The 118,210-nt window shown below is 42.5% G+C and overlaps 2 protein-coding genes across 2 annotated transcripts; one reads left to right on the top strand and one right to left on the bottom strand.

Moving 5' to 3' along the window:
- Window positions 1–799: 799 nt before the first annotated feature.
- Window positions 800–5,259, bottom strand: UTP23 (UTP23 small subunit processome component). Its single transcript, XM_063129907.1, has 3 exons — window positions 4,992–5,259; window positions 2,738–2,912; window positions 800–1,304 (listed from the first exon to the last, which is right to left on the bottom strand). The coding sequence occupies exons 1-3, from the start codon at window positions 5,177–5,179 to the stop codon at window positions 912–914; spliced, it is 756 nt and encodes a 251-aa protein (XP_062985977.1). The 5' UTR covers window positions 5,180–5,259; the 3' UTR covers window positions 800–911.
- Window positions 5,260–5,856: 597 nt separating this feature from the next.
- EIF3H (eukaryotic translation initiation factor 3 subunit H) lies at window positions 5,857–84,699 on the top strand. The gene is made up of 8 exons (XM_063131078.1): window positions 5,857–6,009; window positions 23,508–23,664; window positions 66,349–66,516; window positions 70,306–70,405; window positions 74,789–74,938; window positions 79,268–79,388; window positions 81,976–82,108; window positions 84,422–84,699. Exons 1-8 carry the CDS (start codon window positions 5,893–5,895, stop codon window positions 84,517–84,519), a joined length of 1,044 nt encoding a protein of 347 aa, XP_062987148.1. The 5' UTR covers window positions 5,857–5,892; the 3' UTR covers window positions 84,520–84,699.
- The last annotated feature ends 33,511 nt before the right edge of the window (window positions 84,700–118,210 follow it).

The raw sequence follows: 118,210 nt of genomic DNA, 5'->3' as shown, positions 1-118,210 counted from the left end.
TTTGATACGATCATGCTCACACTCAAGAAGCATCTGTCCAAAACTAGCAACCTAATAGTTTTCTCTTAGACCATGTATGAATTCATCAACAAATAACCAAGTCAGCTTCCATGGACCCAGCCTTTCAGGGGGGTGGAGAGAGGAAAGGGCATCCAGAAAGGAACAGCAGGTTTGAACTGTGAAATAACTGTGATTAATTTTCAACACTGTACACCAACTTTTAATCACTTTCAGTGTCATCTGCCTCCCCTGAATACAATTTTCTTAGGCAGCTTAAAACACAACTTTACAGGCCTTAGCTAGACAAGGATTATCCCAGGCAAATGGAGGGGTAGTCCCTGCCTGCTCCCGGGATCCCCTGTGTGTCATTTAGACGCACAGGGATGATCCTGGGATATAGGCCTAGTCTAGCCATGGCCATAATAGCTTCAAAATGAGATATAAAGGTTGTAGGGGAAAATTTATTGTTTTTGACCATAGGAACATAAGTAGTGTCATGCTGGATCAGACCAAGGGTCCATCTAGTCCAGCACTCTGTTCACACAGTGTCCAACCAGCCATTTAGCCAGGGATGGACAAGCAGGACATGGTGCAACAGCACCCTCCCGCCCATGTTCCCCAGCAACTGGTGAACACAGGCTTACAACCATTAGGGCTAGTAGCCATTAATAGCCTTTGCCTCCAGGAATTTATCCAACCCCCTTTTAAAGCCATCCAGATTGGTGGCCATCACTACATCTTGTGGTAGTGAGTTCCATAATTTAACTATGCGCTGTGTGTGTGTATATTAAAACAACTATTTTTTAAAAAAAAGTAACACAAACATTTATTGCCATATTGCATCAGCAGTAGACATTGTCTTCCACCAAAGTTCACAGAATAATTATGCCCACCAAGTTTCTTGGAGGGTTTTATGCTTCTACATTCTGGGGCCCTGACTGCACACCCCCAGCAGTGGCTTCTGATTTCCTTTTGCTGCGCTTCCTATTCCCCCCTTTTTTGGTTGCTGAAGGCTGTGAGGTCTCTTCGCCTTTTTTCTTTTTCTTCAGGCAACTGAGGGGATTCGGGCCAGCAGCTCTTTTACGTTTCCTTTTTTTAGGCTCCGAGGTCTTCGCTAGGCCCTGCTCCTCTTTGAGAAGTGCAATGCTTTGTTTCTGGTGTTCTGGCATAAGCCTGTTTGTCTGCATCGTTTGCACGAAGGCCAAGGATTTAGCAGAAGGCTTATCTAGAACCATAGTGTTCTGTATTATGAACAGAAGAGGAACTCCAGCCCTTTTCTTTATTTTTGTTGCCAGATCTTGATCCTATAAAAGGATTTAAAGAAACAAAAACAGAAAACACAGTTAAGACAATCCAGATTCCATACATATGCTTCACATATGAAGGCACACTTGAGGTATAAATTTAGCAGATAATTTACCCTGGAACACTGTTAATTGATTGGAAATGCTCCAATTCTCTTGCCTCATTTGCTTATTTACTAAAATGTTGTTGAAGCTCAGTAAAGATATAGCAGTAAACTACTTTAATACTCATTTGTAAAAAATTTTACAGATGTGAAGACCTGCTCCGTTCTCAATGGCAAGTGTGAGACAGCGTCCCTTTAAGGGCAAATACCAACTTCAGGGTAGGAAGAGGGACTTTCAGTGGAATTAAACAAGTAATTCATCCCCAGTCCTGATCAGACAACCTGCAACTACTATTAAAAATCACAAATGCATTCAACATAGTTGTAGTTTGGCCCCTAGAAAGGGATGGTAGACACCCCAGCCAGCAGAAATTTATTTGGCTTCTCCAGTTGTCCCTGCAATATACAGGTATTTTCTCTGCTACCTGCTGGCCCTAATGATGGGTATTTTGCTGGAATCCATTATTGATTGTTCCCAAATTTGAGACCTAGTGTAAGGTACTGTCTAGGTGCTTGAGCTGTGACCTATGAAATTTCCTGGTTTGCATCTCACCCATGCTATGACATCTCTATCAACAATATGGGGAGATTATTATTATTATTATTATTTTATTAATGTAAAGTAATTATTAGTGAGATATTGTAAGGGAATTGCACCAGCACTTTTTGCATCACAATTTGTTACCATCACAATGGAGCAAGGCAGGAATGGCAAAACAGCGCATAAGGTTCTATACACGGAGTTGCACATCCTTCCCCATAGACTCTTTCTTGACTTCATGGGGGCCTGCTTTTTTCAGACACGCTGCAACCCTATACACACTTAGAGAAAACCAATTGAACTCAGTCCAGTCTATTTCTGAAAAGACTTGTATAAGATTGCACAGAGATAATGCAGTTGCCTTTGGCTGTATCAACTAAAAGAAAATATATATCATTCAGACATGACCCCCAACTTCTTCATCCCTCTTTGAGAAATAGCATTTATCCATAAATGCCCTCACTGTTGTGATGTTAATCCTACATTGAGATGCTTGCTGCAGGAGGGCTGCAATCCTGAGCATACTTAAGTCCTCTTGAACGCAACATGGTTCCCTTCTGAGTAAGTCTGTTTTGAAAACCTGTTTTGTTAAGCTGAGTATCAAGTACTGTCTTGTATTACTGGAGCTGCATAGTCCCAGTCCCAATTTGCATAAACTAAAGTTTCCTCCAGCAGTGCCAGTAGGAATAGCTGAACCTACATATTCAGAACTCACTACCAAATGGCCAGATTTGAAGCTATTTGGAAATTAGGCGCTTTGTTCATGTAAATGTGTGAAAGACTGTTACCTGTGTAGCAATGAAATAATGGTGTGGATTGCCATCCTCAATCATGGATAAAAGGCAGACTGAGCCGCTCACTGGACTTTTGAAGTGAGAACAATGGCGAACCTGAAATCTCTGTGCAATTAGTTTTGCACCATACAACTCCTTTCCCAAGGATTCTAGTTCTTTTAGGACACATCTAAAGGGAAAATGAGGCAAGTAAGATAATAGCAAAAAATCACATTCAAATATATTTTATATTCTGAACCTGAGGCCTAACTTAAGTCCAAATTAAAAACAGGGTTTGTGAAGTTGGAACAAACAATCTACTTGGAAGTAAGCCTCTCTGAATTCTACTGGACTCTCTCCCAGGTAAGAACTCACATTTACAGTCTAACAAATCTGAGTCTTTCAGGTGCCATAGGACTTCGCATTACAGCTGTGCAAGGATTCGGAAATCCAAATCACTATTTCCTCGCACAGTCCTAGGCCCCCATACAGCCTACAACTCCCAGCATGCAGTGCCAGGGAGGGCTGTACTTACCGGGCCCCAGGAACAGAGGGCATACGTGTACTCACTGCTGCCATCACCTGCTCCTCCTCCATCGTCAAGAATACTCCATGGTCCCCGCATGTTCCGAAAGTGCCCTGCAGCCGCCTGCTTCCCCCAAGAAGTGCCCACTCTGGTAAAGGAAGTGGGTGGCTCTTGGGGAAGCAGGTGACTGCAGGACACCTGCGGAACATGTGGGGGCCCCTCCAGGGTCAATGATGTATTCACGATTGCAGCCGCCGCCAATCGTGCCAAGAAGCCGGCGATCGCCTGGAGGAGCGGGTGATGGCAGCGAGTACACGTATGCCCTCTGTTCCTGGGCCCCATTATTATTATTATTATTATTATTTACATTTTTATACCGCCCAATAGCCGAAGCTCCCTGGGCGGTTCACAAAAACTAAAACAATTCAAAGTGTAAAACAAACAGTATAAAAACATGAGATAAAATACACATTAAAACGAATTAAAACATACCATACATGATTAAAACATCCTGAAAACATTCTAAAATTTCACTGGATAGGCCTGCCGGAATAGATCAGTCTTTATTGCTTTTTTAAATTCTAAAAGACTGTCAAGTTGACAAATCTCCTCCAGCAAGCCATTCCACAGTCTGGGAGCAGCAGAAGAGAAGGTCCTCTGGGTAACAGTTGTTAATCTAGTTTTTGCTAGCTGAAGTGGATTCTTCCCAGAGGACCTGAGTGTGCGGGGCGGATTGTATGGGAGAAGTAAGTACAGTCCTCCCAGGCACTGCATGCTGGGAGTTGTATGGGGGCCTAGGGCTGTGTGAGGAAATGGCAGATCCATCATAACACGGCCTCTGTGATTTGGATTTCCACAGCTTTGTACAGCCTACTCTGCATTGCTTTTTTGTTGCAAGAAGCTAACACAGCTACGGCTTGGAAAGTTAAGTATGAGTGTATGCTGCCACCAGCAACTGGCACGCTGGTATCACATCCACCAGTAGGCAACCTGGTGCCCTCCAAATATTTTGGACTACAAGTACCATAATTCCTGACCATTGGAGGAAGTTGTAGGTCCAAAACATCTGGAGGGAACCAGGTTCCTTGACCCCAAAATATACCAGTGCACATTATGAAGCTGTGAGAAAACCTTACATTTATACCAGATAGGAAACACGTGGCCCTCCAGAGGCTGTTGGATTGCAGCTGCCATCAGGCCTAGCCAGTGGTGAGAGAGGATGAAAGCAGACCTTCTCAGTGGTGTCCCCCATCCCCACCCCCCAATTATGGAATGGCACCAACACCTGCCCTCTACCCCCAAGACCTGCCCTCTACCCCCAGGCATTTAATCACATGTGATGGAGGCATTTAGGTCAGCTGTCTGAACAGGTCTAGTACCTTAATTAAAATGTTTCGAACTGTTTGAATGCTTTTAATTTTTTGTGTCATTAAACGTTTACGCTGTATTTAATATCTTAGGATTTATTTTGAACAGCTTCAGCTATAGGGCGATATAGAAATGGAGCATCATCTGGAAGGCTCCACGCCCCCCCCCCTACCGGGGGTTTATATACCGGGTGGTTCCGTCACTACATTCCCTCACCCCACCAATGGTACGGAGCTCCTCTGTCACCCAATCAAAACCCACCTCCCCTCAGCGGGCGCAGACCCTCGTCACGCGCTGCCAACCGGCCTCTGTGTCACGTGCCACCCGCCTTCTCCTCCTCCTCACTCCATTCCACACTCCCCCCTCCCAACTCACCGCGTCGTGCAGAGCTGCGTGGCCCCGGCCAGGTAACCTGGCAACTGTTCGCGGATCTGGATCTTGTTGCGGAGCGCGGCCTGGCAGAAGGTGCCGTCCAGCAGCACCTGGAAGGGCTCCCGGAAGCCGAAGTTGTACTTGTAGAAGCCCATGTTCTTCTTCGCGTGCTTCTGCCGGGTGATCTTCATAGCGGAGGCGGCAGAATAACCATAGAGATAAAGATGAAACACTCTTTGACCAATACGAGTACCACTTAGGCCACCGGAAGTGTAACTCTTATACCGGAAGTAGTACCCGTTCACGCACGCGCACTGGAACTGCCTGAAAACTGGGAAACCCTCCGCGGAAGGCTTTGCTGATCTCTAAGATAACTTCGCTAGGTTGTCATTATCTTCAAGAAACTGGATTATTTGCCACAAAGATTAATAAAATCAACCTAAAAAATAGAGCAACACGTAATATTACTCCCACATGATTTTACATGCGGATATTCGGCATTCCGCGTCAGCACTCAAGTCGCCTTAAGTGCAGCTTGCCGCTATTGCTTGCTTACTCGGAAGTAAAACCACTACCAATGAACTTGATGGGCTTTAGTCCCTAGTAAGCATCCCTTGTACTGTAGCTATAAAGGCAAAAAAAACCTTCAGGGGAAGGCGCAAGAAACATTGCGCATGCGCCTTAAATGCATGCCCCTCTTGACTGCCCCTAAACGCGCTTCTTTTTGCGCCTGCGCGCTACGTAGCCTCACTTTCGCCCCTCCCGCCAATGCGGAACCCTTTTTTCGGGGACTGCGTTTCTCAACGCACCACCAGGGTTTCAGTTCCTACCCGGAAGTTATTGTAGAAGGACCCCTTCCCGGCCTCTTCCTTTCCCGGTCGGTGTGCGCTCCCTCTTTCTAGACATGGCGTCTCGTAAGGAAGCAGCCAGCAGCGGCAGTTCTTCCGTGGCTACCAGCAAAGCCAAGGCTAAAGCGGCCCCGGGGGACTCCGCGGTGAAGCAAGTGCAGATCGACGGGCTGGTGAGCTCCAGGCTGGGGCGGGTAATCGGGGAGGGATAGGAAAGAAGGGTAGCTGCCACGGGTCCTCCTTTAGTATGTGCGGAGCGAGCGGTGCCGGCTGCAGCCCTTCCCGGGCCAGATCCACACCAAGCAGGAGACAGCGCTATGAAAGCGGTATATAAGAGGCAGGAGCCACACTAAGCAGGATATAACACTGTGAAAGAGGTATGTGTCAGTAGGCCCCAACGGTTGTCAGTGCACTTCAATGGCCCTATAAAGCAATAGTATGGCTCCTGCCTTTTACATACCGCTTTCATACTGCTTCCATAGTGCTATATCCTGCTTGGTGAAGATCTGGCGTCTCTGTGCGTGTGGTTAATTGTGCTAGGATCACATGCTGCTTTGTATACTATGCTCTGAAGAACGTTAAGAAGGGCTGTGCTGGATCTTCACACCAAAGGTCTGTTTACTTCAGGACCCTGGTTCCAATAATGCCTCAGAGAAGCCCACAGACAGACTTAATGGCAGCAGCAACTGGAATTAGGACATAAGAGCTCCTGCTGGATCAGGCCATGGCATGGGTCCATCTAGTCCAGCATTCTGTTCATTCAGTACCCAACCAGCTGCCTGTGGGAAACCCCACAAGCAGAACATGAGTGTAACAACATTCTCCCACCCCTGTTCCCCAGTAACTCATGTATGTTGGCATATTGTCACTGACAAATTGCCATCAGGACTAGTAGCCATTGATAACCTTCTCTTCTAGGATTTTTTCCAGTTCCCTTTTAAAGCCATTCAATAAAAGCTTAACAAGAGTGTTGTTCGATCAGTCTAACATCCTTTGTTTCACAGTGGTCTTTGAGAAGGACTTGAAAGCAGGAGCCCTTCCTTGGTGCTGCTCTCCAGCAGCTGGTATTCAATGGTATGGGACTTCTAGCCTGGAGGTTTCATGTGGACATCATGATGAATAGATATTGATAGCCCAATCCTTTATCATTTTATTTATTCCTTTTTTCAAAAGCCATTGCCATCACTACATCATTGTGGCAATGGATTCTATGTGTTCTGTGAAGAAAGGTAGGTTCTTAATTGGTCCTGAATCAATTGCAACTCTTTTTCTTCTTGTCTCTTCCCACCCCCTTTAATTTCTTTCTTTGTAAATTAGGATTTGGCATCTTTGAAACCTGCTATGTAGTGCACTGCGAGTAGCTGAGTTGCAATAGAAGTAAAGGGGATGATTGGTGAGGAATGTAAGGAATTCATATCTGCCTGGAAAGACCATACTCTTGATCCAAATGTGTGAGAGGGTTGGTTGATCTCTTTCCGTGGTGAGGGACAGGTACTCTTTATTAAGACTGCATGATGCAAAGCTTAGACTTGCATGAAAAATCCTTTAAAGTCTATGTCCTGCTAAGGCACGGCTAAAATTAAGTCCTGCAGTCAAACACTATTGGCTTGTTCATAGGAAGAAGTGTGTTTGTTCCACATGTGGCTACTAATGGCATGGCTTAATCTTAGGGTGGCATGCTGTGTGAAAAAGTAATGGCAGACTTAAAATAAAAGCTGAGAACTACCTGGATTCTTACATGCAGAAAGTAGCACATAAAGAAGTTCCAGTGCCTTTAAACTGAAGTACGGTATTATCTTTAAAAAGGGCACTGGTAATAGTGTTGATCATAGTGCAATTTAAAACATTGTTTCAGATCTAGAAGCAACTCCTCTGTAATCAGATGAATGATGCTGTGACACCTCCTGTTCACACTCCTCTCACACTTTCAAACCTGACTTGAAATCTTAGTGATGTTTCATCTGTTTTTGTTATGTGAGAGATGAAAAATGAAAAGTCAGTTTCTACAGTTGGCGCATTACATTCTGATAGGATAGGGTCATAGGAAGCTGCCTTATACCGAGTCAGGCCATTAGTCTGTGTAACTTAGTATTGTCTGCGCTGACTGGCAGCAGCTCTTCAGAGATTTAGACATGAATATTCCTGCTCTACCTGAAGGGGGCAGGGATTGAACTGGAGACCTTCTGTATAGTTCTTTTGAAGTTACAATGGAAAGGATTGCCAGGAGGATGTTTCCAGTAAAGAGGAATGGCCATAAGTCTTCTACATAAATTAAGGATTAGCTCTTAATATTTTAATACAAAAGGACCTAGTATGATATTCAGTGCTGAACTACTTTTCCTATACTTACTGCAGGTGTCTACTTGCTGGATCTGCCTTTGCTTTATAGACAAATAATTCTCTTGTTTGCACCATAAGCAGTTTTATGCTTATATATACATCAGTCATGTATTTAATAATTCACCTGGTCACTGTAGGTGACAAGGAATTCCATGCAAGTAAGTGGGCTGGCAGTGAACCTACAAATAATTCTGTCTCTCCCTCAGTCTGCTCAGTTTCTGTGCTGGTTGTGGAAGAAGGGCTTCCCCTCCTTCATAGGCAGGAGAAGAGGGACATTCATCTATCCCTTCTCCACCACTCCCCTTGTAGAAGGTGTTTTTTAAATATAACTAGCTTGTTAAAAGGCTAGCGGACTGTGCTTCCATGCTGGCTGCTGAGGAAGGGGCTCCTTCTCCATTGCAGCCAGTATAGAAACACAGACTAGTTTGCCTCTTAGCAGGCTAGTAATTTTTTTTAGCAGGCTAGTCACTTTTGTAGGCTTCTTTAAAAGACTAATAAATACATTAATGAGGAGGTCTCTACTGGCGATTATAATGACTCTGAAAATAAAGAATTTGATTGAAACCATTCACTTACCCAAGCTGTTATGCAGGATTCCTTTTATGACAGGATGGGGAAGCCAGGAGAAGGTGCAAAATATTTTTGTTAATTGCCTTCAGTTAAGTTGTTTCTGTCCACAATGTTTTTTTTCTGTGCAAGTCCCTTAGTGCTGTGATACATAGCTTTATCCATATGACCATCAGTGGGATTGGATGCACTGTTTTAGGTGCTGCAGATGCTGTGAATTGCAGTTTCAGGTGGCCATGCATGTAGTTACCCATATATATGTTAAATGTCCTACTAGATGCTCAAAATGCAGAAAATATGACTCAAACCTTAAAAATATAGAGCAGATGTAAGTCCTATAGTGTTCAACAGGGCTTACTCCTAGGCAAATGGGAATAGGATTGCTTGCAGCCTTTACTGATTTCAGGTGACTTAAGCATGTGCTTAGTAACATGTTAATAATACATTAGAATAATTTATTCTAGTTTTACATTTGTAAATTGATTTGAGCTTGCTTTCTATTACATCAAAAGCTGCCTGAGAAATTATAAATAAGTAACGGCTTTATAACTGAACTCTCAAGAATCAGTCATTGTGATTAGCAGCCTGTGTCTCAATAATAGTGACATCGAACATTTATAAAGAACCTGAATGCTTCACAAGTATTATCTCGTTGCAATCCTTCCAACAACAATCATATCTGTAAGGTGGGTCACAGTTGTGAGGCTGAGAGAGAATAGCTTCCCCTGGGCCATTTTTATCCCAAGGATAAAAAAGTAATAACACCCGAGGGATCCCAAATAGTTCTACTCTCTCTCCTCTTTTGACTTTGGAAAATATACTAGGGCAGTTTGAGGCCTCTTGCTCTCAGTTTCTTTTTCAATAGATATCCCTGTGCTGATTAGCTCATCCTGCTGAATGCGTCCGAAGAAGGGTTGTGAAGTTTCAGAGCTTGCTTTGTTTTTGAATTTCACCCAGAAAATGGTTTAAGCAGCAGTAGCACCTTCTGTGTACCACAAGGCCTGGTGGGCCTTCTAGCAGAAGAAAGTATTCTTAGCTATGTTATTATTGTCATGTTCTTTTATTCATGTTTTTTTTTATTGAACAAAAAATAGAATCATGTCAGAAAGTATGATGTGTAAATAAGCATCACAAAGGGCAAATAATCAAATAGCTTACCAAAAGACAAGAAACAACAAAATCCCCTAAATCCTTCCTCTCTCTGAGATCAAATTGCACAGAAACAATCATAAATAGTCACGACTTCCAATAAATGTATGTTGGAGGATATTTATTGGGATTGTGGTAGACTATTTCCAGTATCTTCCAGGAAAGGCATTCCAATAATTTAGAAATCAGTCAGGTTTGCCTGTACTATTACCAGGTCTCCAAATTTTTATTGTACAGCAAAGAGCACAGTATCTCAAAGATTGTGCCTTTGGTAAATACCCAAAAATGCTTGGCAGAGCAATAACTGATATGACTTAATTAACTGAGCATTTCATTGAAGAATTAGCATCAGGCCTATATCTCATACTTCAAGTATGACATATAAGTTCGCAGAAAAAAAAATCTGCCTGACAATAGCTGTTCCTATTTGTAGAAAAATTTGGCAGCTGCTTTCTTGTCTGTGCCGCTGTGGTTTAACAGTTGGGCTTCTCATTACTTTTTTCATGAAACGGCTGGCCTGTATTGTAATTATGTAGGCATAGCTGAGAAGCCTGATGGATTTTGGTCTCTTGGTGCCAGTTTGTCGGCTCATACTTACGAATGTAATAAACAATGTGTGTTTCCACTTACATTCTCAAAGCACTGTGGTCTTTACTAGCGATGTAGTTCTCTTTAAGAGGTTCTCCTTAGCAGCTAATCCTTTCACCACCGCCACCAGACATGTTCTGCTTTCTCTAGGAGAGAAGGGCATTGCTAAGTGTAAGCAACCTTGTGCAATGCTCACTAGAAGCTAATATCAATTAAAGCTAAAGCTGGGGGGGGGGCATCTTAAGGCATACTTCAGCATTTGTTTAATGTTGACTTAAAACTTGTCCCTGCTGCAGAATGGCGTGCAGTGGTGAGAAAGGTTGGATCTGCGCAGGTTGGAAGAGAAGCTTTTAAGGTCCTCTCAGAGAGGAGTTGGGTTCCATGGAGTTCTTTTGCACTCTTGCCTTGCTAGCTGTATCAATTCGTAGCTGGTGTGGAAGGAGACAGACATTAATGGAGAACAAAACGTTGTGGCACTAAGTTATGAAGAATTGTTTTGTGATTTACTGTTGGGTTCTGTAGAAAAGAGTAAGAGAAGGGTCTCAGCAACTCTCAGCTTTCCCTGACTTCCAGGAGTGGTTTTGGCGGCTTTCTGGTTGGGGCAGGAGCAGTGTTTTGGACTGTTGCTTATAGGTACTAATGCCTCTCTATTATTGACTGGGATGAGCCATAGTGTTGAAAGGTCAGCCAAGTCTGAGTTGGCTTTTGAGTTGTAAAACAACACTTAACTAAATTGTTGAAGTGTCAAGTATTTAAATTAATGAATTGTGTTAATTTATTATAATAGTAACTAAGACAGAGCGAATTACAAAAATTCCACTCCCTCTTGGAAGACTGACAGGCTCAGTTCACACAACACTTTTCTTAACGGTGGTGTAACAACTCCACTGTGCAGTTGTTACTCCACTGTTAAGAAAAGTGTTGTCTAGAGGGAAAACTCCACCCCACAGTGCAGTTGTTTTGTTTTTTGAAAAACTCCACCCTGAATCTACACGCTGTACGGAGGAGAGTTCCTGCACAACTTTTGTATTCCATGCTGTCTGGAGGGCTCAGTGGAGTTTCCTCTTGAGTTGAGTGATGTTTTCCAGTGGCCATAGAGTTCTCTGGCAAGAGTGGTGAAAAGAGGGAGTTCCGCTCTAGGAGAGCTGCTGGGATTGGTTTTTTTCTTTTTTTCAGCAATGGCTGATGGGATACCATTGGGAGGACTGGGAGGAGAGAGGACGGAGGAACTGTCAATCAAATGCTGCATTGACTTTTACTCCACAGGAGGCCACACCCACACAATGGTGGAGTTGGAACATGTTGTGTGGTGAGTACCCCCTACAAACTCCACCGTTGAGTGGAGTTTTCCCACTGAGTAGAGAAAAGTGTTGTGTGAACTGAGCCTGTGAAGCCTGATTGTGTGGAGGCCTCTGCTCCCTACAGCTATATAATTGGGTTAAGTTGAAGTCCTGCATCTACTTAGATGTGGCTCAGTTGGGAAGCAAAATTGGTGGGGCAAGTGATGCCTGCTTCTAAAAGAATGGGTGTGAATTCATGTGATCCAGTCTCATGAGGAGCGTGGGGCTTTCACTCCTGCCATTTACCCAGGAGAGCTTTTGACTGCTCGGATTATTAGACATTGGTGAGTTGTCTGATGTTCCAGCTGTAAAGTCAACCATGTAGTGTGAGGAATAACAACCCCTGGAATTAAGAGGTAAAACAGCAAAGTGTTCTGCCAAGCGCATGGCCTGTGGGAGTTCCTATGCTCTGTGTGTATGTACATGGGTGTGCATGCAGTCTCCTCCATAGCTTTGCCCGCATCGCAGCATCGAATCATTTCACATGATTGCTACTGAATATATTCAAGGCAGTGCCAATGGCATCTCTTCACTGTAACTCGCACCTGCTTTTGGTGTCGAAGTCCCAACCTCTTTTGTGACATTGTGGTGTCCAGTGTGGTGTGGACCAAGTTTCAGTCACAAAGCAAGCAAAGGAGTCTGTTGGGCAGAACTCAAAGTAGGTCATTTCAGACATGAATTGGCTTGGATCAGAATGCAGGGACCCTTGTTTTCCTCAGTTTTCGCAAGTGATGTTAAAAACGGTAGTTCCGCTTGTGCAGGCCACATTTGATTTGACTTTAAAATGGTTCCCTTCTGCTGTTTATTTAGTTCTCTTGGGAGTACATCCTTTGTGTGCAGTGTCTCAGAAATACAGTGTTCAAGTAAGGTTTACAAGGATTCCATGAGTCTTTAACAATAGTTGGGAAGTTAAAAGAAGTCAGACCATTTGAGGTTGGGAGGCACAGACCTCCTTCCTCCTTTCCCGTTTTATTCTACATTCTGCCCCTCTTAACTAAAATAGCGGGAGGTTTAGGCTAGTTGACTATCTTGTTTATTTGGTCATGTGACATTTAGGGTTGGTTCACATGAAGCTTTGGGCTCTCTCTGTGCTCTTCTCATGCACTCTGTTTTAATGAGTTGCTTTTGCAGGAATCACAATTTGCCATTGCATCCGAAGTGGCAGCCTTGATCCGGTTTGCAGTCCTGAATGAGAGGGCTGTGCGGATGCCAAGCTAACTGGTTTAAACAGAGTACATGAGGGTAAAAGTGGTGGAGAAGCCTGCAGATCTCCGCCTCAGAGGCTCTGCCTGTGTGCCCATTGGTGAGAACAATCCTTTCCAGCAGTGGCCTGTGGAACACTGTCTCAGTTGAAGCATGTAATATTCCATCAGCCTCGGCCAGCGCACCCACAGCCCTGCCCCTTAATCTGAAGAGGCTCTGTGTGCTAAATGCAGAACCTCTGTGAGCCAGAGACACCACATCCCGGCCCTGTTTGTCTACAACTGCCCTCTTTTGAACAAGGATCTTCTTGAGTTGCTGTAGATATGGTGCTACTGTAGCTTATGACTATTTGACTTGACTGTTTGTACTGGGGTGGATGCTATTTATGGTTAATATTGCTGTGGGCCCTTGCTTTCTTAATTAAATTGTATTTTACAATGTTTTAAGTTTTTAAAACTTGCATTGCTTTTAGGTTGTAACTGTATATGTTGGAAGCCATTTTTGACCCCCCCCCCAATTAAAATATTTTAAATAAATAAGGCTCATTCATGTAACATCAAACCATTTTTGTGTGTGTTTTGGATTATATATGATTTATTTATTTATTTATTACATTTCTATACCACCCAATAGCCAGAGCTCTCTGGGCGGTTCACAAAAATTAAAACCATTCAAAGTATAAAACAACAGTATAAAACCATAATATAAAATACAATATAAAAGGTCAACCAGATAAAAACAGCAGCAATGCAAAATTACAAATTTAAAACATCAAGTTAAAATTTATTTATAGACTGTTAAAATGCTGGGAGAATAAAAAGGTCTTCACTTGGCATCTAAAAGCATATAATGTAGGTGCCAAGCGAACCTCCTTAGGGAGCTCATTCCACAGCCAGGGTGCCACAGCAGAGAAGGCCCTCCTCCTGGTAGCCACCTGCCTCACTTCCTTTGGCAGGGGCTCACGGAGAAGGACCCCTGAGGATGACCTTAGGATCCGGGCAGGTACATATGGGAGGAGGCGTTCCTTCAGATAGCCTGATGTTTATATACATTTAAAGGGTGGTTCATAATGCCTGTGAAACTCTGCTTTCTGGATGTCAGACTTTTTATGTGCCTACCAGAACATGGCATCTCCTGGTAGCAAACCTACCATGATTCTTTTTAATTCTGTTTAAAACAATATGGGAAATTGAATTGTTACTGGCTATCTTAGTCCGTATTCGCATATTGTTTTTGCCGCACTTTCAGAATTTAGATGGAAATTATGTTCAAGGAAGACTGGGATAGAGATGTAACAGTTCTGGAAATTTTGAAGCCATGGTAAAAAGCACACGTTTCCCCCCTTGTTTTTTCTGAAAATTGATGTTTTTGGAAAAATTGGGGGAAAACGCAGTATTAGTACTTTTTACAGATTGAAAGTCACTTTGTTACTTTAGGAACATAAAATATAATTACATACAAGTTTGTTTGGCATAAAATTATTACATTTAGTATATTAAAAGTACAATGTATTCAAACAATTATTACAAATTGAATTTACTTTTTACTTTTTTTTGGTAACAAATGAAGCTACAAGCTCCTGAACTGTAAGGAACCTCTTCGGTTTTGCCAGTTTGAGGAGTAGGCAAAAAACAATTTAAGAAACAACAGAAGAAGAAACCATCAACTTTAGTAACAAAGAAAATTATGTCTCCACTAGTTCTCCACAGTGTCAAGCAGACATAAAGCACCCATTCCCATAAAAAGAACTGAGAAAAAAAGGGGAGGGGGAACCAAAATTCTACGAATACATATGAAATTTAATCAGACTCATTTTCTGAGCTATAGCTATCACTATCTGTTTCAGTCTCTGCTTCAGTGACTGTGCCCCCTAGAGGCAGAAATGTATCTTGCTCTTGCATTTGAGAGTTGTAGTCTGAGTTTGCAACCTAGGATTTGCTTGTCCTCGGTGCACAGAAATTTTAATAATCTGATAGTGTATGTAGGTTTTAGAAATCATTTGGAGAAGTAAATATCTGAACACCTTGTCTTAAACATTTTATTCATCATGGTAAAACAAAACATTCCATAATCCATTTTTTCTCCACTTTTTCCATTTTTTTTGAAAAAACAAAGGCTATGGGGGGGGAGTGTGTGTGTGTGTGTGTGTGTTTTAAAAAAACCTGTTTTTCCCCTGGGCCTTCACATCTCTAGACTGGGACAACGGAAGTCGTCAGCATATTTTTGTTCTGGGATTTTAAAAATCCTTGTATTGAGGGTTGGCTTGGCTAAGGCATGCTGAAATATAGGATAATCAGAATAGATGCTTTAAACATAGTCACATCTCTCGCTTTTATCTTCACCCTCAATCCATTCATTTCCAAAACCCAAATATATGTAGAAAGCCTTATTCCTCCTTCAGGCTCTTTCCTTTAAATTCAAAATGACAGTAGAAATTCAGCTCAAATCCATGTGAAAAATGGCTTGTTGAATGATGATGAGGTTAACTGCTGCTGCACTTGGCTGTCATCTCGTAATATTCACACATGCGACCACTGGGAGCTGAAGCCTGAGGAGTAATGCTTTTTATGCACAGATGGCAGTAGTAAGCAGCTCATAAGTACAGCAAAAAATTGAATGTGGATATTCCAGTAATATAGCAGAACACATCTCGACATTCAGCTGACAACTGAAATCCTGATTATTAGTTGCCAAATGGGAGAATGTTAAAGCAGAATAGCAGCTTTTAACCAGATAAAATGGTTTGTTTAAGATTCCATTGATGTCATGAAATAGCAAGGCCTTAGCTTCTCAAAGCTTGAGGCAGGTGTGTCACCCTCTGCCCAGCTTAATTTTACTGGGAGAGTCTTGATTGGATCAGGAAGCGAAGGACTGGTGGCTTGATGGTATGCCCTGTTAAAAAGGGAAAAGCAAAACTTGCATCTTTTGAAAGATGTAGTTGCTGGCTTTTAGCTGCTAGGCTACACCAATTATGTCGAGGCTTGTGTTGCACTATGGCATGGTGATATGTGAAAGACCATTGACACAATTGCTCCTGAATGGCCTCTTCAGCATTGTGGAGCTTGGAAGGCTCCTTGGTTTACTGGGGAACTCTGGGCAATGTACTCTGTATGAAACAGGTCATAAGATGGCTGGAGTGTAAGTGGCGCAAGACTCGTCATGAAGGTGATCGAGCATGCATAAGAGCATCTAATCATGCCTACTGCGTGGTGGTGAAGGCAGCAAAGAAGGCTTACTTTACCACTTCCATAGCATCCTTGAGTTGCCATCCAGCTGAGTGGTTTGCGAGTTGCTTACAGAAAACCCAGTTAATCTATTAGTGGACCCCCTGGAGGCCCACTTTGATGCGTTTGCAAGACACCTCAAGGATAAAATCGCTCACCTTCATGGCTGACTTGATTGATGCAGTGTCTTTTGAGGTGCCCAGTACATTGTGTTATCCTGATTTGTGGGATCAATTTCAGTTTTTGGAGCTGGAGGATGTGGACAAGACACTTGCATCTTTTTGATCCACCACGTGCTCCCTTGACACTTGCCCATTATGGCTTATTCGAGCTAGCTGCAGGGAGCTGACCGGATGTAACGGGAGTAATGAATGTATGATTGCGTGATGGGGTGGTCCCTCTTCCCTTGAAGGAGGCAGTGGTGTGACCACTCCTGAAAAAACCCTCCCTTGATCCAGAGAGCTATGCTAACTATTGTCCCGTCATAAACACCCCATTCTTGAGTAAGGTGCTTGAGAGAGTGGTGGCATCTCAGCTACAGGCGCCCTTGAATTAAACTGATTATCTGGATCCATTCCAGTCTGTTTTCAGACCCTGTTTAGGGACAGAATCGTTCGTGGTCACCCTGATAGATGACCTTCTGGAGAGGGGTGATCTCCCACCAGGTTTTGATGCCATTGACCATTGTATCCTCCTGGATTGCCTCCTGAGTTGGGAATTGGTGGCACTATCCTACAGTGGTTGTACTCGTACTTGCAGAGATGCTTCCAGAGAATAGCATTGGGTAACTGCACCTCAGCTTCATTGCAACTGAACTATGGGATGCCACAGGGCACCATCCCTAATGCTATTTAATATCTGTATGAAGTAGTTGGGAGTGGTCAATAGGAGTTTTGGGGCAAGGTATCACCCGTATGCTGCCGGCACCCCAGCTGTATATCTCTGCGACATCTGAATTGAGAGAGGCCATGCACGTTCTGAACCTGTGCCTTGCATGAGGGCCAATAAACTGAAGGTGAATCCCATTAAGACAGACCCTATGGGTTGGCAGTTCTCAGGTCCGTGAATTGGGTTGTTTGCCTGTTCTGGATGGGGTTGCACTCTTTCTAAAGGAGCAGGTTTGTAGGTGGCCTCGATGGCCCAGAGTACCACGCACTGGTAACCTCATGATTAGACTACTGCAATGAGCTCTATTGGGGACACCCTCATGTATGGTTCAGAAGCTGTAGCTAGTGCAGAATGCAGTAGCTAGGGTGCTCATTGGGTCACTCAGCTATGTTCATATAACACCTGTGTTAAAAGAACTGCACTTGCTGTTCAAGGTTATGTTGTTGTCCTGTAAAGCCCTAAACGAGGTTATGTGCTCGTACAAGGTTATGTTATTGTCCTATAAAGCCCTAACTGACTTGGGGCTAGGATATGTAGCAGGCCACCTTTCCTTATATATACCTAGGCAACACTTAAGATCATTCGAGGAGGCCTTGCTGGCCATTCCAAAATGAACAGAATGTTGCCATGAAGAACCTCTGGCAGGTGTTCTCTGTAGCAGCACCCACCCTCTGGTGGGTGCCGTTGCAGAGTTTACTAGAGTCTTTCCCCTGCTAGTTTGCAGAATTAAATTTCCAGGCATGACTGGTGACCTGGTAGCACTTACTTAGCGGCTGTGTGCTCCATTCACCCTCTCCCTTCTGGAGTTTCAAGCACCTTTAGGCAGCAATGGAGCTGTGTGCTCAGGTAGTTTTTAAAGCTTAGCTCAGGGGTGGACAACCCAGTGCCCCCCAGATGTTTTGGACTGCAGCTCCCATCGGCTCCTGACAGCATTGCCAATGGTAAGGGCTTATGTGAATAGTAAATGCCTGTAGGGCACTGGGTTGCCTATCACTGTTTTTGTTGCTTCTCCCTGTCTGTCTAACCACTGCACCACGCTGGCTTTTTAAAAGCGAAGGGATGGCTAAAATAAGCGTCTCTCTTGGATAAGCGATTCTGCAACATGACATAGTAAGTCTTGATAAACCATGCTGTTCAGGGTGGGGAATCTGTTTTAATCTCCAAGATTAATGGGCACAGCAAAGAAATGGATGGACAGAAAAAACAACTCTTATCCCAAGGCTGATGGTGCGCAGGGAGTAACCAGAACAAAAAGGAGCCCTGCGAGTGCTTTGACAAAGGCCAGCAGATATTAGAGGGTTGGGAAGGCTGAACCTCCCTGATATAATTAACCCTTATGGAGCTATGTTTGGTCTATTGCATGCGTCAGGCTGTGACTCTTCTGGTAGGAAAGGGAATTGGGAACAGTAGGAGAAGCCACAGGTACCTGAAGATTAAGCTCTGTCAAGTAAGGATTCAAAATACAGTTTAAGTGGCAGGGATATACCAGAAATGTTATCTCCAGGCAGGACGACAGCCTTCTGCCAACCTGGTATCCTCCAGATGTGTTGGACTACAAATTTCATCATTCCCAACCCTCATGGCCATTGGTAGGGGAAAGCTGGACTAGGGCCTGAGAAACCAGGCTCACATCCCCTCTCAGGCCCTACCAAACTCACTGGGTGTCTTTGGGCCAATTGCTGACTTCCGACAACAAACCCCCTCCCCTATGCGTTCAATGACTGTATTGTGGGGCTGACTGAAGAGGGCTTATTCGAGCTAGCTGTGGGGAGCTGACCGGATGTCACATCCACCAGTCTAAGCTACGTCACATGCTTTTGGTGAGGGTGGGGAGAACCACGCATGCTACTCCGAGCTCTGTGGAGGAAAGTTTTTAAAAAAGTGATAGATAAATGAAGTTAAATGTAAGAGCTTCTTCTTTTTAAAGATGTATACTCTTTATCCTGTACCCTGTTGGATTACAGGTGGGAGGAGGAGAAAGACCCCCCCCCAAGAGTGTCAAGCTCTCTTAGTTCAGCTATGAAATTCTTAATTTTATTGCTATTGCACAGACTCTTTGAACCTGCTACCCTTTCCTCTAAACCACGATGTATTCTACCAAAATGGGAGATGCAGTCCAACACTTGGGTGGGTGGGGTGAGAGGGGCGGTACCAAGTCAGAAAGAGATGCTATAGAAAATTCCAAATTTTATTACTGTTGTTTGATCATTGTTATGTGATCGTATTGTCTAATGCTCACCTTTCTTTGAGGGTTCAAACAAATGAACTTTAGGATACGTGTTCCAAAACAGCTTCTACAAAGGCGTCAGGTATAATTCTCTTGTGGAATGGAAATGATGAATTTCCCCATTTTCTCATGTTTGCATCGCCCATTTTCAATGTTGCTTATCAGAATTGTAAACTTCATTTCAGTTTAACCATCTATGCCTGACACAAGGCAAACTGCTGCATGGTCTATCAGGTCAGAGGGTGTAACATTAAGGGCACGGATGCCCCCTCCCCTTTTTAAATAATCGCTTCAGGCCTTCTAACCATGTGCCTGGCTTCTTTGACAGATCAATAAGACTTCAGTGCTGCTTACACAAGATTAATAGCACATGTTATAAAGGTACAAAGCTCAATAGCTTTATTTCCGGCAGACCTAGGTACTTACAAAAGAAGCGTAAAAGTGATTGATAGCAAGGAAGCTTTGAGAATGTAAAAATGTCTTGCTCCTGTCATGTTGCATGTTAGATAGCTTGCAAGCAGAGACTTGCAAGCGTATATTTATGGAGGGGTAAAAAGAAGGGCAGGGCAAAATGGAGATTGTCCATGCTTTTACCCAGGGGTGTTGAACCTCTGGCCCGTGAGCCACATCCAGGCCACCTGGCTTCCCCATCTGGCTCTCCGGGTTCCCCAAATAGCCATGACGCTTTCTCCCGACTGCTGATTGTTTGGTGGTTTCCCAGCTTTTGCACATTTTTCCCCATTTGAAAAAGTTGAAATGCCTCTTCTAAGACTTAGTTACTGCCAGTAGGCTTAGTACGCTAAAATATGCTAGTATTTTTTGGTATTTTGGCCCCACCGACCACTGGAATGCGCCCTTTCCCCCCGCCGGGGGGAATTGAATTCATCCCTTAGGCTGAAAGGGGTTTGACACTCCTGATTTTACCCTTCCTACTCACACAGCGGCCCATTGGCTGGATCCAGGAAGAGTGTTGCCCAGGCAGAGAAGCTGGACTGCCACTCATCTGTCCAGGGTTCCTGTGCCTGACCTAGCAAGCCATCCATCTTCAGCAAGGGGGCTACATTTGGGTTTAAAGACATGTAGCCAGTTCTGGGGGCAGCCCCTTCAGTGCATCAGCCATTCCAAATGCTCTCCCCCCCCTACACACCCAAGGGAGCTTTTCCTCTTGACGTTCCAAGGCTCTAGGGTAGATTGGGCTCAAAACACCCACGGTTTCAGACATGCATCCTCCGAGCCAATTCTCTCATCCCACCCTCTCGATGTCTCGGGCAGAAGGGGCCACTTCAAACTTCAGATTGAACACTTTGTTGCCCAGTATTTGCCATAAATGTGAGAACAACGGATGTGCAAAGCTCTTAGTTCCTGCTGGATTTGGGGTGTTGAAGGGAAGCAGTGTGTCCTGTTCCCTTGCAGGATTTTCCTGCATGTCACAGCCGATTCCTGGTGCCAACTTCTGCCCTCTTCCTCAGCCCTTTTTGGCTTCTGCGTGTAACATGCATGCTTTACTATTAGGAAGAATGGTGATGGCTTCTCTAGCTCTTAAAAAAGGGCAGTGGGGGTACGGGGACGACATACATTTTGAAGGCAAATCTCTCTTCTGTTGGAAGAAGTTGGCTTTTTGTTGTATTTAGTCTTCTGGTTCACTAGAATGTGACAAATTAACCCTCAGGAGCCCTTCAGTGTTAGGTGCCTAGGTTAGGGATAGCTGTATCGTTTCCACAGGAATGCATGGGTGGATCTTATAATGGGCTTGCAGATCTATGGCATATTTCAATTTGCCAAGGAGGTACCAAGGTATTTGAGCAGGAGGTTAATCTTCATAAAATTTCCTTAATGAAACCTTCTCTTCTGCTTGGCAATTAGTTCAGCTTGAGCAGCAATTTGATTCTGAGTCCTCTTGATTATTTTGAAAGTGCTCTGCCTGCGATTACCTTTGCTCAATTTCTTGACTCTGCCAGGGACTGAACGCCACCTTAGTTGACTTTTTGCACTTGCTTTCACTACAGGCCAGGGGTGGGCAGCTTCTGGGGCTCGGGAAAAACCCTACAGGGGCTGCAACCTGCTGTGTGCCTTGTTACCCAGAAGAATGGGCTCCCAACAGCTGTTCTGTGGGCTATGAGCAGCCCCACTCTGCAGAAAGGCAGGACATGTGAAGGGAGCCATCCCTCTGCACTCTGTTTCTCAGCAGTATCGTACTCCTGATAGTCTGTCAAACAACAGTTGGGAGCTTGATTGTGCTGGAAAGCAAGGCACCTTGTTTCCTAGTAGAATTGCTATGATTTTGGGAGTGGTGATAGCAGCAGGGACTGGGTACAGGTCACACAAATGGACATGGCACGTGTTGCCCAACCCTTCTATCACTCTGATCCAAAGAATCCCTTGAGGCATGTGCAAGAACTTCCCCCACTTTCTACTTTTCCCCCATTGGTAGGGAAGCTGTTTCTGAAATTCCTCTTTTTTTTTCCTTTTTTTTTTATAATAATTTTTATTCATTTTCAACACTATATAAACATAGATAAACATTTCCAAAATATAACTGAAACAAACACAATAAGAAAAAAAAATACATCAAATATCTGCTGCATACATATTGAATAATTGTTGAGTACAAATATCAAAAACTATTACATATGCCTTATCACACTACAACATCTTCATTCTTAACATAAAAGTGCACCCCCCACCTCGGGATCATTCTTGAGTCCAAAATCTAATCATTTCTTCTGCTGGTGGAAATTCCTCTTGAGTACTTTGTATGTGTGTGTGTTTTTGGAGGGGGGCAGGGGTTGTCCGCTTGTTCGTGCACAGAAGGACTAAATAGTCCCTCCGCATGTGTGGGGCTTGCCACAAAGCCCTTGAGTTAGAGGCCTGGTCTGTCAAAACAGTAGATGAGGTGGAAGCGCTGTCATATCTACGGATAGCAACTTCAGTTTTCTGAATGCCAATTCTTATGCAGCAAAAATGTCATCTTCCTTTTGCGCATGGATGGTATCAGCAGGGTTCTGGCCCCATCCCAATGCAAGAGGAGGTATCAGCAAGTTTGGAGGAACCCCAAGGTTTGCAGAAGTACAGGTTTTTTTTAAAAAAGTTACAAAATGCTTTGAAGTGTGGCAGGGGAGGGGAGAGGACCCTTCCCTGAAACCCTAATGAGGGTTGAGCATGCTCACTGGGCACGAAACCAGGAAGGACGGTGAATGGAATAGAGTATTCTGGCTGGGACCCTGAACAGTAATTTTCTATCCTGCTTTATTATTATTTTTTGTCTTAAGTAGATCTTTGCTTCAGGTCAGAATTTCACATGAACACAGAGCTCCTTGCATTGTAGAGCTGTGCTCAAGCAGGCTTACAATCAATATGTAACTGTTGAAGTAAATAAACATAAAAGTTTGAAACAATATTTAAGTAACAGAAGATCATGTTGTCAATTAACCAACAGTTTAGGAGAATAAAAATAGATACCACTTGATGCCTAAAATTTGGTGAGCACAAACGTATACTTTTAGGGAGGGTGGTCATAGTTAGTTGCCACTACAAAGTCGGTCTGTCCTGGGGTGTGCCACATCTAACCTCTTAAGGCATAGGTACCTGCATGATACTTTCCTTTATAATAAGTCTATATCCTAACCGAGCTGTGTAGATTAGACTACTTACATTCAAATATTTCAACTCTTCCTTGAATATTGGTGACTGCCCCTGCTCTTGATTGGTACATCAGATGTAGAAATAACATCCCTGTGATTCTTAACTCCTTGACTTTGTAATGATTCATTTAATTCAGGATGGTTTAAATTCATGCAGTCCCCATGGCCATTTTTCAGTCCCCCTCTGCCAAATTTGCCACAATGGTGGCAAATTCAGCAGTGGCGATGTCAGCAGTGGTAATGTTAGCGGTGAGCATGGGGTGCAAGCCCCCCACCCACCCATGGATTATGGGAGGAGGCAATGTGGCTTCCCACAAATTTCCAACTCCTGATTTAATTGCATTAGTATATTTAGATATTTAGGGTTTGTTGTCAGTCTTCAAACAGTGGAATGCTTCAATTATTCAAGTTTGACTTGTTTTTCTCATAGTGGAAAGTGTCCACTGATTGAAGCAGTAGATACATTCCAAGGCAGGCTATCCTAATCAAGAGTTTATCTTTCAGGTGGTGTTGAAGATCATCAAACATTATCAAGAAGAAGGCCAAGGCAATGAAGTGGTTCAAGGTGTTCTGCTGGGGCTAGTGGTGGATGACAGGCTTGAAATCACCAACTGCTTCCCGTTCCCTCAGCATACAGAGGATGATGCTGACTTCGATGAGGGTAATCATTTAACAATAATGGTGTCAAGTATTGTTTGGGGCTAGAGCTATTGTGTCTGCAGAAAATACTGTAAGAGGGGGAAAATAATACTCACGTTTGATAGGGAGAGAACGTTCTCCTTGGTGGGGGTGGTGGGGAATAGGAGCCTGTAATATACTACCCAGTGCTATTTATGGGGGGTCGTGTAAGGGGTAGGTAGATCATGGTCTGTGAGTGTGCCACCTGCCTCTGGATGACCTGCTGGTTGGTTGCTGAGATTCTTGCAACAAATGCTGGATTGGGTGGACCTGGGCATGACCCAGAAGACATTTCTTACATCGTTAAGCAAGAATTTCACTTCTCCCATGAATTCATGAGATGACCTTCGGTAAGTTTCGACACCAGCCCCTTTCCATCTGTACAATGGGTATAATACTGATATACCTTCTACACTACTGTAAGGACTACTGAGATAACATATGTGAAATGCTTTGAAGGCTTGAAGGATAAATACACTTGACAAGAGATAAAAAAGGGACATCTGTATATGGGGCACCACCAGATGGAGGTGCTATCCAGGGAAAACAGCTAGCAGATGTCTTGCTGTTGACCCAGTTTGTTCTCACACACATACAGCCCAATTTAGATCCTGGCCTTTATGTAGTTCGCCTGAGTAACTTCCAGAATAGGTGAAATATCCAAGTGGTCTTTGCATAGTTTGTAGTAGAGATGCAGAACGTCTGACCTGCAGGCCTAATCTGGCCTGCGGAGGTTCTGCATCGGGCCCATGGAGCCTCCAAGCCCTGTCCCCTAAAGGAATACCCCTGTTATCTCCACTTTGAGATAGATGACAGCAGGGGTGGCTAAGCACGGCACCCCCATGGGGATAGCATGAAGGGGAATCTCAATGGGGATGGCTTACTGAATGGCTTTGTACAGTTTACGTCACCAGCATGGGCGTGGTGTGCACGGCATGAAGCCAAGGGACATGGCTGGTGCTGGTAGAAGCGGCCTTTCTTCCCAGCACTGGGCAAATGGCTTTGTGTGGTGTGCATCACCCCAAGCTGGGGGCTCAACCAAGGCTGCTCTTCCCAGTGCCAATGGGTTGTGCTTGTGGTGATGACATCAGCAGGTGCGGCCACCCCCACTGACATCAGTGGGTCTGACCAGGCCCACTAGCACCATCCTGTTCTTGGAAAGTCTCGTTGGGGGCAATTCTGCATCACTGGTGAATCAATTTTTAAAAAATGTTCACAAAGTAAAAGACTCAAGTAATCAAGGTTGCGATGTTTGGATTTTACTCTGCCTAGTTGTTTGAAGTGCAATATTATGCAGAGAAGATAAATCTGAATTATGTTTCCTTTAGAGGTATAATGGGAAACATGGGTCTAGATCCACGCACAGCTGCACCTGTTTTTCAGAGCATGGAATATGGCTTCTGATGCAGAATGGGGTAGCTACCTTGGGATCCTAAGCATCATTACCACATTTTTAATGGAAATGTGTAGCCCTTGTTTTAAAACTTTAGCTTGTAGAGGAAGCGCTTGAAAGGAGGGAGGGATAAAGGTGAGAGAACTTACAGGAGATGCAGAGAGGAATAGGATGTCATGCAGAACGTGATGACTGTGCTTCTTAGATCCAGAAATGGGAATGGGGTGGGAGATGGGAGAGGAAGAAGGATTCTGGATAAGGTGTTAATTTTATAATGAAATTCTCTTTGTGTGGGCTACTTGGACTATCATTCAAAGGAAGGGAACTGTGAAGTTTGTGTTCTAAATTGAGATGAATCCGTGCAAGATAAATCCTTCTACTCCGTTTGATAATATTTTTTAGGAACTCCTCTACTGTCAAAACTAATATCTTTGAGAAATGAATCATCTAACTGAAATGAATCGTCTAACCGTACGCTGGCAATGCAGTTCAGGTCCCCAAGCCAATCTCGGCCTGATTATTGAGGGAATACTTGTAGTTTCAAAGCTCTAGAAAATTCCTAGAAGAAACTCAATTTAAGGCTTTTGTCATCTTAAAAGCACTCTCCTCCCCCGGTGAGAAACTACAACTCAATGGAAAACTATCGCTGTTGGCATTATCTTCAAAAATCACACTAGTCTTGCAGTCCACTGGACAGTGGTACGTTCCTGTAAATGTTGTCTTGCTCAGCAGTTTCCCAGTTCTGCTATTCACTTAGTGCCTTCTTTCTGTCATGCTGCCATCAATGTGCCCCTATTATGAGCAGCCATTATTATGAGCAGCCACTATTAAGAGTGCAGTGCATGTTTTTTCTGAATAGTAGTTACTGGCTTGGAATAGAACTTCCTTTGTCAGATGTTATTTTAGCCTGCTGTGTTCAATCTTGAAGCACACACGCACGCACACACCCCATTTTGAATGCCGCAAAAATGGCTTTTTACATATGTTGCAGTGGAGGAGGGTTTTGGGCTTTTTTGCTTTTCCCCTTCAGGACAAAGGCAAAGGGAAGGAAAGTAGAGAAGATAGAGGAAATGTCCACAATATTACACATCTTGTGTTTACTTTGTGCTGTGGACACCAATATCCCTGCGGATGCCTCTCTTGGCCCCACCAGGCTCCCTACCACTCCTGATTTTTATTTTATTTTAAGATTTTTTTAAAGTTAAAAATGAGCTGGGAGGCTGGCATGTTGCAAAATGGAAGTGCTGCCTTCCATCGCCCTCTTTATTTGGGTTCAAAATGGTGCCTTGGGATTTTGGTGTTCAGACTCCACCTTTGCCATTGGTTCTTGGCAGCTATTTTATGAGTGGGAAGACCCACCCCCATGGCAGCCATTTTGTGAAAGCACTCACAAAAGTCTCTCAAAATTCCAAAAGAGCCTAGCAACCCCCAAAGATTGAGGACTCCTGATCATTTGTGGTACTTGTGTTGCCGCATGTCCTTGTTCACAATGCAACAGGGGTCTTTGAACTGCGATGGCACAGCATAAACCATGCGAGAGGTAAAATGGATAGATCAAGAAGAACACCAGAAGAAAGAGAAAGAAATAGAGTGAAAGAACGTATAATATATATTTATATAGAGTAAGGGAAGCACAAAAGCACTCATGTCCTAGTTGATCACAGATATTTCTGAGATGGCTCAGGCTGTCTCCTGGTATGCAGATTTTTGATTATGAATTCAAATGGACATTTTTAAAATTTTATTCTGTTTTATTTATTACCCAAATTTATATGCTGTGTTCCACAGCGTTATCAAAGCAGTAAACATACAATGTCTTTACCATAAAAACAAAAAAACAAATGCTGATCAGCAGTAAAACGCCACAGTCTACTGTGCACTTCAGACGATAACTGGCTGGATCACACTTCAGGGAAAGCCTTTGTAAATAGTGTGGTCTTAGTGCTGTGGTGTAGCATCTGTTGGCATCTGGTAACTACAGTATTGAAGATGCTCTGTGTTTCATGTGCTGTGCAGTCTTTGCTGTATTCATGGAGGTTCAGCCTCACAATGGCTACTAACCCTAATAGCTACATGGAACTTCTACGTCCAGAGGCAATATGCCTATCAGTATCTGATGGTTTTGGACAGGCCATAGGAGATGATCTCAACACCCTTGGGTTTGCAGAGGCATCTGGCTGGCTGTTCTTAAGTGCTGTGTCAGTCCTGTAATTAGTAAGGCCTCTCACGTTTGTGTGCATGTGTATATCTAGAGGCGGGGAGAGCATGCTGCAAATGTAACTCCCATTCTACATCCAAGGAGGCCTTCACTGTAGCTCTCAAAAGAAAAGCATGCTGAGTAGATTCTGGAACCAGGCGTTCGTTGGCTCATGTACATGCTACACGAGGGTGGTTTTTGGAACCTGCATTTCCTTGGAATACACAGTTAGCGTTTCTTCTTTAAACACTCTGCAGCCAAACAGGCAAGAGTATTGCCCATTGTTGGGAGTGTTGGAAGGGACATGTTCCCTTCATCTTCATGTTTGTCGCAATTTTGGTGGGGACAAATGTTTGCTTTGCCATGTGTGTGACAAAGAAGGAGTGGGGAGGGACAGGCATCTCTCTGATTAAAAGGGTCATGTAGCAAGTGATGCAACAGACCTCCTGCTTGAGGACTGTGATGCTGCCCATCACAGTACAGAAGACTGGACTAGTAATGTGTCCCTGTCGTTAGTTAATGATAGAATAGCCATGAAGCAGGGAGGGTTGGGGGACATTTGATGAGTTATGACAGCTTTCTCCAACTGGAACCTCCTGATGTGCCGGACCACAACTCCCATAATCCCCAGCCATGCTGCCTTGTGATGATGGGAGTTGGAGTCCAACAGATCTGGGGGATTCCAGGTTGGGGAAGGCTGGGATATGAAATGCAGAAATCAGTGTTAGAAGACACTGGTTGTGTCATAATCAAATTCTGAATCAGAAGAAAAGCTGAAAGTAAAACACAAACATATGTGTTTGTCTGCTCTGCGAGTACCTTCAGACAGAATGGACACTAAATCCGAAATAAAACAGTATAAATTCTCATTTAATCTTTTGTGTGTTCTTGTTGGTTAAAAGTTTTCTATTTTTATATGCGGAATTTAAAAGAACGTTACTTTGAATTATTTTCTCACATGCTTCTGCTAAGGTTTTCTTTTTAAGATTAGTGCTCATCTGCTACATACGTCTTACTTGACATGCTACAAAATCTATTTCAGGCAATTAGGCAAGGCTGTTACAGAATTATAAATAAAATGGAGACAATAAAATGAGTAATCTATTACAATCTCCATTAGGGGGCACTGTTACCTAGCATAAAAAGCGTTTCTCCTCATTTGTGTGCGTTAGCCATGAACAATGAAGGAGAGGCTATTTTCATTTGCTAAGGTTCAAATACGGTTTTATACAACCAAATTCTGGAAATATAATACAAAGTGTGTTGAGTTAAATACACGTCCAATAATTTGCTGTCTGCCTTATTCCAGCAGACTCTACTAGCTTTAGAACTACAGGTGCTTAGGAAACCTCCGAAGGCTAGCATGGGTTTATTTCAGATTTCTGTGTAGAATGCAGGGCACGGCTTTTCCACTCTATTCTGCTACCCGGCCACCTTTTCATCAATGTTAGGGCCATACTGGATGTTTACGAAGTATATGAGGTTGCAATTGACAGCATCCTCACAACTTCCCAGTGACACTGAGTAAAAGGTTGTATTATGTCATTACCCTCAGATGTTGTTCTTTCCCTGTTCCACATTGTTGTCTGTTGTTGTTGTGTGTAGCGGTCAACTCTGAACATGATCCCACCTCGTCACATATCAGCTTTTATAGACACTGCTGGAGAAGACTCACGGGGCTGCTGCTTCCTTCATAATGCCTACTCTGGGCCTTAGTCATGTCTGTATCTTCATTTGAAAATCGCTTTTAATTTTTTCTTTGTCAGATTAAAACTGATATGACATTATGAGGCTACTTTTGCATTTCGACTGTAGTTGTTTATGTAGCACCCTACAGTGGAAAGGTCTTTATCCTGGCAAACTTTGCTCTTTATAGAAAAATGAAGAAATGGGCTTTGCTCAGATGACCAGGTTACTCTATACCTATTATTATTATTATTATTATTATTTATTTATATAGCACCATCAATGTACATGGTGCTGTACAGATAACACAGTAAATAGCAAGACCCTGCCGCATAGGCTTACAATCTAATAAGTTGTAGTAAACAATAAAGAGGGAAGGAGAATGCAAACAGGCACAGGGAAGTGTAAACAGGCACAGGGTAGGGCAAAACCAACAGTGTAAGGTCAGAACAAACTCAATATTTGAAGGCTATAGGGAAAAGAAAAGTTTTGAGCTGAGTCTTAAAAGCAGTGATTGAGTTTGTAGTTCTCAAGTGTTCTGGAAGAGCGTTCCAGGCGTAAGGGGCAGCAGAAGAAAAAGGAGTTCCGCTACCTTCGACTGTGTAATCTTATCTCTTAAATTTCCATAAAGCCAACCTTTGGCGTTGGTTAAATCCCTGCTATTCTCCTCAATTGTCCACAGTTTGGTAGCTAATTGTTATTTTTAGACTGTGTAGGAAAATTTGAGCTAACATCAGTTTTTCCTTTCTCAGTCCCTACAAGTTCTACCAAATTTTATTCTGTATCCTGCAGGAATATATGACGGGTGCTTAATGTTAACAACTGTTGCCATAAGGATGTGAATATGAACTCTCCTAAAAAAATTTAGAATGAAGATTTTGTTTTGCTGTTTTGCATGATGGAGAGAAATCCTGGTTTGCAATTTAGAGATGAGATTGCAACCTGTGGACTGTAACGGCAACAATGCAGAGAACAACAGAGAGACCTGTGGCACCTTAAAGAGGGGAAGGGACATAGGTCAGTGATAGAGCTCACACTGTGCATGCAGAAGGTCTCAGGTTCGATCCCTGGGATCTCCAGGTAGGACTGGGAATTATTCCTGTCTGAAACTCCTGTCTAAATTGTCAATCAGTGTCAACAATACTGGGCTAGTGATCTTCCTCTGTAGAATGCAGCTTCCTACATTTCTACTAACAAATGTATTACAGCATAAGCTTCATGGACACCGTCCACTTGAGTACAGTGGTGCTTTGTACTTGTGTTTTTTAAATAGCAGTTCCCAGGGCAGATTGCAAACCATTTTTAAGACTGGTGGGGGTGGGGGTGGGTGGGGGCAAAAGCACTTTGGCATGGTGTAAGGTTTCACCCAGGCATATGTAAGCCACTGGGCACACCTAAAGTAGCTCTCTATATTGTGGGCATTACCTGCCATTCTATTCTACGTTATGGAATGGAAAAATAATATAGTATTGGCTTGGTTGTTCCTCTGCTTTGAAGAGAGATGCCACGTAGTTTTTGTTTTAGGCAAATGTGGCAGTGCCTCTGGCTTGTCCAGGAGAGAGCCTGAAAATTGTCATGCCCCTGAAAAAGTTATCCAGTCTCTCCCGACTTCAGGGAGCTTTGGTATCTTTTATTTGATTCCATTGCGGTATATGTATGTTTTCATCTAACAACAGCCTGCAGGTCTCGCCTTGGTAGCATACTTGTCCCAACTAAGTTAAATTCCTAGCCATTAGTCATAATTATATGACATACAAGCCTGCGGTGTACTCTTATGATTTATAATTATTATTATTTTTTTGCATTTTATAGCTTACAAGACAAACAGCTGTTTAAGAATCTTTTTATTTCCTGTGGCCTAAAATGTTAACACAAAACATCACCACCTTTTAGTGGCTGCACTTCTATGGAAAAAAGAATGTGCTTTTAATCTTCTGTTTTAAAAAAATAATCACATCTTTCCTAAATTGGTATTATGAATCTCTGGGGAATAAGCATGTCCCTGAAGAATTTAACAGGTTTTAGAAAAATTATGGAGGCATGTAACTGGAGGTAATCTATATGCTAAGTTATCTGTATTAATCTTTTTGGTCCCTGTGTGAGTATTTGCTGTGTATGGCAATATTTTGAAAATGTTAACTTATTATGGCTTATTGACTTACTGCTGAACATTCATGTTAACTAATGTGTTGAATATTCCATTTGTACATTATTTTGATAATTTGTAGAAAGACCCTGGCTGGTTAACTTCTATATATATCCTTTAATCTTGAGCAGCTGAGATAACTTTTAAGTTGAAATATATGAGGGTTAAAACAAAAATATGACATATCAGAACAAAATTAATGGCTTTAATTTTACATCCCTTCATACTTCAGCTGTGGGTATGTTAAAAGGAAGGTTTTGTACATTTTTATATGGTCGTATTTATTTAAAAGTTAGGAACATTAAAATATCACTTTCATAGTAAAACAAAGTGTAAGTGTACTCTGATATTTTTATACATTGCTGCATAAGGTAAGGTTTTTTGTTTTTTTTAAGTCCCTGGTTTTTTTAACTTACAATATTTTGCAGGTTGGGATTTATGAAGTGTCCAGCTGTTATGCTGATCTAAAATACTTTCAGATTTGGCATTGCTAGCATATGGTTGAAATGCCAAAGTTTAAAGTCTGAAATGCTGTTTTTTGAAAACATGGCATGGATCTTATGGTTTCAACAATAACCTTTCTAGAACAAATTTGAAATCAGAGATATGATATGCACATATAATTGAATTGCAGGGTTGCACTTGTAGAATATATAACCAATTTCAATTTAATGACTGCTAAATACTAACTTTAATATGAGCTTTAAGTTGAAACTATGCATTCTTTTAGGATCAGCTGGAGTAAGCCTAAATCAGGTGATCGTCTTGGTTTGCCTCAGGTGTTATTGTTGAAAATGTTCCTTGCTCTGGCCATTTATTTAAGCCAGTTGGTTTTGGGTTATTTTGCTCCTTTTTATTTACTTGGGGTGTCTGGCAGTTTTATTAGGCTTAATGTTATATACTGACTCACTTTATGAACAGGTTTTTTCTTTATTTCTTCATATGCCATATCTCCCCAAGCTGTATAATAAAAGACCAATATTTCAGAATTTATTTAGTTTTTGCTCTCCTCCCCCATAACCCAGCCCCAACATCTTTGGTGTGGTTCTCCCACACCTGGAGAAAACATTCCACTTAAGATGTAATTACAGAAATGAATTGATCCATAACTTCATTGACTTGCTTGGAGGCAAGGCAGAATAAAAATGGCATAATTAAAATAATTGGGGAGGGATTGGTGTAACATTGGCTGGCAGGGGGGAAATTCTCATATCAAGCAGATGAAATATTTGCCTCTTACCGATTCCTTGGCCTCTGCTGTCAATTGATTTTGTGTGTGTGTTTTATTTGGCTTTATTCAAAGAAGCTTGAGAATTAAATCTAGAATATTTAGATTACCCACCCATACGTACACACTAGGGCCAACTTGCATGATTAAACAAGCCACCCTGCCTAATTACTCACCCAGGTGCTAGTTGTTGTGTCCTCCAAACCCAGGTGGCATAGCTTGTTTAAGGAGAGAAACAACCTTCAAATAATCCATGGGCTGTTGCTGGGTTATTTAAATAAGGTCACTACTTTTTGACCTGCTTTTGGTGTGTGAAAACTCCCAAATCCATTACAGTTGTATCTTCAAGGCTTCTTTTGAAGTCACTACAGTTACAGGCTAAAAATTCATGATGAAGATAGGTTGTTATTTATTAGTAGTATTTTTATTTAGAATATTTCTATAGCTCTGAGAGGGTCTTAAAGTGGCTTACAAAATACCATCCCCATAAAATCATATTCAAGGACTCAAATTACATGGTGTGCCTTTCAAGCCAGAATTATTCAGGCTGAGTTTCTTACCCTTGTCCTTGTTCGTCCTTGGGGTCGCACCAAGCCCCTGATCCCACCATGGTTTTTTGCAGGGATGAACAACAGGATCGCACTCAGCCAGTGATGGAAGCAGTCTCTCTGAGCTCTAGTATTAAATGGAGCAGAGAGTAGCAAAATTAATTTAATCTCGGCAAAAATAGATAGAGGAAATGTAGGAGATAAATATTTATGGCATGGCTAACTGGTTATAAGTAGAAGGAGATGCAGTTCATGAAACTACTGGAAAAGGAATTTTGGACAGAGGAAAGAGGAAAAACAGCTGGATAGAGAGAGACAATTAACGTGTAAATATTGGGGAATTAGCTTTAACTTTGTCTCAAAATACTTAATTTTTTAGTGCAGCTCTAGCGTTTGGGGACAATTTGGGGGGGTAGTGAAAGGCAATCTTTTTTTTAATAAAGTGAAATTGCTAAAATACTTTGGAAAACAAAAGGTTCCAAATGAAAGGAGGAGGTCCCTCAAGTGAAGGTACAAAATAATCAACTCAGTTGACCATAAGGACAATTGCATTGTGTGAATAAATAAATCATTGCTGATAATCAAATTGATAAACACCTATACTTCAGGTGAAAATACTCAGTGTAAAAACAGCCAAGTAATCAAGAATTCCTATTACATATGGTACACACCACAATGCTGTAATGGACACAGAGTCTCTATTCAATTAAGTGCTATAATACTCATCAATTGAATATTGTCACAAAATCTGATGAAAACTCGGAATTGTATTTATTACTACTATTATTATTTAAAGCAAGACCAACAAATAGTTCTCTGTTATAAATGAATGAAGCTGTAGTTGAGTGTATTCTGAAAATGAATACAATCAGATTATGGAGAACAGGTAAATGCCAGCATTTAATCTGGTTAATAGGATGTTGGAGGTAAATCAAACGCAAGCAAATGTTAGTCTGGCAGCTTGCTGATAAGGCTTTGTATGTCCACTAATGGCTCTCAACATATAGTTTTGGATGTTATCAAGTTATATTTAACCAGCGATATCCTTTCCCCTATACAGTAAGACGGACACATGTTCTGATTTTGTTATCATAGGTCAGTACAAAAGTGTGCCTTGATCCAGGGCTTGTGGCGGTGTGTGTGTTTGTGTTAAACATGACCATCGAATTCCTGGCAGTCTGTCTCAAGTTTTCTGGTGTGCAGTCAGGTGTCTGACGACTAAAGAAAGAGCATTTAAATCTGTAGTGTCCATTACTACCACCACCACTTTCCGTTGCTTTAATACATTTATGGCACTGACTTGCCGACTTACTCAGCGTTAAGACTGCTATCTTATTTATTGTTACCCAAGAGTAACCCTCATAGTAGGTATTGGGACATACTTTTGAGTAAACAGGGCTAGGATTGTGCTATAAATCTCTATGCAAACTCTGGGATACGGCTGTGCTTCAGCCGTTTAAAGAAAAAGGGTTATTCTTCGCTTTTGCTATTTTATTTATTTATTTATTTATTTATTTATTACATTTCTATACCGCCCAATAGCCGGAGCTCTCTGGGCGGTTCACAAAAATTAAAACCATTCAAAATATAAAACAACAGTATAAAACCATAATATAAAATACAATATAAAAGTTCAACCAGATAAAAACAAAACAGCAGCAATGCAAAATTACAAATTTAAAACCATGTTATTTAAAATTTATAGATTGTTAAAATATTGGGAGAATAAAAAGGTCTTCACCTGGCGTCTAAAAGCATATAATGTAGGTGCCAAGCGAGCCCACCTCCCACAAGGTGAAATGTAGCGACTTGGATATAGCAATAAAAGTTCGGCACAATTTTGAAACGTCAGTAACATACTTCAGAGCCGCCTGTATCTCTTGACTTAAAGCAAAGAGTAAAATCCTTAGATGGGGTGCCTAAGAATTAGATTCTGGTGCTTCTTCAACATGAACTGTGGCTTTTCAGACTCTCTTTCAAATGCAGTGTCCTGCACCAACAGAAAAGCTGCTCTGAAAGGTTATTGGGGCCCTCATGAGCTGCCTTTGATGCAGTGTAAAAATCTACAATCAATAATAATAATAATAATAATAATAATAATAATAATAATAATTTATTTATTATCTGCCTTTCCCTCTGGATCGAGGCGGGGAACAGCATCGAACACAATATAATACTAGTTAAAAGAGCATATAAAACCACTACAATATTAAAATATTACAATATTAAAAAGCTCTTGAGTTGCACATGGGAATTTTTGTATACTGTCCACTCTATATAAGAACTTAATCTTGGAAACGTGAGCTTAGTACTTTTGAGCTAAACATTTTCTGGAATAAAATTCTGAAGACCTCACTTTCAAGAGATTGAAATGCATTTCAAATTCCGAATTTCCTTCTCGTCGGTAGTATGAGGGGTTGCTAATATTTCAAAGTAACACTACTGTTTCTAGCCTCAAGAAAGTGCAGTGTAGTGAATAGGTTGGTTAAGATAAAAAAAAAGCCCCAGCACCACATTAAAAGTGAAAATGTATTTGAGCGTTCATCAACATGTTTTCTTCTCAAAGAAATGTTTCATTTAATTCCTTAAATCACAGTGAGTGTAGTATTTGTAGTGTGACCCAATCCATGTTCTGCAGTTTAAAAATAGTATTTTTACAGACTTGTTCTCTTTTTTGAGGGCGGGTGTGTGTGTAGGGGGGGGAACCTGAACTTAGTAGTCTATCTTTTAATACCCCTCTTTTTAGGAATTTCTAGTAAACCCTTAAAGTAATAGAAGTTTAAGATTTTAGGAAGGCTGATATTAAAATATGTCATATTTTAAAGTCCACCACATTTGACGCTTGGGCCTCTACAAGTTTATTCTGGGGGAAAATATCCATATCATTTGCAACTTTCATTTGAAGTACTTGAGGCTTACTTGCAGGACGGATTTAATATTTACTAGTGTTTATGGCCGTTCAAGCTGAGAATGTTACATTATGGGACCCAAGCTCACCACACAGGATTTTGGTCTCTTGACTCTGTTGCCAGCTGTTACCGACAGAGCAATTTTACGGCAGAAGGTGTTAAAGTATGGAACACAGTTGTGTAAACGTGCCTGGGATGTCCAACATAAAGCTCTTCGGATGAATGATTAAACTTTAGAATTCTTAGAATAGCTGTCTTGTTTTCTTTCACAAAAATAAAAAATGCAACCTTCTGTGAATAAAGTGATTGTAAAGTAAATTGGATTGATTCGGGAGAGGGCAGTATGTCACTTCTAAAATGCCTACATTTCCCGAGAGGATTCCGTCCGGGAAGCGTAAGTTGATCTGTAGCCAGTTTTAGTTTGCAGACTCTTAAACTAGAGAACGTTAAATCCCACTTCATTGTGTAGTGGAGGACAAGATACTCAGCCTCAGTTCCCTAACTGCAAAATGGGCATAGTCATGACTGGGATGACGGACTATTGTGTAGAAAAGTAAGAAGGAAATACTTTGTTCAAAGTCAGTATTTTATGTGAAGTAAATGAATTTATTTTCCTACCTTGTCATCTTGTGAATTTATAGACCTAAGCCTAGCTTTTGACCCCCCCACCCCCCAAAAAGTATTCTTGAATGCTGTGGCTGGCCAGGTACCTGCCTGGAAGAAGTAGCTTCTCATCCAGTCCAAGTGCCTAACTATACGAAGAAACCATACAGAGGTTTAGCAGTAGATTGGTGTGATAGTTTACTTTGTCAGCATTGCCTCACTCAGGGGAATCTGGACTGTAATTTTATATTTTAATTTCTTTCCCTTTATTTCTGAATTTAGTACAGGGAGTAACTTAAACATGTTATTACCAGAATAGCCTGGAATCCTTCATCCTAAGTAACTGAACATTCAACCTCTACACAAGTGATTGACCACCATGCGTGAAAATCAATATTTTCCAGCATACGCAGAGTTGTTGTGCAACCTGGTTTCCAGCAAGCAGTGAAGTGAGACATGCTGGATTAGAATGAAACAATTGTTGGAAGTTGAGTAAATCCGTTGTAAGGATTCCATTTGGACACTGGGTGCCACTCCTGAAACACTTTGAGCCAGCCCAGGAGCACCTCTTTTACAGCCATCAGAAAAAAGCAGCCTTGAAAATGGCAGACGTGTTATTTGGATGGCTTTGAAAATGGTTCATCCTTGGGTGTAGTGCCATGGGCGCCTGAAAAAAATAAATAAACCACAGAATCCCAGAAGGGAGAAACTGGATCAGTCAACCTGGCATTTCCTGGCAGTCTCTCTCCTCCACCACCCCCAGCTTCCAGTTTTTGACTTGCTCTTCACACTTTATCTTACTGCTCATTGCTCGTATATTGCCAGCAATGCCTGTGAAGCTGTTCAAGCATTTAAGAACTTCTTTAAATGCTTGGCGATTTAGGTAACTCAGCTAAGATGACGAAGTTATGGGTCATGGAGATGATAGACAACGTGGTTATGTATGGAAAAGTACACTCAACGGTGTGGTTTCCAAGGGGATGTTGGCTTCCAGGCAGCATCCTACAACCCAATACCATCACCCCAATCTTGCATCCCTAAATCCTGCACATAAGCCAGGGATGGGGGAACTTTTTCCAGCCTGAGGACTAAATTCCGTTTTATTATTATTATTATTATTTATTTATATAGCACCATTAATGTACATGGTGCTGTACAGATTTAGCTCAATGCTTGCAGAACCTTACTTTGCAGACCAAAGGAGTAACATAAAGACAAGAAGGACAAACTAGAGCTACTGAAACACATCTTAAGAATATTAATTTTCCTTCTAGAATTTGCTCTTTCAAAGGATATAAAGTGTACCTCTGAAAGATATAGAGCAAAATGGTATTTATTTTTTTAGACAACTTAAAAGAGTGGAGGCGGTGGGACTTAAGGCAAAGGAAGCAGGGCCAAAGGCAGAACAGGTGGGGCCCAATATAAATAAAATATTAGCATATTGTAGCTTAAAGCTCTAACTGCTAGTAACTGAAGCCTTTGGAGAGACATTTCAACCATTTAGAATCAGGAAAGCTGGGAAACACCAAACAAGTGGTGATTTGAGGGGGAGGGGCATGGCCCTCTGGGGACCCCAGGAGAGCTGGATTTGGCCCCAGGCTTTTATGTTCTGCACCCCTGAGCTACCGTACTTCTGAACTGATCATTTGAGCAGGGATATGGTAGAACAAGACACCAGGGATAACATCCTAAAGGCTGCTGAGTTCACAAACCCAGTCAGGGAAGTTCAGAATATGATGTTGTAGCAGAATAGATTATATTATATCTAAAAAAATTTTTTTTAAAAAAAAAACACACACACACGACTGTGAACGCTAGCATATTGTAGCTTAAGCTCTTACTACCAGTAACTAAGCCATAGGTGAGGCATTTCAACCTTTTAGAATGGGGGAAAATGTGCACAAAAGCTGGAAAACCACTAATTGCTTGGTGGTTGGAGGAAACGGAGTGGGATAAAGACAAGGGGGTATTGGCCACCTGGGAAACCCTGGAGGGCTACATTTAGCTCTCGAGTCTTAAGTTTCCTCAACCCTGATGTAGGCTTATTTGTGTAGAAGAAAAGTCAATTATGAAAAAACGTTTGACTTGAACTGTCCACTTTCGGATCTTCTGCCTTGCTGAACAGCTCTGTCCCTTCTTGGAAGAAGGGTCAAGGTGCTTTAATTGCAGAAAGAGCGCAGTCAGCAGTGGCAGCATGATGCTGCTGCTTGTTTCTTCCAAAGTACGTTTCTTCTGCAAAGTACAGAACCCAGAGCCGGACTACGTACGGTACTGGGGTGTTTGTTATGACCTTAAACATGTTGGTCAACATGGCTGACATGGACCGTGCTGGCCAAACAGTTCCATACGCTTGACTTGTTGCACTGCTCTAGCATGGCAAGGCAGATGAACACATCTGTTTTTGTTGTTGGGACAATTGCAGTGCTGTTGGTGATGAACTGTACACAAAAATCGGTGGTGAGGAATATAACCGTGAATATATAGGGCAGTATCTAATGCTGCTGCTGCACTAGCAGAATGTCCACTAACACAAGGTAGTGCAACCAGAAACTAGCCAAAACTACCACTTCCAGAAAAGGACAAGATGGTGGAGCCTGCTGACCTGTCCTGTTCTGGAATGGATTGTTTTGGTTAGTTTCCCCTTTTGCACTAGCAAGTGCTTATTTCCTAGTGGGGGTTCTCACTAGTACAATGTGTGTAGAGCTGGCAGATTGCCAGCCTCAGATACGGCCCAAACTCTCAATTTGACAGTTATATCGATATTAAAATGTTTGTATTTTATCAAAACTCATGATTGTTGTCATCTTTAAATACTTGATGTGGCTGGTTGGTAGAACTTTCCAAGTAACGTTTTTGTCATTTAGATGAAGCCTGTGTGTGTGTGATTTTAAAGAAGATCTGCAAACGGAAGGCAAGGTTTTGCTCTCCTGTACTTTTTATAGCTACAGAGTCATTCAGTGGCTATCTAAAACGGCAAACCCAATGAAAGGAAAAATTTGAAAATAACAGACCACCTTTATCTGGAATTTATAGAACATGCCTTGCAACAAAGTTAGCTTTTTTTGTGTGTGGCTTTGCAGTGTGTGTGTGTGTGTTGGGGGTGGAGGGAGAGAAACGCGTCAACCCACACAAAACTCTGGCAAGTTTGAGTCATCTGGAACCTCCCAATAAACTAGTTTAGCCTTGTGTTAATAGTGAATCAAGCAAATTCACAGTGGTTTCTGTGGTTTTGCCAGCAGTGGCAAAAGGTCTGACTTCTAAAATAGATTTTCCCCCCTTAAGTTTTTCCTGGACAAAGCTGATTTATCAGAGAGCTCCAGAAAACACATGTAGGGTTATAACTGGAGGAATTAATAGCAGAAACCTCCTTCTGCTGACACCAGGCAATCTCTTAAACAGAGCAATTGAAGTAATGAGTACCATGTATGATAAGCCCAATCCACCTGGGTTTTATTAGGTTGCCTTCTACTTTGATCACAATATTGTTTCAAGACTTGTCTGTGTTAAACTGCAACAATTCCTTGTCAGCTTGGTGATTTAGACCTCGGTTTGCTAGAATTCATCAGAGGCTTGTGAAAGGGACGGTGTTATTCTAAACCCGATGTATATTCTGGTGAGGTGCAAGATCGATAGTACGGCTAAACCCAGAACTAAGAAACTTGTCAGGACATAGAAACTTGGCATCAACTGCAGTTGGGGTTGAAGGTGAAAAAGTCTGGTGTTTTGAGGCATAGTTTCACCCTTTCTAGAGGCCGCTGTTGATCCCTCCCCATGAGTGCTGTACAGGGTGGATTTGGTTTAAATCATGATTTAAATCACTACTCAGAAAGACTCGATTTAATCATGTGAGTTCCCCCACCCCAATAGTGCACTCTATTCATTGATTTTTTTGAAACTTAGCACTTTAGAGGTAAGGGGTTGATTCTGTGTACATAGATTTGCAAAGGAACGATGGGATTGTGATCTCTGCAGACACAAATTCACAGTTTTGAGAACTGTAAAACCAAGCATCTGTGATAATATCTTCTAGATAGAAAAATTGCCCAATAATCTTACAGAAACCTCTGGATACTGGTACCTTTGTAATCGGCACTGCCTAGATTGTTTTAGTACTAGTTTTTGTCTGTGAAGGAAGCCTGTAGAGAGTGGTGAAATCCAGTCAGCAGAACCCTAGAAGAGTGGTGTCGAATCTCTTTCAGCCTGAAGGCCGAATTCAAGCCTGGAGAAGCTCTCAGGGCAGTTTTTTAGCTTAAAGCGTATTTTAGATTAAATATCTTACTGCCAGTAACTAAGCCTTAGGAGAGGCACTTCAATCAATGAAAAAGCTGGGAAGCCACAAAATAATCGCAGTTGGGGGAAAGGGGAGAAAGCCAGGAGAAGGCACATGTGGAGAAGCCCTGAGAGCCGCATTTGGCCCCTGGGTTTAAGGTTTGACACCCCTGCCCTATCGGCCTCCACACTGTGCATGTTGTATGTGCTCAGTAGGGTTTTTAGTGGGATAGGGCCTCAGTTGGGCTGTTCATAAGAGCCCCCTCTATGCTAATACTCAAGGCACGGAGGTAAAAGTAAGATGGCACCTTCCAGTCCCACCCCATTCCTAAGGTTTGAGCATTGAGTGGAACATGGGGGGCGGGAGGCACATGTAGGTTGAGGATGGAGCTGGCCTCAATTCCCTCTCCATGCTTTGAGTGTAGGCAAGTGGGGGGCAGAGGGGAGGGTAGAAGGCAAAGAAGAGATGGTGTGAAATGGGGAAAGATAAGCAAGTTTTCTGAACATGTATAATTTTGCAGGTTGCAGAGTTCACTGACTGTTGGCACAGAATTGTGATGATGTACACAGCTTAGGCTATTGGTCTCAAGAAGCCATCCAGCAGCCATGCCTTCTGTCAGGCCCTGCTCTATGTTATTACTTCTAACTGGGACCGTGTCTTGTAGGGGTGCTTCTCCATTGTACTTGTGTGTCAAGAATATTATTTTGCAATCTGTAGAAATGATACAAAGAAACATTACATACATAGGAATATTAACAATTTTTCCCATCAGATATACCATTCATAAAAAAAGAGAGAGAGAGAGAGAGTTATGCATAGGTTTCAAGGAAAGCATATCTAAGTGCTGTTTCTAACACGGGTGGGGAAATCTATGGCTCTCTAGATGCTGAGGAACTACAGCACACATCATTCCTCACCATTGGCCAGACTAATTAGGGCTGATGGGAATGGGAGTCCAACAACCTCTGTTAGGCTACAGGTTACCCAGCCCTGTTCTAACTAATTAAGATTTCAGGCATGATGGCTGCCATGCCACTCCAAAATCAAGTTAAGTGTGGGTTTATTGTGGCAAGGCCAAAATACATAATTTCTTAATGCTGAGCACGATTGCATTTGGTAACTGCATTTTTGCGGCTATATCCAGATCGATGTATCTTGTTTTGTTCATTTTGTTTGTACCCCACTTTTTTCCTTTTCAAAACACAGATCAGCGTAGTTATGGTTCCCAGGCAGTCTTTTGGAAGACTCAGTGCTTGGTGCCAGATTCTTTTAGCTTCAGCAATATAACTTTATCCTCTGCAATAATGTTCAACATCTTCATGGAAGTATTGGAGGTGGTCATCTGAAGTTCAACAGTGGCTGTATGCTGATGGTGACACCCAGTCCCCCCCCTCCTTTCCATTGGATTCTAAAAAAAACCAAACTGTGGTAAACTTGAATTCGTGTCTGAAATCAGTGAAGGAATGGATGTCAGGAAACAAACTGAAGCTTAATCCAAGCACTGCGAAGGTACTGATGGCAGGAGGAAAGGTTGATCTGGAAAGAGGCACTCAATCTGTTCTAGATGGCATTGCATTTCCTCCGAAAGAGCAGAGGTACAGTGTCGAGGGCATTCTAGACCCAGCTTTGCTCCTGAATAGCCAGCCACCATGGCCAGAGATGCTTTCACCCAGCCTCAGTTGGTGTGTTAACTGCAGCTGTTTCTATAGAATGCCAATCTTGCTAGTTGCATATGCCTTGGTTAGTTTGAAATTGGACTACTGTGACACATTGTACATGGGGCTGCCCTTGACAAGTGACCAGCAAAGGCCCCATGGTAATATTGCCATATTATAGCATTGCCGTATCACATCTTGTGGCTGCACCAGCTCCCACTTTTTTTAATATATAGAACCAGTTTAAGATGCTGATTTTAACTCATAAAGCCTCAAATGGTTTAGGACTAGGATATCTGAAGAATTATCTGCACCCACATGAACTTTCCCATGCCCCAAGATCTTCAGGAGAGTCCCTTTTGTACATCCCTTGGCTGTGTGAAGCACAGGGGGTACAGATACATGATAGCATTTTTTGTTCTTTTCGACACTTCCTAAAAACAGTTCATTTCCAGGAAACCTTCCTTGGTTGACCAGCTTCAGTTTTATTGGCACTCTGTTTTTTAAAGAATAATTTTAATCTCATGTTTCTTTATTTTATCTTCTGATCATTCCATGCTCCAGAATCTGTCTAGATGTGGAGCGGTATACAAATGTTGTAAATAAATAAGTGGGGGGCCGGACTGAGGAACTCTTTTACTGTGGAGGTTCGGTCCTTTGTATCTTTGAATGCTTTCAGATAGAAGACACTTCTTTGGTTTGATGCTGTACTGTTCTCTGTTACAGATTTTTTTTTTACTATGTGTATATTGGAATATATAGATAGATAGTTTCAGTATTTTATTATATATCATTATAAGCCACTCCGGATATCTTTGCTTGAAGAGGGAGAGGTATAAACAATCTTCTTAATAACAAAATGTGTTAATGTCTTGACCATTGACAATATATTTAATAATTCCATGAAACAATCATTCATTCTTCAAATATATTCATGTGTCCAATATTTACGCTCTTATATTCATGGTACTGGCAATGCCATCTTTAGGGTAGTGACAAGGTAAGAGAGAGAGCAGCATACATGACAGGGAAAGTACATTGAAAACATGTTAAAAAAAAAACTTACTGCAGTTTTCTTGGAATGGCTCAATCCGAATATCTACTAATTCTGTAAAAAAAAACAAAAAACACCTTTCCTCACCTAAAAGTGTTGTCTTCATAATGCATGCCATTCCTTCCCTTTGGATTTCTCCTAATAAGAGATGAGCAAAAGAGAGACTTGTCAAATAATAGTCGGAGTGTGCAGTCTTTGCAAACTAACCAAAATCCAGTTTTGACCTTCAGCTTCACTGGGCTATAGGAGTTGGGAGGGGATGAACGGAACTGTCCCTTAAGTTCCTGCAGACTTGACAAGACTAATAATTGGTTTTAATCGTTCAATTTGGCCATTGCTGCATCCTCCTGGGAGAGAGTTTTCCTTGTTTCTTAATAGGCAATGATGCAGATCAGGCTGCCAAGCATAACCATTGAGTTACATATTCAAGTGGCTGTAGTTTTACACACATTTTTCACATGGGCCTGCCTTGTCTTACTCCTATTATCTCTGAGATGTGTGTTTAGATACCCAATGCAAATGCTTCTTAAAGGAAGGACTCAAAAATGCAAAGCTTGCCTTCTGTTAATGGAGCCAAAAACTTGAAAGTGTTTAATAGATGGTTCAGTGACTACGAAAGGATGGAGAAATTGTAAACAGAAAGTGAACTGGCTCAAAGATGACCGAAATGTCCTATCCTATTCCAGAGGGGTAGCTGATATGGAACTCCAAAGTACACTCAATAGGTTTCCAAAATCTTTTAGCTGAATCTTAGAATTGCTGTTTGTTTTGCTTTCATAAATTACCCACCAAATTACAGTGGGTGTATTCCTAATTTTCACCAGCTCCCATCATCCCTGATGATTGGGCATGTTGGCTGGGGCTGATGGGAGCTGGGGTCCCCATCCCTGACATAGAGGGATCTGACTCCTAGGCATGTGTCAGTTCTTGTGAACATAAAATGGGGGTAAGCCCCATATACTTGGAGCTCCTTGGAAGAAAGGTGGGATATAAAATAGTGTCAGATCAATACAGTGGATTTTAAAGATGGTGACTGACTTGGCTTCAGGTAGTTGCAATGGATGTCCAGATTAGTACCAACTAATTTTAGTGTGAGAAGGAAACACAAGTTCATATCTGGTATTTGAAGTTGTAGAAAACTTTGGTCTTGGAATGAGCAACTTGTACCACCCTGAAAATGTTGTATGCCACACACTACGGCTGATTCCCATACAATCTTCTATATTATATTATCTATTTGTCTGTCTGTCTAACTTCTGCTTATATATAAATAGAAGGAAGTGTTTCTTTGCATGTCTTCGATGGACTCGAAAACCATACATCCGATTGTTATGAAACTTCTAGGATTTGTTCTATCTCTGTCTGGGATGGTTTTAGGCATAGTGAAAATTTTGACTGCCGTTTTGAACCAAAAGCCAGCGAATAAAAAAATTCAAAATTATAGCGCTTCAGTACCATTTGATCGATTTCAACCAAGCTTCGCATCATGATTTTGCAGCAAGCGGATTTTCACCGTACAACATTCATGTTTTTTAGACAATTTTTTAAAGTCTTAAAATATTTGGGTGGGGGGAGCCCTGTTAAATTATGGAGAAAGAGCAAGCAGAGTTTGAAGCCAGGGAAGATTTAAGCTGAGTTATAGGACTGCCCCCTCTCCTCTGCTGTGGGGCAACTCCATCTAAGGGGAATGGAGTGGGCTATTGGGGTGGACCATGGCAGTGACCATGCCTAGGGGTGTCAGCAGGCATGCCTTCACTCAAGTGGGGCAGGCACAATGTGCTCAACTGTGACAGCTGTGTAAATTTGCTCTCCAGTTCCAGAGAGCCTTCTCTGGAACTGGAGAAAAGAAATGAGTTTTGTACTGCTACTGTGATTCAAGCCCCAGCCTTTCCTTTTCAGCATGGAGCTGGAGCCCTTGGGGTTCATCCCTACAATTGAACTGGGCTTTCGAGGCCCTTCAGAGTGTGCTAAGGTAGTGCAGGCAATCCCCACCTCTCTCTGTAGCTCAAAGCTTTGGCCTAGGAAGGGAAGCCCAGGGATTTTGTATAACCTCCCAGTCCATTTTAGAAGTGCAATGCGAAGTCAAAGGCAAGACTCTAAGCCTTGGGGAGTGGCAGGGTCCTGGTGGCCAGACATCTTTGGTCATCGAGGCCAAACTGGTTGATCCCTGTCCTCCATTTATCACCATAACGGAAGGAACCCTTTTGTGTGTGAAGTTTTCTGTTTGAGAAATAGTACTTTGCTCCTTTCTACTGTGTTTTACTTGCATTCATTTTTCATTATTAAAATGGTACTGATGCATCTCGTTTTGAGTGCTCGGTTAATTTGTCACAGAAGATAACTGACTCTGCTAGCCATAAAATTTGTTTTATTGCCGATACATTTAAACACTTCTGATTAACTTTTATTGGGGTCATTTTATTAAATTTAATGCCTGTGAATACCAAGCTGACTAAAGAATTAGCTGTTCCTGATTTCTGCGGGCATATTAAATGGTTATCTAGGGGCATGATCCTCGGGATCCCAGATTTTGAAGCCATATGTAGGAATTGTGTTGGGGATGTACTATATGCTACTATGTCGGAGGGGGGGGAGTCTCTAGTGAGGGCTTGACGGAGACCGTTTAAGGCCCTGTGATGAGATTTAGGTGTACAGAGACAAAAATAAATAATAAATGATGGTCATGAATTGAAACCAGTATTGTAGATTAGGGTCATGTGTGCATTGGAGAAACCCAAATTCTTCCCAGAGAGAGGCAGAGAAGGGATGCCCAGCTATCTATCGTAGAAGAAGCCGTGGGTCCATGAGCAGTTAAGCACTTCAGTTAAAAGACGCTTCTCAAGTGTTTGAGTGGTAACATTTCCACAATAAAGAACCTCAGCTGGAATGAGACTTACCTGATGCTCTCACCATGAGAACTGCTCCACCATAAGGCTATATCCCGGTTTGGGTATGTGGGGGGGTGGGGGCGGGGGTAGCAGTGGGGGGAGGATACTGCTGCTTCACCTGGTAGAAAGAGAAGAACTCTCAATGCTGCATACACTTAAAGTAAATATGCAGCCTTCTCCCCAAAATATCTCTCCTATTTTCACACACGCTCATCCAATAAATTTGGTGATATATGCCTTCCTTGTGCCTCTTGAAGAGGTGAGTTAGGGAAGGCATTTCATAACCACCTTGCAAAACTCCCCTTAACATAAGTTTTTGACTGCTCAGTTTTTGATCATCGCATTTGGGGTTGGGACTTGGGAAATAACGCTGCCAAAGATTTGGGCGGGGCGTCGGATCCTTGGCTCATGCTGTGAATCAAACCAAAACAGGAAATATCCTCCAACCCTTAGGAATACAGTGATAAATGTAAGGCTTGCTGGTGATAATACATAAGTATAGAGTAAAGTCTAACGATAACATTTTTAATCTGAAGTAGTTTTAAAATATACATCAAAACCATAAAGGAGAATACGCTGTTGTTGTGCTGTAAAAAGGGATACATCAAAACTGTAAGAGAAAATACAGTGTTGTTGTGTTGTAAAGGCCTCACCATACCAAAGATAACTATTCGGTGGATCAACTGATTCTGTAGGCACGTTTGTTGGAACACGGTGCTGGAACACTGTTCAGGTTGATCCAGAGCAGGTAGATGGATGCTTCTGCCTTGCAGTAGGAAGTTAGACTGGATAATGGTCTTGTGGTCCCTTTTCACTCTGGTAGGGATCCAACGGGTCATATGTGGCCATGCATTGAGGATATTGGAAGCACACCCTACTCCACGGCACACTCCTACAGCACCCCCATAGCTGCTTCTGAAGATTGGGAGATCTTCTATGGCAACATCCAACATAGCACGAAGCACTGCGGCTAGATTGAGCAAAAAACTGTGGTGGCTTCCGATACAAGCCTCTTTGGATCCCAGCCACGTATCCTATGTAAATGAAATACAGCTATATTCTGCCTCTAATATTTGGAAATAACTCAAGACTTTTTTTTTTTTTTGGCACAGGGGAAAATGCATTGAACTGGATTAAATAATGAGTGATGGGGAAAGATGTTTAGTAGTACCCTTGGCAAGTGTACAGGGAGAGAAGCAGGATGCTTAAAGTCCTGTCGTGCTCTGATTTGAGCCTTTACCGTTCATTGCCGTATCTATTCTAAGTATTTTGCCACCATAAGGGCTAGAAACGTTATTTCAAAGTAGATTCTCAAGGTGTGAAACTCTGTGCCAGGTACCATATTTTGTTTTTTTCTTGCAAGCTTTGATTTGAGCATGTGTCTGGGTGGGGTAGTTACTGATAATACCTTTTCGTGTTTAAAACAGTGTACAAGCATGAAGTTCAAAGCAATTGTCCCTCTTTCACTAGTTGAAACTGTTTGCTCTGAGCCTGTTTTGAGAAGGTGGGCAAGTTCAGGAGCAGTAAAACCCCAACACAGTTCTTTTCACATGGGGTGAGGTGGGTGGGTTGGCTTTTAACTGTGAAGTGAATGGACTGAAAAAGAAGTATATGTGTTTCATTTTGCACTGGACTGGAACTGAACTTTTCCTTAGCCCCAAATAATTTGATACGCAGAGATTTTAGTGACTGCATTTTGGCGCTCTTGATGGGGAATTTATTAATGTGGGCTCCATAGTCTTTCATTCTGCACCCACAGTGGCAACTTTCAACGAGTATCCCCACTTCACCCATAACGATGCATTGAAATGAATAATTGAAATCTGCCCTTTGATATGAAGACTTCTTCATCTTAAAGGTTAAGTATTTGGGGGGGCAGTTTTCTTCAATAATTTAGGCGTGTTTGTCAGCATCTTGCAAATCCGGGCTGGGTAACATACTGCGTGCAGCCCCCTGACCTTTTTTGTTACCCTTGTGGCATCCAAAAAGGGTACATTTTACTTTAAAACCAGACTTCTTTTTAAACAAAATGGTGCGTTTTTTCTTGAAAAATAAGACATACTGTCCCAGCGTGCTTTGTTTTAAATAAAGGTGGTGGGGTTTTTTTGCCACCATGCCTCAAATATCAGTGGCAAAATCAGCAGTGATGTGGAGGCAGTTCTGGGGAGAGGTGCAGTCACTGCTAGGTTCCAGGGAGGGGCAGAATGGGGCCCCAGACCCACAGAGGTTGCTTGCTCCTGTTGTAATTTTTTTTTTTTTGAGGGAGGGATGGAAGGGTTTGTTGGTCAGTGGTCTTCAGTTGGTGAAATGCAAACGCGAAGGGAATGAAATCTGAATTGAGGGGATAGGCCCACAATTAGATTCCATTCCCAGGTGGTTAGTGATTTGTTTTTGTAGGAATGTAAGCAGAAGCTCAGCTGTCCAGTCCAGTTGATATAGGAGCCCTACAGGTGGAAATGAAGGTAACTAGCAATAAATCAGTACAACCAGGTGGCATTGATCCAAGTTAATAAGGAACAAAAGAAGTAAAAGTAGCTGAATTGCTAACAATGTGTAATTTATTACTGAGAGCCAATGTGCCAGAGCACTGAAAAATGGTAGCTTGTATTGTAATCTCTTGAGAAGAAATGTGCTAAGAAAAATAGGCTGGTAACCCTTAATTTGACTCAGGGGAAAGCACAGATAATTTTACAAAACCGAAATGGGTTCGTGTCTAATGTACAAGAGTAAGCTGGTGAAATATGTTTTTTTAGAGACCCCATTTGGGGTTTTAAAAAGGATTTCATACGCTAGCATTCTGAAAGATGATGGGATTTTACAAAAACAAGTTTACAGTTTGGTCACATTACTAACAAGTGGATCATTGGAACCATTGAGGGACTGCTTAATGCTAGGAGCTAAGAATTTATGTTCTTCTTGGCATAGAGCTACCAAAAAAAAAAAAAGGCAAGTGGAAAAGTAACATTAAAAGTAAAGTAACTTTTTAAAACTGGTGTATTGTAAAGCCCATATATACACTTTGCCGCAGTAGAAAACAATACGGAAGGAGGGGGGAGGGAGAACCCTGAACAATATTCTACCGGTCTGACTCTTAACAAATTTTACTTCCATGCACATTTTCTCATGGGTTCTGATACTCAGGGTTTCTTTATACTACAAGCAAACCACTTTATTAGTTCATCCCTTTACCCAGGCAATCCTGGAAACTAGTTCTGTGGAGGGCACTCTATGGCTGCATTCGGACAACACAGTAGTCAACTCCACAGTTGATTATCAATAGGGTACTCCCCACGTGACATGATTATAATCAACCGTGGCGTGGATCTCTCAAGTTGAGAATTCGTCAATGGTGTGTTTGATTGACACATCCCTCTCTCTCCCCCCTTACTCCTCTTGCTGGTATCCCATTAGTGATTGCGAATTCTGCCAGATAGACTAGAGCAGCAACCACCACTTTGGTTGCTCTTGCCAGGGGACTCTGTAGTTACCGAAAATAACCAATGGTGCCTGACAGACGACACAATAACCAACAATTGTTCAAATAATCAACTCTTCACAGCATTGGTCATTTGTGTTGGTTATTTTGGCCGAATAACCAACCATGATGTGAAAAAGTCCTGACAGATGACACAATAACCAACCATTGACCATTTAACCCACTGTTGACTATTTAACCCACCATCGGTTATCTAAATGAAGCCATGAGACTTAAAACGGCATATAAACAATATCATTTTTCAGTGTTGATAGGCCTGTGGCCATAGGCAAAATGGATAACTTTCGCATTATTGAATACATTGTAGAATTGTGGATCACTGAGGGCCCCTCCACATACTCCTCAGGCCAACAATCCTCTATGTATAAATGGGCAGTAGGCTTGTCAAGTGTGAGATGGGCTGTGCAGTCCAATTCCTTCAAGTATGCCCCCATTTTTGGAGTTGGAAGTTTGTGGGAATCTAACATGGAGAAGAATATCAATGGCCTTGGATCCTGTGAGGTGTGTGTATAAGCAGAATGCAGTCCTGATGTGCCTTGCAGTTAGGAGGTCACTGTTATGATACATATATACAGACTTGTCTCATTACTTTTCCAGCTGTGGAATTCACCAGCTAAACTTCGAATAGTATTTGATATGAAACTCTTTGAACTGATTTAGAACTTGTTGGTGTGTTGTACACTCAATTTTAGGTTGATCTCATTTGCTGCAGTCCCATTCTCAAGTTGTTGGAAGTTTTTTTTTAAATAGTGGCATCAATTTACACCTAACACTTTACAGATTAAGATAACCAAATAGATCCCTCCCATGAGGAGTTTACAATCCAAATTACAACCGGGAGTGGTGTGGGGGTGGGTACAAAGAAGGAGAGGGAGAGACAGGGTTAACAGGAGATGCAAATACACTTACATGTACATAGGGTTTTAGTTGAGTTTATGGCTAAGGATTTCAGTTATTAGTTGCATCCAGTTAGCATCTCCCACTGACAGAATGGCTTCCAGTAGCAGAATGGGCAGAGGGGTGATTCCTACCTGCAGCCCCTCCAGAACAGAATATGGGGTTGGTGATTGGTTGTATGAGGTGCAGGGGGTTGCATGAGGGGCTAGTTCTCCTGCACGAGCACAAGTCTGCTTGCATGACATTGGATATTGCCCAGTGGCTCCATGGAGGAGGTAAGGGAGGTTTGTACCGAAGTTTGACGGGAGAGACTGAGAGGTGTTCATATGGAGAGCATTCCATCCCTAAGGAAAAGCACAGCGCCATTTAAGTGGGAGCAAGAGACCTTCATGTGGCAGAATTGGAGAAGTGATCTTGCCAGCAGTGTAACAGCTTCCTGGCTTAGGACCAAGGTCCTTGAAGGGCTGCTTGCCTCCATATGCATCTACATTAAGATCTTCAGTGGAGGACCTCCTGTGGGTACCATCTGAGGTAAGGCAGGTGATTACTAGGGAGAAGGCCGTCTCCCTGGCAATGCCTGAATTGTGGAACATTATCTCCAGAGAGCTTCAATGGGCACCTACTTTATTGTCCTTTGATGCCAAGACCTTTTGATTTTCCCAAGCATTTTAGATGTAGTTTTAACAAAAGGAGTTTTTGTGCTCCTGTGCCTTTTAGATGATTGTGTTTTGTTTGTATTCACAGTTTAATTCTCTTATTGTTACTTGTAAACAACACTGGCAAATGATTGAACAGAGATATAAAAATATAGATAGTAAATAAATAAAAACACATGGCGCTGGCCTGCCCTGTTTCCTGATTCTTCTTTGTTTCCATCTGCTATTTTACATTAAAGGTAGAATTGATGTTTTTCTGTACTCTTATGTTAGCCGTTGTCTCTGCCAAAGTGATGCAAATACAGATGTTAAGTGGGTTGGGGAGGTGGCAAGGGAGGTGAGTTGCCAGCTCAGTTTCAAATCTAAGGAATGCCTCACAGTTTTGGGGCTGTGCACATCGGAGTTGTGCTCTTTAAGGGACAGGGCATCAGTCCTCTTCAGCAGCAATGCGTAGCTGTTTAAAAGCCATATGTGCTTTCTGAAATAAGATGGTTTCCAGAACTCCTTCCAGAGAAAACCAGCAACATACCCCTAACAAAGTATAACGTTCTTAGTTCAAGGCTTCAACAAAGAGCTATACATCCCTAATTCCTCTGTCTTGCCTTTCTGCGTGCCTGCGTTTCTCAGAAATGCTCCAACCCCAGTGCTTAAGGCTGCAATTCTGGGAACTTGGGATCTTACTTCTGAGTAGACCTGCATGGGATTGCACTGTTATACAAAAAACAAGCCTACACTTTTACCTCAGATGTAGTATGCACAGCACATAGTTATATGTAAACACTTTTTTTTTTACTTTTGTAAGCTAACAATATTCTTCTTTATACCAACAACACTTCACTAAAATTTATTTCTTGCTATTGGGGTTTCACTTTGATAAACATGTATACGGGGTGATCTGGTAGACATTATTTACTTGAACTTCCAAAAGGCTTTTGACAAAGTCCCTCACCAAAGACTCCTGAGCAAACTTAGCAATCATGGAATAAGAGGAGAGGTCCTCTTATGGATCAGTAACTGGTTAAAGAACAGAAAGCAGAGAGTAGCAATAAATGATAAATTCTCCCAATGGAGAGAAGTAAATAGTGGGGTCCCACAGGGATAAATGCTTTTCAACTTGTTCATCAGTGATCTGGAATTAGGAGTGAGCAGTGAAGTGGCCAGATTTGCTGATGACACCAAATTATTTGAGGTGGTTCAGACAAAAAGGGATTGAGCTCTAAAAGGATCTCTTCAAACTCAGAGAATGGGTATCCAAATGGCAAATGCTGTTCAGTGTAAGTAAGTGTAAAGTGATGCATGTTGGGGCAATAAAATCCCAAATTCAGGTATAACCTGATGGGATTTGAGCTAGTGGTGACCAACTAAAAAAGAGATCTTGGAGTTCTAGTGGACAGCTCAGTGAAATTGTCAACCCAGTGTGTGGATGCTGTAACAAAAGGCTAACTCCATGTTAGGCATAATTAGTAAAGGAATTGAGAATAAAATTGCCAATATCATACTGCCTTTATACAAATCTGTGCTGTGACCACACTTTTAAAATTGTGTACATTTCTGGTCATCATACCTAAAAAAAAAAAATGATATTGAGAGCTGGAAAAAGTGCAGAAAAGGTCAACTAAAATGATCAAGGAGTTGAAGCATCTCCCCATGAGAGAACATTACAACAGCTGGGATTGTTTAGCTTATAGAAAAAAGGCGAGTAAGGGGAGCATGATAGAGGTGTACAAAATTATGCATGGTGTGGAGAATGTGGGGAGGGAGACATCTCTCTCTCTCTCTCTCTGAGGATACCAAAACTCAGGGCCTTCCTGTGAAGCTCATTGGTGGAAGATTCAGGACAGATGAATATATACAAAACACATTTTCACACAGCACATAGTTAAACTATGGAATTCCCTACTACAAGATGTAGTGATGGCCACCAATTTGGATGGCTTTAAAACGGGATTAGATGAACTCCTAGAGAAGGCTGTTAACATCTGCTAGTCATGATGGCTCTATGCTACCTCCAGTAGCAGATGTGGTATGCCTATGTACACCGGTTACTGGGGAACATGGTGAGGAGGGTGCTGTTGCACTCATGTCCTGCTTGTGGGTTCCTGGTCAACAGGAACAATGCCCTTTGTCTGATTCAGCATAGTTCTTATGACTAGTCTAAGGTTGCTCAGTTTTCACTGATTCATTAAGAAAATAGCATGTATGTTTAAAATATTCTCCATTGTCAATACTTTCTGAGACAGCCTTCTCTAACCTGGTGCCGTCCAGATATTTGGCACTACAACTCCCATTATCCTGACAGTTGTTCATGCTGGCTCAGGCTAAAGGAAATTGAAGTCCAAAACATCTGGGCTACCAGGTTGAGGAAGGCTGATCTAAGCGGTTGAGAGTGTGGGAAGGTGGAATATTTTATGTCTTATAGATATTTATAAGCTTATTGATTTCCAATCCACTAGTGGAGTGATCTGTTACAGCTGTTTGAAAATAGAAATGTGTTTCTTCCTTCTGATGATCTTTGCTTCTTCTTTTTTAAAATAAATAAATAAATCTCTTTGTAGCACTATCGGGCCTTCTAAAAATTGTAAATTTCACAGCAGTTTGTTGCAGTAAACTTCCTTTTAAACTCTTTCTTCAGGTTATGGCCAAAATTTAAAAATTCTGCAATGAGTTGTTAAAGCTTAACCATTGTCTCAAAAGATCTTATAAAATGTGCTTAAGAAATAACTTGGCTTATTTTGTATTAACTTGGCAATGTTTTCAAGTTCACAGTGTTAATGATGGGAGCATTTATTTTCATATTTTTGCATTATCCCATTTTTGAAAACTGTGCATTGGTAGATTCGGATGAGATGCATAATAAGAGAAAAATGCATTCGTCTAAGTTAATACAACAGAATTGGTTGCCAACATCGTACAAGACACCTTGCTCCCTTCTGAAATTCAATTGAATGTCTCAACAGAAAACATAAGATGAAGGGCCTTGTTAGCATATTCCTTCTGTAAGTACATAGTTGCCTGATTTGATTTGGGAAGCACTTTAGATTGAGGAATGTGTTCTTATTCTTGTTCTTATTCTTATTCTTCAGAATTATGAACAAATCTTACAGCTGTAGAGTAGAAAAATTAAATGTACTAGCAGCTGTGAACCCTGAGCTTATGACATACTTCACCAGATGTTTAATTTTTCTTTAGGTAGCATCCGGGTTTGTTATGCTTGTTAAATGATATGTGTATGGAGGGGAGTAGAATTCAGAGTATACTGATGATTTTATATAAACAAAAAGTATACCCTTTTATACCATCAGAAGCACTCTTAAAGATTTTACCATGTTTAACAAGTTACATTGTCGGTGTTTCTTAAACCCATTAAAAATGCTGTTCAGAGGCACGGCTATGCAAGGATATTTAGTTGTATCTGCAAATGGCATGATTGTGCTAAAATTAGCAGCTCATAAAAGAACACTGAAAACTTAATCTGTAATTTTATTATGAAACATTTCCCTCTCCAGCAGTGATGATATTACCAATGCCATTTTGAAGTCTTCACTTCGAAAATGTCACCAGTCTTTTCCTTGTGATTTTGGGAAAGCTGCTCAGTTTGAAGCCATGCTGTGCAAATTCAAGATACCCATTTCTGTATGGGCTTGGAGCTTTTCCCTCTCTTTCATGGTACTGTCATATTCTGTATAAGTGCATTTCTTTCTTTTTCAGTATTTTACCCAACAGTATAGTTATGGAAACCAGAGGGAGGGAGTTTCCTTTCCCAGTTTCCTGCATCTTCCTCCACTCTACTGTATAGTTTGAAAGGACTCAGAGTTGGCACCCAGCAGCTCCCAAAAGCTGGAGTGCTTCATTGCTGTATAGTAAATGGCCCAGGGTGGGTGGGCTTTTGGAAAGTGGAAAACGGAAAAAAAAAAGTTTGATCTGCATGTCTTTGGCCATAAGTCTAGTACTCCAATAGACTTCTCACTTTGGCCGCACATTTGCTAAATTGGAATGATACAGAGGAGGTGAGTGCAGCCCTTCTGCAGGATGATATGTGAATTCAAGGAGCATTCTTTGCATTTGGGAAAGGGTTGCATCTCAATCCCCATCATCTCCAGGTAGTCTGGGAAAGACTCCTGCCCGAAATCTTGGAGAGCTGCTGCCAGTCAGTGTGGAGTAGTGGTTTGACTCAAGATAAGATAGCTTCCTATGTTCCAGTGATTTCTTACTTTTGCGAGCCAGTTGGTCCTTCAGAACTTCTGCACCAGTCACGATGATGCCATATAAGTATGATAAATAATAATAATAATTTTGGTGATGAGCCATCTCTTAAGCAGAACAGTGAGTTTCCTTTCTTTCACGCTTTATCATCTGTTGAGTAACATAGTAATTGAATAAAAATGATTTGCATTACGCTAAAGTAGTTTAATCTACCCTTGTCAACTTTGTAAACAGCCATTACTTTACACAGTTTTCTAAAATGCCTGTATTTTCCTGTATCTTATCAGCACATTTTATAAATTCAATGTGCTTTCTGTGATGTGCTTTCTGATACTGTATACACATTACAGACACTCAAAGTTCAGGCAAAGCCCATCAATCCTTTATTTAGATTTGTAAACTTAGCTTTCTTTGCTTATTCAGCTGAGTCACATATCTGTGCTATTAATGACAAGTTCCACATTCACTGAAGAAACAAGGTTACACATTCCCGGTAGAACATCATGATGACACATAGGCCGCAGTCAGATGTATATATCTAAGCTTAATAAGGCAAAATATACCTGAGTGTTGTACCTGTATGTGCTTCATCCTTGAGTTGACCCTCCTCTCTTCACAGTACACTGTGATTTACTCAGGATGTTTTTGGTTAACCATACATTAACTGGGAAACTTTGGTTTGCAGGATTAGAGCAAGCCAAGAACTTAAATTATAATTTGAAGTTGGTTTAAGATCCTGGTTTATTCCATTCTTCTTCGTGGTCTCTGTGCATCACACCATGGGCTCTGCGCTTGTGCTGAGCATTCGCTCCAGAAAGGTTTTTGTAGCTGAGAAGCGTTGTTTTTGGCGGGAACCCCTCCCCCACCGTCTCGTGCGCATGCTCCCGCACATTCCCACCTTCCCCTTAGTTCCTTTGTGACCGCGTAGCTGATGCTTCGTCAAAAGGTTTCTCCTCAAACAGGACTTCGTAGCTGAGTGTTTCCTCTTCGTTTCTTCTCCAATATTCTTCCTTCTATTCTCTGTGAGTTCTCCTTCCTATTTTTTTTAATTTTTTTTTTAAAAAAATACTATTATCTTAATAAATACTACTTTATTTCTCCTTCTAATCTATCTTGTATGGCCCTAAAGGCACCATTTCGCAAATGCATTCGCTGCGGTAGTAAACTGCCAGCGGCAGACGGCCACTCCCTTTGCCTTCTTTGCTTGGGAGAGGCGCATGTTATTGAAACCTGCCATCATTGTCAGAGTTTCTCAAAACAAACAAGGAGACACAGATCGGATCGCCTGAAGGCCGAACTTTGGAAGCGTACTCTTCAGTGCGTCGACCAACCACTAAAAAAGAGTACTATGGCTTCTGCTCCGATATCGCCGCCAAAACCTTCTACATCGATAGCCCCGTCAACATCGACAGTCTCCTCGATGTCGGCTGCTCATCCCAACAGGCCGACTAAAGGCCACTCCCTCATGATATCTACAGCCAAAAAGATATCAAAGAAGGCAAAAAAGGCCAAGTCCTCTCTTCACAGTACACTGTGATTTACTCAGGGTGTTTTTGGTTAACCATACATTCCTATTAATGTCTTAACTGGGAAACTTTGGTTTGCAGGATTAGAGCAAGCCAAGAACGTAAATCATAATTTGAAGTTGGTTTAAGATCCTGGTTTATTCCAATCCTGATAACCATAGTTTCCCAGTTTGGCTATAACAGGAAACTATGGCTACCTGAATATGTCCTAGCTTAATCACAATGCACCGAAAACAGAGGATGGAAAGAGCATCAAGAGATCAAAGAATGCGGGCATAAGCCTTATGCATATTTCCACATTTTAAGCCAAGATATGTACCCTATTTCTTCGATTCTAAGGCACACTTTTTTCCCCATATAAACATCTCTAAAAATGGGGTGCGTCTTAGAATCGCGGGTGTGTCTTAGAATTTTTTTTTCTGTTGGTGGTACTGAAATTAATGTGCATCTTACAATCGATGGCGTCTTACAATCGAAGAAATACGGTATGTTGAAATTGTGTCTTTATTGTATTGTATCCTAGTCTTTCTCCAAAGAGAACAAGGTATTTTCCATGGAGATATTCCCTGCTATTCTCACAATATAACATTGAATGCTCAGTAACAGAAGATGAGCAGGGTTTATGGCAAAGCAAGGATTTGAACTCAGGTTCCAAGTCCCAGTGCAGCATTATTGTCTTTAGTTGATCCTATAATCACACGCAAGTGATTCATATGAATTGGCCTTTTGTTATATTACCCGGTAGACTTAATCAAAGTTGATACTGAGCTCATTAACTTTGAAGCATTTGAATCTGCAATAAGGTAGGTGTGCATGTGGGCACTATATCAGGGGTAGGCAATGTGACATCACCTCCCTCCCCCCCTCCAGGACACCTTCCTTGACACCTGTTAAGGTGCCCAACCTTTCCCATTTTTTTTTTAAAACGAAGATGCAGGTGCTGCCATCTTCATCTCCCGTGAATGCCTCTGGGCCATACGTGGGTCTTAGGAAATGAAGGTGAAAGGCGGCTGTAGGCTGACACTTTCCTATGCTGCATGCTCAGCCACCAAGAAAAAGAAAGGGGGAAAAAATAAAAGAAACGGGTACCCCTCTCACTGCTGCGCTGAGTAGAGATCAGCTGAGAGGGGTTGGGAGAACAGTCAGGGTGGGGCTAGGAAGGGCAGCGGTAAGTCAGCAGAGGGTCAGGAGAACCAGTAGGGAGGGAACTGGAGAGAATAATAGAAGCTATGGGGACAGGGTGGGGGGAAGCCAGCTGTGAGCAACCTGAGGGTTGGGGAAAGTTGTGTGCTTGTGTCTCTGAATGAATAGGGGCTGTTTGCGCGTGAGAGAAAGAGAGACGGAGACAGAATAAGTTTAGGAGTGCTCCAGAGATGGGCAGGGCGGGGGAGCAGATTCTGAAAGAGAATGTGGTTTTTTTGTGAGCTGGCGGTGAGGAAAAGAAGGAAGAGGGTGTGTATGCCTGCATGATGGGTAAATGATATTTGTGTGAGTGTATGGGTGATGATCCGGGGTGACAGGAAAAAGGGGCAAAAAAGGGAGTGAGGATACTTTTCCATCTGTGAAATAGACTTCCGTTGGTGCAGAAATGATGAGTTCAAAAGTGTTGTTTTGTGTGTTGCCCCCACTTTTGTCTGGCACCCAAAACCTGTCTTTTTGGTAGGTTACTTGTCCTTTGTAGCTAGCCACAGCCCCATGTTAGTTATTTTGAGGTGGTGCCCAGGACAGTTTCTTTAATTGCCACGTGTCCACAGGCCTAAAAAAGTTGGGAGACACAGTGTAGATTAACTTCTGCATACACACGCACACACACAAAACACAAGTTTTGTTTCTCTTCTTTCTTTCATTTATAAGGGTCCTATGAGGCTCAAATAGAATTGCAGATAGGCATTTGGATGTTTGAAAATGGTTTGGTGATGTGTTTGCTGGCTTGGCGTTTATTTTGTTCTAATAGTTCCCAGGTGACTGACAACTATGTCTGGGCATGCATAATCTCTTCTTAATTCTTATCTGAACATCTATTCTTGAGCGAAAAACAAAGCGCTGCAATTTCACATCCTTGTAGCGCTTGAGTTGTCATTTGGGTCAGTCAACAATCTAATATTTACCTATTGGGCTGATTCACGCAACACTGGTTATTTAACCTTTGGTGAGGCGCATGCAGGCCGCATGTGGCCACCATTTTGCTTATCCAACCCCCGTTTGGGGGTTGTTGTGTTGTGCAAACCATGAACAGACCATGGGTTATGCAGGGGTTGCTTAACTCTACCATAAAGAAAACAGCAAGAAGGAAATAAAAGAGAAAAGTGTTCTCAGGTGCCTGGGGAAAAAATATTTTTATTCTAGGCAAAATAAATATATTTTTCCAGGCACCCGAAAACTTTTATTTTGTAATTCTTGCATAACCCACTCTACCTGGGTTCGCATGATATGCAGCATAGCACCGATAGGCCTTATCATCCTAACTAGGTCATTCTGCATGTATTAGTAAAGTACTGATATGTGTTGTTTTTAATATTAAAAAGAGCGCTGAGCTTAGCTGAAGGGCGTTGCGGTGAGTATGCTTTAGTAAAAGGATGTTGCACAGCATTAATGATCATGGTATTAATGATCAAAGGTGCGTTGGCAGAATATGGCCAAACAAGCACTTTTGTCAATATTTGGCAAATTAGATCAAGGCAGATAAATCTTGCTATGGGTAGACGTGTGCTGAAGTTGTGTGTTTTTGCTGGATAGAAGTCTTGATGGCTTTTGGAATGTATCCAGTGGAATATGTGCAATCAGCACTTCAGGTGCTACGAGTGAGTTCCCATTCCTTAACCACTGTTGAACTGCAACTTGGTGTGTGGCAGACAATTTTTATATACTCTGAGGCCTTTATACTACTTAAGCCCCTGTCTTCAAAAAAGTAGTTTATAATACAGTTAGGATTTTCATTTTTAGGAAGGTTACCAGCAGAAATGAAATGGAGTCTCTTATTTGAACCCATTTTAGTAATTTGCCCCAGAGCAGTTGTGTATGCCTTGCCGTGATGTCGCATTTACCACCCATGGCCTTTTAAAAAAGATGCACTGAACTTAGTCTGTAATCCTGAAAGACTCTGCATCCTTACTGCAGAGAACAAGAGCTGGAAAACCCTTGCTAGCTTTTCTTTAAAAGTGAAAATGTTATTTCAAGTTTGAAGGGGGGGGGGAAGCCTTGTTCCTTTTAACAAAAGCTAATCTATTTTTTTTAAAAAGCTGAAGGGGTTTATTTATTTTGAGGGGGCATTACAATGAGTAATAGTCCAGTTGGCTTCTTCTCCGAGGTTCTCTGCAATTAAAAATGAGCACAACCCGGCCAGAGTTTTGTACCATTACATCTGACTGATTTCAGAGTGAGAGTTAATCACATGTTTAGCACTGTTCCATTGAGATCAATAGGTTCTCAAAGTGCTTAACTTTTGCTGGATTATGCTCTGGCACATTATTAAATTGTTGAAGCGGAAGATTTTGAGAAGATTTTTAGAAAATTTCCATACAAGATATTTAAATATGCTAAGTTTCTCTGTTCCTTGAAGAACTGAAGATTAACAGCAGCAAATCTGTGTTTTATTGTCAAGTGTTCATTTGGGAAGATGTAGCCAACTTCTGTTCACTGACAACTAGGGATCTTTGAGGATTTCATTTGGTTTGCTGGAATTTTCTTTGTTACTAATTTTCTTTGTTACTGACGTTGGTGGGTTCTTTTGTTGTTGTTCTTAAATGTTTTTTGCCTGCTCCTCATAAACTGGCAAAACCAAAGAGGTTCCTTACAATTCAGGTGTTCCTAATAGTTCAGGAGCTTGTAGCTCCATTTGTTACCAAAAAATTAAAAATATATATATAAAAAGTAAATTCAATTTGTAATAATTGTTTGAATGCACTGTACTTTTAACATTTTGTTGTTTATTCGTTCAGTTGCTTCCAACTCTGATGTATATTTTATGCCAAACCAACTTGGACATAATTACATTTTATATTCCTAAAGTATAAAAAGTGTAAAAAGTGCTAATATTGCATTATTTCAATTTTTATGAAAATTTTCATTTTTTCCCAAAATTTCCCGGAAAAAAACTATTTTTTTCCCATGGCTTCAAAATTTCTAGAAATTTTACATCTCGAACAAGCTTGCATATGATTGGTCTGTTAATTTGATCTTATAAGTAATACATTTTATCTTGTTTAAACAGTTAAATAAGTTAGGGTGACCATATGAAAAGGAGGACAGGGCTCCTGCATCTTTAAAAGTTGCATAGAAAAGGGAATTTCAGCAGGTGTCATTTGTATATATGGAGAACCTGGTGGAATTCCATCTTCATCACAACAGTTAAAGGTGCAGGAGCTGTACTAGAGTGACCAGATTTAAAAGAGGGCAGGTCACTTGCTGCTTTAACTGGTGTGATGAAGAGGAAATTTCACCAGGTTCTCCATATATTACAAACGACACCTGCAGAAATTCCCTTTTCAATACAACTGTTAAAGATACAGGAGCCCTGTCCTCCTTTTCATATGGTCACCCTAAATAAGTTTAGGCTTGGTGAGCCAGTGTGGTATAGTGGTTAGAGCGTTGGATTGGGACTCAGGAGATCCGGGTTCAAGTTCCCACTCATCCATAGAGCTCACTAGTGATTTTAGGCCAGCCATTGAATCTCAACCTAACCTACCTCACAGGGTTATTGTGAGGATAAAATGACAGGCTATAAATGTAATAATAAATAAAATAAATAAGAAAGTCAGTAATGCATATCTTTCTGTTTTCTCCAGGAAGTAAAACTGGAGAGGGGGTGTGTGAAATCCCATTCCCTAAAAGGCTTCAGAAATCCAAAACCTGTACATATCTAGGGAGGAAGGAGTTTGTGCATGTGTGTGTGTGTGATCCTGTGGGTTGATCCCAATCCCTGGCTTCCCTGTATGCTGCCAAATTTATAAACTGTGAAGACCAAAAGATTTGATCTTAAGAAAAAGATCTTCTTGCACAGGGTGGTCCAGACATTGCATCTCCAGCCCAGTCTCAAAATGAATCAAAGATCTAACAATTAACACACATACACACACACAACATTTTTTTTCTGAGTGCCTATATTTAAAAAGTAACATTTAAATGAAAAGAATATTAAAGATGAATGCACTCTATTTTCTGTGTACTACATATTGTTTTACTTAAAACATTTTCTTAATTATAGATCTATATATAACGTGCTTAACGTTTTACATATTTAACAAAGGAAAGCTCATACTGGTCTAGCACACAAACACTGCCTTCGTTTGTCCTCTGGAGATAGTTAACAATAATTTAATTACCCTTTTGGAAGAGAGTGTGTGAAGATTATATAAAATGTATTAATTGTCTCCATTCTCTGTCTGGATCCTGTTTATACGGGCGAGAGGCTGATGGCCTTTACCACACATTCTTGTTTCTGTTGTAAACTTAATTATTTAAACTGTAAAGTAAATTCCATTTTGAGGGAAGGCTCAGAAAGAGAATTGTGTTTATTGTCACTGCTCTGAAACAATGAAATTTGCACCATTCCTTTACAGGCGTATTGCTGAACTTAAAACCAATAAACCAGCTGTAAAAAGGAAGGCAACATACCCCCCAAATGCAGCTTTTTAATATATATAAAGCTTCCCTTACTAGTGGATAGAATGTTGAGGCTGGGGAATGAGACAGATTCAAGTCCTTGCTTGGATGTAATGGCTTTGGACAATTTGTTGCAGTTCATCCACATCACCTCAATCTTGTAAGGATAATTGAGCAAGGTAGGAATGATAAGGCTCTGTATACCTGGGGTCCTCAGCATGGTTCCTGTCATCACTGATGTCCCTGTGGACGCCTGTCTTGGTGCCCACCAGGCTCCTGATTTTTAGTTTATTACTTAAGATCTTTCAATTACTTGATTTTTTAAACTGGGAAGCTGCTCTTAAGCACTATCTTTATTTGGGTTCAAAAGCATAGATTTGTGTTTTGGAGCTCAGCCCCAAACCTCTGCCTTGTACTTAGATTCTTGGGTAAATTGTTTTTCTTTTAGTTAGGGTGACCATATGAAAAGGAGGACAGGGCTCCTGTATCTTTAACAGTTGCATAGAAAAGGGAATTTCAGCAGGTGTCATTTGTATATATGGAGAACCTGGTGAAATTCCCTCTTCATCACAACAGTTAAAGCTGCAGGTGCCCTGCCTTCTTTTAAATCTGGTCACTCTAGTATAGCTCCTGCACTTTAACTGTAGTAATGAAGAGAGAATTTCACCAGGTTCTCCATATATATAAATGACACCTGCTGAAATTCCCTTTTCTATGCAACTGTTAAAGATACAGGAGCCCTGTCCTCCTTTTCATATGGTCCACCCTAGTTTAGTCTCACCAGTTCGCCTTCTGGGAAATGAGTGTTTTATGATCTGATATACCCACCATGGTGGCCATTTTAGAAATGGGCAAGCTCCTTCCTAGCAGCCATTTTGTGAGAGTGCCCTCAACACTTTCACACTTCCAGATGTGATCCACCGCCCAAAAAATGTTGGGTCCCCCTGCTAGATACCCACTCAAACAAGCTGTAGAAATGAGGAGGAGGAATGAATAAATAACCAGCTTAGCATACCCCTGCAAACACATCCACAAAAGTTAGTATCCTGTTTGCCCACACATTCCTGTGCTACTCATCTGTGGTCCAAGAACTTAGAAATTGCTTAAAAATTCCATGCCTGGTTGGAGAGAATTATACTTCCTCCCACTCCCGCCCCCCACAGCAAGTGGCTAGGAAAAATCCTGGGTCAAGTGTTTGGGTCAATCTCTTCATTTTTATGCTTGCCTATTGGTGCAGGCCTATCTAAAATGCTGAGGTAAAATGCTGGGTGTTTTTTTGTGGGGAGGGGGTGATTACAGTCGTGTGACTCTGCATACCTGAGACCCAAATTAATAACATTTCCTCATAATCTTATTGCCATCATCCCAAGCGAAGCCAAACTGTTGAGAAATAAAACACTTGGCAGGCTACCACATGGCTTACATCTCCCGCTGCCCCTGGTATGATGGAGACTGTAACAAGGAGGCTGGTCTGAGTTTGGACTGGGTCTTCTGCTTCCTGTAGCCAGGTAATGCTTGCTTTTCTGCACTGTAGAATGGAGGGTTCCCTCCCTCCCCCCCGCTTCCCCAGCACCCATCTTTAGTAGGCACACTTAAGTTAGACTAGCATTGGATACAACCCACTGGCTGTAGGTCCACCCACACGGCACGGCAGTTGTTTTGGGCAGCATAGCAAAAACATGCAGCCCCACCAAAGGGGGAAAAAAAGAACAGCATGAAATGATACCGACCTACCTTACAGCTTCGTTGTAAGAATTACTGAGGTAATCTATATGAAGCAAATCAGAAAGCAATTCAACATATTTAGGGTGCAATCGTATGCATCTTTAGACCGAAAAAAGATCCTACAAGTCCATAGCTGTCTGGGGAATGCTGGGACATGTAGGACTTTGTTTTTGTCTGAATTTGGGTAGGATTGTGCCTTAAATTATTTTTGTATGGTGCAGACTGGGGGAGAGGGGAAAGGCACCATGGCCTAATCTACACCAAACAGGATATTGCACTATGAAAGTGGTATATAAAAGGCAGGAGCCACACTACTGCTTTATAGCAGTATTGAAGTGCACTGACAACTGTTGGGGCCCATATACCACTTTCATACCATACCATAAACCACTTTCATACTGCTATATCCTGCTTGGTGTGGCTCCTGCCTTTTATATACCACTTTCGTAGTGCAATATCTTGCTTGGTGTAGATTAGGCCCATGTTAGTGTTTCTGAGTGTTGTTGATGCCTGCCTGTCCATGGGCAGTACATGAAACATCCTAATTATGACTTCTCTTCTGCATAAATTATGAAAATATAGTTCTCCTGGTTTTCAGGGCTCAGGGGGGTTGTATATCTGGAATGAGTGGGCAGCCTATGAGGAAATGCTTATTATATAACTAATTAATAGTTTTATAAATCAAGCTTAAGCCTAAGGGTCCAACAATTACTTTGTGTTATCATAGCTCTGTGGTAGGATACATAGGAGTGTTTATTGGAGAAATACCACAATAAATACAAACACACACACACACACTATAGTGTGTGTGGCTCAAAAGAATATATATAGCGCACACTTCTGTAGCTGACACAGACTTTTTAATATGGATTTTTAAAAGACTTTTTCTTCTGTTAATGGTTGGCATATGTATCTCACTGAAATCTAAACATTTGACTTTCAATTTGTTACCACTTTGAAAGGCTTAAACGGCGGTTTAAAATGAAAACCCATTATGGAGTTTCCTAATTGGTATGCTTGATATGATTGCGTTAAATGCTGGTTACTGTGGGTCTACTGTGTGGTCAGTTTGGCTAAACAAGTAACTTAATGCAGTATATCCCAGACTTCCCTGACCTGCTGCATCGTCAGACAAGTGTTTTAGCGCACACTCGTTACTGGCCATTCACGGATTTTCACGGGTCCTCGCGCCTCCCACTCCTGCTTGATTTTCCGTCACAAAGACCCCAGAAAATACATTTTTAGGGGCTGTAACGAAACTTGCCGCCATTTCCTGCTGTGTGGAGAAGCAGTGTGATAAAAACGCCCACTGAATGGGCCACGTGGTCGTTGCTTGCTTCCTCTTTCTCTCTCTCCCCCCCCCTGGGGCCAAATCTTTCTTTGATGTTAAATTGCTGAGGTTGGAGCAGTGGGCCTGCTCAAGTTGAAGTCAAAAAACGAGAGTTTACCTCAAAAGCCGTCAGGAGTAAATAGAGCAGTCCAGTGCTTGTCTCTCAACTCTGTGGCTTAAGAAGAGCCCTGCTGGATCAGACCACGGGTCCATCTAGTCCAGCACTCTGTTCACAAGTGGCCAATCAGCTGTTGACCAGGAACCCATAAGCAGGACACAGCGCAACAGCACCCTCCTACCCCTCCTTCCCTAGCAACTGGTATACATGGGCTTACTGCTTCTGCTCCTGAAGGTAGCACATAACTATCAGGATGAGTAGCCATTGATAGCCTTCTCCTCCAGGAATGAATCTAACCCCTTTTAAAGCCATCCAAATTGGTGGCCATCATTACAGCTTGTGGTAGTGAACTCCATAGTTTAACTATGGCTCCAAAGGGCTCCCAGTTTGAGTCCCTGCAGATCCCAACGACCACACCAAATTGCCTTCACAAGTAATAGGGCACATGATTTAGGAATGGCCGAACATTTTATGTAAGCTTATTCCATGAAGTGTTTGATTTCTCTCTCTCTCTCTCTCTCTCTTCCCCCACCTCCAGTTCAGTATCAGATGGAAATGATGCGAAGCCTTCGCCATGTCAACATCGATCATCTCCACGTTGGCTGGTACCAGTCCACCTACTATGGCTCTTTTGTTACCCGCGCTCTCCTGGACTCCCAGTTCAGTTACCAGCATGCGATTGAGGAATCTGTCGTCCTCATTTACGGTTAGTGGGCTGCTTCCTGTATTCTACCTCCCCCCTCTTCCCACACACGCACCCCGATATTATTCCGGCTATTTTTGTCTTTCGATCTTGCTTGCCTGTAAGAGCAGCCCTAGCAGGCCTTTTCCAAGTAAATACCAACCCTGTGTCTGCAGCAGCTTCAGCAGCAGCGAAGTCTAGACAGGGTTTCCTTCTTTCTGTTTATTTTTCTTGCTATCAGAGCCCTGATGTGTACGTTTTGGAATGCTGGAGTAGCTGCTTCATTTTTATTCCTCCGTCTCCCCTCCCTCGTGGAAGGGGCTGGTGGAACTAGACCAGATGTCTTAACAAACCCTGCTTGCTAGAGCGTCTGGCTCTGTACGTGACTGACCAATCATAATGCTGCTTGCCAAGTATTTTTCTCCCCCCCCTTTTTTTTATGCATCTGACAGAAGCGCACAAAACCTGGACTGTTTCGTAGCACAAAGATTTTTTTCTTTTCTGCCGTTTTTTTTTTTAATGGCGTTTCCTCAAGCTCTCCAGACCAGATGTTCTGTGCTGTATCAGAACCGTAGGCAATTTAACAGCTTTATAGCTTTCCCCTCCCCGAACACTCACGGTTTTGCCATATCTGGCAGGCTCGCGTATAGTTTCCAGCTGAGAAGTAAATGTAACGTCCTGAGTATCTGTCAGAAAAAATACTAATGAATACGATCAATCTTATGAGCTGCCCCAAAATTGTTTCAGTATGTTAACAATTGGATTACAGTAAAGAACAAGTTGTTAAAGTATACTTATACTGGCTGGAAACATTGCATCATCAGATCTTGATGAATTTTCCACTTGTTTCAGTCTATTTTGGTTTTCATTTTATCACTGATTGCTAAAGGTTTTACTATGTTCAGTTTCAGACAACACAAATGTTAACTTTTTTTAAAAAAAAAAAGTTTACTATTTGGCAAGCCTACTTCGGCTGTTATCTTGCTACAGACATTAAGCTCCCTTGTCCTAGAGATTAAATAGTTTCTTATTCATATATTTTTCCACTCCTAATGATAGCATGTCAACTTGAAAACTATGTACACATTAAAAACACACACAACCAAAACACACACACATACACACACACACAAACAAACCTGATGAAATTGGAAACGTGAATAAATATTTTCCTAACAGTATCCCAGGAGTTTGGCAGCCCAGGTGCAGGTCTGAGGCCAGGACCCCAGTGAGATCTATCCTTTCGTCATTGTGTAGTGCTTGCAGAGGAGTGAAGTGGAATCTGGCATACTGCTTCAAACTGGAGGTGGGGGCCTTCATGATTGGATATTCTTCCAATACAGTTCCCCCTTTCCACATAGAAAACTAAGTGTTGAGTTAGGGTTTATAGCCGAGCTTTCTACCTTACATGCTAGTCTTCTATATGCAGGAATTAATTTGTGTGTGTGTGTGTGTATAAAGAACAGCAAATGGGGGCCTTCATGACTGAATATTCTTCCAATACAGTTCCCTCCCCTTCCATATAGAAAACTAGATGTCGGGTTAAGGGTTATAGCCCAGCTTTCTACCTGACATGCTAGACTTCTACATACAGGGACTACTGGGGCGGAGAGTAAGAAACAGCATTCAGTTATGTGAGCCCCAACCTCTAATGACATGGTACAGTCCAGACACAGCTTTACCACCTAAGGAATAATTAGATCATATAACTAATTATCCTGGTCTGAGTATGACGAAGGAGTCCTTTATGTGGAGGGCAAGTTATTATTATTATTATTATTATTATTTATTTATATAGCACCATCAATGTACATGGTGCTGTACAGATAACACAGTAAATAGCAAGACCCTGCCGCATAGGCTTACAATCTAATAAGTTGTAGTAAACAATAAAGAGGGAGGAGAATGCAAACAGGCACAGGGAAGTGTAAACAGGCACAGGGTAGGGCAAAACCAACAGTGTAAAGTCAGAACAAACTCAATATTTGAAGGCTATAGGGAAAAGAAAAGTTTTGAGCTGAGTCTTAAAAGCAGTGATTGAGTTTGTAGTTCTCAAGTGTTCTGGAAGAGCGTTCCAGGCGTAAGGGGCAGCAGAAGAAAAGGACGAAGCCGAGTAAGGGAAGTGGAGGTCCTTGGGCAGGCGAGAAGCATGGCATCGGAGGAGCGGAGAGCCCGAGCGGGGCGATAGTGTGAGATGAGAGAGGAGAGATAGGCAGGAGCTAGGCAGTGAAGAGCTTTGAAGGTCAGTAGGAGAAGTTTATATTGGATTCTGAAGTGAATTGGAAGCCAATGAAGAGATTTCAGAAGTGGAGTGACATGGTCAGAGCGGCGGGCCAAGAAGATGATCTTAGCGGCAGAGTGGTGGACAGAGACCAGCGGACTGATGTGAGACGAAGGAAGGCCAGAGAGAAGAAGGTTGCAGTAGTCCAACCGAGAGATAACCAGTGCGTGAATGAGAGTCTTGGCAGAAGAGACAGACAAAAATGGTCGAATCCTGGCAATATTATACAGGAAGAAACGACAGGATTTAGCTACTGCCTCGATGTGAGGAGTAAAGGAGAGCGAGGAGTCAAATATAAAGCCAAGACTACGAGCTTCCTTGACCGGAGTAAGCGTGACATCGTTGACAGTAAGGGAGAATGAGAGGTGAGGAGAAGGTTTAGGAGGAAAAACTAGCAGTTCAGTCTTTGCCATGTTAAGTTTCAAACGACGATGAAGCAGCCAGGCTGAGATATCTGAAAGACATGCCGAGATACGATCGTGAACATCTGGAGAAAGTTCCGGAGATGAAAGATATAATTGTGTATCATCGGCATACAGGTGATATTGGAGGCCGTGAGATTGAATGAGCTTGCCCAAGGGCAGCATGTATAGAGAGAACAACAACGGGCCAAGCACCGAGCCTTGCGGAACCCCAACTGAAAGGGGAAAAGAGGAGGACGAGCTGCCGTTAGCCGACACGCTGAAAGAGCGACCCTCTAGATAGGAGGCGAACCAGTTATAGACAGAGCCACAGAGTCCAAGGTCGTGGAGGGAATCTAAGAGAAGATCGTGATCAACCGTGTCAAAAGCTGCGGTTAGATCAAGGAGAATAAGAACAGAATAATGGCAGAGAACTGTGGAAATGATAAAGATGGGTCAGTATGGTGATTGCAGCATGAGGGTAAAAGCCACAGTGAAACCTGTACTATGTTAAAAGTGAAAGAGCTAGAAGCTGTGCCGGCAGCTGAAGGCCTTTCCCTCTAGCCACTGGAAATTGTATGCTGATCTCACCAAGGAATATAGAAAGCTGCCTTATTATACTTAGAGCTGCCAAATCAGAACTATTGCCTATGTGATGCAATGTTGTCTACTCTTGTTTTGCAACATCTCTCCATGGTCTCACTCACTTTTCTTTCCCTTGACCTGCTACCTGATCCTTTTAACTAGAAATGTCAGGAATCAAAGCATGTCCTCTACTGCTAAGCTGTGGTCCCACCATCCATTGTTAGATTTGCTAGGCCTGTCTTTGAAAACTTACAAAGGTTGGAAATTTGGTTTTAGAGACAGCTGAGACTTTCAGGGTGCTGAGTTCTGCACCCAGTATCACGTTGCGCAGTCGTATCTCTGACATTTACATCATGCAATGCTATCAGTGAGTGTAGAAGAACATATTACACCGATTCTGGTTTATTTACATTGAGAAGTCAAAAGAAGAAGGCGGAACTTTAAAATAATACCCAAGAAGGGAATTTTGTAAAATTGTACAATGCCCAGTGTATTTCTCTGTGACTTCATCAGGTATATTTTGTGTTTTCCTCTTGTTCTTTTCAGATCCCATAAAAACTGCCCAGGGATATCTTTCCCTGAAAGCATACAGACTGACACCAAAATTGATGGAGGTTTGCAAAGAGAAAGATTTCTCTCCAGAAGCGTAAGTGTGAGGGGATGTTTTGAAATGTGGGTGGCAGAAAGAGGGAGCAAAGAGGTTAAATTATTTGCAGTGAAGCTCCAGTTTAACGATACATATGCTTCCCCAGTAGCTGAAAATATTTGAAGCCTGCACAGGTGATAAAAGGGTAAAAGAAGCATGTTGAGACTTTTGGATCTATTTTGGATGATTTCCAGTTTTCTCATACTTTCTGGAAGGTAAAAGAAGCGACATTTACTTCACGACAGAAAGATGTGATGTACTTTGTCACTCCAGACAAGAGGGCAGATGTTAAAGGCAAATGAAATTAAACACAAGGGGAGTGAAAATGGAAGAGTCAAGAGTGTACAGCTGATTCCTGAGTTAAAACATCTTTGTAGCAGAGGTGTGTCTCTTGTGAGTGTCCTGGAGTGAATATAAGTACATCAGGCATCATTCCAATGCATGAGATAGGTACGTAGGTGCTTGAAGACCATTATCCCAGAAAATAGTCCTGAGTGTTCTTGTCAAGAAAAGGGAGGGGGGAAGGCAAGAGTGTGTGGTAGCTCTCAATTACGTAAAAAGATCCTGGACAGAAGAGAGCCTATCATCATCATCATCATCATCATCATTATCATCATCATCATTATCACATTTATATCCTGCCTTTTTTCCTCCAAAGAACCCAAGGCAGCGGACATAATCCTTCTCTGCTCCATTTTATCCTCACAACAACCTTGTGAGGTAGGTTGGGCTGAGAGTCTGTGACTGGCCCAAAGTCACCCAGTAAGCTTCCATGGCCAAGTGGGGACTAGAACCTGGATCTCCCGGCTCCCAGTCCAACACTTTAGCCACAAGGGCCATATTCTAGAGAATCACACTCCTGTCTGCACGTATGCCCCAGCAGAACTTCCCTTCTTCCCCCAGACCCTAAACTAGTTGCTTCCTGTGCTGTATGGCAAGTTGTTTGGGGAACTTGACAGATTCAGAGGCCATATGCAATACAGCATGGAAGACTAATGTTGTTCCATGTATCCTGGGTGCTCAAAAGCATTGGGTGTGTTTAAAAGCTTACAGTAAAATTGCTAGCAGTTAAACAACAGGGAGGTAGCTGGGAAGCTGCCTTCAGCTGAGTCAGACCTTTATTCCATCTAGCCCAGTATTGTCAACACTGGCTGGCAGCAGCGGCTCTCCAGGGTTTCAGAGAGGATTCTTTCCTCACCCTACCTGGAGATGCTGAGGATTAAACCTGGGACCTTCTACACGCAAAGCACATGCTCTTCCACTGAGCTATGGCCCCTCCCTAACTACAGCTCTTCCCTTAGGATATTGTGTCGCTGGGTAAAATAGTTGGACTAAAACAAGGGTGTCTGATGGGCTGCATTTGGTCTGCACATCAGCTTCGGAATGCAAGGGGTCGGGTGCCACTTCCTTCCATTGGTTGTCCCAAAGCACCACTGCGGAGACCTGCAGGACAATCTTTTGTTCCCAGTGGGAGGGGCAACTTCCATGTTTATCAGTGGGGTGGACTTGAGGGGAGAAGTGCTCTGTCTCATGAGCCCCTTTCCCAGAGAAAGCCCAGGCCACAAGTTGCCCATTCTGGAGGACCTTCTAGGTCCATTCCGAAGCATCTTGTCTTCCATTATTACCACCTGTTCTAGGATGCACAGGGCGAGTGAGATAACTAAACAGATACTTTCATTTTTAAAGAAAAATCTTGAAAAGTAATTTCCCTATATAATATTTTTGTAAGTATGCTTTCCAAAACATTTCCCCTTAGATAAAAATAAATAAATACTGGGCATGCTCTTCCTGTTTGATGTAATTTAATATGTGGTTCAGCTTTCTTGTTTAAAAGTGACACCCCCCCCCTTAATCATGGCCAGCTTGTTTTTAGTTGTTGAAACTTTCAAAGGGATCCTTTTTCCCCCAAAAAAGGAAATCCAATTACTATGCTTGCCTCTTACTGTCTAAATAGTTTTTTTTCCATCTCCAAATACAAACTGATGATTTTTGCAGTTTCTCAAAAGATGGAACCAACACTTCATTCTCCAATTTGTGAAACAAATATTTACACAGCACCCTGCCCACCTCCAAACCCAACAGACTGTCCCTTTCTTTCCTAGTCTGAGAGTTATCCGGGATTTTTAAAACACACACGCACACACACACACACACAGACACTGAAAGCTGAAAGATAATAAAAGCAAAATGGCAAACGTGAAGAAAAATAATCACTTGGAGAATGCTCTTTTATTCTGAAATTTTAGGAAGAAACTTGCTCCTCTGCCCACTTTCCAGAAAACATTTCTTTTTGGATATTAGCCACATCTTGAGGTGAAGCATTAGAGAAGGGACTGAGATGAAAGGACTAAGAAATGGCTTGTGCACCCAGGTTCTATTTGATGGCCGCAATCCAGATCCCAATTAACTGTGCTTAAAGTCCAGGGAACTCTGTAAGACTTAAACGTACAGGAGTGCAGCTCGTATTGCTACTTGTGGTTTCTCTGCCACAAGTTGGGCATCCACATTCTATGCTGCGGCTCAACAATTTGAGGTTCCCAGCCCATTGAAGAGTGCCATATGGTCTCCAATTGCCAGTTTAAGGATGTAGAGAGAATGGCATTTGTATCATCAAGCCATATAATAGATGGGCCATTCAGACAAGTGGAAGTCAAATCTGGTCTTAGCCAGTTGATCATGAAATAGTCAGTTCTTGCAATGAGGGGATGTAAACAGCATGGTCCCACAAGGATCTGTGTTGGGACTAGTACTTTTTAAGTTGTTCATAAATGATCTGGAATTTGGAGTGAGCAGTGAGATGGCCAAGTTTGCGGATGATAGCAAAATATTTAGGGTGGATAAAACAAAAAGGGATTGCAAAGAGCTCCAAAAAGGATCTCTCCAAACTGGGAGAATGGGCATCAACATGGCAAATACAATTCAGTGAAAGCAAGTGGGATTTGACCTGGTAGTGACTAATCAAAAAAGAGATCTTAGGGGTTGTGGTGGATAGCTTGGTGAAAGTGTCAACCCATGCATGGCTGCTGCAAAAAAGGAAAATTCCATGTTGGGGTTAATTAGAAAAAGAACTGAAATTAAAACTGTTAGCATCATATTGCCCTTATATAGCGTGGGACTACACTTGGGATACTCTGTATAGTTTTCTGCACCATTATTGTAGAGTTGGGAATGGTGCAGAAAAGGGGAATCAAAATGATCAAGGCCTGCAGGAAAGGTTGCGAAGTATCGGACTGTTTAGCTTAAAAAAAAGTCGAAGATGGGGAGATGTGATAGAGGTGTACGCAATTATGCATGGTGTGAAGAAAATAGATTTTTCTCCCTCTCATAATATTAGAAGCTGGGGTTGTTCCATGAAGCTGAATGAGATTCAGGACAGACAAAGGAAGTACTTCTTCACACAGCACATAAACGGAGGATTTCACTGCTACAAGATGCCATGATAGCCACCAATTTGGATGGTCTTAAAAGGAGATTAGGCAAAGTCATGGAGGATATCAATAGCTACTAGTCCTGCTACCTGCAGCATCAGAGGCCACATACCCATGTACACCAGTTGCTGGGGAACATGAGCAGGAGGGTTCTATTGTACTCATGTCCTACTTGTAGGTTTCCTATAGGCAGCTTGTTGGCTACTGTGTGAACAGAACGTTGGACTAGTTAGACCTTCAGTCTGATTCTGCATGGCTCTTCTTATGTTCTTATATTCATAATCTCGATTTTAAGGAACTGATCAGGGTGCCACATGCACAGCCAGGCCTGCTGTGGTCCCACATGAACAAAGACTATGACCAGCTCAGTACTATTGTGTATTTGCATACTGTTGGAAATACTCAGTGGTGGGCATTCTTTTTGAATGCCAGTACCGATTTCCTCCTTTAACAGCCTCTTGTTAAGCTTACAAGGAGCCCAAGGGTGAAAACCACTGCTCTACAATAGTTATGTCTGTGGCCTAGTCTACACCCAAGCAGGATATTGTACTAAGAAAACGGCCTATAAAAAGCAGGAGCTACACCAAGCAGAATATAGAAATATGAAAGCGGTATATGGGCTCCAACAGTTGTCAGTGCACCTTGATACTGCTATAAAGCAGTAGTGTGGCTCCTGCCTTTTATATACCACTTTCACGCCACTTCCATAGTGTAATACGCTGCTTGGTGTAGATTAGGCCAGTGTGTCTGTTTTCCCCTCAAGAACTTCGCAAGCTCTTGGAGTAAAAGGGTTTCCGATGTGCTTTCCCAAGTTTGCTGTATAAGTTTGACTGAATTGGAAGAACGAAGCAGCCTAGGCTCTCCAGAATCACCTGGCGAGTATTTTTTGCTAGATCCAAATGAAGCTATCAAAGGCGTAAGTGTGCCAGTTGGTTACAAGTGCCTCTCTTTTCAGGTTGAAAAAAGCAGGCATTGCCTTTGAAAGCATGTTTGAAGAAGTACCTATCATCATCAAGAATGCCTACCTCATCAACGTTCTTCTTTGGGAGCTAGAAAAGAAGTCGGTGGTAGCAGACAGGCATGAGCTGCTCAGCCTTGCAAGCAAGTAAGTGGTTATTTGAATTAAAAATGCAACGTGTGCCTCCCATCCCTTCTTGCCCTTCATATTTGGCTTTAATTGGAAAGTGCCCTATAAACCTGAGGAATAATGCACCTATTCACATGACGGAAAGGAGTGTTTGTTGAGAGGGGAGAGGTTAGGGAAAGCTGGGGAAGAAAGATATTGACAATTAACTGGCAAAATGTTACTTAGGGCTCAGTCCTATGGGTTGCGCCCTGGATGATCGTAAGCCCCTGAACTCGGAGGCTTACAAGCATCCTATCTAAGAGGAACAGCTGAGGCGATCTTCGCCTTCTTGTCCACCTGCCTTTCATTTTTTGCTAGATGGGGTTTTTTGCCCATCTGGCAACAGTGCACTGAGCTTGGAGGGGGAGGGAAGGAGGCTGAGAGGCTCAGGATAGCTTGTATCCTGGCCTCTCCCATCTCCTTTATTTATTTATTTATTTATTTATTTATTTATTTATTTATTTATTACATTTCTATACCGCCCAATAGCCGGAGCTCTCTGGGCGGTTCACAAAACCTTCTCTCCCTGCCTACCAAAATGCTCCCTTCTCTCCCTCTCTGAGGTCACATTCCCAACCTCGGAGGCCAGCTGGCGCAGTTCTTTCCACACTGGCTGCGAGGGAAAAGAGGGTTGTATCTCCAGTTCCCCCCTCCGGAGTCAGCACACTGTATCCGACTTTGGATCGAAAGTCGTTGTCTCTGCATCACACTTATATGGACTCTGTGCTTGTGCAGAGCCTCATTTGGGAAATCCAAGACATCCTATGGCCCCTCAGACGCTGTCTAGGGGCCATAGGATTGCTCCCTTAATAGCCTGTTAGGTGTAGCATTTAGGATTTCCTGGTGTACAATAGCAGCAGCCTGGGTTTACAAACATAACCATTTGCCCCAAACCCTCTGAGCCCCAACCTTTCTGTCTCCATTTTATATCTCCCCTGTATTTCTCTCCTCACCACATTTTTTTTTTATTACATTAATTTTTTTACGTGTCTTTCCCTAATTTGCTTCATCTAACCTTGGCATTTTGGGGGATTGTTTCTGGGTTTTCCAAGTCCCACTCACTGAGTGAGCAGAATAATAATAATAATAATAATAATAATAATAATAATAATAATAATATATTACCCGCCTCTCTCTTTGGATCGAGGCGGGAAACAACATTAGTGAAGGAATCAACACATCTTAAAAATTCTTGATTTTCCATTGATATGGGGTAGGCCTGCCGGAAAAGGCTAGTTTTCAAAGCTGCCTTAAAATTAAGTTAATTTTAAGTTAATTTTAAGAGAGTTAATATTACGAATCTCCTCCGGCAGGCCGTTCCATAATCCAGGGGCAACAGAAGAAAAGGTCCTCTGGGAAACTGATGTCAGCTGGAGAATAAGGGGGGGGGATCTTATCTGTGCTTTCCAGCTCAAACAGCTTCTAATTCAGGAGAACCTGTTAATGAGTTTGACTCATTCCCCTCCCCTTTTTTTTTTGTCTTTTTATTATCTTTGCTTTGTGGGGGTGCGGGGGATAGAAATAGCATTCGGGAAAGTTTTACAGCAAGAGGCCTTCGCAAAACTGGGTAACGTTTGCAAAGCTTAGCTTTGACGCAAACACCCAATAATACATTTCTTGTCAGTCTATTTTTATTGCTAGGAGGGAATTCGTCTGAGCATTGGGTACCTTGTGGGGGACTGTGGAAAAACTGCTTCCATAGTTAATACATGCTTATCACTTTGTCTTAGTTGACATCTGTTAATGCAGCCTTCTCACATTTTGTTACGTGCTGTCATGGCCAAGAAGACATCAGAGTGCTGCAGCTTTTTAACAATACCACCCCAACACAAAATCCTGCCCTGACAAACTGACCCAAGAGAAAATCATAAGAAATTATGTTCTGCTGCCAAACCTTTTTCTCACCCATTGGTGCTTGTGAGAGCCGTACGTCTTGCAAGGACATTAGCACCCTTCATTTCTCTCTATGCATAGTAGTTGCTTAGATGCATTTATAATGACTCTGAGAATAATAATGATGACAACAATGATAATAATACATTTGTTGTTGTTATTCATTGACTGTCTCTGCATTGGATGCTGTACAGTAAATTCCAAATCCTGCCCACTATTTTACCCCCCCCCCCTTTTTAAAGGCAATTAGGGTGGGGAAGAAACCAAAGAGGAAAGGGAGGCTTAATGTGGAATACTGCTACGAGTCCTAAGTCCTGGGGATTTCTAAAAAGAGTTTTTACTGTTTGTTTGAGGTGTTCTCTTGGGGCGTACAACTGTTACTAGAAAATCAGTTGTTGGCTTAAGCAATGTCACAAATTCTCAGGTGGTTGAACAGGAAATTGTTTTTAAAGAGAAATATAACGGGTGGAAGGAGACAATGAGGAGCACACTTGGTTACTCATTCATTGTGTACCTGGCTGAGTTTTGGGGGGGACATGAAGACCTTTTTCAGCTCCCAGTGCTAAATGCAGGATATAAGATATAAGCCACCCCACAGTTAAGCACTTTTAGGTCATGTTGATTTCAGCTGGAGAGAGTTAAGCACGTGCGTGGTTCTTCTATCACAGAAAAATGTAAACATGCTTATGTTCATCAGGATCAAGAATTTAACGTTTAAAATACACCCCCCCCCCCAAAAAAAAATATCCATGCTAATTCTTACAGATCCCTGATATATTTTCTGGTTTTTGCTTCTACTCAAAGCCTTGTGGCAGCTTATGGTTTTTTTAAAAAAATTAGTGGTTAACAATTTGTTATCTTAACTGCCACATGAACATGAAGTAGTAGCTTGGATTTAGTTTTTCAATCCCATTTAATTTAGTTTAATTTTAGTTTTGCATCCCACTTTGTGACTGGAGTCCCCCTGCTGGATCGCAGTGTTCATAAAAAAAAAAAACAATTTCATTAATGTTCCCTTATGGTTAAAAAATGAGAACCATAAAAGAAAAAGACCCATGTGGAAAGATTACAGGAAGTGGGGGATGGGACATTAGAAAGGAACAGATTGGAAACCACACATTTAAAATATTGGAAACAACAGCAGCAACAAGCTATGCTGCTTCCAATTGGGACGGTTGGTCTTATATGGTTGCTGTGATACAGGAGGGATGAGTTCAGCCAGGAACAGAAATGTGATGATATCTTTGCTTGCTTCCCCTCCCTTTTCGTGAAACCATCAAATAAACAGCTACACACACATTCAGGGGTGAGAGGTTGAAACACCAATGAACAATTAACCATTGTAGCAGAATGCAGAGCAGCCTCTATGATTGGACTGCAACTCCCATCATCCTTGACAATTGGCCATACTGGCAAAGGCGGATGGGAGTTTTAGACAAAAGCATCTGGAATTTGCTGTTGCAAGAGGTTGTAGTAGCCGAGCAAATTTTAAAAGGGGTTTGGGACAAATTTACAGTGGACAGGTCTATCCCTGGTTGTTAGCTAAAAGGATCTTCTGGGTTCAGAGGTTCCCCTCTGAATCCTATTACCTAGGAGGTCAGCAATGGGGGAAACCTGCAGCATTCCTGCTCTGCTTGTAGGCTTCTCGAAAGGGTCTGTTAGAAGCAGGTTTCTGAAAGGGACAGACCCCTAATCTGTCCTAGCAGGGCTCATCTTTATTAAGTATGGAGGATTTTTAAAAGGTTGTTTGCACCCCTTTGGGTTCAGTCATGATCCCAAATGTGTAAAAAAAAACCAGTAGTAGGCAAGAAACTCCTGCACTCCTCATGAAAGGACTAGCCTAACATGGAAATTAAGCTGGCCTCTCCTGGCCCTTACCTGGGAGCCTGATTCCAGAGCTGCATTGGGCTATGTGAAATAGGGTCTTTGAGCAGAGTGCAATTTGTTAACTGGCAGAGGAGAGGCTCAATTCTTTTAGTTTTGGGGTTGGCCTTTGTGCCTGATCCTGAGCTCAGGGGTATTTCAAGTGATAGTTTGAAAAGAGTGGTGCATTGAGCAAAATGCACAAATGTTATCAAGCTCAGTCAATCTTACGCAGCTCGTTCTTGTTTATTTAGAGTAGCTTTTCCCAACTTGGCGCCGTCGAGATACGTTGAACTGCATCTGCCATGCTGGCTGGGAATTATGGGAGATGCAGTCCAACACACCTGGACGGGGCCAAGTTGGGGAAGGCTGATCTGAAGCAAGAGCTAAATAAACAGCAGGTCCTAGAGCAGTTGTCTTACGCGGTATTTAAGGAGGTTTAAACTTGCTTTGAGTGCACTGAGGAGGATTAGCTCATGGCTGTAGAAAGAAAACGTCGTCCGGTCGACCCAGTGGCTAATCTTCATCAGCCCCTCTCTTTGTGCATTTCAGTAATCACCTTGGAAAGAGCCTACAGCTGCTGATGGATAGAGTGGACGAGATGAGCCAGGATATTGTAAAACACAACACCTATCTACGCAACACCAGCAAGCAGCAGCAACAGAAGCATCAGGTTGGTTTTCAGGGCAGACCGTATCACATCAGCTTGAGGCCAAAGCATCATAGTTATATGGCTTCCGTAATGGGATGCAAATGGATGGATCTTTATATTGCATTTCCTAAATATACAAGCCGGTTCAGAAAGCTAATCTCTCTCTATGCTATAGACACTCATTACATGCGAAACTGGGGCTTCGCTGCTGACTTACAGCTCCTTACAGTTTCTTTGCTTTCCAATATAAATCTGCTGGGGCAAATTTATGAGAAGATTTTAGAGAAGCAAAAACTGATTTGAAAGGGGGGTGGGGAAACAACCAGGGCTGTAACCCATCAGCTCTTGCTTAACTTATAATTGCTCTAGATGTGGCTCATTGCACCACAGTCGGTCTGTTCATTATTTAGATATAGAACAGCTTTGTGCACAATCAAGCAATTTTGGTAAGTAATGCACCGACTCAGTGCAAACTGTATGGACCCATTGGCCTGATAACTATTTCTATTTCTCTCTCCCTTTATCAGCCTCCCCGAATTCTTTTCTACTTTCAAAGTGTCTTGAGATACAGAATGTTACACTCTTTACTTGCTAACGTTTTCTAAATCTGGATGTATTGAGAAAACACCACCCTACCCAAACACTGGCCCGGAGGCCGGCCCACGGAGCGCCTTCCGTGAGGTATCAGAGCCCAACGCTTAAGAAAACCTGTGATGATGGATTTTACAATGTTTGCCACTTTAAGTAATTAAGAAGAACTAAAAACAGCACAGGCATTTCTTTCCTTTTATGAAAACTGAGTTCAGCCGTTTAGACCTGTATAGCCCTTGCTCTCTGAAATAACTCGTAATAATAGATGGCTGTTCCCTTATAGATGAGATTATTGATAATAGACATTTTGCAAACTGCTTCATATTTCTAGCTGCCAGCCATAAAGCTTAAGGTGTATTGAAAATGAGTCTTCAAAGTAGGGGTGTGCACGGACCCCCCGCTCCGCCCCGCGGGCCGATCCAAAAATTTCGGATCGGCCCGCTCTGCGCCGCTCTGCCCATACTCCGCTCCTCTTTGCCGCGGAGCTCTGGCTCCGAATCGGAGCTCTGCAGTGGAGGGGAGTGGTGCCAGGTAAGGCCGGGAGAGGAGGGCGGGGGGGGGGTTACCAGGCCCTGCCGCCGTCGCCGCCCATGCGGCGATGGCGGCAGAGCCCAGTAAGGGACCAAGGGGGAGGGGGGCCTTACCTGCCTCCATCCGCGGTCCGTCAATTGAGCCTGCGGCCCAGACTTCCTGGCTGAACCATGGGCCCAGGCTTCTTCAATTGAGCCTGCGGCCCAGACTTCCTGGCTGAACCATGGGCTCAATTGAAGAAGCCGACGGACCGCGGACGGAGGCAGGTAAGGGAGAGGAGGGGGGGTTTACCGGGCCTTGCCGCTGTCGCCGCATGGGCGACAGCGACAGCGGCAGGGCCCGGTAAACCCCACTTACCTTTCCGGCGGAGCTCCGGATCGAGGTGAAGGATCCGCCTTCACCTCGATCCTCTTCGCCACGCTCCGCCGGCCCCCCAATCCTCTTCGCCTCTGCTTTAAGGGGAGGCGAAGCACCCCGCTCCGCTTCTAATTCGCCGGTCCGATTAGAAGTGGAACACATCCCTACTTCAAAGGTACCACTAGATTCATGATAGTTATAACTAAAAAGTAGCACAATTGATCAGTCCACCCCAGACCCTGCCTCTTCTCCTTTCTCCTCCCTCCAATTTTATCAAGTCGCTACGACCATTGAGAGGAGAGGATCTTTGGAAACCATACAGACCTTCTTTCTGGCTCTCTTCCCCCTCCTCCATGTCCCTCCCTCCCTCCCCCTCCTCCTCTAATCTTAATCCTAGTGTTCATGCTTTTGGCCTCATGCCAGGAGATACAACTCTCACCCCAACAGCTGGATGAGCTCAAATACTGTGGGGAAGTTAACCTCTTCCACAAATGGGCTGGATAGGCCTGGATTTTCATCCGGATGTCTGTTGAACCTTCTGGGATTGATATTGAATGTGGGAAGCCCTGGATCTGTCTTTGAACTTACCAGAACGGGATGGGAGTTAGTGGTTCTGGAAGCAACTGGGTCATGATAGGCCTCTTCGTAACATACCCTCTGAGGCTTGTTATGCTTCAGAAGCTTCTGGAACCGTGCCAAATTCTGTAACGCTCCCAGACCAGCAACGTATCTTAATTTATACAAATTTAAGGCCTTTTTTTTTCTTGGGTGTTAATGTCTTTTAAAATCTCTAGTCATCCTGTGTTCTTGCAGTAACTTGAAGATCCATGAAGTGCCTTGCTAATTTTAGTGGGGTAGATAGATCACTGGGTGGGGAAGGATTAAAACTTCCCTATTCCATAGTGGGCCTGGAGGGGAATCAACCCACCACTTTTTGAAGCCCAAGAACAATGTATACAGCACAGCGGGGGGCGTGTTGTACCAGAAAGCACTGAATGTTTCGAAGGCTAGGTCAATTAGATGATAGGATCTCGATGACATAAAGGCAACTCCTCCACATATTTCATATGAATTCTGAGGATCCCCTTCGGATCAGATAGCCCATTGTTGTGTTTCTGTTCCTTTCCAGTACCAGCAGAGACGTCAGCAAGAAAACTTGCAGCGTCAAAGTAGAGGAGAGCCACCCCTACCCGAAGAGGACATGAACAAATTGTTCAAGCCACTGCAGCCTCCTGCCAGGATGGAATCGCTGTTGATTGCAGGTAATGGTTCAGACAGAGGAGGACAAACTCTACAATGTTCCCTTTTTGTGGCTCTGTTTATTTTCAGTGTGATTTGTAGGCAAGAAATAAATGATGCCTTTTTAAGAACTTGTATATGCACTGCTGCTGTGCTGCTGCTCTTTTGCATTTTATTGTCACAAACCTCAAGGAAATACTACAAAATCCTACTAACACTGGGAAGCTTTTCTTGCTTTTAGGATCAGCTGTTGCATTAGATCCAAATGAGAACCATAACGATCAAGTATGTGTTGTCTATCTATGCTATTTCATTAATATCCCAAATGGGGGCAGCATGCATAGAGTTTCCAGGCATTCTCCCTTGCAGGCACCAACTCAGCCAGCTTCCCCCAACCTGGTGCCTCCCAGATGTTTTTGACTACAACTCCCAGCATTCCTGAACATTGGCCATACTGGCTGGGGCTGATGGGAATTGAAATCCAAAACATCCGGAAGGCATGAAGTTGGGGAAAACTGAACTAAATCCAGGGTTGGTTAGTTTCAGGAAGGTGGCTGCATAAAGCCAGAACGACGTCACTGAATTTTAATCTGAAATTGGAGATCCCAGGTGCCTGCAAGATTTTCAGATCTGGTTCTACCCATGAGTTCTTTGTGGAGGGAAAGGCTTTGTGTTAATAGCAATTCTGTGGGTTGCCCTCTGTTACCTGGCTCCTATGCACCAGTGTGGTGTAGTGGTTAGGGTGTTGGACTGGGACTAGGGAGACCCAGGTTCAAATCCCCACCCAGCCATAAACCTTACTGGGCAACTTTGGGCCAGTCACTGACTCATCCTAACCTACCTTGCAGGGTTGTTATGAGGATAAAAAAGAGAGGGGAGGAGGGTTATGTCACCGCCTTGAGCTCCTTGGAGGAAAAGATTAGAGATGAATGTAACTAAGTAGTTAGCTGAGCTGTTAGTGTTCAGGATTAAAAGCAGCTTTATATTTCTTTCCTTGGTCCAAGTTACCTGAAGTGGCAAATTTGGCACACATTTTCCTTTCTTGATATTGTGCCCATACAAATCAAGGCACAATGCAGAGAGATAGAAGTTGCACTATCAAATGGCGACATGGTGGACAGACAGTGCTAGAGGAATCTTTTTCGTGCCTCAGAATGACCTGTCCCCATTAATTGCATAAGCAGCTTGAAAATTGCCAATGGAGCACCCCAGTGTTTTCAAATGCCTCCCCTACCCCAAGGCAGTTCAAGAACAGAGCCTAAAGATCATGTATTGATAATAAAAGTTGAAATGTGATTTGACATGCATTGAAAATGCTGCTACTCAAGTGATCTGTACAAACAGGACACAGTGTAAAAAAATTATAGCATAATGGTATAGTTTTTATCCTTTTTGGCTTTGCTGTGAATGGGTATGGTTCAAATTCTGGTAATGAATTCTCCCAGCAGCCCAATGATTGTTTAAAGGGGGAAAACACACACCCTAGTGAAGCGTTCTCACTTTTTCAATTACGGTTCAGTTTATGTCTGTGTTCTGGTGGGTTATGGTTCAGCCATCTTGCTAGAGTTAGAGGAAGGAACAGCCGATTTACGCTCCAACGGCCTTCAGCCAAAATGTTTTTCCTCTTTAGCAGAGTCAGGAAAAAGAGCTGAAAGCGTTCACTATTTTAATTCATGCAGAATTGTTGGGGATCAAAGCTGAGACTTGGCTGGGTTTGTCTCTGAGGCATTTCAAAACTTTTTAAAGTAGAGCATTAAATTGAAAGTGTATTGGTCTGCTAAGCAGTTTTAATTTTGATAATCTGGCTTTGTCTTTTTGCGCTTCCTGACTAGGAAGGGAAATGAATTGCAGTAGCAGTGTGTGTACAAAAAAAAAAAAAAAAAAGGGTTGATGAGACTTTTTTTATTATTTGTACAGCACTTCAAGACAAAGCCTTCACAGCCTGCTGGCTTGAGAAATTGCTAATAATGTGAAGTAGCTAACAAAAAACAAACAAAAAAATGACCCACAAAATGTCAACCGGATGAGGCAAGCAGTATTGCCAGTCCCAAAGAAGAAGAAAAGTAGTGTGAATATTTATCTTCATAACTTTCCAGAATTTCTTCTAACATATTGCAACTGGCTTACTTTGTCCCAAGAAAATCAATGGTGTAATCTTGAGTTTTGTTTCTTGGTCCTGCTAAAACTTAACAGAAATGAGTGGAATGTCACCAGCTGGTTTTTAGGTGGGCAGCAAGTTTTGTATAGAGAAACCTCTGCTCTATTCTCCAAAGCAAATCATTCTGAATTTTAATTTTTCTCTCCTCTTCCCCCACCATCGTTTTGTTTGCTTGCAGGTCAAATTAACACGTACAGCCAGAACGTCAAGGAGTTCACTGCGCAGAACCTGGGCAAACTCTTCATGGCTCAGGCACTTCAAGAACCCAACAACTAGGGAGGAAGATGAAGTCCTTGCAGTCTCTTGCCCAAAGAGGAGATGCTCAGAATCTCAGCTCATTTTTGCTTACGACATCGTTTTCCATTGCTCATTGCAGAATGAACTGTGAAATGGACTCATGTGTTTTAGGTAGAATTATCCTAAAGGAAAAAATAAAAGTAAAAGACCAATTTAAAACTTTATCGCATGTGCTTATTGACTGTTAAAGACTGCTATCTCCACGTGTTTTATATGCCACAGACTCTTAATTTGCACACTAATGTTTGATCTAAGAGACAACATATACTTGTTGTTTCAATAGGGAAAATCCTTCCTCCTTGCAACTTCAGAAGTGATCTTACTGAAGAAATGCTCTCTTTAGGGAGACTGACTCAGTCAAGACTGCTTCTGAATCAAATCCCCCACTTCGTATTCTGAAAACGTGTAAGAAGGCAGACAAGAAAATGGCTGAGCATGCACATCTTTTTCAGATCCAAGTCTAAGGGCCAAACCAGATCTGTTGTCAGGAGAGATCTGTGAATTGGATCTTCCATGTTTTTGTTTTTGTTTTAAATGGTACTACACAGTGCAGGCTGGTGGCTCCAATTCTGTTGAGGCTGTGATTCCATTCTGGGTTTCAGTCAGAACCAGCCACAACTCTAATGGAGCTATCCAAGGTTCTGATCCCATTGTGGGGGGGAATAGGGTTCAGCACTTTGGATACTTCCTTTAGAGTTGTGGCTGGTTCTGACTGGAATTCAGAATGGATTCCAAGCCACTAGCCTCTACTGGTGGTACATCCATGAATGAGGCTCCAATTCGAATCTGGGCCCCAGTGCTGGGTGAAGGGGAGGGAGTTGTTCCTTTTCAATGGAGCTGATGTTTTCCTTCATGGAAGAAAATGCAGCGTTTCTCCCAAGCACCAAGTAGCAGTTTCAGGCAAAGAGCCTTTTTGCATCAGGAAACTGGTGCTGGATGGGAAAGTTCCCTCTCACTTCCAGAAAAGCACCAAAGTTTCAAGCTAAAATTTGCCCCTGCCTCCCCCACCCCAGTAATAATATTTTTTTTAATACCCACATCTCCCTCTAGATTGAGAGGGGAACAACACTGAATACAAAGATAGAAAATACATAAAACTGATTAAAAGCATAAAACCAACACATTATTAAAATCCTAAAATCTTTTAAGACATTTTAAAATTCGACTGGGTAGGCTTGCTGGAAGAGATCTGTCTTTATAGCTTTTTAAAATATTCAGATTTTTTTTAAAAAATTACCGTTTTAAAGACCATGGAATATCTGATCCTGATTTCCCCTAAAATGTGGGACCCAAACTCATAACAGACTCTTCTAGTAAAATACAGAGGCCAACACCTTGAGCTGTTTTCTGGCTGTTGCCATGGTCATTTCTTTTAAAAAATGTGAATAGGCCGAATATCATAAGTGGCGTTTAACACTTGAGAATCCCTATGTAAGCAAACACCTTCCTTTCCACTGGTTAAAGCAACAAATAAACAAATCTGAATAATCTACAATCAGGGCTATTTCTCCCTGAAAAGGATGGCAAAATGAAGGAAACAAATATTAGTTATCAGGGGTGGGAGAAAATTATTCAGTAGGTTTATTAACAGGTTATTTTGGATAGGGGCTGATGTATTTTACATTGGGAAAGTAAGGTGTAATTTCAGCCGAAAATGTTAAAGGGGGATTAGTTCAAATTATCCTAGAAAGTACTACTGTACAAAGTGGAGGGAGTAGGGGAGCATTTTGAGAGAAAGTCATGAGATTGTAAAATCCGGTAGTCAGAATGGAAACTCCTCACCCCTTCTCCCCAGCCTTAACTTTAGGGATTGCTCACATTATGTAAATGTATATGCAAATCGTTTGCAAACCTCAGGCACTTGGCAAAGTGTCAAAGCAGGCCACGGTATTTCAAAGTTCAGAGGGCTCTGGCGTGAGTTGTTTCTACAGGCCGCTTATCTAAACTCTGGAATCTCGTGAAATATCCTATTACGGTGTGCAATACACCACTTTTGAAGGCCGCATTCTACAGAAATGACGTCCAGAAAGCTTGAGCTAAGTTGTTATTTATTTGGCAAGGAATTAAAGCTTTTATGGTAGAAAACCAAGGGGGGAGTAGCCAAGAGGAGTTAAGAATGAGAGCTTTTAGCAAGACAGAGCAATGAGTGTTATCTTTTGGGTTTCTGAAAAACGTATACAGCAGCCGTCCCCAACTTGGTGTTCTCCAGATGTGTTGAACTGTAACTCCCATCATTCCCAGTTAGCTTGGCCATTGGTTGCAGTCCAACACATCTGGAAAGCACTAGCTTGGGGAAGCTGCTATAGATTGACATTGATGTGACTACCTGTGTCTTAAGATCTGTATCAGAGTTGTTCTTGATGGTTTTAGCTGTGTATTGCATTTGCTCTTGAGACTGGCCTTTAGGAAATCATAAAAAACATGGTATGCTTTGGGAAATTTGATATGAAATTGGCATGCACCCCCATCAGTTACAACTTTACCCATGAATCTTGCAACCACACCGATGCAAAGTCATAAAGGGATTAGAGATAAACAAGCACAGTTTTCTACAGCAGAAATGGATTGATTCAAGGCTGGTTGCCTGCACAGGTTAACTGCTGATAATGGAAGAAAACATTGGAAACAAATGGTTTCCAAATTGTGTATTTGTACGATCTGAAGGTGGGACTGTCACTATGGCTGGGTTCACACAATATGCTAACCCACCATGGGTTATTGTGTTGTCTAACTGCAGTGCATTTTCCATAGGGTGGCTTATTGGCCACTGTGTGAACAGAAGGCTGGACTAGATTGACCCTGGTTTGATCCAGCATGGCTCTTACTTTCTTAAGGTTCCCAGTCTCTCCTAGTGGGAGACTTCATTCAGGGTTCAAACCCTGTGTCATATGTGCTAAATCTATTTGGTGGGGTACAGTTTCATTACAAGCACCCACCCACCTGCTGGGTCTATGGACCACCCATGGGAGATTTCAAAGGCCCCATGATGTTTCTTTCACTTTCCTGCTAAGGCGGCTGTGTGTTGTCAGCATGCTACGCTATGACTGGTAGATGGCAGCAGAGTTTCCATAGGTGTGGTGGGAACGACATTCATTTGTCAGTGGTGGTATTATTTAGCTGACAACTTTGCTGCTGGGAGTTCATAGGATCTGGAACATATGCAATATGAGTCATCTCCGGCATAGCAGGACCACTGGATTGCCCAGCCCTTGTGTCTGCAGTTGTCTGTGGGTGTTAGGCCAAGCCAGCTTGTCTAGAGTCTTCCAAAGGCCCAAAGTACTAGCTCAGTTTTCAGTATAAGGGATGTTAACATTCATTCTTGTCAGTTTTATTGATGCACTGAAGGTGAAATCCCATCCATCGACTGCTGGAAATACTGGGTGCTTTGGTATAGCATTCACAGAACGTTACCTATATTAATGGAGGAAACATTCATTTGAAGGCCTAATGCATCACATGAAGGGTGGATGGTTTGCGAACCAAGGAACTCGGAGCAGGGTGAGGGGGGATACAAGGCAAAATCTAAATTCTTATTGCAGGCATTTGCTCTTAGGTTGTGAATTACAAGCGATGGGGTTTTTACTTTGTTTTTAGTTCACAAGTGTATATTTAATCCCTTGTTTGTTTTACCTGACACAATGATGTGTCTTTAATATCATCGTAAAGAAGCCATTTGATCATTTTTTCCACATTTAAACCCCTCCTGTAACTACTTTGGCTAGCACCAAAGAATTCACTTTTATCGCTAAGGATCTTCTACCAAAGCTGTTAAAGCACAGCTCTTCCCTACCTTGAGTGCTAGTAACCCCGGCAGCCAGCAAAAAAAAAAAAAAAAATCACCCTTTTCTAAAAGCCCTCACTCCTAATGGAAAATGTGTAATTAGATCACAATAAAACAGTGGAACTGGGCTTCCAGCTCTGATAGCGTCCTGCCACTTCTGGCATATCCTCTGTTCTTCTTACAGCTCCGGAGGTCATCTAGCTATGTGGTAAAAGAAGCTAGTCTGATATTCAAAAGGATGTGGTAACGTGGGAGATGGATAGGTCTGGCATTCTGAGCACCATCTTGGTCAGTTAAGAGTTCCATGATTGTGAAGTAATTCACAATACTGTGAAATTACCTCACAAATTCATGTGAGGTAATCAAAACATGTAGCAGTGGAGGCTAGCGCCTCGATGTCAGTGGGGCTGTGAATCCGCTCTGGGTTTCAGTCAGAACCGGTCAGAACTCTGAAGGAACTATCCAAGTTTCTGAACCCATTTCAGGGATAGGGTTCAGCAACTTTTAGAGTTCTGACTGAAAGCCAGAGCAGATTCGAAGGCCCACTGATATCACAGCCACCAGCCTACACTGGTACTAAGTTCTCATTTTATTGTGACTTATGTTTCTTTAGCCATGATTAGAAACAGTAGGGAAGGTCTTCAGTGAGCTGTGACTGGAGTGGCACTACCGTATTTCTTCGATTGTTAGACGCACACTAATTTCAGTACCACCAACAGAAAAAAAAAACCCTAAGACACACCTGCGATTCTAAGACGCACCCCATTTTTAGAGATGTTTATATGGGGAAAAAAGTGTGTCTTAGAATCGAAGAAATAGGGTATTATCAAAGTCTGTGATAATAAAGTACAGCATTGCATCCCTGTGAGCCCTGGCTTGGCCACCTCAGTGACTGAAGGATCTTCCCTTGTGCACCAAGATGGGTAATGGGAGAAGGTGTCCTTTGTCTTTGTCCTTTCCATACCTTTTAATTTCATCTTTCTTTCCTCTTTATTTCTTTATTTTTTCCAATTTTGCATGATGATGCTGGTTGCCATCTGTGGGAGGCACACTTTTTCTCTTCTCGATTTAATCCATTCTCTCTAGATCTCTGGGTGAGGAAAGAAAGTTTTACCTCAGGGTAAAATCAGCAACAAAATGCTGAATGAAGCTGGATTTTAAAAAGTGATTGCTAATAGCAGCATAGGGGGAAATGTGTGTGTAGGAGTGGTGTGTGTGTGTGATTCACCAGCCATTTCAAATGGGAAATTAGAAGCTGGTGATGATCAACCATCCCTCAGAGATGCCACTGCAACTTTCTGGCTGACCCGGCAGTAGCTGTTTTCATTAGCTGGTGCAAGTCTTGCAAAGCCAGGACAGTGTCACAAGATGGGTCCGGTCTCCTTCGGAAGAATTGTGAAAAATATTCCTTACCAAGGAACCTTTCAGAATCCTCTCAAAGGGACAAAATAAAGACATGAATTACCCGATCATGGGGGCTAAAGGCCCATTACACATGAAATAAGCAACTCTCTCTTTAATGAGGTTGTAACCCTGGATTTATTAGACTCATTTCACACAGAGGACTTTAGGTGCGTAAGTCCCATTAACACTAATAGGACGTGCACAATTAAAGCCCCACATGCAGTGAGGGAGATGAGAATTTATCCCTCAGGGGACTGGAAGTAACTGAACCTCAAATGGTGCCAATGTCCAGCTCAGCTGAACACCCCATGACAGTCACTGGGGGATGTGAGCTAGTGCAGATCGCTTTCCTCGCAACATTAGCGCACACGGTGGAGAACCTCCAGCATTTCACAGATGAAAAATAAAAGATGTTCTTGTAGACAATTTTGCTTACCCAGAAAGGATCACAGCCTCCACCTCCACCCCAAGGATATCCAAAACTGGCAATTTAGGTTTCTTTTATTTTTCCAATCTTAAGATTTCATTTTCTCCCAAACTTTGAGAATTTTTCCAACCTTAAGAGTTCAGTAAATCCTGAACTTTGATATTTTTTTAAAAAAAAATCACATGAAAATCTGTATGCCTTTTTGTGCACATTTTCCTTAAGATAATGCATTTTTGTACACAATTTTACTTAATATACTCATTTTTCAAGTATGTCTCCTAATATGCATATTTGTATGCAATTTTGCTTAATATACTCATTTTCCAAGTGATTTACCTAATATAATGCATTTTAAACATTGTTATGCCTAACACACATTTTTGTATCACAAGGGTCCTGGCGTGTTATATACATGTAGAGCTTCCATGTCAATAACTGGAAGTAGGGCCATGACATTGTGGGTGTTGGTCATCCCACCTCCTTGAGGTTAATGAGTTCCATGTGGATATCTGCAAAGTGTGTTTTCACACGAGTACATATAGTAGATGTGCATATTCACAATCTCTGATCAGGGGACCTGATTGTGAGAAGTATCTATGTTAGGGGCTTCCTTTAGACGCCCACCTCAAAGACCCATATGCCAAGTGCAAGTGATGTGGCTGCAAGAAAGACAAATGCTATTTTGGTCTGCATTGATAGAAGTATAGCTTCCAAATCGCGCGAGGTACTGGTTCGACCCTGGTTAGGCCTAATCTTGAGTATTGTGTCCAGTTCTGGGCACCACACTTCAAGAAGGACGCAGACAAGCTGATCATGTTCAGAAGAGGGCAACCAGGATGATCAGGGGTCTGGAAACAAAGCCCTATGAAGAGAGATTGAAAGAACTGGGCATGTTTAGATTGAGGGGAGATATGATAGCACTCTTCAAATACTTGAAAGGGTGTCACACAGAGGAGGGCCAGGATCTCTTCTCAATCATCCCAGAGTGCAGGACATGGAATAATGGGCTCAAGTTAAAGGAAGCCAGATTCTGGCTGAACGTCAGGAAAAACTTCCTGCCTGTTAGAGCAGTATGACAATGGAACCAGTTACCTAGGGAGGTTGTGGGCTCTCCCACACTAGAGGCATTCAAGAGGCAGCTGGACAACCATCTGTCAGGTATGCTTTAAGGTTGTTTCCTGCATTGAGCAGGGGGTTGGACTCGATGGACTTGTAGGCCCCTTCCAACTCTGCTATTCTATGTTTCTATGCTTGTCCAACCCCACTTTCTATTACGTATATGGAAGATGTGTGAGAAATATGTAGGGATGTGTGAGATGTTTGCTCTGTAATTTTGAAAACAAAAAAACAAAATAGATTTACCCGATTTGTACTTTCCAGACAGGAAGACAATTTATGTTTGAAAATCCCTGAGCTGGCGATATGTTTACCAAAACAATTTTTTAAAAGAATTTGACAAAACACTCTCATTTGAAAAATATGTGAAGAAAAAGGCATAGGCATACATTTCCAAAATGCACACACACTTCAATCAATAGGTACATGCGTCCCAAAATGCATAGGTTTGGAAATGCAGACAACCACATATCCATTACGGAAAATGAATATAGATTTTTAAATTAATTAATTAATTTTTTAATTAATTAATTATGCAAACATGTGCAGAAATGGGACAGAATGAGCTTGATCTTTAAAAAGTGTCAATTTTAGCAAGGCAGAGATTGACAGTTTCATCTGTCCTTAGTCCTTTGTGCATCTAAAGTGTTAATGAGGATAAGGAGTCAAGTGATGAATGTAATAACAAAGGAAATGGGTCAGATGTCAGGCGGAACGGTACTCCGACAGTAAGGAGCCCCAAAGGAAAAGGGAGGCAGGTGGGAAGAACAACGTAAGCTTAGGTAGAAACACCTGTAGAGCAAAGATACCAAAGAGAAGACTATACAAAGAAAATAAAAGATATTGTTAAGAAGCAAGACCGTGGAGATATTTGAGAGCAATAAAGCTTAAAGCAGGGATGGAAGAACCAGCAATTTTTGAGCTTGCCTAAATTCTCATTCTTCAAAAATTACTTGAAGCTTGTTTCAGCTTCGTTTTCAACCTCTTTTTCGGCCCATTCTAATGAGAATAGTGCTTAATATACTAATTTCTTTTCTTTTTTTTGCACATTTTTCAAAAGTGCAGTCCCCTCCCCCATTGGCTAAAGTGTACAAATACGTAATCTTGAAAAATGTGAATTTCAAAGGGCACATTTTTTTTTAAAAAAAGTGCAGTTTTTAAATACTATTGCAAATTTTAGAATTTGCTAACATTCCCCCCCCTCCCCATAGCAGTTCTAGTCGCAACTGCAAACGAGACGTTTTCACATGATTTGCGAATGGCAACGAAATTCCCATACGTCGCCAGCTTAAGATGAAGGCGAGAGGAGTGAGGAAGCCAGTGAAGAGGACAGCAGAAAGGAGCAATGCGACCTGAATGCTAAGAGGCAAAATCTCGAACGAGGCACACACAGCACTGAAAGCTGAGTGGAGAGAGCTAAGAGTAGAAGCAGGAAGACCAATACGAAAAATGCCTCAATTACCCATGTGGGAAATAATAAAGAGAATGAACTAAAATTTGGCAGTGTCTGTAGAAAGGAAAGAGCACATTCTAGACATATTAATCAACTGAAAACAAGACTTAGAAAGGCCCTGTAATATGCTGTGCTCCATTAGCCTCCTCACACTTTGAGGATGATGGGGTGAAAGGATGTGGAATTTGCATACTGTTGAAGAGTTTGGGGCGACAAAGGCAGGTATTTTCTCTCAGTCTAGGCTTTCCCTCTTTCTTTCTGAGATGATTCTGGCCAGCTGCATGATAGGCAGAAGACCAACAGGTGGGGCCTTTCTTGGTTTGGGGTGCGTCATGGTAGTGGCCATGGGAATAGTTCACTTCCTCAACTCTGAAGGCCAAGAGCTTCTGCTAGCAGAAAATACGTTACTTCTATCTCAGCCATTATTACAAACTGGACTAATAATGACTTTTCATTACGGAGGCTTGACGAATTCACTCTTGGCGAATTCCTATATGGCAGTGATAGGCAACCTCTTTTAGACCGAGGGCCAAATTCAACTTTGGGGAAGTTCTTGGGAACAGCATCCCAATGGTAATGGAAGGCAAAGGTAATGGAACTTGGAATACAAAAAATACCAGCATATTGTAGTTTAAAGTTCTTTCTGCCATGTGTGGATTGGAATATAGATATCCATCTGATTTGGCACTTCCTCTAAATATTGTGATGCTCTTCTTGGCAGTTTAAACATATCCAAAAATGCATTTAAATGTGTATTTTGAGAGAAAATGAAAAATCCTATTGGGATGGTTGTAAGCTCAGCTAGACAGGTGTTTTCACCCATCTAGCTGAGGTATCAGGGAGGGAGAGAGAAGGAGGTTGGAGGATTTCTCACAAGCTGGCCTCCCCATTCCCCTCCCTGCCCCCTTTCCCTTCCCTCTGACGTCACCTTTGTGACCTCAAAGAGGCAGCCAGCGTGGTTCTCTCCACAGCGACTGTGAGGGGGAAACGGAAGTGCTGACTCCAACCTCAGATGCAGGAATCCGAACTATCCTATGCCCTCCCCCGCCCGACAGACACTGGGCATGTCTACACTGGGGAGGGAAGGATCTTGCATTATGTTGATCGCGAGTTCCTCCCCTTTGTCCACACGTGGCGTGCAACAACAATGGAGGAAGGAGGACGTTGCGCCTGCCATTTTGATTTTTTTTTAATATTGAAGATGAGCGCATGAGCGCTGCAACGATAAGGTCAGGTTTTTTAAAAAATGACCCCGCTCCCCCCCCCACACCTCCGATGGGCACGGAGTGCCTGAAGAACTCTGTGCCCCGTGCCTGGTTCCTGGCTTTTCACATTTACTGGCGAGGAGCCAGGACGGCTGCCCAGAGCTCCCATGGTCTCAGGACAATCCCAAGACCACAGGAAAAATTGGGCTAAAAAAAGCCATCCCGGTTATCCTGGGGAAATGGAGAGATCTTCCCTCCCTGCCCCCGAGATCCACTGTGCATCATGTGGATGCACAGGGATGATCCCAGGGTGATCCATGTGATAAGGCATGGTCTAGACATGCCCAGAGTCTAAGGGCCATAGGATTGCTCTCCCTATAATGCATTAAAATATGTGTGTAACTATGTATTTTGAGAATATTTTGATTTTTTTCTTTATAACTGCCAGATTAATGTCAAAACAGACTGAAGTGAACTATGGGTAGAAACAACACAATGAAACAGACTCAGACTACAAATAGACAGATTTGCTTTGCTCTCTTCTTTGTTTTCCAGCCTGGTATCTTCACGATGCTTTGAAGTCCAGCTCCTACCAGCCCCTGTCAGCATCCCAATGGTTAGGAATGCTAGAAGTTATAGTCCAAAACACCTGAAGGGTACCAGGTTGGCAAAGCTAGACTATATTGGGCCTATTCAGACAACACACTATGCCATGGTTAGGCTGCTAACTCTTTTGCAGCAAGTGGTTAGTGAGCAAATTTAAATCATGGTTATGTTGCCACTGTGGTTAGGAATGGTTCACACAACATGCTAAATCATGATTCATGTGACACACTAATCCATAACGTTTAGTGTATCTACAGTGGCATAGCGTGTCGTCTGAACAGGGTCCTTATATTGCAAGAGTGGGCAAACATCAGGTTTGTGGGAACTACTTTGTATCTTACGATAACCCCAAGATCTATCAACCAGAGCCAGGTGCTAAATAGTGGCTCAGGAAGGCAGAAAAAATTAAAGAACAAGGTGCCTCTGAAAATGTACTCAACCCAGGAATTCGGAATCAGAACCAGAACCAAAGTGTTTTCACACAAAACCAAAACAAACCATGGTTTCCTCCCCTCCACTGAGCAAGCCATTGGGGTGGGGGACATTTTACACAATTAAAAGTCAGAATTCAACTGCAGATCAAATCCTGATCTAGCTTATGCCCGTCCCTGCTGTAATGTCTACTTAAAATGTTATCTTTGTAAACTGCCCAGAGAGCTTCAGCTGTGGGGCGGTATATAAATGTGATGATGATGTTGTAAACATTTACTTGTAACTTTCGGGGTTAAAACCTTTCTACCAGTTCTTAGCAATAACGGCTACTTCATTCCTCCACAGTAACTATCCTACCAAAGAAGATGTCACAGCTGCAAGGGGGACACATAATAATCCACCATTAAATGTTAATATAACTTTAGATATTACATTATGATCTCTGAAGAATAGTAACTCTTCAGATATATGGATGATTCAGGAGAAAACGAGGTCTCCATTGCACAGAACTTATTCCTTTCAGCAATATTAGAAATATCATTCTTATGAAACAGAGAGCCATGGGGATTTACAAATTCTTATATATTTAATGATATTTTGGGAGGTGGAAGAACATATTAAAGTTATTTTAAATTAAGAAGCGAAACTAATTTCAAAGTCAAACCAGACATTTCACCTTTTAAATTTTTCACATTAGGTGACACTACGGTGTGATATTTTGTGTATGATAAAAATCTTACCAAAATGTCTATGGGCAGATGTGTGTGTTTTTAGTGCTGTGATATTAGTAAAGATTCAACCTGTTTGAAAAAGGAATGGTAGCACTGAAATTCCTTTGTTCTGGATAAGCTGGGAATTTGCTTAAAGTGCTGAAAACAATGGTCCCAAAGACTGGAGACAGAAAGCAAGTCAGACAAGAGGAGAGAAGTAAAGGAAAGGAGATAAGGCAATACTGGAGAAGCTTGAATGGAACACCAAAAAGTAGACAAAGTCCGGCAAGGAATGGTACAAAGGAGACATATGAGCAAAACAAGGTGCAAAACCAGAGCTGGCCCTACCATTAGACAGAGTGAGGCAGAGTTGTTGGAGGACAGCAGGGTGGGCCATGCGGCCTGCCCTGTCCCTGCTAAGCCAGCTGGCTTCCTTCAGGTGTGGTGGTGAGGGTGCTGTTCCATTGCTGTTGAAAGATTCAACTTCTAGTCCAGTCAGCTTTTGTAAATGGAACGAGAGGGGTGCCATCTTGTCCTTTCCCTCAGGCAGCAAAATGTCTTGGGGCAGTCCTCTGCAATGCCCACTGAAGTTTTTAGGTGAGCTGAACACAGATGGTAGAAATTGGAGAACAGAAATAGGGCAATATGCATCTTCTCTCCATTGAACCTGGTAGATGCATCTGTCTGGTTTTCCTCCACCCTTGTTTCATTGTACACTGAAGGAGACATAATTGGAGTGGTGGGAGATTCAGGGAAGATGAATAGACTTATTTACACAGAACATAGTTAAACTATAGAATTTGCAACCACAAGGTGAGATGATGGTCACTGACTTAAGGCGGCTTTAAGAGGGAATTAAACAAATTCAACGAGGATACGGATCAAAGAGGGCATGCTACAGCCATCATGTGCTACTTGTGGGCCATCTAATCAGCCACTGTAGGAAACAGGATTCTGGACTAGGTAGGTCTATGGTCTGATCCAACAGGGCTCTTCTTAAATTCATATGTGTTTGCATTACACAGAACATGCCGCACAAGGCCAGCCCAAAATATTTTGCCGCCTGAAGCACAAAAACAAGATGGTGCCCCTCATTCCATGTACAGAAGCCAACGGGACTGGACTTAGTTGAATCTTACTTCAAACACTGGCAATCAATAGCGCCCTGACAGCAGCGAGCTAGCTTAGGGGACACAAGACAGACTGAGTAGCATACACAGCATTGTCCTTCAACATCTCACTGCCATTCCCCGCCCCTAAGCATCTACTGCCTGAGGCCAGCGCTTTGCTCTGCATAATGGGAGGGCCAGCCCTGATGCCCAGAGTGGGGCAGGTTAATTCATCTCCAGCCTCCCCAGCCGGGCTGTTCTCCAGGAGTTACGTAAGGATCTTTTTCAATCCCGCCAGCATGTTTGATATGATAGGCTAAAAGCACCATTTTCATGGCAAAACAAATACAGGCTCCTTTTTAAAAACACCTCTTATAGTTTATGAGCAGGGGCTGGTGTATGTAAGCCATCAAGAGCTGCATATGGCTTATTATGACATTTAGCTGATTAAAATAGTCTAGACATAAACTGGAGATTTCAGAAATGTTTAAAAGCAGTCAGAAATGCATTTTTAATGTACAGTAGACAGAGATGGCGAACAGGGACCACCTGTATCCCTGCAGGAATTCTAGAACAGGAAGTACTCTTGACTCAAGAAGTGTGTCTGAAAATTAAGGCTTTAAATTAACAACAGCTTGTCTATTCGATTATTTCCCCTCCCATAAAGGATTCAGTATGTTTCCAAAAGGCTTGTGATTTTTCAATACCTTCGAGTTGTTACTTTTAATAAAGAATGGACTCTGGCAGTGGTTTTGGCTTCCACCCTTGAAGGCACAATTTTAGAACAGCTCGGAATAAATAGCAGCAGCCGACCAGACGGTGGTGAAACATACCTGCGGCCGAGGGAGACGGGAAGCCCGTATTTGCCTTACCACGGGCATCGTGGCATTGCTGGCTATCTGGAAATGGAATCATTTGACCCAAGCTGGATTCTTCCTTCTTTGTCCATAGAAGTGGCAGCAAAAGGCATAGCCACTATTTGGCAAGGAAAGCCATGGGAAATGCTTATTATTATTATTATTATTATTATTATTATTATTATTATTAATAATAATAATAACAACAACAAATGTTATTGCATAGAACTAGAGCTGTGCACAAAGAGCCTCTTGAAATTCTCCACCTTATTTTTGGGCAGAGAAATTGGGGGCGCGGGGGGGGGGGGGTGCGGCGTGAGAGAAACTTCAAATTTCTCTAAGGAGAGGAGAAATTCTATAGCTGTTTCTCAGGGGTGGAGCCCACCATCTGCGTGGGCATTAGCACACCTTTCTTTCCCCTGCTGCTGAAAGTTGTAGTAGCAACTGTGTTGGCTGCCATGCCACCATTTTGCATTCTCCACAATGCCTTGGAGTAGCCTTCCCCAATCTAGTGCTCTCCAGGTGTGTTGGACAATTCCCAGCATGCCCGAGCCAGTCCAACATATCTGTAGCCCACATCTGGAAGGCACCAAGTTGGGGAATGCTGCTCTGGAGCAGTGTTGTAGGACATTGGGTGGTGTGTGGAGAGGACTGGGGTACGGCAGCTACCACAAATGAATATGTGGAATATTTGAACCACCTCTTCCAAATTTTCCCAAGGGGCCTTCTGTTTCCAGTTGTGTGTGTGTGGTGGCGGTGGCGGCGTGTGAGGACAAGAAATTTTCTCAGAAAAACATTTTGGAGCTGGTGCAACACTTCAAAAACTTCAGGCTGGTTGCTAGTGCAGGTTTGTAACTTCAGGCTTGATCACCTATTGCATGTAAGAAATTGCTTTGAGCCAGGAATGTTTTGCAAAAGTTGGTTCATTTTACTCTTTCAATTTCATTTATGTGTTTAGGATATTTATAGGCTGCTCTCTGGCAGTGCTCTCAGAGCACTGTACAATAAAACAGGAAGATCACAATTAAAACAACAGATCATAACGCTCACAATAAAACAATAAACCTCATCAAAAGGATCCCACCCACCCCACACTGTAATTCTTGAATGGTAACCTTTTTGGTAACCCGAGGAGGTAGGAAGGAGTGAATCCTGAGGGAGGGTGAATCTACGACAAGAAAGAGCAATTGGCTTTTGACTTGCAGGACTAGGATCACTGGGTAGCTGACAGGAAGCAAGGAATGCTTGAAGTTAATACCCTCCATCAACACCAGGTAAAGACATTTTATTTGCCCAAGCATATAGCTGGCTTTAGTGGTGTTTTATGAATTTGTTGACTCTTGGCTTTCCTGCAGTATCTGTGGCTTTTTCTTTTCTTTTTATGATTTTATTACATTTGTTTTTCATGTTGCATGCTATCCTATGAGTCCTGTTACAAAAAAGTGGTTTATAAACCGGGTGCCTGGAGGTGAGTGTGGCCACTTAGCATTGACCCCCCAAAAAGGGGGGGGGGAAATGAGAGAGAAAAAGGACATGCCACACCAAAGAAAGAAGGTAAAAGAGGATACAGACTTATATATAGCGTTCGTGTATGCTATTTTAAATGTATAGAAGCAAATTTAGAAGTAATTATGATGTAATTTAGATGTAATTTATTTCAAATAGAAAATAGAAATAAATTACATCTGACCACAGTGGGAAAGACTGTGACCAGGTGTGGGCCTACCTGCTCAGGTGTGGACTGGTGATGGGAAACTTCAAGGGCCCCCAAGTATCCTTCTTATGGTTCTTTATCGTTAACCAGACTTAGACTTAACAGTTCTTCAAATTGAGGACTGTCCTCTGTGAAGCAGAACATATGGCTACCCAGTGCCGGCTGGTGGCTCCAATGTCAGCGAGGTGGTGAATCCGTTCCGGGTTTCAGTCAGAACCAATCAGAACACTAAAGGGGCTATCCAAGAAGCGAAGCCACACAACTTGGACAGCTCCTTTAGAATTCTGACTAAAACCTGGGCAGGATCTACACTACTGCATTAAAACGGTTTATAACAGAAGTGACAACTGTTTGGGCCTAGGACACACTCCACATACAGTTTTCAAAGTGTCCTACCCTGCTTGGTGTAGATCTGGTTTTCTCACCTGTTCAAGGGTCTCTACTTCACTTGCTCAGCTTCGTCCATTTTCTCTCGTTGCCCCTTATGCCTGGAATTCTCTTCCAGGGCATTTGCGGACCATGAGTTCAATTACAGTTTTTAAAGCTCAGTTGAAAACTTTTCTTTCTTCTAAAGCTTTCAGAACTTGATTTTGATCTGACTTTTACACTGTTAGTTTTATTGTCCCTTGTGCCCGTTCGGTACTTTCCCTTCGCTTCCTTATTGTTTTATTAAGATTTTATTAGACTGTAAGCCTATGTGGCAGGATGTTGCGGTTTTATTCTTTTACTATGTACAGCACCATGTACACTGATGGTGCTAAATAATAATAATAATAATAATAATAATAATAATAATAATAATAATAATAATAATAATTGTTGTTGTTGGAGCGGATTTACCACCCCACTGGGATTGGAGCCACCAGCCTCCACTCCTGCCACCCTAATTCCAGGCCACCCTATTTCCAGGGATAATGGTGGAAAATTCTCTACACTCCCCCCTTCCCCACTGCCAAAAAGAAAAATTGGAGGAAGTGAAAAGATAATTTTTTGTTTTGTTTTGAAAAATTACAAACCAACTACATTGTTAGTTCATACTAGTAGATGAAGATAGCAATGGGCTAAGAGAGAAGAACTTGAGGGAACAGCTCATTTTTCTCTCTCGACAACGTTAAAAGAATTATTAGAAATATTAAAACTGGACCTGCAGTTTCACCCAAGATTCTCCAGCCTATTAGTGGGCAGCAAAAGCGTGGGTGGGGGAATCTTCGCCAAATATTTCCAATTGTTCAAGGGGACCTTGAAAAAGGAAATTCTCTGGAAACTTATCATAAAATTCTTTTCCGAGAAGTTTCAGACCTGTTCTCATCGGCTTGTCACTGCTCTTTAGCAAAGAAAAACCACGCAGAAAGAACGACCCATCTTTTCCTTTAGTTATGTTGCAGTATGTACCAGCTGGGCCCCTAAAACAACTGAGAGAAGAAGAGAAAATAGCTGTCACTCTGTAGTGGCTGCTCCTGCTTTGGAACGCTGCATATTAAAACAATTATTAAAAGCTCAGCTCAACGTGGGGATTGTGAGAGGGGGGAAAATCAATGTAAGGCACAGCATCCCTTGATCAGAGGAGAGAAATAGCCAAGGGTAAATTAAACACAGCTGGAATGAGCATAAGAAATAGATTAATTCCACTAGGACTTTCCCCCCCCTTCAGTCTTTACAAATTATAGGAGTTATGAAAACTAGCACTTCCTAATTCCTCTCAGCATGCCACATTTTAATCCTCTTGCTCACCAGCCAATGTGTACTGAGCAATAGAGACCATTTAGTCTACAGATCAATGACTCTGGAAGAGGCAGACGGATGCAGACACGCTCCTTCGCTTCTGGCCAATGAGAAATGTGGTATTTAGGATTGAGAAATATCTTCAGTGGTGTGCAGAAAGAATACAGCATTGTGTCAGATCCCAGCTTTCTGTCTTCTTCTTGTTATTAGTGCTCATACTACCCATAAGCCACTATGGGGCCAGATCTACACCTTGTGTCAAATCATTACGAATGGGGTGGGGGGGAGGAAATAACACTATGAAAGTGGTATATGGATTGTGCACCAACAGTTAGTTCACTTCAATACAACTGGAAAGCAGTAGTGTAGATCCTGGTCCTGTTCAGACAACACACTAAGCCATAGTTAGGCCACTAACCCTCTTGCAGCAAATGGTGAGAATGTTAAAACCGTGGTTATGTAGCCACCCTGGATAGGAATGGTCACATGACACACTAACTCATGGTTCACACGACATGCTAAGCCATAATGATTAGCTCAAAATGTTTAACCATCATAGCTTAGCGTGTTGTCTGAACAGGGTTTTTATAAATGAGAAAAATTGCCCGAATCTATGTTTGCTTGCTGGTCATGGAAGAGGGTACTGGCTATAATGGCTTTTTAGTGCTAAGAGAAGACTTCAGATTTGTCCAAGCTTTTTAGAGCTTTTACAGTGCCACCCTATGCTTATTTGCTCCAAAGTAAGCCCTCCCTGTATTCAGTGGGGCTTTCTCCATAGTAAGTACGTTGAGGATTGCAGCCTTTAGTCTTCAAATTGTTGGCATATTCTGTGGAGTGGTTCATGAAGAGAAGGCCACACAGAAGATGCAAAACTAGCAAGGGCTGACCCATGTAAGAGAACTAGGCAGTCACCTAAGGCACCAGGGGGCTGTCTTCACGGTGCCAAGTTGACGACACCTTCCTCCAAACCTCATGGTTTTACTTACGTGGGGTGGCGTCGGGTAATCCCAACACCAAGGAGGGAGCGCGGGTTTTCCAGCGGTACTGGAGCCGCCCCCCTCACCCTGGTTTCTGGTGACCAATCGCCAGTTGCCTTCCACAAGGACTGCTCCCGGATCAGCCACAGAGCGAGGTCAGATGGTGGAAAAGCCAGGGTGACCTCACTCCCAAGTCCCTGACTGTTTTTCTACACAGCTTTGTGGGAAAGCCCCACGGTGACTGCAAATCTGCGGCTGCATCCTATAACCGACGCAGAGCAGATTCACAGCCAACGTCAGGCTTTAGCCACGTATAGAGAGCCCCAAGTTAAGAGGGGCACCAAATTTGAGGGGGGGGGAGCAATACAAATTTTAAAAATACAAATAAAAATGAAATAATTGTGTGTCTATTTTATCTGATATCAGAAACATTTGTTTGTCAGACAGACGAATAAAAAAACTGAATACTTATGACTGTTTAAAAAAAGAAAAGAGTCACAAAATGTTTCCCAGTTTATCAAAAACCTCAGCCTACATCTGCCCTTGGGGTTTGGGGGTGGGGGCACTGATTGCATGGTTTGCCTAGGGCACCAGTTGCTAGTCTAGTGCCGCCCCTAAAAACTGGGCAATTTTGATAATGCACGCTTACCGAGAACAGGGCATGCAGCAGACTGCTGCATACAAGGCTGAGCCAGAAACGGCAAGCACAATGCTTGAAAACAGATTCATGAACTTCCTGGTATGGCAAGCCAGGAGGGCCAATATACTTTACTTAGTTCATTGTGTTGTTGTTTTTAAAAAATAGATCTTTGTTTACAATTCTATAAATCTGTTGTTGGCTCCGTTCGAAGATCTTTTAGGCAGAAGAGCAGGGTATTTATTTATTTATTGCATTTATATCCCGCCTTTTTTCCCTCCAAGGAACCCAAGGCAGCATACATAACCATCTTCCTCTCCATTTTATCCCCACAACAACAACCCTGTGAGGTAGGTTGGGCTGAGAGTCTGTGACTGGCCCAAAGTCACCCAATGAGCTTCCATGGCTGAGTGGGGACTAGAACCCAGATATCCCAACTACAAGTCCAACACTCCAACCACTACACTACACTGGCTCTGGACATGAGATATCGTAAATAATAAGAATGTGAACTAATAATTTGTCATATAGTCCCCAAATATTTGAAGACGAAAATACAGGAATGAAAAGGCATGGTCTTTGCCCCACAGAGATTACTCTTCAAACCTCCAATTTCACGCTGATCCTAAATCTGCACTAGAGATTTAGACTGGTTTGCTGGGCATTCCTCTGTCCCAAAGATCTCTGGAGACTGTAATGCTGTGAAGACAATAATCTCTTACAGATTTCTCAGCACCTTTGCGAAACTAAGGATGTATGAGGATTTTGGGGGGTCTGCGTTTTGAGCAAAGTGACCTAACTCATACTGCCTGGACTATCAGTTTCCTAACTCATACTGCCTGGACTATCAGTTTCCACACTTCCCTGAATTTTGTGGTACAGTTAGCGGCTCAAAAACTAACCAAAATGCATATAAAAAGAGCATATTTCAGGTGAAAATATTTACAAAAATGCATAGTTTAAGGTAAAATGAACCGCCCAGAGAGCTTCGGCTATTGGGTAGTATAAAAATGTAATAAATAAATAAATAAATAAAATGCATACAAAAATAATGGAATGTTCATGTGTGTTAAAACAAAACAATGCAATGCAGAAACAGGACAGCATGGGCTTATGAATCAACACATGTGAAGATGACATGGACTTGAAACAGAGCCATTCATCCCTACACCAAACTATAATCCCCCAATATTCTATGAGTCCAGGCTTGTTAAAGAGTTGTAACACTGCTATAAATTGCAACGTAGATAGACCAAAACTGCTTTATAGAAATTGCCTCTTTGGGCTACAGGATAAATAATTAGTGCACATTAATGTGAATTTTTCCTGTTAACCATTTTTGCCATTGTTTAAAAACAACAGCAACAAGAATTTATAACTGTTATCACTCACTCGCACTGTGAAGTCATTGCTCCTGCCGCATCCAAAAGAACACATGGGAAAATATCTCATATAAAAGGCGAGGTTTCAGAATGCTTTCGAATGAGAATATATGATGTTCATCCACACACAAATCATTCTATAAACCCAGTTCCTGACATGGAATTCATGTCAAGGCTGGCATTCAGGTAGTTGTCTTTCTAGCCACAGGGGAGAAAGACATTCTCAAAGATTAGAGAGTAGAGACAATTTCTTGGCCTCCCCTAATGTGTAATATTTGAAAGCTTAGTGAAATGTTATTTTCCCCATGTAACCTCTGAGATATGGTGATTTTGTGGTTAAACAAATGGACTTCATATAGGGCCATGGAGAATTCAAGTTTGCATCTTTTTAATGCACTGAGCAACTTCTTCTGCTCATCTTTTAAAGACATCATCCTTGACCCATAAAGTTGGCAAGGTCCTCTAAAGAGGGGGGAAAGTTAACAACCATTACTATAGACCAGATGTAGGCAATTTAGTGCCGTCCAGTTATTTTGGATTATGACTCCCATCATCCCTGATCTCTAGTAAAGCTGGCTGGGGCTTATAGGAGCTGTAGTTTAAAAGTTCTGGATGGCACCAAGTTGCCTACTCCTGCTATAGACTATACGTGATTATTCCTTAGGAACGCCTATATTTCTGCCCAACTCACAGTTTCTACACATTGAATGTTGCTAAAAACAAACAAGTCCCATTGAACCCAGAGGTGTTTCTGAGAAGATACGTATATCAGAGGTGGGCAGAAGGTAGATCTCCAGATGTTTCAGACTTCAATTCCCAGAAGCCCCAGTCAGTTTCAGTAAGGGTCCTTAGGGTATGCCTTGTTCAGCAAAAAACAACAACAAAAAAAGTTTTGGGTTTATTGGACTTCACAACACTTTTTTACTAAGGGTTTGTCTAATTTACATAATTGTTGGAGATGTAATGCACCTGATGCTTCTTTTATTCGTATGTTTTGGCAATGCCCAATAGTCGCCTCGTTGTGGGAGGAGGTCATAATACGGATAAACTTTGTATTGGAACAGTCTTTAATATGGAACGATGTGCATGTCCTCTTAAATGGATTTCCTGAGTACTTATGACAGCTAAAAGACTGATATTATTACGTTTGAAGGATAAATGTTCACCTCCCATAATGCAATGGACTGAGGCTTTAACAGTGCTATCAATATTTGAATGGGTGGTATATAGATTCCACTTGCAAGTGGATAAATACATAGATATTGGTCGTTTTTCTTGAAACCTATGCATAACCCTCTCCTTTTTTTTTTTAATGAATGGTGTATCTGATGAAAAAAATGACATTCCTATGCATGTAATGTTTGTTCTTCCCCCTCCCCCATTATTTGTTTTCAGTCCTGTTTTGTTAATTCACAATAAATAATGAAAAGTAAAAAAGTATTGCTAAGGGTCAGGAATGCTGGAAGTTGAAGTTAAACAATTTATATCAGGAGATATATTTCTACCCACCTGTGTAGTATAGTATATATAAGACTGTATAGTATGTATAAGATTGTACTTAGTTCATTACTTAAAGGACCACCCTCCCCAGTATCCACCAACCTAGGATTTTAGATCGAAACTACATACTCACATAACACAAAAGCGAATGGAATCACTCAAGAGGCTTCCCTTGCAGAAACCTTCAAGCAGTCCACAAAAGCTGAACAAACATGGATCCCTCTTTTAAATGGTAGGCTGCAAAACACAGGCTTGTAGGATGGAACCTTCAGCCTCGATCCTCCAGTAGGGTAGCTAAGTGTCCTACTTTATAGAGGGGAACCCTCTGTTTAAAGAGCTCTCCTATGAGTCCTCTATTTGAAGGGTTGTCCAGGCCATGGCTGGTTGAGAGATAATGAACCATCAGAAGGAAGTGATGGGCCTTGAAATTGCCCACCAATTGTTAGTACCTGAGCAGCAGACTGAACAGTCACACAGGTCACCTTCTATCACAGTGCAATATTCTATTGCTATTTAAAGTATTGTAATTCTTTCTACATTTGCATTTCCTCTTAGACATTAGCAAAAGTTATTTTTATGACTATATGTACCCTCCTTAGCTCATGAATTTCTTCTTTTTCAGCAATGGATAAGTGACCTTCTTATCCATCAGAATAATGTAAGCATGGACCTTCAAAGTTTTCTCCATCTATTCCTCCCACCCCAAGAGCTCCTTCAGACCAGGGGAAATCACATTCCCTTACCATGGCTCTGCTTCATGCTTCTCTTCCGCTTCTGCAACGAGCTGTAATTACATGAGGAAGAGAGTAGCGACCACCTGGCTGGCTTGCACAGCCTCAATGCAGTTGAATGGGACAGCACCCTCTAGTGGGCATTTTATAGTGCAACTTCACCTGCGCACAGCAGGGAAACCCCAAAAATATTGATGTATCCCAGAAAAGTCAGGTTTTCTGAGGTTTTATATTTAGTGCTAAAACTGGAAAATGGAGTGGGAGACACATAGGAGGCTGACGACACCGTCAGAATGACCCACGAACATCCGTGAGTGACCAATGCTCGTTTAAAGACATTCCTTGTCTAAGAACCTAGTAATAAGTTAATAATTTATTTAGCTTGATGCTTAATAAATTATATGCCTTGGTTAAAAAGAAAATTAAGAAAGTTATTTATTTATTTATTTTTAAAAAAGACACCTCTTGACATTTCAAACCTTCATTAGAAAATGGAACATGGAAAAGGTAACGTAAAAATACAGAAAAGCGGTTCAGTGGGTGGTTGAGAAAGATCTGGATGTAGGCCTTCACTGCAGTGACCAAATGTAATCATACAACCTTAGTCCTTTTTTAAGCTCATGTTTTCTCTTCTCTCTCTGATTCACTTTCATTTTTTTCACCCAACAACTAAATTATATCTTATGGGTTTGAAATAGCATCAAAGTGAATGCTGGAATGCCCATAAATAACTGTATCTTTACTTGAAGGTGTGGTGTCCAAGTTTATTTCAGGTTTTGAGGTAGCCTGGTGCTCCAGGCCACAGGAGTATGAAAAATTCAAGGATCCGGCTGAGCCCTTCAGTGACTTTTCTAGTTCCCAATCCTTTGCTTTCCCAAATGAACCCCAAATCCTGATGACTTTGGGCTTCCTTGGCGATTCCACCTCTTTTGTTCCCCCTTAAAAAAGGAATGATTTATTGAAGAACAGATGCTAGAGACAAAAGTAAGAATAACAACACAATGTGTTCAAGGCAATGGGAGTATAATATTTGTGATGAACCTCATAGGAACATAAGAAGTGTCATGCTGGATGAGACTCAGGCTCGATCTAGACCAGCACTCTGTTCACACAGTGACCAACCAACAGAGTAGGACATGATGCAACAGCACCCTCCCACCAATGTTCCCCAGCTACTGGTGCATATAGGCTTACTGCCTCGGGTACTGGGTAGAAATGAATTCCATGGTGAATTCCACCACCTCTTCTAGGTTTCTTGCCTAATTCATTGTAAACCAGGGGTGCAGTACCTCAGGCCCAGGGGCCAAATCTGACCCTCTACATTTCTCCAGAAGGCCACGCCCCTTCCCCCTTGTCCCCACCCCCAGTCACTAATAGTGTTTGTGCTTTAGGGACAAGAGGTAATCATCTGTACACCTAAGAGCAAAACAGGAATCCTGATAACATTCTACTTTTTCTTTTCTTTTTAAGGGATAGACATTCATTAAATTACAATAGGATCATTGTTCCATTCACTCACTCACTCTCTTAGCCTAACCTACTTCACAGGGTTCTTGTGAGGATAAAAAAAGGTGTGGGGGGTGGGAGGGAGAACCACGAATGTCACCTTGAACTCCTTGGAGGAAAGATGGACTATAACTCTAATCACAGGGCTGCGTTTTCCCATGGGATTTCTCATATACTGTAGAGTAAAAAACAACTAGGTACAACATTCCAGATTGTAGCAACACCAATTTCCAGCTTTGGTTTCAAAAGACATCCCTCTCCCAAAGAAATCAGATTTCTCTGTCTCTCCAGCATCAATATTTCCCATATCTGTTTAAAATTCCAGTCCTCTTAACATGGGTAGCAATGAACCGGCCATCCTCAGTGATGCTCAGTACCAATCATCAGCTATGTTATTATGTTAAATGCTTGTAGAGTCTACTAAATACTAGGAGTGTTGTGTTTAAATTTAATTCAAAGGTAATTGATTATTTAATTGATTAGATCTGTATCCATTTGCATACAACTTAAGCAACAGGCTTGAGTAAAAGGGCATGTATTCTTTGTTGTTAGATTATGACTGTGTGTGTTGGAGAGGGCCCCATTTCAAGAAGAGGCATTCCTTCCTGTGAAAGTGAAGGGAGAATGCCTCTTCCATAGTCCAGATACTGCCTGCTGTGATGTTTGTGCCAGATCCAGGCCATGATTGCAGGATAGCCTGGACAAATCAAAGACTGGTCCATTCAGAATGCCGTGGCAAGAGGAATTCTGGAAGGAAGAAGGAGTCTTTTTGTGGCCGTAAGGAAGCAACTGTTCATTATTATGTTATTTATTATTACATTTATATCCTCCCTATTTTTCTGTTGCAAGGAACCAAGGTGGCTTACATGGTCCTCTACCTCTCCATTTTATCCACACAAAAACCCTGTGAGGTAAGTTAGGTATGAAAAAGAGGACAGGGCTCCTGTATCTTTAAAAGAAAAGGGAATTTCAGCAGGTGTCATTTGTATATATGGAGAACCTGGTGAAATTCCCTCTTCATTACTACAGTTAAAGTGCAGGAGCTATACTAGACTGACCAGATATAAAAGAGGACAGGGCACCTGCAGCTTTAACTGTTGTGAAGAAGAGGAAATTTCACCAGGTCCTCCATATAGACAAACGACACCTGCTGAAATTCCCTTTTCTAGGCAACTGTTAAAGATACAGGAGCCCTGTCTTCCTTTTCATATGGTCACCCTAGGTTAGGTTTTCAGTCAGTTACTGCCCCAAACTCACTCAGTGAGCTTCACGGCAAAGTGGGGACTAGAACCCGAATCTCCAAAGTCCCAGTCCCACATTTGAATCACTGCACCACACTTGCTCTTAAAATAAATAAAACAAAACTCTATTAAGCTTAGCTTGAATCCAGATTCCTGTTCCTAAGAGCCCCAGGCCTCTGAACACAACACCTCCCACCTAAAATTTTCATAAGTACTTACATTAAAAATAATTAACTTAAAATATTAAACATGCTAATTCTATTTTGTCTGATTAATCGGGGATGCCTTTTTAATTAATCCAAAAGGTCTTTAATTCATCGACCGGATGAATCAATTAAATGTCGCAGTCCTACTAAATACTGATGACTTGGGCCAAGGCTACCTAATGAGTATCAGGAATCTAATGATGAAGGAATCCGATCATTGCCAACTGAAGACTTTCTCCGTGATGTATAAGGCTCCAACGGACAGGCCAAAAGGAACTAGGAGCATTTTCTCGCTGCTGGCTGTGACGGGTTTAGCTGCAGGGAATGCTGTGAAGGAAACCAGTGATTCCTTGGCTCTGGGTTTTCAAAGCAAGCTGTAATCACCCAGGTTATAAAAATGAGAGAACATCCAAACAAACTCACCGCCAAGAGACCAAATAAGAAAGAAGAGGGGGGAGAAATCTTTCAGGATGGTACTGTTTCGACCATGAGTCCTTGAGTCCAGTAAGCGCAGGGAAGAGGTTGGGTGGTGTTTTTTTCCAAATTCCTGTGGTCTAAACACACACCCTACTCATCACTGAGATGAGCTGGAAAAAAAAAACCCAACACCCTAGTAGTGAAAGAGAGCTCTGATTTATTTCCTGATAAAATAGCCTTTGCTCTCAGAAGCTAATGTTTCAGTTGCAGCGTGGACAGAATGATCTTTTCTTTCCATCCATCAAAGCCTCCATCAGGGTTGATATTCATAGCATTCTCGACATAGAGAGATGTGTTAGCCAGGGATGGAAAATCGCTGCCTGTTAGCTTTGCTTCCCTCTTCTAGGAAGAGGCATGGGGTGGAGAGAAGAAGGAAAAGAGACAGAAAGAGCTAAAATGGTTGTAATAGAAAACTTAGAATAATTACCTGGTGAGGATGATGGAAGAGATGCTTGAATATCCTATAGGGGCAAAGGTCCCTTTTTGGTGGAGCGTAAATAGACACTAGGTTCTCTTCAACATTTGATCACAATTACCTTTCTCACTTTCTCCTTTTCGTTTTCGTCCAGGAAATGTTTTCTAGGCTGGTCTCTGCTCTGTTGCATCTAGACCTTCTGGTGCAAGAAAGGCTGCATTGTCCTTTGCTGATGTGGCCAGGGTCTCCCAAAGGTCTCTTGCTGAGCCAGGAGCAATGCTCTCAGAGACTCGGGGGACCATCCAATGAAATTCAGAGCAGACGATCTGGAAGCACACACTGCACACAATGCCTAATTTTATTTTTTATTTTTTTAATGAAATTTGCTGCCAAATGATCTGGCAATGACCACTAGTTTAGATGGCTTTACAAGAGGACTGGAGAAATTAATGGCGAATAAGCTCTATAAATAAATAGTTACTAGTAGTAATAGCTGTCTGGAATGGAATCTCCGGGCTCAGAGAAGCAGAATGCCACTGAATACGTGTTCCTGGGGCACAACAGCCAAGGATGACAATTGCCTTCATGTTCTGCTTGCTTGTGGGTGTCCCAGAAACATCTGCTTGACTACTATAGGAAGCAGGGTGCGGAACTTGATGGACCTTTTCATACTTTGATGAATGATTTCTCAGCCATGTTGCCTACACCTCCTTATTGACTACCCACATACTGTTATCCTCTAGGGCATGGATGGGCAACTCATGGCCCTCCAGTTGTTTTGGCTTACAACTCCCCACATCTCTTACCATTGGCTATGCTGGCTAAGGCTGATGGAAGTTGTAGTCCAAAACATCTGGATGGCCACAAGTTGCCTACCCCTGATCTAGGGTAGACTTCCCCAACCTGGTATCTTTCAGATGTTTTGGATGACAATTCCCAGAGTTTCTGTGACTACTATGGCTGTTGCTAGACCAGGGTTTAGCCCAGTGCGAGCCCCGGGCTCATCCCTGTGTGTCCAGATGACGCACAGGGGATCCTGGGGTCAGGTGGAGTCAACCCTCCTTTGGCCCAGGGTAACCGGAACCGCTTCTGGCCCGGTATTTCCCATGGTCTCGGGCTGAGCCCAAGACTGCGGGCGTGTAGACCAGTCCGCTGCTTTTCCTGGCTACCACAATTACTCGTGAGTAGCCAGGAAAAGCGGCGGACGGGCGCAGAGCTCCACAGGAGCAGGGGGAGACATCAGGGCGGGGGGGGGGAAGTGGAGATTGGGGGGAATCATGGCCAGGGTGGGGAAATCGGGGGCAGGGGGGGAGTGGGGAACCCTTTTTTAAACCTCCTGCGCACTCAGCCCTTTAAGTAAAAAAAATATGGCGGACGCGATGGGGCTTTCCTGTAGCCCGTTGCATCTGACGTGTAGACTTGTAGTGCGGGCTCACCCCTCTTCCCACACGGATCACCAGGTAGGTCTAGCAACGGCCTATGTTAGCCAGTGCTGATGGGGGTTGAAGTCCAAAACATTGGGAGGGCACCAGGATGGGGCAGGTTGTTCTGGGGGACAACCTGTTAGGCAGACTCAGCTCCTTTGACTCTTTGGTAATAGCATCAATAAGTGATGGGTGATAATGTCAACAAGTAATGGCTGTTACTTGGAAAGTCACTGAGGCTGTTGCCAGCAAATACTGCTGCTGTGCCACCCTCATGGTCTTTTTTGAAGATCCCATAAAGCCACATTGCTTGACACATTGCTTAGTGTCCCTCATCATGTGCCTCACCCAGACTACTGGGGTTCTTGCCAGGGAACTCCTGTGCAATGTGGCCATGGGGTTCTACTTTCTAACCTCTTATCCATATATGGCCAGGGCTTAGAATGTAACAAAGAAACTTGGGAGCAGATACTTAGAGCTTCATCACACCAGCGTTGTGCAATCGCAGTGTGCAATCACTGCAATCACTGCGAATTGTGTGCAAAGGACTCCGAAGTTTTCTAGATTATAATCTGCTTTGACTGTGAAGTACTCCCATGCATCCTGCTTTAATTGTGCTTTTTAGCCAAAAGAAGCGACGTATTTTACTACCCCTTTAGGAACGAATCTTTTGTTGTTCTCCGAGCGGCCACTGGGGGCGCACGAGGATGATTTGATATGTTTAAAGTACAAATTAAACAAATGCTTACATCTGCGTAAGTTTTAAAGATAAAGACATCAAAATTGGCACAGTAATAGATATTAAGGATGGCTTTAATCATACCAGATTTCAATCAGATTGGGTAATCCATTGATTTTTTATGATTTTTTTTTACATTTCTCCCCTTTAAACCCTTTTCCTGGTATGCAAAGGATCTTAGGAGTGCTGCCGCCCAGGGTGTGATTTAGCTAACAATGACAACAACAACAACAACAACAACAGCTTCACGCTATGGGGACAATTCAAGGGAAATGGGTACGTGGGATGAAGTTCTTAGGTGGTGCTTCCCCGCTGGGGAAGGCTTGCCCTTTAATGTCATTGAAGGATTGAGCTCAATACACACAATGGGAAGAGCAGATGAAGCTCTTTCTTCTGTTGGACTGTTTGGGAAAACTTGCACCAACTGGAGCTTTGTGTCTGCAGTGGAGTTTACATGGATCTCCAGAACAGAGCACTGGTAACAAAACAGGTGTCAAGGTTCCTTCTGTGTCTTGGACCCCCTGGGCAACTCTGTAAGGATCTTTTGCCTCTTTCAGAATCTCACCTTCCTTCATTTATTTATTTATTTATTTATTTATTACATTTTTATACCGCCCAATAGCCGAAGCTCTCTGGGCGGTTCACAAAAAATCACCTGCTGGCGGTTCCAGCAGGTGATTTTGCCTTCCCCTTCCCAATAATGTGGTGTTTAGGCTGTAGATGTGGGGTGAGTGACACTCCAGATACTTGTGGCTTAACACAAAAGTTTACTAATATATTAAAACGAGTAAATTACAATTAAAAGTATTTAGTCAATAGAGCTGTGTGGTACAAGGTATTAAAAAAATAAAAGCTGCAAAGCGGATGTCCTTTACCCTAGCTGCATTTAGGACTTTCCCCACTGTTTCTTCCTCATGCTCTGGTCTTTTCTGGCTGTCTCTTTCACTCTTTTATTCCCTCTTTCCCCAAAACAGAAAGTACTGTTCCAACTTCGAAGAAAAGAAACTTAACTGGGAGATGAATCTTAATTGGAGAAATGAAACTATTCCTTTCAGGAATACTCCCTCCCAACAGAAAAACTCCAGGCCTCTAAGTCTGACTCTATTACCTTGCCTCTATAGGCCTCAAGTAGTCCTCTACTTGAATATCCTTATTTATTAATTGCTCAAATGTTTACATGTAAATTACCAATCTATATGAAAATGTTCATCCATAATAATATAAATCAAGTAGTACCCATTGCACTGAGTAATGGGGGCGGGAGGCGGGAGGCGGGAATCACTACGTTAACTGAAACTCAGGCCACACAAGATGGAGGCCCTGTTGGTGGGTGGATTGAACGGAGGTATTTTTGCACTGCCCCTGAAGGATCATATTCACAGTTGTAGGTGGAGATAAATTTTGACCCTGCTTTGTCACCAGAGGCCCACAAAGCACCTTCTACCAGCTAAGAAAGATCTGCTGACTATGACCCATCCTGGACAAAGTTTACAGTTATCCATACCCTGGTATCATCCAGATTTGATTGCTGTGCTCCAGATGTTTCTGCTCTTTCCATGCCCCGGACTGATTCCAGATGTTCCCTTTCTTCTTATTCCAGCAGGTGATTAGCAGGATCAAGTAGACCTCAAAACACGCTGTTCCCACCCCATGTCCATTTGTGCGGTGGGAGGAGGATCATTGTGTAGTGCAAGGGTGTGTGACTGGACAAGGGCCAATGTGGTTTTGTGCTGGTTAAAATGTGCTGAGAGGTAATTAATGCGCGTTATGTGATCCTGAGTGGGTGCCCTTGGAGAGCTCATGGAACAATCAGAGTTTTATTAACATAAAGGCAGGCGTTCCATCCCCAAAACCTTTCCCTTCCTCTAGGCTAGCTAACATTTCCCACTGCTGCCTTAAGCAAGCCTTTGCTTCGACATTTCATTTTCCTCTCCTATTGATATATTAGTCTGGTATGTTGGGCTTTCTCTGAGGGAGGAACTGAGTGCAGGTTTCATTAAAAATATTTCACAATGATTTGCTAAAATGCGATCTGTGCTTTGGTGCCAGCGCAAAATTGTCAAAGAGCTTGTCGAAGTCTATTCTTTTCCATAAAAATGGATCCATTTAAAATGGAAATACCCACTGTCCTGTTTCTCTGAGGATACAATTGCTCGGAGCATGTTTTACCTTCCCACTTCAAAAACCAAGGAATAACTTTTACTTTTTAAAAAAGGAACTCCACAAAAAAGGCCCGATAACTGTTCGGAACAACCTAGAAAAACCTGCAAAGCCTGTTTGACTAGAGAAGGTTGTGGAACAAAAGACGCGCGCATGTAAAGCATGGGCAGTGATGGCTTTTTGAAAGCATCTAGTCAATCGGGGATGCCTTTTTAATTAATCCAAAAGGTCTTTAATTCATCGAACGGATGAATCAATTAAATGTCGCAGTCCTACTAAATACTGATGACTTGGGCCAAGGCTACCTAATGAGTATCAGGAATCTAATGATGAAGGAATCCGATCATTCCCAACTGAAGACTTTCTCCGTGATGTATAAGGCTCCAACGGACAGGCCAAAAGGAACTAGGAGCATTTTCTCGCTGTTTATTTCAGTGTTCACATGGATAAGTCCAACAAAGACATACAAGACTGCACCAAGTAGCCCTATATCCCAATGTCAAATGCACCAGTTCTGGTGAACATGTGCAGAGACAAGGCCTTAGCAGCTGTGTCCCTGAAGATGATGATGATGATTTATTTATTACATTTATATCCCGCCTTTTTTCCTCCAAGGAACCCAAAGCGGCGTACATAACCCTCCTCTCCATTTTATCCTCACAACAACAACCCTGTGAGGTAGGTTGGGCTGAGAGTCTGTGACTGACCCAAAGTCACCCAGTGGGTTTCCATGGCCGAGTGGGGACTAGAACCCGGTTCTCTGAACTCCCAGTCCAACACTTTAGCCACCACACCACACTGGTTAGAAGGACGTTGTTCACATTACACATGTGGAGGCCAGGGAGAGGGACTTCTTGATGCATGTGACTTTGGAGGTGGGGCTGCTTGGCATTAGGGTTGAGTAAGCAGGGGGCTTTTAATTTTAAGGCTGTCCCTACTTGTGTGCGATGGGAATATTTCGTATTCGTAATGATGCCTCTTGTTAGAAAGGCAATTAGCAGAGAAAAACAAAAAAAGGAAAACAATGAGCATTTACCAGTCCCACCTGCACACAGGCTGTCTTAGAACAATAACAATAACCTTTCTTTAGTGAAGAAAGAAAATAGTTTTACTCACAAATATTCCTGCATATGCAATGGAGGTACAGCGTAGAGTTTCAAAAGAGTTTGTTCAGTCCATATTGTGTTCCTTTACACCGGCAGGAGCAAGAGCAAACCCATGTGTTCCCAGCAATGGAGGAACTGCACTGTAACACTGCCCCTACCAGTAACTTGCAGATGAGGTTGTAATATTTCTCATGTGCAGGTGACTGGTAGGGGGCAGTGCTGCAGTTAGTTAATCCATGGGAAGTTTGGGCACAGCTGGCCTTAGGATCTCTATAGCCTACAATATGGATAGACTTACTCATAAGTATAATGGCTGAATAGGGCTCCTAAAATTTCCTCTCCATAGGCATACCTACACTTCAAATATGTATTATTAGTCTTATGCCTGTTGAACTCTCATACCTTCATCTAAGAAATCCTGGGAATTATAGATTTTTGTCTGTGCAAGGGATCTTCTAGCTTCCGGCCTGTTGAAACTATAGTTCCCAGGGCTTCCTGAGGCGCACCTTGGGAAATAGTTTTAATGTGTAATATAGACAGATGTGGCCTCTCATTTATTTGTTGTGTGATTACTGAACACACACAACAAAATCTGACCCAGCGTGGTCACACTCAGCTGCATAAACGCCACCTGGCATCTACCTGGTGCCAAATTAAACAAATCTCAAAATCATCTTCCTAGTATTGGAAGCAATGAAGCTGCCTTATCTTCTCAGGCCATTGGTTCGTCTAGGCCAGTATTGTCTCCCTTGATTGAAATCAGCTCTCTGGGGTCTTGAGCAGAGAATGGTCTTTCCCCAGCCGTGCCGCAAGGAGATCTTTGAACTGGAGATCGAAGCCAGGGCCTTCTATATGCAAAGTATGTGCTGCGTTGCCAAGCTATGGTATCTGTTGGGCTGTATCTTTTCACGAGGCCGTGGGGGCAGGGAGACGAATGTTCCGGAGCCGCCTGCCTCTGGTGTACATTTAACTATTAGAATATTAATGAAGGGGAAACAAAAATCTCAGTATTTTTGTGGTTAGTTTGTGAAACGTCAGAACACGGAGCCACCTGTTTCGCATTACTGCTGTACCTCCTTGAAGGAAACCCCTTTTTTCCACAGGCCGATCATATGGTCTGCATCACAGTCAACATGGTTCTCCATGCTGTGCTCCCCCGCTGCCCCAACAGACTCTCGCCATTAGGGATTCTAACATTCTTTCTGGCTCTACAACTTTCTGTGCCGTTAGATGCACATTTGCCCTATTGGTTTTCATCAGATTTACACCTGAGTACATTGTGGCAAAACTGCAGCCTGTGGCCCTGATCCAATGCTACATACAGGTGCAGCTGTGGGCTGCTGAGCATGTATGTCCTAACTCATTGGCTCTTGCTTTGAATCACCTCCTTTCTCTTTCCTCTTTTACTACCACCTCCTGATGTATCTTTTCTCTCTTGCTTTATTTTCCGGATCCCTCTTTTATTTCCACACAGATTCTCTAGTCATTGGCCCCTCTAGATCAAGAGTGGACAGACTTTAGGCTTCTGGGACTTACTTTTTACCAGAAGCCAGGATAGACTGATGTGAAAGATATATGCAAAGATGCTGTATGCCCATGTACACCAGTTGCTGGAAAATGTGGGCATGTGGGTGCTGTTGTCCTCATGTCTTGCTTGTGGGTTTCCCATGGGCACTACGTGAGCAGATTGCTGGACTAGATGGACCCCTGGTCTGATCCAGCCATGTCACTCCCTTTTCCCCCCACTTAGAATTAATGAACTCTAGCCTTAGCTAGACCTAAGTTTTATCCCGGAATCATCCCGGGGTCATCCCTGTTCATGTAAATGACACACAGGATATCCCAGGAGCAGGCAGGGATGACCCTGGGACAATCCCGGGATAAACCTTAGGTCTAGCTAAGGCCTCTGAGTCCCGGAATTTGTCTTGAGTGCCAGAATTTGTGTTACCCCAATCTTTCTCCATTTCAACATTATAATTTAGGGCAAAAATGGCTACAAGTCCTGGGGCAGATCCACACACAGGCTTCGGGACGCCCTGAAGGCGCTTTAGGGCGCCCCGAAATCGATGATGTAGACCCTACCTTAATCGTTCCAAGAAGAGGAGGAGGAGGAGGCGGCCCCGCATCGCCCCTCACGGGGACGGGATGAAGAGTTGCCGCGCCCGGCGGCTTCGCCGGGGAATCAGCTGCCGCCCACCTACCTGCTGGCCTCCTTTTGCCACGAAAGAGCCACCCGGGCCCACCCGGGTCGGAGAGCTCGGCAGAAGAAGCCGCCGCCGCTGGCTTCCGCCCGGGTCATAGAGCCTAGCTTCTTCCGGCGAGCTCTCCGACCCGGGTGGGCCTGGGTGGCTCTTTCGCCGGCAAAAGGAGGCCGGCGGGTAGGTGGACGGCAGCTGATTCCCCGGCAACTCTTCATCCCGTCCCCGCAAGGGGCGATGCGGGGCCGCCTCCTCCTCCTCCTCCTCTTCATGGAATGATTAAGGTAGGGTCTACATCATCGATTTCGGGGCGCCCTAAAGCGCCTTCAGGGCGTCCCAAAGCCTGTGTGTGGATCTGCCCCTGATGACTATGTGCTACTTTTAGTATCAGAAGCAGTAAGCCTATACACACCAGTTGCTTGGGAACATGGATGT

The sequence above is a fragment of the Elgaria multicarinata genome, chromosome 7 (genome assembly GCF_023053635.1).
Source record: "Elgaria multicarinata webbii isolate HBS135686 ecotype San Diego chromosome 7, rElgMul1.1.pri, whole genome shotgun sequence".
NCBI lineage: Eukaryota > Metazoa > Chordata > Lepidosauria > Squamata > Anguidae > Elgaria > Elgaria multicarinata.
The sequence above is the reverse complement of the archived record's forward strand: the minus strand, read 5'-3'. Positions and strand labels throughout refer to the sequence as shown.

Excerpts from the sequence above, each read along its gene's own strand:
- UTP23 (XM_063129907.1), bottom strand. The coding sequence starts at position 5,179 with ATGAAGATCACCCGGCAGAAGCACGCGAAGAAGAACATGGGCTTCTAC. Across the intron at positions 2,913-4,991 it reads ACGCAGCTCTGCACGACGCG|ATGTGTCCTAAAAGAACTAG; the intron begins GTGAGTTGGGAG and ends TTTTCCCTTTAG. Across the intron at positions 1,305-2,737 it reads ATTATTTCATTGCTACACAG|GATCAAGATCTGGCAACAAA; the intron begins GTAACAGTCTTT and ends ATCCTTTTATAG.
- EIF3H (XM_063131078.1), top strand. The coding sequence starts at position 5,893 with ATGGCGTCTCGTAAGGAAGCAGCCAGCAGCGGCAGTTCTTCCGTGGCT. Across the intron at positions 66,517-70,305 it reads ATCTGTCGTCCTCATTTACG|ATCCCATAAAAACTGCCCAG; the intron begins GTTAGTGGGCTG and ends TGTTCTTTTCAG. Across the intron at positions 70,406-74,788 it reads AAAGATTTCTCTCCAGAAGC|GTTGAAAAAAGCAGGCATTG; the intron begins GTAAGTGTGAGG and ends CTCTCTTTTCAG.